Genomic DNA, 144,179 nt, shown 5'->3' on the forward strand with positions numbered 1-144,179 from the left:
TGCCATACTCGTACTGTTTGGATTTCTTCATAATTGATGTAAATAAAGTCCAAGACACATTCAGTGACTTGAAAATGTTTATGTATCCGTCCACTGACTTGTCTGAAGAAGACTGGCAATAAAAGTGATGATTACACAAGAACATAATAAAATCATCTGCATTTATTTTGTCTGTCTGTGTGTTAGCAGGATTACATCAAAACTACGGCACAGAGTTTAATGAAATTTTCATCACAGATAAATCTTGGGCCATGGAAGACTCCACTGAATTTTGGAGGTGATCTGGATCCGGATTCTGGATCAGGATTTCAGTTTGTACGCTTAACTTTATTGGGTTTTGAGGATTACGTCAAAACTGCTGAAAGGATTTTGACCAGATTTTCACTTTACATTGGTGTTAGGCCTGGGAAGACTCCATTAAATCTTGGCTTTTATATTTTAAATTGATTTATATCAAGTTGTACAACCCTAATTCCAAAGAAGTTGGGAGGTTGTGTAAATTGTAAATAAAAACAGAATACAATGATTTGCAAATCCTCTTCAACCTATATTCAATTGAATACACCACAAAGACAAGATATTTAATGTTCAAACTGATAAACTTTGTTGTTTTTGTGCAAATATTTGCTCATTTTGAAATGGATGCCTGCAACATGTTTCAAAAAAGCTGGGACAATGGTATGTTTACCACTGTGTTACATCACCTTTCCTTCTAACAACACTCAATAAGCGTTTGGGAACTGAGGACACTAATTGTGTCATGATTGGGTATAAAAGGAGCATCCTCAAAAGTCTCAGCTGTTCACAAGCAAAGATGGGGTGAGGATCACCACTTTGTGAACAACTGCATGAGAAAATAGTCCAACAGTTTAAGAACAATGTTTCTCAACATTCAATTGCAAGGAATTTAGGGATTCCATCATCTACAGTCCATAATATAATCAGAAGATTCAGAGAATCTGGAGAACTTTCTACACATAAGCGGCAAGGCCAAAACCCAACATTGATTGCCCATGACCTTCAATCCCTCAGGCGGCACTGCATTAAAAACCGACATCGTTTAAAGGATCTTACCGCATTGGCTCAGGAACACTTCAGAAAACCATTGTCAGTTAACACAGTTACATCTACAAGTGCAAGTTAAAACTCTACCATTCAAAGTGAAAACCATACATCAACAACATCCAGAAACGCCACCGCCTTCTCTGGGCCCGAGCTCATTTGAAATGGACAGACACAAAGTGGAAAAGTGTGCTGTGGTCTGATGAGTCCACATTTCAAATTGTTTTTGGAAATCATGGACATTGTGTCCTCCACACAAAAGAGGAAAAAGACCATCCAGATTGTTACCAGCGCAAAGTTCAAAAGCCAGCATCTGTGATGGTATGGGGGTTGTAGTTGTGTCTGATTACTTTGAGTTTAAGGAAGATAATTTTAGAAATTTTTATATTGAGCAGCCTGATTTACTTTTTGTATTTGAAATTGCATAAATAAATTAAAATGTGTGACATACCAAGCAGCCCAATACCTTTGGAGGGCACTGTACATGGTTATGGAAGTCAAAAACAATTAGTGTTATTAGGGCAAGTTAACTAGGCAGGGAAAATAAACTTGCCAAATTTCTCTAAAACATTGGAGTAGGGCCATGGCCTATTTAATGGAGCAGTTAGCTGTAACAATTGCTCATTTCTGGAAACAAGCACCAAAATTGGCACACATAATCCTTAGACATTAGTCTTTAAAAAAAAACTGAGTACTTGAATTTTCAATAGGCACCCAGAGAGTTGCACAGAAGTCAAAATCTAAATATGTTCCAATCATATTGAAAGCTATACCACATTGTGTCTTATCACAAAGATTCTAAAAAGGTATACAGTAGTGTTCAGAATAATAGTAGTGCTATTTGACTAAAAAGATTAATCCAGGTTTTGAGTATATTTCTTATTGTTACATGGGAAACAAGGTACCAGTAGATTCTCACAAATCCAACAAGACCAAGCATTCATGATATGCACACTCTTAAGGCTATGAAATTGGGCTATTAGTAAAAAAAAAAAGAAAAGGGGGTGTTCACAATAATAGTAGCATCTGCTGTTGATGCTACAAATTCAAACTGTTATGTTCAACACTGCTTTTTTTAGCAATCCTGTGAATCACTAAACTAGTATTTAGTTGTATCAATCAATCAATCAATTTTTTTATATAGCGCCAAATCACAACAAACAGTTGCCCCAAGGCGCTTTATATTGTAAGGCAAAGCCATACAATAATTATGTAAAACCCCAACGGTCAAAACGACCCCCTGTGAGCAAGCACTTGGCGACAGTGGGAAGGAAAAACTCCCTTTTAACAGGAAGAAACCTCCAGCAGAACCAGGCTCAGGGAGGGGCAGTCTTCTGCTGGGACTGGTTGGGGCTGAGGGAGAGAACCAGGAAAAAGACATGCTGTGGAGGGGAGCAGAGATCAATCACTAATGATTAAATGCAGAGTGGTGCATACAGAGCAAAAAGAGAAAGAAACAGTGCATCATGGGAACCCCCCAGCAGTCTACGTCTATAGCAGCATAACTAAGGGATGGTTCAGGGTCACCTGATCCAGCCCTAACTATAAGCTTTAGCAAAAAGGAAAGTTTTAAGCCTAATCTTAAAAGTAGAGAGGGTGTCTGTCTCCCTGATCCGAATTGGGAGCTGGTTCCACAGGAGAGGAGCCTGAAAGCTGAAGGCTCTGCCTCCCATTCTACTCTTACAAACCCTAGGAACTACAAGTAAGCCTGCAGTCTGAGAGCGAAGCGCTCTATTGCGGTGATATGGTACTACGAGGTCCCTAAGATAAGATGGGACCTGATTATTCAAAACCTTATAAGTAAGAAGAAGAATTTTAAATTCTATTCTAGAATTAACAGGAAGCAATGAAGAGAGGCCAATATGGGTGAGATATGCTCTCTCCTTCTAGTCCCCGTCGTACTCTAGCTGCAGCATTTTGAATTAACTGAAGTCTTTTTAGGGAACTTTTAGGACAACCTGATAATAATGAATTACAATAGTCCAGCCTAGAGGAAATAAATGCATGAATTAGTTTTTCAGCATCACTCTGAGACAAGACCTTTCTGATTTTAGAGATATTGCGTAAATGCAACAAGGCAGGTCCTACATATTTGTTTAATATGCGACTTTGGAATGACATATCCTGATCAAAAATGACTCCAAGATTTCTCACAGTATTACTAGAGGTCAGGGTAATGCCATCCAGAGTAAGGATCTGGTTAGACACCATGTTCTAAGATTTGTGGGGCCAAGTACAATAACGTCAGTTTTATCTGAGTTTAAAAGCAGGAAATTAGAGGTCATCCATGTCTTTATGTCTGTAAGACAATCCTGCAGTTAGCTAATTGGTGTGTGTCCTCTGGCTTCATGGATAGATAAAGCTGGGTATCATCTGCGTAACAATGAAAATTTAAGCAATACCGTCTAATAATACTGCCTAAGGGAAGCATGTATAAAGTGAATAAAATTGGTCCTAGCACAGAACCTTGTGGAACTCCATAATTAACTTTAGTCTGTGAAGAAGATTCCCCATTTACATGAACAAATTGTAATCTATTAGACAAATATGATTCAAACCACCGCAGCGCAGTGCCTTTAATACCTATGGTATGCTCTAATCTCTAATAAAATTTATGGTCAACAGTATCAAAAGCAGCACTGAGGTCTAACAGAACAAGCACAGAGATGAGTCCACTGTCCGAGGCCATAAGAAGATCATTTGTAACCTTCACTAATGCTGTTTCTGTACTATGATGAATTCTAAAACCTGACTGAAACTCTTCAATAGACCATTCCTCTGCAGATGATCAGTTAGCTGTTTTACAACTACCCCTTTCAAGAATTTTTGAGAGAAAAGGAAGGTTGGAGATTGGCCTATAATTATCTAAGATAGCTGGGTCAAGTGATGGCTTTTTAAGTAATGGTTTAATTACTGCCACCTTAAAGCCTGTGGTACATAGCCAACTAACAAAGATTGATCATATTTAAGATCGAAGCATTAAATAATGGTAGGGCTTCCTTGAGCAGCCTGGTAGGAATGGGGTCTAATAAACATGTTGATGGTTTGGATGAAGTAACTAATGAAAATAACTCAGACAGAACAATCTGAGAGAAAGAGTCTAACCAAATACCGGCATCACTGAAAGCAGCCAAAGATAACGATACGTCTTTGGGATGGTTATGAGTAATTTTTTCTCTAATAGTTAAAATTTTGTTAGCAAAGAAAGTCATGAAGTCATTACTAGTTAAAGTTAATGGAATACTCAGCTCAGTAGAGCTCTGACTCTTTGTCAGCCTGGCTACAGTGCTGAAAAGAAACCTGAAGAAACCTGGGGTTCTTATTTTCTTCAATTAGTGATGAGTAGAAAGATGTCCTAGCTTTACGGAGGGCTTTTTTATAGAGCAACAGACTCTTTTTCCAGGCTAAGTGAAGATCTTCTAAATTAGTGAGACACCATTTCCTCTCCAACTTACGGGTTATCTGCTTTAAGCTACGAGTTTGTGAGTTATACCACGGAGTCAGGCACTTCTGATTTAAAGCTCTCTTTTTTAGAGGAGCTACAGCATCCAAAGTTGTCTTCAATGAGGATGTAAAACTATTAACCACAGGTTTTCATGATTTCTTCATATATGCGAGGCATGGAGTCAACCAACTTGTGGCACCTTTCAGCTGTTATTCCACTCCAAGATTCTTTAACAACATTCCACAAATCATTCACATTTCTTGGTTTTGCTTCAGAAACAGCTTTTTTGATGTCACCCCACAAGTTCTTAATTGGATCTAGGTCTGGGGATTGGGCAGGCCACTCCAAAACATTAATTTTGTTGGTTTGGAACCAAGATTTTGCCCGTTTACTAGTGTGCTTGGGGTCATTGTCTTGTTGAAACACCCATTTCAAGGGCATGTCCTCTTCAGCATAAGGAAACATGACCTCTTCAAGTAGTTTGACATATCCAAACTGATCCATGATACCTGGTATGTGATATATAGGCCCAACACCATAGTAGGAGAAACATGCCCATATCATGATGCTTGCACCACCATGCTTCACTGTCTTCACTGTGAACTGTGGCTTGAATTCAGAGTTTGGGGGTCGTCTCACAAACTGTCTGCGGCCCTTGGATCCAAAAAGAACAATTTTACTTATCAGTCCACAAAATATTCCTCCATTTCTCTTTAGGCCAGTTGATGTGTTCTTTGGCAAATTGTAACCTCTTCTGCACGTCTTTTATTTAACAGAGGGAATTTGCAGGGGATTCTTGCAAATAAATTAGCTTCACACAGGCGTCTTCTGTCACAGCACTTACAGGTAACTCCAGACTGTCTTTGATCATCCTGGAGCTGATCAGTGGGTGAGCCTTTGCCATTCTGGTTATTCTTTTGATGGTTGTTTTCCATTTTCTTCCATGCGTCTCTGTTTTTTTGGTCCATTTTAAAGCATTGGAGATCATTGTAGACGAACAGCCTTGTAATGTTTTGCACCTGCGTATATGTTTTCCCCTCTCCAATCAACTTTTTAATCAAACTACGCTGTTCTTCTGAACAATGTCTTGAACGTCCCATTTTCTTCAGGCTTTCATTGAGAAAAGCATGTTCAGCAGGTGCTGGCTTCATCCTTAAATAGGGGACACCCGATTCACACCTGTTTGTTCCACAAAATTGACAAACTCACTGACTGAATGCCACACTACTATTACTGTGAACACCTCCTTTTCTACTTTTTTTACTAATAGCCCAATATCATAGCCTTAAGAGTGTGCATATCATGAATGCTTGGTCTTGTTGGATTTGTGAGAATCTACTGAATCTACTGGTACCTTGTTTCCCATGTAACAATAAGAAATATACTCAAAACCTGGATTAATCTTTTTAGTCACATAGCACTACTATTATTCTGAACACTACTGTAGTTTGGACTATCTATAATTGAATGTTACAGAGTTATGTGGTTAAAAACATTAAGATGATGGCAAAAGTTAGGTCAATTTCAGTTTGTACAGGGGTCAGAACGTAAAGTTGCTCCAGTTTTGGTAAAAAGTGGTGCAAATTATTGGTTGAACGACACTCAACAAAAATATAAACGCAACACTTTTGGTTTTGCTCCCATTTTGTATGAGATGAACTCAAAGATCTAAAACTTTTTCCACATACACAATATCACCATTTCCCTCAAATATTGTTCACAAACCAGTCTAAATCTGTGATAGTGAGCACTTCTCCTTTGCTGAGATAATCCATCCCACCTCACAGGTGTGCCATACCAAGATGCTGATTAGACACCATGATTAGTGCACAGGTGTGCCTTAGACTGCCCACAGTAAAAGGCCACTCTGAAAGGTGCAGTTTTGTTTTATTGGGGGGGATACCAGTCAGTATCTGGTGTGACCACCATTTGCGTCATGCAGTGCAACACATCTCCTTCGCATAGAGTTGATCAGGTTGTCAGTTGTGGCCTGTGGAATGTTGGTCCACTCCTCTTCAATGGCTGTGCGAAGTTGCTGGATATTGGCAGGAACTGGTATACGCTGTTGTATACGCCGGTCCAGAGCATCTCAAACATGCTCAATGGGTGACATGTCCGGTGAGTATGCCGGCCATGCAAGAACTGGGACATTTTCAGCTTCCAAGAATTGTGTACAGATCCTTGCAATATGGGGCCGTGCATTATCCTGCTGCAACATGAGGTGATGTTCTTGGATGTATGGCACAACAATGGGCCTCAGAATCTCGTCACTATATCTCTGTGTATTCAAAATGCCATCAATAAAATGCACCTGTGTTCTTCGTCCATAACAGACGCCTGCCCATCCCATAACCCCACTGCCACCATGGGCCACTCAATCCACAACATTGACATCAGAAAACCGCTCATCGACACGACGCCACACACGCTGTCTGCCATCTGCCCTGGACAGTGTGAACCAGGATTCATCCGTGAAGAGAACACCTCTCCAACGTGCCAAACGCCAGCGAATGTGAGCATTTGCCCACTCAAGTCAGTTACGTCGACGAACTGGAGTTAGGTCGAGACCCCGATGAGGACGACGAGCATGCAGATGAGCTTCCCTGAGACGGTTTCTGACAGTTTGTGCAGAAATTCTTTGGTTATGCAAACTGATTGTTTCAGCAGCTGTCTGAGTGGCTGGTCTCAGATGATCTTGGAGGTGAACATGCTGGATGTGGAGGTCCTGGGCTGGTGTGGTTACACGTGGTCTGCGGTTGTGAGGCTGGTTGGATGTACTGCCAAATTCTCTGAAACGCCTTTGGAGACGGCTTATGGTAGAGAAATGAACATTCAATACACGAGCAACAGCTCTGGTTGACATTCCTGCTGTCAGCATGCCAATTGCACGCTCCCTCAAATCTTGCGACATCTGTGGCATTGTGCTGTGTGATAAAACTGCACCTTTCAGAGTGGCCTTTTACTGTGGGCAGTCTAAGGCACACCTGTGCACTAATCATGGTGTCTAATCAGCATCTTGATATGGCACACCTGTGAGGTGGGATGGATTATCTCAGCAAAGGAGAAGTGCTCACTATCACAGATTTAGACTGGTTTGTGAACAATATTTGAGGGAAATGGTGATATTGTGTATGTGGAAAAAAGTTTTAGATCTTTGAGTTCATCATACAAAATGGGAGCAAAACCAAAAGTGTTGCATTTATATTTTTGTTGAGTGTAGTAGGATTAATAAATGGAACAGTTTTGACTGTGTTGAATGCTTAGCCTGCAAGGTAAAAAGTCGATGTCTACTGGATTCTGTGGCATGTGACATACTTACCCTGTAACGTGACAACTAAGCATGACACATGGCGCAAACTATTCCTTTTTAAAACCCTATTAACTCAACCAATAATTTGCATCACGTTTTACAATATTTGGAGCTACTTTAATTTCTGACCCCAAACTAAAACTGACCTTTGTTACCAATATTGCTGTTTTTACCCCATAATGCCAGAACATCCCATCATAGATGGTCCAAACTATACCTTTTTGGAATATTTATGTTCAGACAAATAATGTGGTACAGCTTTCAGTATGATTGGAACATTTTTTAAATTTTGACCCCTATGTAATTCTTCAATTGACCCCTACCTGGCCGCCTATTGAAAATTCAAATGGATACTCAGTTTTTTCAAAAGAGTAATGTTTAAGGAGTATATGTGCCAAGTTTGGTGATTGTATCACCATTTGAAGGATTCCTCTGTAAATATTCTGTTATCTGCTGCACTAATTGAAGTGCCGGCAGACCAGGCTCCAGCACGGGGAGTGCCATTTTGGTTCCAACTGCGCTGAACTACTGAATGAGCCTTTAATGTTTTCAACATTTTTTAAAAATTATTTAACCACATACAGCAACACGTCCAGGTACAGGTGCTATCAAAATAAATATAAAAATAGATAAGCTATCAAATTTACCAAGTTTACAATTCATGATGATTCATTTAATTTAAAGCCAGATTTATGCTTCTGCAGCTCTGTACCTCTATGTCATACAACGACGTGTGTGACAGTTTTAAAGTTCTCTGTCTCTGGATTATACTTTATTCTGAACTAATTTGACCCCAACAAGCTTTTCTTTCTACAATCATCACCTCCAAATCAAAGGTAAGCTGGACAATTTCATCTTTTTCTGACTTTGTGCTATAAAGTTGAAGACTTTTCTGATCCATTTTTAATCAGTGCGCAGTGTAAAAACTGTTATAATCAATCAATCAACTTTTTTCTTGTATAGCGCCAAATCACAACAAACAGTTGCCCCAAGGCGCTCCACATTGCAAGGCAAGGCCATACAATAATTATGAAACACAGTCTACGTCTAAAGCAACATAACCAAGGGATGGTCCAGGGTCACCCGATCCAGCCCTAACTATAAGCCTTAGCGAAAAGGAAAGTTTTAAGCCTAATCTTAAAAGTAGAGAGGGTATCTGTCTCCCTGATCTGAATTGGGAGCTGGTTCCACAGGAGAGGAGCCTGAAAGCTGAAGGCTCTGCCTCCCATTCTACTCTTACAAACCCTAGGAACTACAAGTAAGCCCGCAGTCTGAGAGCGAAGCGCTCTAATGGGGTAATATGGTACTATGAGGTCCCTAAGATAAGATGGGACCTGATTATTCAAAACCTTATAAGTAAGAAGAAGAATTTTAAATTCTATTCTAGCATTAACAGGAAGCCAATGAAGGGAGGCCAACACGGGTGAGATATGCTCTCTCCTGCTAGTCCCCGTCAGTACTCTAGCTGCAGCATTCTGAACCAACTGAAGGCTTTTTAGGGAACTTTTAGGACAACCTGATAATAATGAATTACAATAGTCCAGCCTAGAGGAAATAAATGCATGAATTAGTTTTTCAGCATCACTCTGAGACAAGACCTTTCTGATTTTAGAGATATTGCGTAAATGCAAAAAGGCAGTCCTACATATTTGTTTAATATGCGCTTTGAATGACATATCCTGATCAAAAATAACTCCAAGATTTCTCACAGTATTACTAGAGGTCAGGGTAATGCCATCCAGAGTAACGATCTGGTTAGACACCATGCTTCTAAGATTTGTGGGGCCAAGTACAATAACTTCAGTTTTATCTGAGTTTAAAAGCAGGAAATTAGAGGTCATCCATGTCTTTATGTCTGTAAGACAATAATATGATGGGAGACGAAGCATTGAAAGCAGAAAGTGTCAAATCACAACCTTTTGTGTCTGATTTAACAGGTGCACGTCAGGCTGCAGCTCCGAATCTTAGCACAGTGTGAAAAAATAAACGTTCAGGCTTTTAATCACGGAAATGACGCCGGTCCCACATGCGAGGGGTTTTAATGGAAATACATTGCAATCGGACGGGACGTTTCATCCAGTGTGAGTGAAAAATGTGTTGTACAAAATCAGTTATATACGGTGTTTATTACATGAAAAACAATACAAAAACTTTGGGACTTTTTTGACTGTGAATATCCAGTTTATACGATGACGTTTTAGGTGAGTTTTACTGTACATGGTACTGAACAATAAGCTTTGACGAAGTCGCTTCCATTCCATACAGCTGACTTTATTTTTCCAAGTTTTCTTCTGTTTGGATCTGAAGGGAATCTGTGCAGCTTGAAGCCCTTGCTCTGTCTATTTGTGCCTCCACATGCACAACAACCATTTTCATCGAATAAATAAAATAGCTGGATTTACATGCAGATGGATTAACAGCGAACACTATTTTGGAACCAAGATGGCACCAGTAGTCACATGACCGTTTTTTTGACTCGTCATGTCGCCACTCTCTAATCAAGGCACTCTCCTGGAGTCTGATATGAAAGTGCAGCAGGTGGTTTCAAGCACAACGAAGACGGCTACTTCTCCCAGTAATACTTCCTGCCGACGTCCAGTCTCTAAATCTTCAGTCAGATGCCAACACAGAGGTTCATCCAGATCTGCTCTATTTTATGTTTTTTGTGAAACATGGCTGAGAGCATAGAAGTAGAGAGATGGAATGCCAACCCAAGATCTCCTTCCATTGAGTTCCCTTTGTGAGTTTGTGACCCCGAGATTTCAGCCACTCGGCCGCGAGAATTGGGATAATTCACTTTCAGGTCTGCCAGCAATAACACCAGATGTGCTTGTAAAGAACACTTTCTGCCTGTTTTCTTGTATTTTCTGCCGTGTCTTCCACAAGTTATCTCCTCAAAATATGTTCAAAGTGTAGCTTGAATGAAGTTGTTGTTGATTTTAAATCGTATTCAAGACAAAACTTGCTGATATTATTGATATCAGCAAGAGCAGTCATAGTCAACCCACAGACCTGCTCCAAAGACCTACAACATGATCTTTCTACAAATAGTGTCTCTGTGCATCGTTCAGCTATACAGTGGATTTTGCACAAGGAGATGCTGTATGATGCTGTAATGCAGAGGAAGCCTTTTCTGTGTAGACGCCACAAACAGTCACTTGAGGTATGCTAATGCACATTTGGACAAGCTATCTTAATTTTGGAATAAGGTGCTGTGGACTGATGAAACTGAAATTGAGTTATTTGGACATAAGGGGTGGTATGCAAGATTCAGCAACATTCCAAGAAAAACACTTGCAACCTCCAGTAAAATTTGGAGGTGGTTCCATCATGCTGTGTGGCCAGTGCAGGTACTGGGAATTATTGTTAAAGTTGAGGGTCACATGGATTCCAGTACCTATCAGCAGATTTTTGAGAACAAAGGTTATGAATCAGTGACCAGGTTGAAGTTACACTGGGGCTGGATCTTTCAACAAGACCCTAAACACTACTCAAAATCTACTAAGGCATCTCAGTCCCCAAACCTGAATATTATTGAAAATCTGTGGTGTGATTTAACAAACCAGAGTTTGTTAGTCTAAGAATCACCCGTATATAGAAAATGTTTTAGATCTTTGAATTAAGCTTATAAAAAATGGGAGCAAAAACAAGTGTTGCGTTTGTTTTTGTTCAACAAAGTTACAATTTTAATAGTGTCGCTGCTACTGTTACAATGTTAATGACTATTTTGTGTTAAAATAATGAAGGAATATTTGATGAAATACATTCTTTGTGTATCTGCCAGTTGATTGATTGAATTTGAAATTCAGTATTTACATAAAATGTAAAATAAATACATTTAAAAAATTCCAAAGCATTACATTTAACCTTACATGTAAAATGTCTGATAATACAAGTCCAAGACATTTCCATTTTGAACCTCAACTAAAAACAAATTTAAAAAAGGAGCATGAAATAAAGTGAATTAGGGCTTCACCAATAATAGTTATAATATGAGAAATATTTTGTCATTAATTTTCTTTGTGATATGCATACTTGTACAACTCGAGGGTGATTTTCCTCAGTGAATTTTATTGTGAAAAACTTTGTTTCTCTTTTGTTGGGTCAGGGGCGTGGCTTAGTCTATAAAAACTGAAGGCGTGGTTTCATTTTTCACTTTGTGCGTGCACGCGCATAACGGCGTTTGGTGACGCAGGAGATCGGTGAGTACTCTGTTCGAATGTCACTCCCGGTGCATGACGTCATACGGTGTTTGTTTAACACCTTTGATGGTCTCGCTCTTTGTGTCACGTGGCTTACAGAAGTCCAGTTTGAAGAAGCTTCAAGTGGTCGTAGTGAGCGCGCGCGCCTCCAAAGTGCGCGAGGCATCCGTTTTCTTGCTGTGGGCGGTCGCGTGACATTTGCTGCAAAGAAGTGCAGCGTCACGGCTGAGGGGTCTGTGTGCGCGCGGGGGCGCGGGACAAAGTGGACTTTTGGTTCTGTCATTCAGCTCGAAACGTTTTGCTCTTCATTAGCTCTTTGATCCTTTTGTTGGGTGGTTCTTGCAAGTTTCGGCTGTTTTTTGGAATAGTCTGATCTGATTGGACCGTGGTGCTATGACCTCACTCCTATGACAGCAGTGTGACCCACCCCAGAAAGCATTTTTGAGGTACACCTTTTATTTTACTCAGGTTGGTCAAAAATAAAGGCTTGTTGTTTCGGAGTGTGCCGTGATAATGAGCTGACATGGGTTCAAATCCCACTTATACTGCTGGTCTGTCTCTGGAGTTTGTAATTGGCTTCGTCTCAGTCCACCCAGCTGTAACCGGGTACCAGCGTCACAGACCCAACAGTCTGCCCCTAACTGGTCCACCCTGCTTCCACTGCCGCATGTCTCTTCACCCAAAGCCATCAAATGGATTAATGGGATTATTAACCAGATCAGACAAGGTAAAACCTCTTAAATCATTCAAAAGTCAGTTTTAAGCAGAAACGAGGCAATACTTGGTGACTCTTTAAAATGACCGACGCACAGTGAACGCATCAGCTAGCAGCTTGTGTAGCTGCAGCATTCTGATCGCTTCCTCTTTTATGATGAAATAATGCTAAATTTATGTGGAAATTATTCTTGTACAAAAGCTGCAGATATGTCGCTGAGATATGGATGATGACTGGAGTGCAGTTTGAAGAAGAAACGAGGTGATTATCTTTGAACCGCGGCTAATGACTAATGTGCAGTGAAGGTAGGGCGGATTTTTAGGGGGGACCATTTGGTTGGCGACACCGGCCTTGGCTGGGCAAGTAACCTGTGATGTACCGGCATCCCTTCCAGGAGGAGTCACAGGACATATTGCTGATGATGTAAACAAGTCGGTATTTAGATGATGGTGCTTACATGAGTTTGAATAATATTCCATTGCTGTTCTGGTTCAATCCTTCTGCAGTCCATCAGATTGGCCGTTTACATGACTAATATTTTCCAATCAGATTCTCCACAGGCTGAACTTTCTTTGTACCTGTGCGCCTCAAGGACGATGACGTACTGCGAGGATGAAACATGCAAAAGTTTTTCCTACAAAGGGACAGCAGAAGCAAGTAGATTTTAATATACGAGGGCTGTCAATAAAGTAACGGTCCTTTTTATTTTTTTCAAAAACTATATGGATTTCATTCATATGTTTTTACATCAGACATGCTTGAACCCTCGTGCGCATGCATGAGTTTTTCCACGCCTGTCGGTGACGTCATTCGCCTGTGAGCACTCCTTGTGGGAGGAGTCGTCCAGCCCCTCGTCGGAATTCCTTTGTCTGAGAAGTTGCTGAGAGACTGACGCGTTGTTTGATCAAAATTTTTTCTAAACCTGTGAGACACATCGAAGTGGACACAGTTCGAAAAATTAAGCTGGTTTTCAGTGAAAATTTTAACGGCTGATGAGAGATTTTGAGGTGATTCTGTCGCTTTAAGGACTTCCCATGGTGCGAGAAGTCGCTCAGCGCTCTCAGCCGCCGTCGTCAGCCTGTTCAAGCTGAAAACCTCCACATTTCAGGCTCTATTGATCCAGGACGTCGTGAGAGAACAGAGAAGTTTCAGAAGAAGTCGGTTTCAGCATTTTATCCGGATAGTCCACTGTTAAAGGAGATTTTTTTTAATGAAAGACGTGCGGACGGGTCCGCGCGTGACGCTCCGCCACAGGAAAAACACCTCTGTTGAAAGCCTTAAGGACAAGTTGGAACATGTCCTGCTGTTAAACAATTTCTCATATACTCACTCCACTGAAAGCCATCAAAAGCCGCCTGGATTTTACAAATGGTTATCAACACGGAGGTTGATAACCAGTTGGGACATGTCCAGCTCTCCACAAGTTCTTTTATACTCACTGGGCTGGTAAGCACTGAAAGCCGAGATAGACATGTCCCAATTTGTCCTCTAACACTCTGAAACGGAGGTGTTCCTTTGTCTCGCTTCATCAGCGAATCGGTCGTGACACGCGAAGCCTCCGCGCGGCTTTCCATGACAAAATCTCTTGTTAAAAGTGAAATCTGCCGGAAAATGGATGATGTCCAGGTCTTGTGATAACCAGAGAAAGAGCACACGACGGTCTCGTATCCACAGAGCCATCAGCTTAGAAATGATCCAGTGGTTTGTGCCGCAGCTCGCAGCGCGGCGCACCGACCGTCCTTTAAAGGGGTCCTTAAACCTGTAGTTAAAGTCCTTATTCTCTGTGAAGCCCGTAAAATTTTCACTGAAAGCCAGATAAATTTTTCGAATGGTTTCCAGGTGCCAGTCTCTAACAGCTTCTGAAAAAATTCTGATGGAAAAAAAGTCCTTTTCATTCCGCCATTTCCAGACAATGAAAATCCGACGAGGGGGCGGGACCACTCCTTCCACAAGGCGTGCTCACAGGCGAATGACGTCACCGACAGGCGTGGAAAAACTCACGCATGCGCACGAGGGTTCAAGCATGTCTGACGTAAAAACATATGAATGAAATCCATATAGTTTTTGAAAAAAATAAAAAGGTACGATACTTTACGGACAGACCTCGTACTGTGTTTGTGTCTATATGAATACATGGGTTGTTACATAATTGTGTATTAACCACCAGCCTTTATAGGGCATCTGGTCATAGTGATAAGGTGGAAGTTAAACGCCCAGACTGACATCCGAGTTTTTTTTTTTTTTTTAAGAAAAGAAAAGAAAAAAATACCTCCTGCAGTTTTAGCAGCAAAAATAGAAAATGTGGTCCCATTTTTTTTTAAATAAACTTTTGATGTGGCCAGCTAGAACAACTTTGTACACTTGCAAAAATAGGTCAATCCGATTGTTGTGAACAACATACATGTATCTAATCATTTTTACCTCAGCCATGTAAAGGATACCTGCAGTTTCGCCTATCAGTTTTATTCCTTTTTGATCGGATTTTTGGAATCCTTCATACAACCCCTGGCAAAAATTATGTAATCACCGGCCTCGGAGGATGTTCATTCAGTTGTTTAATTTTGTAGAAAAAAAGCAGATCACAGACATGACACAAAACTAAAGTAATTTCAAATGGCAACTTTCTGGCTTTAAGAAACACTATAAGAAATCAAGAAAAAAAGATTGTGGCAGTCAGTAATGGTTACTTTTTTAGACCAAGCAGAGGAAAAAAATATGGAATCACTCAATTCTGAGGAAAAAATTATGAAATCACCCTGTAAATTTTCATCCCCAAAACTAACACTTGCATCATATCAGATCTGCTTGTTAGTCTGCATCTAAAAAGGAGTGAACACACCTTGGAGAGCTGTTGCACCAAGTGGACTGACATGAATCATGGCTCCAACACGAGAGATGTCAATTGAAACAAAGGAGAGGATTATCAAACTCTTAAAAGAGAGTAAATCATCACGCAATGTTGCAAAAGATGTTGGTTGTTCACAGTCAGCTGTGTCTAAACTCTGGACCAAATACAAACAACATGGGAAGGTTGTTAAAGGCAAACATACTGGTAGACCAAGGAAGACATCAAAGCGTCAAGACAGAAAACTTAAAGCAATATGTCTCAAAAATCGAAAAATGTACAACAAAACAAATGAGGAACGAATGGGAGGAAACTGGAGTCAACGTCTGTGACCGAACTGTAAGAAACCGCCTAAAGGAAATGGGATTTACATACAGAAAAGCTAAACGAAAGGCATCATTAACACCTAAACAGAAAAAAACAAGGTTACAATGGGCTAAGGAAAAGCAATTGTGGACTGTGGATGACTGGATGAAAGTCATATTCAGTGATGAATCTCGACTCTGCATTGGGCAAGGTGATGATGCTGGAACTTTTGTTTGGTGCCTTTCCAATGAGAGTTATAAAGATGACTGCCTGAAGAGAACATGTAAATTTCCACAGTCATTGATGATATGGGGCTGCTTGTCAGGTAAAGACACTGGGGAGATGGCTGTCATTACATCATCAATAAATGCACAAGTTTATGTTGATATTTTGGACAATTGAAAGGATGTTTGGCGATGATGAAATCATTTTTCAAGATGATAATGCATCTTGCCATAGAGCAAAAACTGCAAAAACATTCCTTGCAAAAAGACACATAGGGTCAATGTCAATGAGCAGATCTGATTTGATGCAGGTGTTAATTTGGGGGATGAAAATTTACAGGGTGATTCCATAATTTTTTCCTCAGAATTGAGTGATTCCATATTTTTTTCCTCTGCTTGGTCTAAAAAAGTAACCGTTACTGACTGCCACAATCTTTTTTTCTTGATTTCTTACAGTGTTTCTTAAAGCCAGAAAGTTGCCATTTGAAATGACTTTAGTTTTGTGTCATGTCTGTGATCTGCTTTTTTTCTACAAAATTAAACAACTGAATGAACATCCTCTGAGGCCGGTGATTCCATAATTTTTGCCAGGGGTTGTATAAACATAGCTGTAGTCACGTCTCAATAAGATCTGAATCCTACATGTCTTGAACAGATTTTTGCTTGCTAAGGTAATCAGAAAATGCTGTTTATACCAGGGCATGGGCTAAAGTTCTCCGTCACATGACAGATTCCAGTCATTTGGAAAATTTAACCACACATACGCGTGCGCACGTGGTGCCATGCGTGTTTTGATACTCAATGATACAATGATACTCTCATTGTCAAAGCAACATCCCATTCTGCACGAATCAAAGCAGCAGCAATGTCAGCGTGGATGGCGCCACACCGCGGAGGGACAATGTGAATTTTCACTCTTCTCCGCTCTTTTTACTTTGCCATGAGCCACGGTCCTTCTCCCTGTCTTCGTGGGAACATTGGCAGACCTTCCCCAAGTAGAGCAGGGTGTGGCTTTGCTTTCAACCAATGAAGCAATGCTTTGATCTGCTGCTTCCTTTATTCATTTTTTTTATCTTAATTTTTCCTTGCTAAAACCCTAAAGAGCATATGTCTGTGAGTAATATTTACCTTTTTTATGTTAAACCAACCTGTTATGGTCTCCTGAAACAGTTGATAGATGTATTTTATAACTTAAAAATGGGACCGATGCTAACGCGTTAGCATGTGTGGTGTTTTCAAGGTTAAAGTTAGCGTTAAGCTGTTCACATCTCAGCACGTTTATGTGCATTTGTTTTCTGTCTAATAATTAATGGCTCAGTGTTTGTTGTTGTGAAAGAGTCAAATGTATTACAAATTGTAATATTTTTTAATTTATTTTTATTTATATATTAATAATAATAATAGCAACAACAATAATAGTAATAATAACTAATAATGCTCCAATACAACTTTAGAGAAACAAAAAGAGCCTGATAAATGGACAGCCTACTTAAAATCACACCACAGATTTTAAATAATATTCAGGTCTGGGGACTGAGATGGCCATTCCAGAATGTTGTACTTGTTCCTCCGTATATATGCCTAGTAGATTTTGAGCAGTGTTTCGGGTTGTTGTCTTGTTGAAAGCTCCAGCCCCGGCGCAACTTCAACCTGGTCACTGATTCATAAACACTGTTCTCAAAAATCTGCTGATATTGACTGGAATCTATGTGACCCTCAACTTTAACAATAATTCCCAGCACCTGCACTGGCCACACAGCCACACAGCATGATGGAACAACCTCCAAATTTTACTGTAGGTAGCAAGTGTTTTTCTTGGAATGCTGTGTTCTTTTTCAGCTATGCATGCTGCCCCTTGTTATGTCCAAATAATTCAATTTAGTTTCATCAGTCCACAGCACCTTATTCCAAAATTAAGATGGCTTGTCCAAATGTGCTTTAGCATACCTCAAGTGACTCTGTTTGTGGCATGTACAACCCCAATTCCAATGAATTTGGGACGTTGTGTGAAATGTAAATAAAAACAGAATACAATAATTTGCAAATCCTCTTCAACCTATAAATGGAATACACCACAAAGACAAGATATTTAATGTTCAAACTGATAGACTTTTTTGTTTTTTGTTTTTTTTGCAAATATCTGCTCATTTTGAAATGGATGCCTGCAGCACATTTCAAAAAAGCTGGGACAGGGGCAACAAAAGACATTCCACAGGTGAACAGGTTAATTGAAAACAGGTGAGTGTCATGATTGGGTATAAAAAGAGCATCCCCAAAAGGTTCAACTGTTCACAAGCAAAGATGGGGTGAGGATCACCACTTGGTGAACAACTGCGTGAAGAAATATTCCAACAGTTTAATGCCGCATTCACACCGGGCGCGACGCGAGCGACTGCAGCCACAGATTGCCATGTAATACCTATGTAAGGACACGCTTTGGCGCTAAACCGCGCGACGCGATGGAGGCGAGTGAAGCGACGCGAGTGAAGTGATTTTGAGCGTTTTGCGCATTTGTGGCACGATATTGCGTCGCCTCACGTCTCGCTGCCCTCCTCCCCAAGTTCAAAAATGAACTTTTTCATCTCGTCGCTCCGCGATGACCAATCAGGGACTGAATATGTAGTGACGTGGAGATGTCTGGAGTTTGACTGCTACCTGTATCTGGTAGCAGCCTGTGAGCAGGACTTATGTCTCTTTTGTCCTTTATTTCACAATCATGACAGAGTTTTTGGAGCGAACAGTAGCACCACAGCAGTGGGGAATGGAGTTTTTTATTTTTACTTTACGTGCGCGCGCGAATCGTACTGGAGATTATTTTACTTATTAACTACACACCTGTATAAAGCAAATGGTGACTGGTTTCTAAACACAATTATGACAGAGTTTTTGGAGCGAGCAGCAGCCCTACTTGCAGCAGCAGGGAGCGGAGCTTTTTCCTTTTCTTTTTGTTTTACGTGCGCGCACAAGCGAATCGACTGTAGAGAATATTTTATTAATTAACTACACAGATGTATAATAAAACAAATGGTGACTGGTTTCTAAACACAATTATGACAGAGTTTTTTGGGGGAAGAGAGAGCTGCAGCAGGCAGCAGAGTTTTTTTTTTTTTGTGTGTGTGCGCGAACGGGACAGTTGATCCTCAGACTGGGTCCCGCAGAGGTGGAAGGACCGCTGAAAGCGGCCGTCACCCAGACACAACTCCTGCAGCAAATAAGGATACTCTCTGTATTGGGAGCTTTCCACAGCAACTCGCTCCGTGTGATCGAGGTGAGTCATGTTAGCTTGACTGACAACCGGAGCCGGCGAGCGGAATGGAAGCTCCTCCTATTTGATGACGCACCGGGGCGAATTTTCGCAGCGAAAGTCCACCCAAGCAGAGTGACACACCAGGCGAAGGAGGCGCGTCCGTCGCCTGGCGACCCACGCAAATTTGTAGCGTCTGATCGCGCCTGGTGTGAACGCGGCTTAAGAACAATGTTTCTCAACATTGTTACAAGGAATTTAGGGATTCCATCATCGACAGTCCATAATATAATCAGAAGATTCAGAGAATCTGGAGAACTTTCTACACGTAACCGGCAAGGCCGAAAACCAACATTGAATGCCCACGACATTCGATCCGTCAGGTGGCACTGCATTAAAAACCGACATCATTGTGTAAAGGATTTTACCGCGTGGGCTCAGGAGCACTTCAGAAAACCGTTATCAGTTAACACAGTTTGTCGCTACATCTACAAGTGCAAGTTAAAACTCTACCATGCAAAGCGAAAGCCATACATCAACAACATCCAGATGGGTATTGATAAGATTTTATCTATCAGTGCCATTATCGATTCTGCTTATCAATCCGATTCCTTATCGATTCCCTTATCGATACCTCTTGTGAATTTTGTACTAAAAGTAGGCTTTACAGGTTTTCTATGTATTTCATTAAGTCTTAAAGTAAATAAATATGAAATTGGTCACTGTATCCTTCATCTCTGGACATAAATAAAAATAAACAAAACGGTGTCTCGCTTTGAAGTTATTAATTCCGACTGGACTCATTCTAACTTGACTCGGCAGAGAGCCGTGCAGCGTTTGGAGCTGTGTGAACAGAACGGAGGACGATTCTCGTTTCTTTCTCGCAACAAGACAGGAATCCCAGTTAGTAACTTTAATCCGCACAAAATGACTCACGATTGACATATTCAGGGATGAAAGTGGTGAAAAACAAAAAACCCAAAATTACCCCCCCAACACCACCCGCACGAAAATGTTTGAATTCTAGAAGCTCTGAAATGCAATCTGGGACTATTCCAGACAATAAACTGGAGTGAGTGCAGCATCCATTTAGGTTAGAAAAAAAACCTAACTTTCCTTATTCAAATTCATTCCAGTAGTATTCTGCTCTTACTAGGATGCAGCAGTTTTCTAGCTTTGCAGATAGTTCTGGAGGAAATCACTGAAGAAATGAACACATTGAAAATATGGTTTGACCAAAACAAACTGTCATTAAACCTAAATAAGACAGGGATGAAATGGAGGTGTGAGAGTCACTAGGTGTTCACAGGAAACACATGTATTTCTGTATGTATGTATGTATGTATTTATTTATGTATGTTTATTGTTAGTTGGTTTTATATTTTCTGTTGTTTCTATTCAGGTTCTTTTTGTCTCTTTCTCTAAAATTGTATATAATAACTAATCATTAGATTATTAATATATAAACAAAATAAATTTAAAAAATATTACAATTTGTAATACATTTGACTCTTTTACGACAACAAACGCTTATTATACAGAAAACAATGCACCCGAACGTGATGACAGCTGCAACTGCTTAATGCTAACTTTAACATTGAAAATGCCATAGACATGCTAATGCTTTAGTATCGCTCCAATTTTTAAGTTATAAAATACATCTATCAACTGTTTCAGAAGACCATAACAGGTCGGTTTAACTTAAAAAAGGTAAAGGTACTAATGCTCTTTAAGGTTTTAGCGGGGGAAAATTAAGATAAAGCGAAAGGGGAAAAAAAATGAATAAACGAAGCAATAGATCGAAGCAGTCTGCACAGGACAGGAGGGTTGCAGAAACAGACACCACACCCATCTCTGGATGGAGCCGCACCTCAAACAGAGAAGAAAAAAACAAAATCGGGCATCAGAAAGACAACAAATACAGTATAATTTAACATTAAGCAATAAGAAAAACAGAAGAAATACTAAAGTGATTGCCGGCCACTCGCCCAAAGCTTCACTGAAAGACCCAGAATTTAGATAAAATTGAGGCCGCGGCCTGCTCCGTTTCCTAATAAAATTAATTTAAGAGTAAAAAGCACAGAAACATACTATGCCAGTATGCTAGCCATACGAAAGGGAAAATAAGTGTCTCTTAAGTCTGGATTTGAAAGCAGAGGTGCCCAACCTTTTTTGAACTGAGATCTACTTTTAAAGTTGACAGTGTATCGAGATCTACCAAGCCATATCAAACACCATAGCGTAGCAACAATATGTTGTGTACCAATATAATAACACAATTTTTGTTGTGATGAATACCCTAGTAGTCCTGCACCCTGAGAACGCAGAACCTGGGCCGGTACATAAGGTTTAATTAGGTCAGCTAAGTAGGGAGGTGCCAGTCCATGAACAGTTTTATAGGCCTGTAGCAGAACCTTAAAATCTGATCTCACAGAGACAGGAAGCTTGTGAAGAGATGCCAAAATGGGTGTAATGTGGTCAAACTTTCTCCTTTCTGTCAAATGTCTGGCAGCAGCATTTTGAACCAGTTGGAGAGCCCTAATACTGGACTGCAGTAAACCAGAAAATAGAACATTGCAGTAGTCCAATGTAGAAGAAACAAATGCATGAATCAGGGTCTCAGCATCAGCCATAGACAGGATGGGATGAATCTTCGCTATATTTTGCAGGTGGAAGAAAGCAGTCCTCGTAATATCTCTAATGTGGAGGTCAAAGGACAACGTAGGATCAAAAATTACCCCAAGGTTCTGCTGTCAGTGTGATGTATGACACATGAGCTTCGGCTAAGCATCAGTTGGTCAAATTGATATTAAAAGTCCCTGATCTTGTGCTCCAACTATAATTCTTTCTCCATCAAAACCAAGTTCTCCATTTGTAAGCCACCGTATAGATCCTTCTTTATCTATGTATTCCTTTTCCAGTTCTTCTTGGAATTGTCAAGCCCTTCTGTGCTGTTTCCATCTGTCCACTCAGAGGTTTTGTTCTCTTTTGCTGTATTTTCCCCCGGTCTGACTTGCTGGTTTAGTTGCAGGTGTCAGATCATTGCTTTCTCTTTAGAGGTTTTCTGCCAATTTAATAATGGAGGTCTGTTGTGATAAGGTCTTACTATGATGTTGTGCTTCCTTTTTCGTGACTTCTTCTTGAGAACTCTTTAAGTACTGCCCGATACTTATATTTATTTATTATGCTGTATAAGCGTGATTGATTTTTGTGAGACCCAGATCGCCTTCTCTACGAGGGAGATACATTCTCTCCATGCATTGATTTCTATATGTAACTTTGTGTGGGGTGAGCATCTTGGATGAGGCTGTTAAAAGCCCATTATCCGAGCAGCTGGTGGCTATGAGGACTGGACAGGCTCCGCCCTCATGTTCCTCCACTACAGTCCCACCTGCTTTGTACGCCAGACGCTGTATATAAAATAATTATTTTGTAGCAGATTAATCATTTTTTGTCAGAGCTTGGATGTTGAAAACACCTCTAATCACTTCTGGAATCAGAGGACATTTAGAGCTTTTTTCCTGTTTCTGTCTCGTGCGCTGAGGTGGAAAACGTATTTGCAACAGCTTAAAATGTTTTTGTATTTTGTATAAAGCACAAGACTTCCTCTCCCAGCGCTCGTTAATTACCTTATATCATTCATTACTTATTCCATACATGACTTACTGTATTTAAGTTTGGGGAACCACCTACAAAACTAATACAAATCCTAGATTTTTGCTTCAAAAGAAAGCTTTAAGAATTATTAGTAAGAAACCATATTGTGAGCCAACAAATCCATTGTTTGTCCGTTTGCATATTTTGGGATTTGATTGATTATATCATAATACAAATTATGTTCAAAGTACAAAACAAACTTCTACCACATGTCCAGGACCTGTTTAAAATGAGGGACTCCAGTTATAATTTACGAGCAACATTGTTATTTCAGAAATCAAAGATTCGAACTACTGTAAAACGTCATTGCATTTCTGTTAAAGCTGTTAACATTTGGAATAATTGCCCGGATAACATAAAATCACTTAGTACTTTGATTGGCTTTAAAAGGCTCTACAAAAAGTATTTGATTACTTGCTATAGCATATTAAATTAGGTTTATTGATTTTGTTTTGTTTTCTTGGTGCACTGCTGCTTGCATGTTTGTGTTTTTGAAATTTTAGTTCCAGGATCAATTTATGCTTCAATGTATTAGTTTTCATGGGTATATGTATAATTTTTGCTTCTGCCTACACCCTTTTGGGCACATTGGTACATTGTCTGATTAGTTTCTTTCTTTCTTTGTATGTTTTTATGTTGTCTTGGATCTGTGTGCGCCAAATAAATTCATTCATTCATTCATGTAAGTATTTGTAATGTTTTTATTATAATGGCTTGGTAAAACAGTTGCATGTTCATTCCTTCTTTATAAGCAGCTGTAAAAGTATGTTGATGATAGATTTTGTTATAATGGATCAAATGAGCTCTGCTGTGTGTGCGCATGAACGCAATGACTCGCACTCAAGATGAGCATTTACGCAAAACGCCAGCTTGCAAAAGAGTGATTTTGCAGTCAATAACGGATGAACACAAAAGTTGGATCACGGTGTCAAAATGACTGTGTTTAAAGTGGCGGAAGAAATAAAGCCGGCGGGAAGAAGCGCAGAGGCGACTGTCCAGGAATGCAGAACGCCAGTGCGCAAAACGATTGTGCAGACATTAACGGAAAAACACGAAGTTAAAAGTTGGATCATGGTGTCAAAATGACTGCAAGTCATGGCAGAAATAAAGCCAGCAAGAAGAAGGGCAGAGGCGACTGTCCAGGAACCCGTGGTTTGGTTGTAGCTGGTCTGGTGCATTTAATGACTTTGGAACACAGGTGAACAGCAGCCTGGCGCACAGATGCGCACACCGGTCGGACTGTACTGGAGCATCTATTTTTGGACTGCATTTACAAAATGTGACGACATCTTGAATGGATGCTGTGTATTGGAAACCCACACTTTAAAGGGACCAAGTGTGGGAGGGCTGGAGGTTTGGACCAAACCCATGCCTAAACATGCACCGTCGCATTACATGGCTCTACATGGATCATATGTGGCTAGGATTTCATCCATTCGAGGCTGGATGGGGCTCAAATGACAGTTCAGTCGTGGCTCACGAGAGGCTGATACGTGGCACATGTGAGGTACATAGAGGCACCTTAGTAGCGGATATGTGACAGCTTAAAACGTGGATCATTCTTCAAATAATCACTGACACACCCATGCGTGGCTCATTATTCATGGATTATTATTCGGTGGGAAGGAGGCTTAACTTATGAAGCTCAACCTGTGGTCAGTCTACTATGCCAAACCCAAACCCATTTTGTTTATTTCTATTTATGTCCAAAGATCTCTGATCCAGTGACCATATACAGATTTTATTTATTTTATTCCAGAATCTTTCAACTTCTTCTCTCTCAGGTGGCTGTTGTACTTCTATTGTCTTTTACATGTTCCTGTAAACTAGCCTTGGGTTTTCTGCAAACTGCTTGTTTACCTGTTTTGCATTTATTTCCTTGTCTTTGCTTTCACTCAGGCTTGATGTTCTGCCAGCCTCCCACCCATTTGTTTGTCACGCGACGTAAGGAACCAGACACATTTCAGTGTTTTGCACAGAACAGATTTGAAATCATCATTTGCAGGGTCACTATGTTTCGACCGTCTCATCTGCCTGGTTCGCTGTGTCCTCTTTTCTCCTCAGACACAGGCGGCAGGCTCGGGGGTGTGGCCATGCCTCTTGCACTGAGGGTCTGGTCACACCTCTTACACAGAGCGTGGAATGAGAGTGACATGCAGTTTGTGGAAATGAGACGAAATGTCAGTGACTCATGGGAACAAAAAAGCATGTCTATAATCCTACTGCGCAGAGTCGTACTGTGTTTTCTGCGTGTAGTTCTGTGCACCGAACCTTTGCGAGCGTACTGTACCGTTCAATACGGATACATGTATTTTATATATATATATATATATATATATATATAGTGTGTGTGTGTGTGTGTCTGTTTATATATTATATACACTGCTCTGCTCTAAGTTGAGCACTTTGTGTAATTATCTGCTGTGGTCTTTTCCTTTAAACCCCCAATTACACAGGGATTTAAAGAATGCACAGCGCACGCCAAGGCCCTAAAAAGGCATCCTTAATCGAAGCACACAGGACGCCACGGTCGCTGTGAAGTATGGCACATATTCCAAACAAACACAGAAGGGTCGCTGAGGTTGGAGGATGCTCAATAGATGCATAGATGATGCCACGGTTGGCCAACGGATACTGAATGAATGCACATTGTTCGGGACTGTTTGCTGTCATTTTATGAATAAAGTTAATTTTTATAAAACGTGGTTATGAAGCACAAAATGAGTTTCTGGTCAGCTGATGTCCACAGAATTCATCAGAAAGTTTTATGCGTGTTCAAAATGCATATGTTTTGAACATGCAAAACATATGTTGTTTCTGAGTGTTGCTTCCATTTACATTTATGGCCCCATTAAATGTAAAACTTATTTTGAAATCATGCTACAGGATTATGCTTAAACAGCTTTTCAATCTTTTAGCATTTAGTTTGTCAGTAAACCTTGGTAACCTTTACAAATCAAGTTTCTTACACAAAGTGGAGACATTTCTGAAAAAAGTACAAAAAGTACAAAAATTTATGGTCAAAATTCACAGTGAAATACAACAGGTGTATAATGTATAGGCACATGACGACAAAGGTGCCCCACTCCGTCCCATAACGCTTTGCAACAGTGACTTTGAAAAACCATTTGAAAAACACATACACACACTAGTGCTGTCAGATGATTAAAACATTTATGTACTTGATTACAGGGTCTGTAATTAGTTAATCTAAATGAATCACATTTAATTGCATGTACAGTTTTGTCAGAAATCACCCCTCAGGTCTGTGTGTTTTTGGGGCATTTAATAATCTGTGGTAAAATTAAAGGATCTGGGTTATTTCTGTTAAACAAGCTGTGACGTAAATTGATCTTAAATCAGGAGAACTTTCTACCTGTAATTAGGATGGATTAAATGCAGACTGATTTCATTGTATGTATGTATGTATATGTACAATGACACTAGCAGGCTGTATTGTATAGGATGTCTGTAAAAACACAGAATTGTGGGAGTTTGGAGATGTTGAATCTGATTCTACAGAATGACTCCTTTCATAATTATATTATTTCATATTTAAATCTGGCCATTGAACAAAATCTGGATGGAAAAACATGAACGTTTTTAATCTCTTTTAACCCTGTTTGAGTTCAGTGCTGACGTTAATTCACATTGTTAAAACTGAGCTAACATTTTGTGCACGAGTGTCGGTAAACGCACAAACTCTCACATTTGAGATTTAGCAATAAGTTAAAAGAAAGTTGCTTTGGTATAAAAAAGTATTGAAATCTGTTATTGCTCTAAAAAAAGTATTTTTACAGACCAAGTCACTGACGTCTAAACAAAACTGAGCACAGTGTGACTGAATGCGTTGTAGGTGCTGTAATTAATCAGAAATAGCTCTTTATTTTGACAGCCACAATTTTAATACTTAATAGGGACAGCTTGCAGTTATTGCAACATTGTAGCCTGGACTTATTTATGAGTTACCTAGGAAGGTAGCGATAGCTACAATTAGCTTGCCACCATGTGTCGTCTCACCCTGCTCAGTGTGCCGCTCTCGTTGGAGCGACAACACACAGAATGTGTCTCTTTCAGTGCAGCTTCTTGTTCTGACTTTAACACGAAGTTAACACCCAAGTCTTTCATCACCAACTGTAAATGGTCATCATAACATTCCAATCGTATCTTTCTGAACTCTTCCGCATCACACTCCATCATGTCAATGTTTACAATGTGCTTGAGCAATAATAGGCGAAGTTGCTCATAAACTTTAAGTTTCTTAAATATTTATTATGCCCACTCTTAAAACTTTAATTATCTTTATAATGTTATTACTGGTAAATTTTAGAATTAATTTAGATGAGATATACTCATGATCTCACAGGAATATATCACAATTATCTGGGAACTACTTTTTGCGCATGAATTCATCAAACACGTCGGCCGTGGGCGCGTACTAACACATAATACCCAGAAACTGTGGAAAGTTGTTCGGCCAAAACGAGAGCGTCCACTTTTAGCTTGCCATAAGCTAAGCTAGTGACGCGCGTGAGAGTATGGCGTTGTCCCTTAGCAGTTTGTATCCTCTTGTCTTCATATTCTTGTATGGCTTCCAAAAGTCTCCTGTTTTGTCTCGCTGGTTACAGCCTTAAAAATCCACAGAGTAATCAGGAAGCCTACCATCACCTGAGTCCTTCATTAACCTGGTCCTTAACCTGATAGCTTAAGGACCTTCTCTGACCCTGTCCAGCTCTCCTAGAATAACTGCCTCTCTCCTGGAATCTCCTCCATGCTCTTGACACTGTGCTGGGAGACTCAACAAACATGGTAATTGCACGTACTGATGTGCCATCCTGGAGGAGTTTGACTATCTCTGCAACCTCTTTAGGGTCCAGGTACTGCAACGTGCTGCTCATGGTGACACTGATGCGAACCAAATGCAAAACTAGTAAAAACTCAGTCAGAAAAGATGAGGACAGAAAAAAAGGCAGAGGTCTCCACCTGTAAAATATTCCTGTTTTGGGTGTTGTCTCGTGCTCTTGTAGTGCACCTGTTGTTAATTTCATTAATCAGCTGAAACTGATTAACAACCTCTCTGATACACAAGATCAATCACCCAGAAGTTGAATTGACTCGACACTATACTCTGATTAAAAACTGTTCCTTTAATTTCTTTGAGCTGTGTATGAACCTGTTCAGGTTTCTGTGGACACAGTTATCTCAGCTGTTAGACTCCAGGCAGCTCAGAACAGAATTTTAGTGCCGGTGTAGCAGACCGGACGGTCCACCCCTACAAATCGGTCCACCTTTTGCATCTGTGCATGTATCATTTCGGGCCACAAGGAGCACGTCTGAGATGGAGTCTCCTCACCCAAAGCAATGAAATGGATTAATGGGATTATTAACCATCAGATGATAAAGGTAAACCCTCTTAAATCATTCTAAAGTCAGTTTTAAGCAGAAACGAGGTGAAATTCCGTGACGCTTTGAAATGTCCGATGTGCAGTGAACACATCAGCAGCTGGTGTAGCCACGGCACTCTGATCACTTCCGCCGCCTTTTGTGATGAAATAATGCTGAATCTAAGTGGAAATGATTGCTGTACTAAAGCTTCAGATATTTGTCACAGAGATAGATGACTGGTGTGCAGTTTGAAGCAGAAATGAGGTACGTGAACCGCGTCATTAGGGGGGACTGATTCTTAGGGGGACTATTCAGTCGGTGACATGGGCTGCTTATTCACTCCCACTGATAGTTCACATACTTTGATCACAAAATGTTCAACACTTCAAGCCTCACAATATTTTTCCACTTTGGCCCTTTCTGAGAAACAAATCCCTCAAATTTATTTACAAACAGAACAAATACTTACAGGTAGGCCTGTCACAATAACAAGATTTGCTGGATTGCCTTAGAAAATATCATGATAATAGATAATATTGTTGACCTTATTGTAATGCCATTTTTTGCCACTGATGATGCAGGGATGCACCGATCCACATTTTTTCACTTCTGAGCCTATCACGATATATGAATTTGGATATCTGCTGATACAGATATTATTCAGATTCTAGAACTCTGTTTGCTGTACTATTCTTATTATCATTACTGTTGATTTTATATGATATTTTGTATCCCCATTTATACAGCTTCATGATGAAGTCGTATAGAGAAGGATTTTCTTAAAAAGAAGACCTGAAAGTTCAGCTACAATTTGTCAGAAGGTACATCTAAGACGCAAACCTAGATTTGATGTTTTGTTGAAAGAATTTAATACATTTATTTATTGTTGTGTCAGTGGCTGAAGTTTAATCTCTTGAACACTTGATGGCGCACTTGCTCTGAATACATGAAGCATTTACATGAAGCGGTCAGAAATTTCCTTATTTACAAAACTCATGAAACCAACAACAACAAAAAAATTAATAAATGTACTTAAATTACTCATATTTAAAGTCAGTCTGGTTAACTCGTCTCATCCTGGCTGATTTTGTCATTCTGTTATGGTTAAAAAAATCTTTCCGTTATTTAATGTGGTGCATTCTCAAATGTTTGATTTGGGTCACGACGGACCATCTGCCTCTCGGTTCAACGGCTTTCCAAATATTTCACGTTGCTGTCTTGGGTTTGTGGTGCTCAGGGGACATGTCCGTGACAGAACGTCTTAGGCGGCTGTTAACCGCAGAAAAGACCTCCCAAACGGAGGCATCTTATAAGCAGCACTCGCTCCTTGTCTCAGTGAGAGCCACACCTCCATTCAGAAATCCCCTCCCCTTCTCTGCATCAACGGAAGCACTTGTGATTCACAGATGTTTCACAGAGTTTTCCTATATCTGAAAACCCGCAGGTTGCATCAGAAAATTCCAATCCGTGAATTACGTTTGTTTCGGAACCCAGTACCGATACTGGATAGGATCGGCCCCATCCCTATAATGACATTAATGCAAGGACATCCTTTCAAACACTGTTTGTGAATGTGTGACATTTTGCAGTCATGTTTATATTTGCATTGTCAGACAAATGCATGGTTAATGGAACACTGTGTGGGAAGGGGAGAGAATCTCTCGGCAACTCGTAAGTCTATTCTGATTCAAAGGGATGCGATTTGATTATACAATGACTGTCTGCATCTTTTTTCTATATAGGATTTCTTTTGACTACGTGGTACTCTTTGCAAATCAGTGTATTTATAATTATCCAGAATGAATTTATTCCCAACATATTCTTTAACAGTTCAGCCACATTTGCACCCATGTGGCTTTGATTCTTTGATTCTAAACTCTGAAAGCCAGGAGGGCTGTTGTGTGGGCTTATGTACAGTACATAACATCAAAACATCAGTAACATAAAAAGTAAGAATTATAAACTACCCGCTGGGTAGTACTATAGGAGCACATGTTGTTAAACGCCGCTTCCACCTTTGAGAGAGAAAAATGGGGGGGAAAAAACCTCTTCATATCCTACTCCCACAACAAGATGGCTATTTCCTGTCTACCAATTTGGCCACTACTCCTGATGTTATCAACCCAAAAAAATATGACCCCTCATTAACCGTTAGTATATTAGAGTGAGGATAAAACGGTGACTACGTATTTCATACTACAAACCATCAGGAAAAAATAAAAAATAAAAGGACAGGCAAGGTCACCGTTTACACCTTTAAAAGTCTTATGTTGAGGTGCTTTCTCAGGGTAGAATAGTTGATATGAAGCAAACAAACTTAGTGAGCGTCCATGTAGTCCCTCAGATCAGACGAGACGAAAAGTTCTCGCTTGAAAGAGACTCCTGTCTAACTTAATTCCAGTTTGTTGAGAAAGTCTTCTGCATCTTTTTGTGTTTCAAACTTGTGCTCGACATCAGGGATAGACCGATAATCGGATGGGCCGATAATCTGCATTGCCTGATAATCCCTCTGGTTGTTCTGTAGGGAAAGACCGATAATCAGCCGATGGCCATAATTGTCATCAATAATTATTATTGATTGTTGGTCTATCCTACTCAACACCGTTCTGGTTCACAGTCAGAGTGGCCAGGAAGTGCATATTAAAGTAGATGCTTTTGCTTATTAGAGCCCGACACACCCTGCTGAAAACCTCCTGCCTCTCTCAAACTGAAGCAGATGGTAAATCCTGATGTATGACCTGTGCATCAGATTCTAAATTAGGTGTTGCCCTCACAGCTGCCATTATCCTCACTTTGTCCCTGGAGTTGTGAAGTTTGATGATCACCTGGCCGGGTACGTCTGCCCTGTGCCCCTGTTCGATTTTAACACGTTTTTCAGCACCAGGGTTCGTTTCTAAGCCAAACACAGTGGACAGCCAGAAGTTGAAAAGTACATAGGGCATTTTCTCTCTGTGCCTTTTCCCAAATTGAGAATACAGATGTGTCCATCTGTTCCAGTTCTCCACATCATTCCCATTAGCAGCCATTATCGGAATTTTCTTCTCTGCTTCAGTGAGTCTTCCCTCCAGCCTGGTCACCACATCCTCCACATACGAGACTGTTCTGCTGCAGTAATGCATTTTGACTGGCTCTCCAGCATCATAGATATTTTTCCCAAAGTCTCTGTAAACTTGGAAAGCATCTTTTTCAATACGTTGTTGAAGTCTTAAGTCACCTTGTGGATCAGAGCTGTGGTGTTCACGGTGGGTGAGGACTCTTCATCCGGTTGGCTAGCACTTGTGGTCATTTTGTGTGAGTTGATTTTCATCTATTTTGACATTGCGTAATGTCAAAAAAGCAGTTTTTCTATTTCTTGCTGATTCTTATGTCACTTTCAGTGTAATTGGTCAATGAGAGAACCACATGTATAAAGTGTGATTAAAGACGTCTGGGTGGAGGCTTCTGCAAACATGTCTCCTAGCCAGCCATCATCACGTGATCCCCCACAAACTGTTTATTTTTAAATAGGATTAAAGAACATGTTCATTGTTTAGTGGCAAAAAAGTTCAGTTGGAGAAAATTGAGCTTGAAAGTTTTCACCGAGGTGTAAGAAAATTCAGTAAGGTATGTCTTCTATAATATATTCCAATTCTAAGGTAGAACTCTGCTAGTGTATACTAAGGTATATCTAAAAAAGGAAGAGTAGAATAGAAGAGTAGAGTAGAGTAGGGCCACTTGGGTGCCTGGTCTTGAGAACCAGGGATGGTAGGTTGAAAAGATTTTTTATCCCATGGGAACTCTCCCTACCCACCCAAGCGGCTTAAGAAAATGGACATATAAGAAAATAGACATAATGTATATAAGTGATATTTACATAATGAGGGTAATGAACAACATATACAAGAAATATGGTTACTATATAATATTATAGGAGTTAGCGTCTAAAACATAAATATTAATACAGGAGAAGATTGTAGTATATGTATACTTAGTCTGTAGACTAGTAGTAAAATTAAATTATAGCTAGTAGGCTAAGCTACAAATATGGTTATATTACACCCAACATCCAACCAGCCTCACAACCACAGACCATGTATAACCACACCAGCCCAGGACCTCCACACCCAGCATGTTCACCTCCAAGATCGTCTGAGACCAGCCACTCGGACAGCTGCTGAAACAATCGGTTTGCATAACCAAAGAATTTCTGCACAAACTGTCAGAAACCATCTCAGGGAAGCTCATCTGCATGCTCGTCGTCCTCATCGGGGTCTCGACCTGACTCCAGTTCGTCGTCGTAACCGACTTGAGTGGGCAAATGCTCACATTCGCTGGTGTTTGGCACGTTGGAGAGGTGTTCTCTTCACGGATGAATCCCGGTTCACACTGTCCAGGGCAGATGGCAGACAGCATGTGTGGCGTTGTGTGGGTGAGCGGTTTTCTGATGTCAGTGTTGTGGATCGAGTGGCCCATGGTGGCGGTGGGGTTATGGTATGGGCAGGCATCTGTTATGGACGAAGAACACAGGTGCATTTTATTGATGGCATTTTGAATGCACAGAGATACCGTGACGAGATCCTGAGGCCCATTGTTGTGCCATACATCCAAGAACATCACCTCATGTTGCAGCAGGATAATGCACGGCCCCATGTTGCAAGGATCTGTACACAATTCTTGGAAGCTGAAAATGTCCCAGTTCTTGCATGGCCGGCATACTCACCGGACATGTCACCCATTGAGCATGTTTGGGATTCTCTGGACCGGCGTATACGACAGCGTGTACCAGTTCCTGCCAATATCCAGCAACTTCGCACAGCCATTGAAGAGGAGTGGACCAACATTCCACAGGCCACAATTGACAACCTGATCAACTCTATGCGAAGGAGATGTGTTGCACTGCATGAGGCAAATGGTGGTCACACCAGATACTGACTGGTATCCCCCCCGATAAAACAAAACTGCACCTTTCAGAGTGGCCTTTTATTGTGGACAGTCTAAGGCACACCTGTGCACTAATCATGGTGTCTAATCAGCATCTTGGTATGGCACACCTGTGAGATGGGATGGATTATCTCAGCAAAGGAGAAGTGCTCACTATCACAGATTTAGACTGGTTTGTGAACAATATTTGAGGGAAATGGTGATATCGTGTATGTGGAAAAAGTTTTAGATCTTTGAGTTCATCTCATACAAAATGGGAGCAAAACCAAAAGTGTTGCGTTTATATTTTTGAGTGTATTATAGAAACAGAAGCTATGATGTAATATGTTTAGGTATCTATCTAAAGTAAATCCTGCTAGCTTACTATAGGAAGCCAACATACATAATCAATATGCTATCAAATGGAAACCTCAAACTAGGTACTATATGTTGATATCTATTAAAGAACCCATAAACTAAAGAATCATTAAAAATCTACACCATGTAAAATAATAATAATAGTTCAAAGAGCTACCGTTAAATTAGCCGTTAATAAGCCAACCGTACCTAGCTAGCTAACAAGATAAACAAAACTGGTAACTAGTGTATAAAGTTTAATAGCGTAGTTAAACCCTACAATAACGGTATTAACAAATACATATAACAACAAATGTAGACAAAAGTGTGTATTAACGTAGGTCTCCAAAGAGAAAAGAACTGACTATATTGTACGCTGTGATAAACGGTGCTACAGCCAGCTAGATAAGCTAACGTTAGCTGTTAGGTAGAACTAATTGTACCCCACTCCTCGAATTTTTTATCATAAATATAATAATATTAAAAAAAAGAACAAGAAAAAGTTAAAGCTTGCTGAAATGTATATGGAGACATGATATAAGTACCTTAGTGAAAGGATATAAAGGTGGAATCTTTCCAGACTAAAGAGAGCTCAAGGCTCGTGGCTGCAGCGACATATAGGCCAGGTTAGCCTATAACTAGCTTGACGGAGAGGGATAAATTTGAGGTAAGTTAATGAACATTTACTAACATTGCCAGTAGTAGGACTAGTTACCACTTAGATAGAAAACTAATAGTAAGACTATATATATATATATATATATATATATATATATATATATATATATATATATAGCGAATGAGGCCTAGGCAGGTTATTAGATAATTAATAGCTAGTAGGCTAAGCTGTAATTGTAGCAGTGTTACTATATAAACAGAAGCTAAGATATATAATATGTTTTTGGTTTATATTTAAAGTTTATCCTAATTGTTAGGTTATGGTTGGCTAATATAGGCAGAAAAAATTCCATCTTCTACATGCTTTTTAATGGGAACCCCAAACTTAGATAATAACTCTTGATATCTATTAAAAAAATCTTTTAAACTGAAGAACCAATTTGTTATACAGAAACCCTTGTTTAACTTATCTACTAATCAGTTTATGGTGTCTAGTGGAAAAAACCTTCAGTCTGAACTGATTACACGCAGTGTTGCTACTTGAAGATGAAGAAACTCTTTAGATGAGCACCATAACATCCTGAAAATTAGTTGTTGTAAACTTTTAGATATTCAGTTGCAAAAGGTTGTTTAAAAATTACATTTGCAAAATTTGGGCTTATACACATTTTGTCCAGGTGACAGGACAAGGCCGAGCACACGCCCACATCTCACCTGGCGGCAGTAGATAGATGGTTACTTCGGAGAGGTGAGGATGAACCAATTGATCGTTGTTATTCAGGACCGGAGGCTGTTCTGTGGTGTGGGCTGGAGCCAATTCCAGCAGTCACTGGGCGAGTGGCAGGGTACACTTTGGACAGACTGCCAGTATATCGCAGGGCCACATAAACACGTTCACACCCACAATCAATTTAATGTCCCCAATTCACCTAAACTGCATGTCTTTGAAAGTGGGAGAACAAAGGAGCACCCAGAGGGAGCCAAAGCGAACACACAGAAAGGACCAGGCAGGAAGCAATTCCATGACCTTCTCAGTGTGAGGTAGCAGTGCAAACCACAATCACCTTTGGTTAATTTATCCCAATAAATTTTCAGTTTTATGATGATGGTGGTGAGGGGAGGGGAACTCATAATCAGACCTGTTCCAGTAAACTTGTCTCGCAGTTTCAACTCTGTTGAAAATGAAACATGAGTGACAAAAATGTCGAGATGCTGAAACATTTCCAACTGAGTTAACTTGTTCAACTAATTAACCCTCTGGGGCCGTTGTACACCACGGCTAAGACCAAGCTTTACTAAATTATAAATAACTTGTTAATGATATGAGATACAAACTTACTTATTTTTTGCTGAAAAGTTAACTCCACGGACTTTCGAGCCAGCCGTCAGCCATCTTTGTAGTCCTCATAGAAGCTGTGTGATGACGTGTCCAATCGGAATTGGTTCACCATCACATGGTTTTCCAAAATCCAATCGTAGGGCAGATTCACCTCACATGAAAAGCCAAAGATCATTTTCGGGAGTGATATGTTACTAGTTGGCCCGTGTGAATAGCCCCCTGGGTGCTCCAATGAGTACATACTATTGGGCTCCAAATGCGCCCTTCGCCATTACGCACAGTGATCACTGAAAGCAGACGAGAGCCTCTGATGACAATCTCATGTGCTCAAACAGAGTGTGTAACTATCAGAATTGCGCCAAAAGTTTGCATGTGAATGTTACTGAATAACTCTGTTGCTTTTACCATGAAGACAAAAAAACCCATAGACCATTTTGTATATATTGTTCAAAATGTGCATTTGTGTTTATTCTTTGAACCTTTTTGTTGTACAGTCTTTCACACAAGACCTCAAATTACCTTTATAAAGTGTCAAAACAGTTGTTTATTATAGTTTGCTGTGTGTTTTGAATAAATGTGTGTGGAAAATAACTTTTCGCTTTATTTTTTCTTTGCCTATTTCTGATTGTAAACCTATTACACTTATAAAACACAACAAACACATATATATTCTGAAAGCACAGGTTGTCCTGAAAAAAAGAGACATAAAACTTGATTGTGGGATGCAGGGAGAGCTGTTGACAGCAATAATAAAACATTTATGCCAGGCAAGTGAACTGTCCAAAAAATGCCCTCGGACCCTAGAGGGTTAAATCAATCAATCAATCAATTTTTTTATATAGCGCCAAATCACAACAAACAGTTGCCCCAAGGCGCTTTATATTGTAAGGCAAGGCCATACAATAATTATGTAAAACCCCAATGGTCAAAACGACCCCCTGTGAGCAAGCACTTGGCTACAGTGGGAAGGAAAAACTCCCTTTTAACAGGAAGAAACCTCCAGCAGAACCAGGCTCAGGGAGGGGCAGTCTTCTGCTGGGACTGGTTGGGGCTGAGGGAGAGAACCAGGAAAAAGACATGCTGTGGAGGGGAGCAGAGATCGATCACTAATGATTAAATGCAGAGTGGTGCATACAGAGCAAAAAGAGAAAGAAACAGTGCATCATGGGAACCCCCCAGCAGTCTACGTCTATAGCAGCATAACCAAGGGATGGTTCAGGGTCACCTGATCCAGCCCTAACTATAAGCTTTAGCAAAAAGGAAAGTTTTAAGCCTAGAATTAACAGGAAGCCAATGAAGAGAGGCCAATATGGGTGAGATATGCTCTCTCCTTCTAGTCCCCGTCAGTACTCTAGCTGCAGCATTTTGAATTAACTGAAGGCTTTTTAGGGAACTTTTAGGACAACCTGATAATAATGAATTACAATAGTCCAGCCTAGAGGAAATAAATGCATGAATTAGTTTTTCAGCATCACTCTGAGACAAGACCTTTCTGATTTTAGAGATATTGCGTAAATGCAAAAAAGCAGTCCTACATATTTGTTTAATATGCGCTTTGAATGACATCCTGATCAAAAATGACTCCAAGATTTCTCACAGTATTACTAGAGGTCAGGGTAATGCCATCCACAGTAAGGATCTGGTTAGACACCATGTTTCTAAGATTTGTGGGGCCAAGTACAATAACTTCAGTTTTATCTGAGTTTAAAAGCAGGAAATTAGAGGTCATCCATGTCTTTATGTCTGTAAGACAATCCTGCAGTTTAGCTAATTGGTGTGTGTCCTCTGGCTTCATGGATAGATAAAGCTGGGTATCATCTGCGTAACAATGAAAATTTAAGCAATACCGTCTAATAATACTGCCTAAGGGAAGCATGTATAAAGTGAATAAAATTGGTCCTAGCACAGAACCTTGTGGAACTCCATAATTAACTTTAGTCTGTGAAGAAGATTCCCCATTTACATGAACAAATTGTAATCTATTAGACAAATATGATTCAAACCACCGCAGCGCAGTGCCTTTAATACCTATGGCATGCTCTAATCTCTGTAATAAAATTTTATGGTCAACAGTATCAAAAGCAGCACTGAGGTCTAACAGAACAAGCACAGAGATGAGTCCACTGTCCGAGGCCATAAGAAGATCATTTGTAACCTTCACTAATGCTGTTTCTGTACTATGATGAATTCTAAAACCTGACTGAAACTCTTCAAATAGACCATTCCTCTGCAGATGATCAGTTAGCTGTTTTACAACTACCCTTTCAAGAATTTTTGAGAGAAAAGGAAGGTTGGAGATTGGCCTATAATTAGCTAAGATAGCTGGGTCAAGTGATGGCTTTTTAAGTAATGGTTTAATTACTGCCACCTTAAAAGCCTGTGGTACATAGCCAACTAACAAAGATAGATTGATCATATTTAAGATCGAAGCATTAAATAATGGTAGGGCTTCCTTGAGCAGCCTGGTAGGAATGGGGTCTAATAAACATGTTGATGGTTTGGATGAAGTAACTAATGAAAATAACTCAGACAGAACAATCGGAGAGAAAGAGTCTAACCAAATACCGGCATCACTGAAAGCAGCCAAAGATAACGATACGTCTTTGGGATGGTTATGAGTAATTTTTTCTCTAATAGTTAAAATTTTGTTAGCAAAGAAAGTCATGAAGTCATTACTAGTTAAAGTTAATGGAATACTCAGCTCAATAGAGCTCTGACTCTTTGTCAGCCTGGCTACAGTGCTGAAAAGAAACCTGGGGTTGTTCTTATTTTCTTCAATTAGTGATGAGTAGAAAGATGTCCTAGCTTTACGGAGGGCTTTTTTATAGAACAACAGACTCTTTTTCCAGGCTAAGTGAAGATCTTCTAAGTTAGTGAGACGCCATTTCCTCTCCAACTTACGGGTTATCTGCTTTAAGCTACGAGTTAAGCTAAATAATGGTTTGTGAAATAATTTTCTGAACTTAACCAGGCTTTTCTTCATCCTGCTCACACAGGGAGATCAAGACCTGATCTGGACTCCACACAGGTCAGATTGACAGGTAACATCATCTGTCAATCATCGGGATCTGGTGGCTCTTACTTGACCAGGTGAACTCTTCTGGATCGACTCAGATGTTGAGATGAATTTGTCGAACTTCAGACCCTGGACTTTAATACTACTGTTAGTACTACTGTTGGGGTGAGTAATATTGCAGTGCTGCATACTGCAAATGATATCAGTACAAGTAATGCAGGCATGAGAATTTTCAGGATTTTTTTTCTTGGATGATCTGCATGAAGTATTCCAGACTTTTCAACAATTTTCTTGGCTGCCAAAATTAAGCTTAAAATGGGTATAATTTTGCTTGAAACCCAGGTGTTTCTCAGGGTGTCTCATTCTCATGCCTGGTATTTAATAGTTCCGAAAGTTCTGAGGACTACTTCTCGAATAAACGCTATTTGTGCTTTTATGATGTTGAGGTTTTTCATTTGACTTTGTTCCCACATAACATGAATACAGTACAGGAATGCGCCATAGCACTCTGTACTTCTTAAGAATACTACGTGGAAAGCAGTACTGTACCTTGTTTTGTGTACTTCCTGTGTTTTGTGACTGGTGAGACTGTTAGGAAGTCATGTGACAGCAGTGCAGTCGTGGTGGGGGTGTTGGTTGTAATGCATGAGCAAAAAAAAGACCATGTTTCTCATTTGTTTTTTGTTTTTTTTGTTTGTTTGTTTTTTAGACTTTTTACTGGAGTCAACAGTAACTAGTAATGTACTTTTTACTATATTTGCTATAAAGTCTTAGTTAAAATCAGCCTGCTGACTGAAGGCAGTGCCTGCAGGTACCGAGGCATCAAAAAGATTCACCTCCTGTTTTTGGACCATGATACTGAGGTAGGTGGGTATGTTCGGATTGCATTTGTCTTGCTGAGGTCACACCGATCATGCCCACGCTCCACCTCTTTCCCCATTGATGGTTGAGGTGGGAATTGGGTGGAGTTGGGCGCTGCCAAGATGGGGACAACTGGGGCTTCAAACCTGCTCTTCAGAAAACCTCTATGGCAGTAGTGGCCAACCCGCGGCTCACGAGCCGCATGCGGCTCTTTGCCTGGTGTCATGCAGCTCTTACGTTCATGTCCAAGTTTGTGTTTGTGTGTGTATTTATGTGCGTGTTCGCTTCGCTTAAGTTCAATACGGTAATTTTGTTGAATGTGCTTCACTTGGGTTCATTACGGTATTTCGAGATCATGGCAAATGCGCAGGTGCAAAAAGAAAAATTGCAAGAAGAAGAAGAAGAAGGTCAGGGGGTCGATCTTCTGTCAGATCTCAAAATGGCAGGGAAAAAATGTACTGCAAAAAGAAAATATGAAGATGAAAACAGGACGTTTCTAACAGAGTGGGAGAATTTATATTTTTTCGTCGAACGTAATGGCAAGCCATTCTGCCTTATATGTCAGTCGTCATTGGTGCATTTCAAGGCTTCAAATCTTCAGCGTCACTTCAGCTCACTCCACGCTAACATTGACCAGGAATTTCCAAAAGGGACTGAACTTCGCAAGCACAAGCTGACCACTTTGAAAAGTCAGGCAGAAAAGCAGGTACAGGTTTTCAAAAAATTTACGAAGCAGTCAGACAGTAACACTTGCATCGTATAAACTGGCTTGGAACATTGCACGGGCTAAAAAGCCATACAACGAAGGGGAGTTCGTTAAAAAATGCATAATTGACGCTGTTGAAATCTTGTCTCTTGAAAACGACAAACTAAAACGCATGGCATCAGACCTCCAACTGTCCCACCACACTGTTGAACACAGAATATCAGACATTAACACAGTTATTGAATCACAGTTGCACTCTGACCTTAAAGCATGCGAGTATTTCAGTGTCGCATTGGATGAGAGTTGTGACATACAAGACAAGCCTCAGTTGGCAATATTTGCACGCTTTGTGTCAAAGGAATGTGTGATCAAAGAAGAACTCCTGGATATTGTGCCACTGAAAGAACGAACCCGTGGCATAGATGTGAAAGAAACAATGATGGCTACATTTGAGAAAGCAAAACTGCCCCTACAGAAGCTAACCGCAATAGCCACGGATGGCGCACCATCCATGATCGGATCTGTAAACGGGCTGTGCAAAGCCGACGAAACATTTCCCGACTTTTGGAATTTCCACTGCATCATCCATAGGGAGCAACTCGTGTCTAAATCGTTGAATTTAGACAACATCATGAAACCTGTGATGGAAATCGTCAACTACATCCGTACACATGCTCTTAATCACAGGCAATTCAAGAATTTCATCGCTGAGCTGGACGAAGAGCTTCCAGGTGACCTGCCACTACACTGCACCGTGAGGTGGCTGTCAAGGGGAAAGGTACTCTCTCACTTCTTTGAACTTTTGGATGCTGTGAAACTCTTCATGGAAGAGAAGAACAAGGACTATCCCCAGCTCTCGGACGCCAAATGGATTTTGGATTTGGCCTTTTTGGTCGACATGTTGGGCCACTTGGATAGACTGAACCTTACCCTGCAGGGTAAAATGAAAGTGCTGCCTGATCTGGTGCAAAGTGTGTTTGCGTTTGTCATCAGACTGAAGCTGTTCAAGGCGCATATTCAAAAGGGAGATTTAACGCATTTCTCCACTCTGCTAAAAGTTAGCGGGCAAGTCACCAGTGCCACCCTGAATAAGCAAGGAGCCAGATATGCAACTCTGGTTCAAAACCTGCACGAAACCTTTGTGATCCGGTTCTGCGATCTACAACTGAAAAGGCCACAGATCACGTTCCTCGTCGACCCATTTAATGCGGATACGGACTGTTTGAAAGCCCCTTTAGTCGCAGATGAGGCAGCCGCTGAGTTGGAGATGATTGATCTCGCTGAGGAGGACCAACTGAAACCTGCTTTAAGGGAAGGGACCACTGGGTTCTGGAAAAGTGTGTCAGTGGAAAAATACCCCAATGTCAAAAGGGCTGCACTTAAAATACTGTCAATGTTTGGCTCAACGTACGTCTGTGAGTCTGTGTTTTCTACCATGAAATATGTCAAATCAAAACACCGCTCTTTTATGACTGACACCCATGTGAAAGAATTGCTTCGAGTGGCAACAACGGAGTACGAGCCAGATTTGAGGAGGATTGTTCAAGGGAAGGAATGCCAGAAGTCCCACTAAGCAACATGCATAGTAAGTGCACACTATATTGATTATTGAAAAATGACCTGTGGTCTTGGTACTGTAGTAAATATGTCATTATCATGTTGGTTTGGGGCATTTGTTATTTGTTATCATGTTGGAGTGACATCAATCTGGCTGAGCCTGTGTGTGTGTGTGTGTGTGTGTGTGTGTGTGTGTGTGTGTGTGTGTGTGTGTGTGTGTGTGTGTGTGTGTGTGTGTGTGTGTGTGTGTGTGTGTGTGTGTGTGTGTGTGTGTGTGTGTGTGTGTGTGTGTGTGTGTGTGAGAGAGAGAGAGTGAGGGAGAGGAAGAGATGGTTGGGGGGGTGTGCCGATGTGTATGATGTTGCTGGCCTGTCGTCTTACTATTGTAGGGGTATTTACAATTAATCTGACTGAGCAGAGGTGTGTGTGTGTGTGTGTGTGTGTGTGTGTGTGTGTGTGTGTGTGTGCCCATGTTCATGTGCCCGTGTGCTGAAGTGGCTCTTTGCTGTAACCCAGTAAGAAATGTGGCTCTTGGTCTCCGACTGGTTGGCCACCCCTGCTCTATGGTCCTTTCGGACAGATGGATTGGATCAAAGTTCCACACCATAATCAGAAACTAGCCTCTGGTTATGCCACCAGTTTACCTGAAATGTTGCTAGTGTAAATCCAGTTTACGTTGGGTGGACCCACCTACCTGTGGTCTTGTTGTTCAGTGACTTCTGTGCAGATTTTCATGCTGACAGACAATCTAATTAACAGTAATGAGTAGAGAAGTTTGAATCTTTGAATGGACTGGGTTGCTTGATGCAAGGACGTTTTCTTTCTAATTGCAGAAGCTTTCTCAGCTAAATTTCTTGCTCTGGTAGTCTGATTTCTGTCTTGACTCTTGTAGAGAATAATAACAGAAGCCAGCAAAGCTGGAATTTTAAACCTTAAGCCCGTTTCACACCGGGCCTGCTTCGAGTTGCTTCCTGTGGTGTCATGATGACGGAGGAATGTCTGCGTCAGGTGTGCGCAGCAGGGGGTCAGAGAGGAGGTGAGGATGCAGCCTGCAGGTTCTCTGCACAGAGAAGTCAGAGTGCACAGTTTTGCTGCACCCAGACTGTTTATATTTGTTTTTGTGCTGAGTTGCAGGTCTGCGCTCTGAGTTCTGTTATAGTTTATCTTTCTTCCTTCGACCGCGAGCTGCGCGCACACAAAGAACCATCCGTGAGTAAATGTGGAGATGTCTGGAGTTATATGTCCTGTCTCTGGCAATCCGTCTGTGAGCAGGACCTATGTCCTTTTTTGTCCTTTATTTAATAGAATGATGAGAGAGTTTGAGGGAAGAGTGAGAAACTGCAGCAGCCAGACAGTTTTTTTCTTTCAAATCAATTTTATTTATATAGCGCCAAATCACAACAAACAGTTGCCCCAAGGCGCTTTATATTGTAAGGCAAAAGCCATACAATAATTACAGAAAAACCCCAATGGTCAAAACGACCCCCTATGAGCAAGCGCTTGGTGACAGTGGGAAGGAAAAACTCCCTTTTAACAGGAAGAAACCTCCAGCAGAACCAGGCTCAGGGATGGGCAGTCTTCTGCTGGGACCGGTTGGGGCTGAGAGGAGAGAATCAGGAAAAAGACATGCTGTGGAAGAGAGCAGAGATCAATCACCAATGATTAAAAGCAGAGTGGTGCATACAGAGCAAAAAGAGGTGAATAAAAAGAAACACTGGGTGCATCATGGGAAACCCCCAGCAGTCTAAGTCTATAGCAGCATAACTAAGGGATGGTTCAGGGTCACCTGATCCAGCCCTAACTATAAGCTTTTTCAAAAAGGAAAGTTTTAAGATTAATCTTAAAAGTAGAGAGGGTTTCTCCCTCTCCCTTTCTTCTTTTCAGGTTCCACAGGAGAGGAGCCTGAAAGCTGAAGGCTCTGTCTCCCATTCTACTCTTACAAACTCTAGGAACTACAAGTAAGCCTGCAGTCTGAGAGCGAAGCGCTCTATTGGGGTGATATGGTACTAAGAGGTCCCTAAGATAAGATGGGACCTGATTATTCAAGACCTTATAAGTAAGAAGAAGAATTTTAAATTCTATTCTGGAATTAACAGGGAGCCAATGAAGAGAGGCCAATATGGGTGAAATATGCTCTCTCCTTCTAGTCCCCGTCAGCACTCTAGCTGCAGCATTTTCAATTAACTGAAGGCTTTTCAGGGAACTTTTAGGACAACCTGATAATAATGAATTACAATAGTCCAGCCTAGAGGAAATAAATGCATGAATTAGCTTTTCAGCATCACTTTGAGACAAGACCTTTCTAATTTTAGAGATATTGCGCAAATGCAAAAAAGCAGTCCTACATATTTGCTTAATATGCGCATTGAAGGACATATCCTGATCAAAAATGACTCCAAGATTTCTCACAGTATTACTGGAGGTCAGGGTAATGCCATCCAGAGTAAGGATCTGGTTAGACACCATGTTTCTAAGATTTGTGGGGCCAAGTACAATAACTTCAGTTTTATCTGAATTTAAAAGCAGGAAATTAGAGGTCATCCATGTCTTTATGTCTGAAAGACATTCCTGTAGTTTAACTAATTGGTGTGTGTCCTCTGGCTTCATGGATAGATAAAGTTGGGTATCATCTGCGTAACATTGAAAATTTAAGCAATGCTTTCTAATAACACTGCCTAAGGGAAGCATGTATAAAGTGAATAAAATTGGTCCTAACACAGAACCTTGTGGAACTCTATAATTAACCTTAGTCTGTGAAGAAGACTCCCCATTTACATGAACAAATTGTAATCTATTAGATAAATATGATTCAAACCACCGCAGCGCAGTGCCTTTAATACCTATGGCATGCTCTAATCTCTGTAATAAAATTTTATGGTCAACAGTATCAAAAGCTGCACTGAGGTCTAACAGGACAAGCACAGAGATGAGTCCACTGTCTGAGGCCATAAGAAGATCATTTGTAACCTTCACTAATGCTATTTCTGTACTATGATGAATTCTGAAACCTGACTGAAACTCTTCAAATAGACCATTCCTCTGCAGATGATCAGTTAGCTGTTTTACAGCTACCCTTTCAAGAATTTTTGAGAGAAAAGGAAGGTTGGAGATTGGCCTATAATTAGCTAAGACATTTGGGTCAAGTGATGGCTTTTTAAGTAATGGTTTAATTACTGCCACATTAAAAGCCTGTGGTACATAGCCAACTAATAAAGATAGATTGATCATATTTAAGATAGAAGCATTAACTAATGGTAGGACTTCCTTGAGCAGCCTGGTAGGAATGGGTTCTAATAGACATGTTGATGGTTTGGAGGAAGTAACTAATGAAAAGAAAGAGTCTTGCCAAATACCAGCATTACTGAAGGCAGCCGAACATAAAGATATGTCTTTGGGATGGTTATGAATAATTTTTTCTCTAATAGTTAAAATTTTATTTGCAAAGAAAGTCATGAAGTCATTACTACTTAAAGTTAAAGGAATACTCGGCTCAATAGAGCTCTGACTCTTTGTCAGCCTGGCTACAGTGCTGAAAAGAAACCTGGTGTTCTTATTTTCTTCAATTAGTGATGAATAGTAAGATGTCCTAGCTTTACGGAGGGCTTTTTTATAGAGCAACAGACTCTTTTTCCAGGCTAAATGAAGATCTTCTAAATTAGTGAGACGCCATTTCCTCTCCAGCTTACGGGTTATCTGCTTTAAGCTGCGAGTGTGTGGGTTATACCACGGAGTCAAGCATTTCTGATTTAAGGCTCTTTTTTTCCAGAGGAGCTACAGCATCCAAAGTTGTGCTCAATGAGGAAGTAAAGCTATTGACGAGATAATCTGTCTCACTCACACAGTTTAGGTAGCTACTCTGCATTGTGTTGGTATATGGCATTGAAGAACATAACAAAGAAGGAATCATATTCTTAAACCTAGTTACAGCGCTTTCAGAAAGACTTCTACTGTAATGAAACTTATTCCCCACTGCTGGGTAGTCCATTAAAGTAAATGTAAATGTTATTAAGAAATGATCAGACAACAGGGGGTTTTCAGGGAATACTGTTAAGTCTTCAATTTCTATGCCATATGTCAGAACAAGATCTAAAGTGCGGTTAAAATGGTGGGTGGGCTCATTTACATTTTGAGCAAAGCCAACTCAATCTAATAATAGATTAAATGCAGTGTTCAGGCTGTCATTCTCAGCATCTATGTGGATATTAAAATCACCCACTATAATTATCTGAGCTAAGCACTAAGTCAGACAAATGGTCTGAAAATTCACAGAGAAACTCACAGTAACGACCAGGTGGACGATAGATAATAACAAATAAAACTGGTTTTTGAGACTTCCAATTTGGACGGACAAGACTAAGTCAAGCTTTCAAATGAATTAAAGCTCTGTCTGGGTCTTTGATTAATTAATAAGATGGAGTGGAAGATTGCTGCTAATCCTCCTCCTCGACCCGTGCTTCGAGCATTCTGACAGTTAGTGTGACTCGGGGGTGTTGACTCATTTAAACTAACATAATAATTCTGCTGTAACCAGGTTTCTGTAAGGCAGAATAAATCAATATGTTGATCAATTATTATATCATTTACTAACAGGGACTTAGAAGAGAGAGAATGTTTAATAGACCACATTTAACTGTTTTAGTCTGTGGTGCAGTTGAAGGTGCTATATTATTTTTTCTTTTTGAATTTTTATGCTTAAATAGATTTTTACTGGTTGTTGGTGGTCTGGGAGCAGGCACCGTCTCTACGGGGATGGGGTATTGGGGGGATGGCAGGGGGAGAGAATCTGCAGAGAGGTGTGTAAGACTACAACTCTGCTTCCTGGTCCCAACCCTGGATAGTCACGATTTGGAGGGTTTAATAAAAACCCTCCAAATCGTGGAGGGCTCCAAATCTTTTAATTGTTCATATTTGCGTGCGCGGCCAAATCGTTTGTGAATGGACTGGAGATGTCCAGACTTTTTACTGGATGTGGACATGTCCTGTCTCTGGCAATCACTCTGTGAGCAGGACTTTTATGGACTTTTTATTTAAACACATTTGTGAGAGAAGAGCGAGGAGCTGCAGCAGCATTTTTTGTCTGTGCTCTTTTTTGAGTGTGTAGTTTTACTGCATTGTGTACACGGTATAAAAATAAAACTGCATGTTTTATACTTCTGGAACAATGGAACACAACATGAATCATAAAGTGGTGTCAGCTAACGTTGTATTGTGAGGGTGTGGCTTCCAGTCACGTTGAGTACCGTCGCGTTGTTCTGAATTGCTGAAACCACTTAATTTGTGCGTTGCGCACAGGACGCAAAAAAATTAAACATGTTTAATTTTTGGAATCCGATTTGCTTTATCCTTTGTGTCCCTCGCACTGTTGTGGCGTTGAGCTACATCGTCTTTGCACTGGGTTGCTTCCACGTGGCGTCATCATGGCGCTGCATGATGCAACTCGAAGCAGCCCGGTGTGAAAGGGGCTTAACCAGATCCCTCCTACTGAGAGGCAGACTGCCATTGGCTAGTGACTAACAATTAGCACCTTTTATACTCTAGTTAGCACCCTCCTAATGACAGGGCACCTGTCCCTCCTAACTGATGCCTCTCCTGACGATGTGAATGACTCATTACCATGAACAAAAGACTGAAACTGCTTTGACCTGAGTACCCCATTGTAAACAGGGGACAAAGTGTGTCTCAAACCCCCTCCCCGGTTAAGGCTGGGTTTCAACTGTTTGGAGCTGCCTGTTCTCTCCAATTGTAACATCATTTAGCTGAGGAAGCTTCTGCGATTAAGCCCCTTTCACATTGGTGTATTCGTAGAGCTGCGTTTTGCAGCATTGTTTCATTTAAATACACCTGAAATGCGTGCGTACTCAGCCTTTTTCAGTGTCCATTTCATACTTGCAGCTGCGTGTGTTCGCTTTTTAATGTGTGCACACAGTCGCGTGTACCATGCCGCTATTAAACCAGTTCAGTGCTATTTTCTGTTCTCTACTGCTGCAGGTGTGGTGCGGCTCAAAAACAGAGTCATTTAACATTATTATTATTATTTATATATTTATTTTCTTGGTGGATCACTTTCATTGTGTACAGATGCTGCTGAGTCTGGCTGTGGTAAAGGCTGCCTGATCGATCAGGTCGCCTGATGCGCGCGCACACGCACACAGATGCACAGACACACAGACTTGCTTAAAACTGTGTCCAGTGCTCTATGCCGAAGAAAATTAAACATGTTTAATTTTTTCCGTCCTACGCGCTTAGCCCTCAACATACTGCTGCGTAGGGAGCAAAAACTCGACGTACAGCTACTAAAAGTGGGCGTAGAGCTGCGTAGACGATACGCTGAGTTGAGCAGCTCTACGAATACGTCAGTGTGAAAGGGGTTTTAGAAGCGAAACGTCCTCGCCTCAAGCAACCCAGTCCAGTTGAAGATTCAAGCTTCTCTTCTTATTACTGTTAATTAGATTGTCTGTCAGCATGAAAACCTGCATTGCCCCTGGATCCAGTTTGAGACCACTGAACGAAACTGATTGTTTGCAGAGATCCAGTTTTGATTGACAGGGTGGACTGACTGTTTTTCTGATCTTGCAGGGTGCTGTACACCTATGTGTCCCAACAGCACAGGTAAGACGCACAAACACTGTTGACCCCACCTCTTTTTCATGCATCATAACTGTATTGTGATTAGGATGACTGCTTATTTGGCCTCTCTGGAGAATCAGAGGCCAAAATCTAGATGCAGTTTCAGGGAAGTAGCTGCAGATTCACGAATGGAACCTGTTAAAAGCAAACAGCCTCTGCTGTCCACAGACTGAGTACTCTGCTGCTTTCTGCTCCACTTCAAGCACGTCCACGTTTATGCACGAAAATAATTACCACTTTGAATATGTGTAGCATTTTCCAGTTTTCTCTTCGCTGTAAATGATCCTTGGGGGTGGGTGTTCCCAAATGCTGCCTGCTCAGGAGGACAGGAAAGCATGAAATGATATCATCATCATTTCACCACGCAACTTGGACATCCTCATCTTTTTGAACGTGGAATTTGACGTTCTAAACTCAGGTTTTTGTTGTCTTTTTAATATAATTACTTTTTATGACAGTCAAGGCTATTGTTATTCACTCTTCAGTACTGTTCATATCTGTTATATTAGCCAAGTGGCATGTGTATGGCTTCAATCACGGTTTGTTTGGTGTGCTTATGTATTTTGTGTCAAGGATGAACGCTGTGAAATTGGGAAGTTGATAGGATAAATATTTATTTTTTATTTTTAGCGATTTTAGGTAACCAGTAAACATTGGATATTTTGCTGCAATGCACCATGGGAGTTCAGGGTTTTGGGGTTTTAAATGTTATTGTCATTCATTTTAGTTTAACAGTGTTGTTAGTGTTATTGATTTATTGTGTTTTTGTAATTCAAGTGGTTTAGTCAATTTAGTTAAGTGTTATGTTGCCATTACCATGAGTGACTTAAGTGTCATACTCCTGGTACAATAAGTGAAAAGTGCAGTGATTTTAAGGTCTTCCACAACAGTGTCTGTCAAATTAAAAGCACCTGCTTACAGTAGAATGCAGAAAAAACAAAAAGCTCTGCATGTGTGGGCATGCGCGCTTGCAATTTTGATCATGCATAAACTGGGGGAGTGCTGATATTTGCTGTTTTGGTATGTTAATGTATTTTGGGTCAAGGATGAATGGTGCCAAAACAGAACGTTGATAGGAATCATTTTTTAGAGAAGCTACTTATCAGCCAACAACACTGAACAACGGACATTAATATTTACATTCTTGACTTGCATGCCAATCCAGCAGCGGGCGATAAACATTTATATATTAAAAGCATGAGTATGTGCACATGTGATTTTATTTAGTAAGTTCAATGTAAGTCCATAATATAATTGTAAATACATTAAAAAGTACATGGATGACACAAGAAAGTGAAAACACTTATTTCCATTGTGGTCTATTTAAAAATCAAATGACAAAATATAAATGAAAATAAAATATAATAATAACAATAATACTGATAATAATAATAATAGTGTGTATAGGATGACAAGAACCTAAACAAATTATAAATGCATTATGACAGTAAATTACCATTTTAAAAAAAATGGTGCAATTAACAGGAAGTAAAAGGGTTGAATTCTTCTTCAAAAAACTGTTGAGGTCTAAGGTTTTTTAAACATTCTGGACTCGCACACCATTCCGACTCATGATAGAAACTTTGCACAATTTATTACCACCGTTGAACAATGTCAGCTACCTATTTTATAAACATAACCCAATATTGAGGCCGTGGATCCGCACAGACAACACGCTAGTTACTATTTACTAGAACTATTATTTTATTTGAAAGTCTTATTTAAACATTGGGCACACAGCCGTCCTGCTCTGTCCTGTTTAGACCGCATGGGCAGACCAGCTCCTGGTGGACTGCATGTACAGGTGGAGTTGCCTCAAAAAGGGCACTGGGTGTAAAACTTGGGGCCAAATCTCAAAGCGGATCAGCACGGGAGCTGCTGTGACGAGCCAGAGAACCCGGGAGCGCCTAAAAGACAAATGACACCATTAAATCACTGGATACCTTGTTTTCATTGTTCTTTAAGTCCTTTATAAAAGTACAAGGCAAAGTTTAGGTCATAATGAAATGTTTCCTCTTCAAACTGTTTAAATAACATGTAAGATCTCCCCTCACCATCTGTCTCATCTTCTTCTTTGTCTTTCGGCTGTTCCCGTTAGGGGTCGCCACAGCAGATCAATCGTTTCCATCTCACCCTGTCCTCTGTATCCTCCTCTTCTTAGTCGTCTTCGCCCACCATCTGTCTCATAAAGAAACAAAATGTGGGGCAACTAGTTTTCATTCCAACATCTATCTTCCTGAATGAAACCCCTGTTTGGGTGTTTGTAGACTAGAAAGACAGGATGCCGGGTAAAGATTCACACGTTTTGCTGAAATCAGATGAATGATTTTACAGTCTGGAAATTGCATGTTTCAAATTGTGACTTTGGATAAAAAGTGTTACAAGAATTTTCAAGAACTTGTGCTAAGACATTTTGAGGAAGAACTGACAAATTTAACATGACACCAAGCAGTAAGCGTCAATGGTCTCACATGAAGTCCAAATGGAAGAAGATGCAGTTCCTTGACTGGTCACTTGAGGTTGGTTCCAAAAGTGAGCAGGTTCCCATTCAAGTCCATGTTAATGTTCAACTTCAGAGCAGAGATAAACATGTTTTCAGCCTGGTACAAAAACCGTTTTAGTCTCTCTAGATTTTCTCTCCATGATAACTGTATAGGCGATGAATTTCTTTTTAATGTTTTAGTTGAAGATGTTTTATGTCTTGAAGATGTGTATAATTAGGGGTGTGTTGGCTTTGAGTGATAGCTGCTTCGCAGAGCGCCTCCGATTCTGATCGCGTCCGTCAATGACAAATATTTAATGAAAAAATAGTTTACATTTACACGGTCTGATTGTGTTAACTGTCAGATCAGGTCTCTGAGGCTGAGATTAATGTTACTGTGTGTAGATTTTTGAACACAGCACCAAATGCTACATCCATCCAGTATCAACTTGTCTTTAACAGTTTGACTAATATATAACAAATATCATAGACTGGTGTCGAATTCAGGAATTCTGACACCATCGGGCATTTTTGAGACAAAGTTGGCAACCGGTCTTATTTTGTCAATTTGGTTGTGCTGAATTCAAATCTGCCACATGACAAGCTGTATCTGTCCTCATTTGACCTCTACAGGTCGTTGAACTTTGTGACCCCAAACGCCCCATCAGAACCCAGTTTTTCAGTTTCATAAGTAATGAAATGCACTGAAGTAACGAATTAACTCAAGCAATGGCACTCTTTTCTAAGATCCTGAATTCATAAATCTAACTTAAAAAGTCTGTGTGACCTCTTGTGACCCCTAAAGGTCATTGACATTTATGACCAAAAACTGCAAACTAAAAATATTTTCTGGCCTTGATAGAGAAACTTGGAATAGTAGTATGATGGATGAAAGTGAAAATTGGTCTTACATTGCTGATGTACAGAAGTTAAATTGAAATATTCCATGTGCCAAAGTTATTCAAATTTGCATGTATGTGTTAGTCCAATAAAGTAAGCTTTGAGCTCTGAAATTGCCCTGTACCATATCCCATCTGCTTACAAAGGTGATTTTCCTAACTGCTTTTGTTTAATTTGCATTATGAACATTGCATTTATAATGGTTCCTTTCGCAAAATGGACATAAGTTTTGTGTACATCCAAAACTAGTCTGCTGTGTTTTGCAGCAGTGCACTGCAGCTTGTTACTTGCAGTTGCAGTTCTTTCTTTGACACTGTGTGGTGCAGCCACATGTCTCAAGATTGATTACAGTCTGTGGCACAGAAGGTAGGGAAGTGAGAACTGGCAAAAGTGCATCTTTCTCAATTCACGAACCCATTATGCCTGGTGGAGGTAGTTCTGGTCTTTGTGGATTTGCTTGGAGCCATACAGCTGCGTGATAGTGTGCCCTCTTGATATGAAAAGATAGAGCATCTTGGCTTGGAGATAAGGATTCCAGAAGAACATACTGAGCAAATAGAGAAGCCCTCGCACTGTTTGATGAGGTGCATGAGCCAGCTTTAAAGACCTTGCAAATAAAGGCCTCCACATCAGTACAGGCTGTCCTGCTTAGGTCACCTCTTCAAAGTTCTTTCAGGAGATCATAGTGCTCAATGAAAAAATTTGACACTGGGATTTCTTTGAGTGCCCTGCCAGGAATGAAGTGGTGTCACATTCTGTGATAGCATGGAAGGCTGACAAGCAATTGAGCAAAGCATCACCAAGGTTCTCAGCCACTGCAGGTATTGGAATGAACTTCTGCTTCTTTGATGTGCCTGCCTTCATTCAAACTTTGTCACAGTTGATGTTGGCAAAATGAGGTAAAAGAAGAGCTGATACATTTGTGTCTCTTGAGGCCACCACCATTGCAGAGGTTTGGCTCTTTGTGCAGTGGAGCAACATTCTAGTGTCTGCCTCTTCATGTCTAGCTTCAAGTTCTTCTACATTTACATCAGATGTTGAGGCCTCTACTCACTCATCGTCAGTGAACCCACCACCAACAACAACAGTTTTGTTTAGTGGAGCCTGAAGGATCAACTGTTGAGAGAGAAATCTAGCAAGATCTGCCTTGTTCCCCTCACTGGCCATGAAGTTCTCCCACCTCAGAGGTAGTGGTACATCCCTATCCCTGATCTCTCGCCTAACTGGACCCGTCTTCTTGGCACGTTTAGTGCAAATACCAGACTTAATTGACATGTCATCAGTGGTGGGCACAGCTAACCAAAACGTTAGTTTTGATAACAGATAGTCAGCTAACTGAAATGTTATCTTTTATAAAGCTAAACCGATAAACCACCCAAAAGTTTATTGGAATCTACAGATGACCAATAACTTCCAGTATTGTCTCCGGTACACTTGCAACTACTAACAAGCTGATTTTGAGTTTTAACTCCATGATCACTTCTGGTACCATCAAAGGCGACCACAGACCCAAACAGTGAGTCAGCTCTTCTGTCGTTGTGTGTCCTGCCTGCTGCTGGAAGCTCCTGTTTGCTACATGGCTTCCAGCAGTGAAGCAGTTGAGACGAGCAGCAAAGCTCACCTCTCTGCTCAATAGCAGTGTTGCCATAAGGCAGAAGTCTTGGAAAATAAAACAATGTTGACTTATGGTTTTGATTTATAAATAAAATTAATACAGATAATATAACTCCATTAATGTCAATTCTGTCATTTGTACAAAGGTAAAATATAACATCTTTTAATTTTAAATAATGCACTAATTCTGAAGTTTTGTAACAAACACAGATGCCAAAGGGATTATGGGTAAAATGTGCCTCCGCTAACACTGATTAACTCATTCATACTATGTAAAAACCATCACGTTAATGTGAGGTGTGTGTGTGTATGTGTGTTAGTGTTTACATATAAATGTGCTTTTGTAAAATATGCCAATTTTTATTTCTTAAAAAAAAAAGTAATTTGCAAAAAGCCAAAAAGTGAAGTTATTTGACAACCATCTGATGTAAATCAAATCAATTTTATTAATTTTAAGCATGGAGACAAATGGAAAACCACATTTAACACTCCTACCCACCATTATGAATACTTGGTGATGCCATTTTGGCTAACAAACGCACCGGCGGTATTTCAAAATCGGGTCAATGATGTCGTTCGGGAGTACCTGAACAAGTGTCTATCTTGTTTGTCTGTCTTGATGATCAAATCAAATCAATTTTATTTATATAGCGCCAAATCACAACAAACAGTTGCCCTAAGGCGCTTTATATTGTAAGGCAAAGTCATACAATAATTACGGAAAAAACCCCAACGGTCAAAACGACCCCCTGTGAGCAAGCACTTGGCGACAGTGGGAAGGGAAAAACTCCCTTTTAACAGGAAGAAACCTCCAGCAGAACCAGGCTCAGGGAGGGGCAGTCTTCTGCTGGGACTGGTTGGGGCTGAGGGAGAGAACCAGGAAAAAGACATGCTGTGGAGGGGAGCAGAGCTCAATCACTAATGATTAAATGCAGAGTGGTGCATACAGAGCAAAAAGAGAAAGAAACACTCAGTGCATCATGGGAACCCCCCAGCAGTCTAAGTCTATAGCAGCATAACTAAGGGATGGTTCAGGGTCACCTGATCCAGCCCTAACTGTAAGCTTTAGCAAAAAGGAAAGTTTTAAGCCTAATCTTAAAAGTAGAGAGGGTGTCTCTCTCCCTGATCCGAATTGGGAGCTGGTTCCAGAGGAGAGGAGCCTGAAAGCTGAAGGCTCTGCCTCCCATTCTACTCTTACAAACCCTAAGAACTACAAGTAAGCCTGCAGTCTGAGAGCGAAGCGCTCTATTGGGGTGATATGGTAATATAAGGTCCCTAAGATAAGATGGGACCTGATTATTCAAAACCTTATAAGTAAGAAGAAGAATTTTAAATTCTATTCTAGAATTAACAGGAAGCCAATGAAGAGAAGCCAATATGGGTGAGATATGCTCTCTCCTTCTAGTCCCTGTCAATACTCTAGCTGCAGCATTTTGAATTAACTGAAGGCTTTTCAGGGAACTTTTAGGACAACCTGATAATAATGAATTACAATAGTCCAGCCTAGAGGAAATAAATGCATGAATTAGTTTTTCAGCATCACTCTGAGACAAGACCTTTCTAATTTTAGAGAGCGCAAATGCAAAAAAGCAGTCCTACATATTTGTTTAATATGCGCATTGAATGACATATCCTGATCAAAAATGACTCCAAGATTTCTCACAGTATTACTAGAGGTCAGGGTAATGCTATCCAGAGTAAGGATCTGGTTAGACACCATGTTTCTAAGATTTGTGGGGCCAAGTACAATAACTTCAGTTTTATCTGAGTTTAAAAGCAGGAAATTAGAGGTCATCCATGTCTTTATGTCTGTAAGACAATCCTGCAGTTTAGCTAATTGGTGTGTGTCCTCTGGCTTCATGGATAGATAAAGCTGGGTATCATCTGCGTAAAAATGAAAATTTAAGCAATGCTGTCTAATAATACTGCCTAAAGGAAGCATGTATAAAGTGAATAAAATTGGTCCTAGCACAGAACCTTGTGGAACTCCATAATTAACCTTAGTCTGTGAAGAAGATTCCCCATTTACATGAACAAATTGTAATCTATTAGATAAATATGATTCAAACCACCTGGTAACCGCGGTCAACATGAATAGAACACTGCCATCTACTGGCATCCAGATGCTCATACTGCCATGAACACTACTGGTCAGTAGATGGCAGTAGAGACCGTGAAAACTTGCCAAAACAAAATTCCAGATAATCTGTGTCAGCTACGTTTAACCATCTGGGTCTGACGCCGTCGAATACGACAGCTAAGACCAAGCTTTACTAAATTATAAATAACTTTTTAATGTTATGAGATAGAAACTTTTTTTGCTGAAAAGTTAACTCTGTGGACTTTCGAGCCAGCCATCGGCCATCTTTATACTTCTCATAGAAGCTGTGTGATGACATGCGCAATGTGACTGTCTAATCGGAATTGGTTCACTGTCACACGGTTTTCCAAAATCCAATCGTAGGGCAGATTCACCTCACGTGAAAAGCCAAAGATCATTTTCAGGAGTGATATGTTACTAGTTAGCCCGTTTGAATAGCCCCCTGGGTGCGCCATTACGCACAGTGATCACTGAAAGCAGACAGAGAGCCTCTGATGACAATCTCACGTGCTGAAACAGAGTGTGTAACTATCAGGATTGCTCCACTAGTTTGCATGTGAATGTTAGTTATCAGTTTGAATATTAAATATCTTGTCTTTGTTGTGTATTCAATTCACTATAGGTTGAAGAGGATTTGCAAATCATTGTATTCTGTTTTTATTTACATTTCACACAACTGCCCAACTTCATTGGAATTTGGGTTGTACATTTGAAAGCTTCCCCAGCTTGCATGATAGATTTTGCAAATGCATCTGCCACATCACCAAATGTTTTGGCTTTTGGATGCTTCCCAAGTGCAACTTCATGTGCCTGGCCATCAACAATCAGTGTGGCATTGCTGCCCAATTCAGTCCTCTCAAGTGTCTGAGGACAGGGCACGTTGCTGAGCAGTGACTCCATCAAAACAGACTTCTGACCAGATCTGAGGTTGCCTGTTATGTCGACGAGAGATGCTGGTGCTGGTAGTAACTCGTATTGCAAGATTTCAATAGTGTCCTGTAATTTTAAGTCTTTGTGTTTTTTTTTTTTTTGTGTGTGTTTTTTTTCCTTTTTAACATCTTGGCAAAGCAAACAAAACTCGCAGGATACAGGGACATCTCTGTTGAGATTACAAACTGGATCCATTTTTAAAGTTACAGATTCTGAATGAGATATGATCAATATATGTACAAGCACATTAAACAACATTGTTCAAAATAGGTAAACCAATTCTACATTCTTAACACATAAGTACACAAACTGTCTAGTAAAATGTAACTATATACAGTATAAATACAGGAATAAACAAATATGAACTGTAAGATGATTGAACCAACTACTAAAACTAGTCACCAAGGCCCACTAAATTCTTGGGGATAAGGGTAGGTATCGTGTGAGAATATATATCACCACTACAGTAAGACCACAGACACTTGGAGAAAGGTCTACCAAGATACCACTTGTTCTACAAAATCAAGAAATTGCTACATCTGACGTGAGTGTGTGAAAACAGTGTAGAATCTGCAAGTGGTCAACACATGCACCCTGACACTGCAGTGATAATCTTTTAAAGTTAGATTTATGAATTTAGGATCTTAAAATTGACAAAAGAGGGCCATTGGTTTAGTTAATTCATCACTTCAGTGCATTTTATTACTGATGAAGCTTCGTATCGGCTCGCTACAGAAAACCAATGGGTGACAACATGCAGGCTTTGTTGTGTGTATGTGTGTGTGTGTGCAAACACACACACAGTCTGTGCTCAACACACAAAACCACAAATGATGGCATGCTGTGGGTTTGTAACAGACATTTTGGAGGTTCATTCTGGGAACATCCCACTCTTCCAAACGTTCAGGTCAGTAAATTAATATATTTTTATGGAAAGTTTCAGTAGGCTGTACTACGTATTAGTTTTATACTTACATGTGCTTTTCGTTTCAAATAAAAAGACGTCTCATCAGTGATGGGAGAGTGAATGTTACTTTAGCTCTATCTAGACTAGGCTTTTGGGGATTCCTCGAGGGGGCTGTGGGTGGGCTCTTCTCCCCCATAACTGGTGAACGGTATAGCGTATGACCACCAAATTTGCAGGAGATGATCTGCACCTGAAACTTGATAATTAACGTCATTTTGGTGTCATTATAATGTAATATGTCATTATGATGTCATAATGTATTTTCCTACAAATTTAGATATGCAACTCAATTTTACTGATTATCTGCCTTAGAGCAAGCTGTTTTTGACAGAATGTGTAAAATTGTTTTCTGTGTTTGACAAAAGTGACTGAATATTCTTGGAACAGTGGAGGTGCATTTGAAAACCTCCGACTGCAATCTGTGTGTGTTCCAAACAGTTGGGCAAATTCCTGTGGCCAGCCTGAATGTTCAGCACATGTTCAAAACAATCGAGGTGCAGTTGAGGTGAAAAAATATTGTACAGCAGTTGAGGTGGACTAATTGCATTCTGACTGCATTCTAAGTTTTCTCACTGCGTCAAAACAGCATTCAAAGCAGTCTGATGGCATTCAAGGAAGTCGCGTTTGTGGGACTAACTGCCTGGCTCCAAACGTTGGAAAGATGGATTCCAGTTGGAATTAATAGCTTTAAAGTGAATTGCCATTTTAAATCAAATGACACCTCTTTCCCAACATTGTCATACAGACAACAGACCAAAACAGTTTGTTTTTTTTCTCTCTAAAAATGAAACGTCCTCTGTTCTTTGAATTACATTGATCTTGACATGTCTCATTTATACCTGAAAGGAAATACTTTTGACAAAAACTACAGATTGTATTAATTTCTATTTATGTCCAGAGATCAAGGATCCAGTGGCCAATTTCATATTTATTTATTTAAAGACTCAGTAAAATGTTGTTGACATAGAAAACCTATAAAGCCTATTTTTAGTACACAGAAAATTCACAAGAGGTTTAAAGGTATTAATAAGGGAATCCATAAAGAATCGGATTGATAGACAGAATTAATAATGCTATTGATATCGATAAAAGCTTATTGATACCCATTCCTAGAGACTGTTAGCGATAGTTTTTTTTTTTTTTTTTTCCCCCAAACCCAATTTATCACTGTCGCACACCTTGGACTTTTAGTCTGTGTTTTTATTTATTCATGCAGTGCATCAATATTTCGTTCTGTGATGGTTTTTATTAATACAGTAACATGCTTTTGGAGGGCGGTATGCATTTTCAGAGGCCCAACGTCCATGCCCAGTCGCCCAAAATGACCGATATTTGCCTGAGTTAGACGAGGGCGAATATCATAGACTCACATTCGCAATATTTAATGTAATTTCAAAACGCATGACACCCAGCAAATGCATACATCAAAAGTTGGCTCACTTTAACTTTTGTCGCGTTGGCTGGTACCGCGCTGCTCTCCAAATTCAGGGCGTCCTCATCAAGCTGGCTGCTTTGGCTGCTGTTCATTGTCGGACTATCCGTGATAAAATCATCCGGAATATCCATATTGGGACCAACACACACTTTCACACTCACCTTTTCATGTTCTCATCTGCGGACAGTTCTTGGGTTGTGCATGCTATGATGTCATCGCTTTAAGGGCGGGTATCCCAATACCCGCCCTTTACTGCGGGCAGGTATAGACAGGTAGCGTAAATATAAATCTATGGTACCGGCCCAGCAACGCCTCAGTAAGTGATAATAATGAATGATAATATCCTCTTGACTGCCAGTCAGGTGGATAGTGGTAGTCAGGAGGATGAAAACTAGTCTACGTCTCAGTCATGTGACACAGTGAGGTAATGTTAGCCGCCTACATTTTAATCAGCTTTTGTCTTTAAAGCCCAGCAGTGTGAAGTTGTCTTCTGCTTGAATTTGCATGAATTTAAATGTCTAAATGTCATTGACATTTCTAATTTGCTGAAATGTTATCTGTAAATACATGACGACTCTTGATTGTGTTTATATATATATATATATATATATATATATATATATATATATATATATATGCTCTTCCCTTTAATATCATGTATTCCAGGTTGTACCTTTTTCTCAGGAGTAATGAAAAGTCACTTTTGATGAACATCATCATTCATTGTTTATAATAGAAACCACTGGACGAATCAGCCGGAGGAAAAACTAAAATACAGGCAAGAGCAAACAGAGGAAAAGATGAATACACTGAAGTATGATTTACGGGTGCAAAACTGGGAAGAGGAATACAGTGAAGGTGATGTTGATAGAGCATATGGAGCTTTTTAAAAATATTTACATCACTATATGAAAAAAATAGTCCAATAAAACAATACGGTAGAAAACAAAAATTCAAAGATTGGCCATGGTTGACGAAAGGATTACAAAATGCATGTAAGAAGAAAATACTCTATATAAAGAATTCATAAAACTAAGGACTAAGGAGGCAGAAAATAGATATAAGAAATATAAAAATAAGTTAACTAATATTATAAGGGTATGTAGGAAGGAATACTATAGTAAGATATTATATAATAACAAAAATAATATCAAAGGAATATGGGATATATTAAATAGCATTATTAAAAATGGTACAAAACAGCAGAGCTATCCTCAACATTTCATTGATAACAATATCAGAAAGGAGAATATGGATGACATGGTTAATGGCTTTAATAATTTTTTTGTAAATGTTGGACCTAACTTGGCAGAAAAGATTCCTGATTCATTGTTATCTGAGGACTGGAATGATAATCTTATAGAGAGGAATCCCTGTTCAATGTTCCTCACAGCAGTGGAAGAAAAAGAAATAACAGACATTAGCAAAAATTGCAAACACAAAACATCTACTGATTTAAATGAAATTGACATGATAGTTGTAAAACAGGTCATTGAAGGGATTTCAGAACCATTAACATATATTTGTACAAGTAATTTGTCATTTCAAACCGGTAAATTTCCCAATGAAATGAAAATAGCCAAAGTTGTTCCTCTGTATTAGAAAAATATTAGAAAAATTATTGAACAGTAGATTAGATAAATTTATAAACAAACATAAATTACTTTTTGACAGTCAATATGGATTTAGAGCAAATAGTTCAACATCACTGACATTAATAAAATCAGTTGAGATCACAAATGCCATAGATCATAAATTACATTCAGTTGGAATATTCATAGACCTTAAAAAAGCTTTTGACACAATCAGTCATGATATATTAATCAATAAACTTGAACGGTATGGAATCAGGGGATTAGTGTTGCACTGGGTGAGAAGTTATTTGAGTAACAGAAAACAATTTGTGAAGTTGGGGGAATATACATCATCATGCTTGGACATTGCTTGTGGTGTCCCACAGGGGTCAGCATTGGGTCCGAAACTCTTTTTACTTTATATAAATGATATTTTTAATGTGTCCAAGATATTAAAATTAGTATTATTTGCAGATGACACAAGTATTTTTTGTTCTGGGGGGATTTGCAGAAACTGCTAAGGAACATCACTACAGAAATGGGAAAGCTGAAAATGTGGTTTGACAAATAAATTATCATTAAACTTAAGTAAAACAAAATGTTATTTGGCAATTGTAATAAAGACATACAAGTACAGTTACAAGTACAGGGGGTGGATATTGAAAGAGTATATGAAACTAAGTTTCTTGGGGTGATAATTGATGATAAAATAAACTGGAAGTCTCATAAAACGTATACAGAGCAAACTGGTAAGAAGCATTTCAATTCTGAACAAAGTTAAATACATTCTGGACCACAACTCACTCCGCATTCTCTATTGTTCACTGATCTTACCATATTTACACTATTGTGCAGAGGTCTGGGGCAATAATTATAAATGTACAACACAACCATTATTCATACTGCAGAAAAGTGCTATAAGAATAATTCATAATACTGGTTATAGAGTCCACACAAATTCACTATTCTTAAAATCAAAAATTTTAAAATTTACTGATCTGGTTCATTTTCAATCTGTACAAATCGTGTGCAAAGCAATAAACAATTTACTTCCAGGAAATATTAAAAACATGCTCTTTAATACGAGGTCTGTCCAAAAAGTATCAGACCTTTTTATTTTTTGCAAAAACCATATGGATTTGAATCACGCGCGTAATTCCTCCGCACGTCTTGTCTCAATGTGCCGAAAAAGTGCTGATGTCCACGTCTTCCGCAATTCCTGTGCTAGTCAGAGGACGTACCAGATAAAACACAGCGTCCAGTTTGGAAATAAACGGCACATTCCACTGTTACAGGAGTTTTTGTCATGGAAAGAGGAGCGGAGGAATTCCGCGCGTCGCGGTGGAGCCGCATGGCGCAAAGCAACGCCGTGATGAAGTCTCACAGGACATGTTCTGGCATGTCCAGGCTCATCCACAATTTCTCGGTTAGTCACACGACTGAAAACCCACTGACAGCCGTCTAAAAGCCATCTCAAAGCAGTCATGTGAGACCAACACGGAGGTGGTTTTGTCCCGCGCCATGAACGGCACGGTGGCGCATCCGTCCGCTTTTCTTTCCATGAAAAAAAACTCCTTTAATAGTGGAATGTGCCAAAAAAGTGCTGATGTCCACGCCTTTTTTCCTTTTTTTGTGGAAGTTAGACAACGTCCCGGATCAACAAAGCCTTCACGTTGGAAGTGATCTGGTTGATTCAGCCTGTCGATTGGCGCGGCACGCTCTCAGCAGTTGTGGGCCGTCCTTAAAGTGGCAGTAACACTCCTTAATCTGTGTAATCCCCACAAAATCGTCCCTGAAAGCCATATTAATTTTCCGAACGGTGTCCACCTGGAGGTCTCTCACAGTTTCTGGAAAAAAATTGATGCAGCAAAGCTCCAAATCGTTCAGACATTTATTCGCAATAAAAAAACGATGCAGGGGTGGACCAGTGCTCACACAAAGCCTACTCACAGGCGAATGACGCAAGCAACAGGCGTGAAAAAACTCTCGCATGCGCACGAAGGTTCAAGCTTGGCTGATGCAATCACACGTGATTCAAATCCATATGGTTTTTGCAAAAAATAAAAAGGTCCAATACTTTTTGGACAGACCTTGTAGAGTAGGGGATTATAATCTGAGGGGGGAGTTTAATTTAAAACATCAGTGGGCACGTACAACATTAAAAGGTTTTTGTATTTGTTTGTGGAGTGAGGATGTGGAACAGATTGAGGGTGGAGCTCAAGCAATGTCCAAGCATGAACCAGTTTAAGCAGCGGCATAGGTACATGTTTTTTTCTAGGTATAAGGAGGAGGAAGGGTGTTGAGGGTTAGGGCACTTTGTTTTTCTATCTTGTAAATATGTAGTATAAAATCACACACATTGCATATGTATGTAGGTATGTGTATATATGTATGTATCTACACTAGAGATGTTTATGATGATGGGACTTGAGTTTGTGTTGTGTTAAGTGTGTTTGTAGCATGGCCCAAGCAGAGGGTCACCCCTTGGAGTCTGGTCTGCTTGAGGTTTCTTCCTCAATACATCGGAGGGAGTTTTTCCTTATCACTGTTGCCTGTGTGCTTGCTCTGGGGGTTGGTAATGAGTATATATTTATGTTTGTATGTATATAAGGGGTGGGCGTTTATAAGCTTTGCTTCTGCTCACCCCCTTTTGGTCACACATGTCACTGTGGGATTGTCTTCTGTATCATTTTCTTGTTACTGTTGAGTTTGTGTGCCAAATAAATTCATTCATCCATCAGAGCTGTCAACCAATCACCACCTCGTGGTGAGTTGGATCCGCTGGAAGGGGAGGAAGCCGGTCAGACCTGGCAGGCCCAAACATATTGTTAGGGTCTGCTGGGAATGAATGGCGGAAGCCTCTGTCAGCGAGGTCTTTAACTCCCACCTCTGAGAGCTTCTCCCAGATCCCGGGGGAGGTTGGAGACATGGAGTCCGAGTGGACCTTGTTCTCCACCTCCATTGTCGATGCGGCCACTCGTAGCTGTGGTCGCAAGGTCTCTGGTGCCTGTCGCTGCGGCAGTCCCCAAACCTGGTGGTGGACACCGGAAGTAAGGGATGCCATCAAGCTGAAGATGGAGTCCTACTTATCTTTGTTGGTAGGTGGGACCCCAGAGGCAGCTGACAGGTACCGGCAGGCCAAGCGTGCCACAGCCCTTGCGGTCGCAGATACAAAAACTTGGGTCTGGGAGGAGTTCGGGGAGGCTATGGAGGAAGACTATCGGTCAGCCTCGAAGAGATTCTGGCAAACCGTCCGACGCCTCAGGAGGCAGAAGCAGTTCTCCACCCTCACTGTTTACAGTGCGGGTGGGGAGCTGTTGACCCTGACTGGGGATGTTGTCGGGCGGTGGAAGGAGTACTTCGAGGATCTCCTCAATCCCATCGTTACGTCTTCCGAAGAGGAAGCAGAGACTGGGGACTCAGAGGCGGACTCATCCATTACCCAGGCCGAAGTCACCGAGGTGGTTAGAAAGCTCCTCGGTGGAAGGCTCCTGGGGTGGATGAAATCCGTCCCGAGTACCTTAAGTCTCTGGATGTTGTGGGACTGTCTTGGCTGACACGCCTCTGCAACATCGCGTGGCGATTGGGGACAGTGCCTCTGGATTGGCAGACCGGGGTGGTGGTCCCTCTGTTTAAGAAGGGAGACCGGAGGGTGTGTTCCAACTATAAGGGGATCACACTCCTCGGCCTCCCCGGTAAGGTCTATTCCAGAGTACTGGAGAGGAGAATTCGACCAATGGTCGAACCTTGGATTCAGGAGGAGCAGTGTGGTTTTTGTCCTGGTCGCGGCACACTGGACCAGCTCTACACGCTCCATCGGGTGCTTGAGGGTTCATGGGAGTTCGCCCAACCAGTCCACGTGTTTTGTGGATCTGGAGAAGGCATTCGACCATGTCCCTCAGGGCACCCTGTAGGGAGTGCTCCGGGAGTACGGGGTCCGGGGTCCTTTGCTAAGGGCTATCCGGTCCCTGTACGACCGCAGCAGGAGCTTGGTTCGCATTGCCGATAGTAAATCAAACCTGTTTCCAGTGCATATTGGCCTCCGCCAGGGCTGCCCTTTGTCACCGGTTCTGTTCATTATTTTTATGGACAGAATTTCTAGGCGCAGCCAGGGTGTAGAGGGGGTCTGGTTTGGGAACCATAGAATCTCGTCTGTGCTGTTTGCGGACGATGTGGTTCTGTTGGCTTCGTCAAATCAGGACCTTCAGCGTGCACTGGGGCGGTTTGCAGCTGAGTGTGAAGCGATGAAAATCAGCACCTCCAAATCCGAGGCCATGGTTCTTGACCGGAAAAAGGTGCTTTGCCCTCTTCAGGTCGGTGGAGTGTCCTTGCCTCAAGTGGAGGAGTTTAAGTATCTCGGGGTCTTGTTCATGAGTGAGGGACGGATGGAGCGTAAATTCATTCATTCATTCATTCAAAAAAAAAAACATTGTTCAGGTGACTTGTTGAAAATTGTTTATTTATTTGCAGACATCTTGTCTTCTTTGCCACACAATCGGGCACAGCAATCACAAGGTGAGTCACACTGCTTTGTGGGCGGAGCTTTAGCTGTTAATCGTTATAGCAGGAGAATGTCTGTTAAAACACTCTTGGAATTGTGGGACATTGGCGATTAACTTTAAACCTCAAACGCATGAAAATGTAAAGGTACGTAAAAACTGGTTTTATGCTATGGCGCATTCAGAAAGTATTCACAGCACTATACTTCTTCCACATGTTATGTTACCATGTTGTTCCATGTACATAAGTATTAACAGCCTTTGCCATGAAGCTCAAAATTGAGCTCAGTGGCTGTTTTCACAGAGATGTTTCTACAGCTTAATTGGAGTCCACCTGGGGTAAATTCAGCTGATTGGACATGATTTGGAAAGACACCAGTGGTGGGACAGTTCTGCTAATCCAGTAACCGCTAATTATTGAAGCTAACATTTTCGTTAGCGGATTAGCTTTTCAGATAACTTTGAAAACCATCAGTGGACCAGTTAGCTTCCGATAAATTTAGTTCCGATAACTTTTAGATCACAAACATATTTTTGCGGGCAGTGAATAAAGCTTAACAGTTAAACACATTTGTAAAGTCTAAAATCATAGATTGTAGTGCCTGTCTGTTACATGTTTTGCAGCAGACAGACAGCCTTGAGTGGCAGCACTCAATCCTCTGGCAGCGGAGGAGAACTGACTACCAGATAATACCAGACTAATAGTTTTGGAGAAGCTACCAATATTAACTAATGTTGCTAATTACATTTTGGACTTGCACACCTTTCCAGCAGGGGGCAGTAAATCATCTTTATATTAAAAGCTGGAGTGTAAGTGCATATAATTGTAAATACGGTAAAAATACATGGATGACACAAGAAAGTGAAAACACTTATTTCCATTGTGGTCCATTTAAAAATCAAATGAAAAAATAGAAGTAATAATAACATAATGATAATGGTGACAGTAATAGTGTGTATACGAGGTCTCTTAGATAATAAACCGACCCTTTTATTTTTTTTTTTAACTATATGGATTTGAATGACGTGCGATTACACCAATCATGCTTTAACCCTCGTGCGCATGCGTGAGTTTTTTCACGCGTGTCGGTGATGTCATTTCCATGTGGGCAGGCCTTGAGTGAGATGTGGTCCCGCCCTCTCGGCTGAATTCCTTTGTTTCACACTCTGCTCGAGACGGCGCGCGTTGCTTTATCAAATATTTTTCTGGACCTGTGAGGAATATCCGAGTGGACACTATTCGAGAAATTAAGCTGGTTTTCGGTGAAAAGTTTAACGGCTGATGAGAGATTATGGGGTGTTTCTGTCGCTGTAAGGACTTCCCACGGAGCGGGACGTCGCGCAGCGCTTCCAGGCACCGTCGTTGGCCTGTTTCGACCTGAAAACATCCTAATTTAAGGCTTAATTCACCCAGGACGTCGTGAGAGAACAGAGAAGATTCAGAACAGGCTGGCATGAGGACTTTATGCGGACATTCCACTGTTTAGACATTTTTTAATGAAAGACGTGCGCGCAAATTCGCCGAGTCGTTTCCGTGACGACTCGGCAAATCTGTGTGCGCCGCGACAGGAAAAACACCTCCATGTTGAAAACCATTTGTAAAATTCAGGCGGCTTTTGATGGCTTTCAACAAGTGAGTAACTGAGAAATTGTTTAACAGCTTGGGCATGTTCCAACTTGCCCGTTAAGGTTTCCAACGGAGGTGTTTTTCCTGTCGCAACCCCCTGCGGTCGGGTCCAGCCCGACATGCGACTCTGCCCGCACGTTCTTTCATTACAAAATGTCCGTTAACAATGGAATGTCCGAATAAACTCCTCATGCCGACTTCTTCTGAAAGTTCTCTGATGACTTCCTGGGTCAGTAGAGCCTGAAATGTGGAAGTTTTCAACTTGAAACGGCGAGACGCTGCCGCCTCGAAGCGCAGATCACCGTCAGGTGCCGTGGGCCGTCCTTAAAGCGACACTACCAGACCAAAATCTCTCATCAGCCGTTAAAATTTTTACCGAAAACCAGCTGAATTTATCGAATGGTGTCCACTCAGTTGTGCCTTACAGTTTTGAAAAAATTTTGATCAAACAAAGCAGCAGTCTCTGAGCCATTCCTAAACAATGAAAAACGACGAGAGGGTGGACGACTCCTCACTCAAAGACTGCCCACAGGCGAATGACGTAACCGACAGGCGTGAAAAAAACTCTCGCATGCCCACGAGGGTTCAAGCATGTCTGATGTAATCACACGTGATTCAAATCCATATGGTTTTTGAAAAAAATAATGTTGGATACTTTTCTAATAGACCTTGTATGGTAACAACAGCTAAACAATTTATAAATACTTTAAGACAGTAAATTAACATGAAAAATACATAATTAACAGGAAATAAAAGGACTGAGTTCTTTTTTAAAAATTGTTGAGGTCTAAGGTTCTGAAAACATTCTGGATTCACACGCCATTCCAACTCATTGCTTAATTTATTACCACCCTTGAAAAATGTCAACTACCTATTTTATAAACACTACCCAATTTAGAGCCTGTGGATCCCCACGGACAATGAGCCAATTACTTTTATAATGCTGTAACATAGTTACTAACTCGTTTTTGGGAGAAGTAACTATTACTTTTTTCCTCAAGTAATATGCCCAACACTGGTTATCAGGTTATGGGGTAACATATATCATAGACTCCAATGACGTCAACCTTATTTGACCTTTTACTTTGGAGACCAAACATTCAAGACAGTCGAAATATTCTATTTATTAATCATATTAGTGCAACCAATAATTTCCACCACTTCCTTTTTTTCCCATAACTCAATAACATCTAGCCTTAGATAGTCCAAACTATACCTTTTAGGAATCTTTGTGATCAGACAAATAAGGTGGTATATTTTTCAATATGATTGGAGCATTTTTCAATTTTCATTTTGAAAAGTGGCTGCCATGGGTGACATATTCAAAATTCATGTTCGCCCAATATCTAATTTTATTTGGAATAACTTAACCTATAAATATATATACACATCATATTTCATATTTTATCATGAAATGCACAATTATTTTCCCTATCTGCTGTACTACAGCATCTAATGGAGAAAAAAAAAAAATCTTACATTTTAATGTCGAGGTGTGCAGACCTGCTTATACAATCTTAGAATGGTGACTGCTAACTTTGATATATAGTCCAGAAAATGTGCTGAAAAAAGGCAATAAAATAGTAAAGTAAATGTGTCTTTGTGCATGTTTACAGCTGTCTCTGTCGACATTTGTTTGTCTTGTCTTTGTTTCTGCCAGTTGCCTGTTTGTCTACATCTACGTCTGTCTGTCTGCTTCTGTTTGTCTGTTAGTATGCTTCTGTCTGTTTGTACCAGTCTGCATCTGTATGCCTCTTTGTTTCTGTTTCTTTGTCTGTCTTTGTGTCTGTCTACATCTGTTTCTATTTCTTATTTATTTATGACCCAACTTTACTCATTTTGATCAAAAGCAGTTGTTTTTTAAATCAGTATTTTATCGTATGACAAAATATTATATTAGATATTTTAAGTCAAATAATTTTTCTTGGTAACTTTCAATTTTTCTTATCAGGATTTTGTGCTGCATAGGAACTTTAATCATGATGAATGAAACTGTCTTCTGCAGAACTGCTGCTGACATCATCAGAGAGACTTCACACCACCATCTAGTGTCTCCTGGCCAGTAATGACACTTTTCACAAGTTTTTTTTCCCTTCATCTTTTCCCCCTCACATTTACATGGACAACAATGTGAAGATAATCATGATCTTAACCCACATACAGTCAAAATCTGACATCCTGTGAGAGTTTTGATGTCAGTAATCAGACCTCCATTAAAACTCAATCATAGATCATTATTGTCCTTGTAAACTTACTCTTCTGCCATCTAACCTTTGAAAATGAATCATTTAAATCCGTAAAATGTCACATTCAAAATTGATTTTCTTATTTTTAGGCCTGTCACCCTAACTATCTTGCTTGAACAATATATTAACCCCAAAATAATTGCAATAATATTGTCATTTCAAGAGTTTTTTATGCCCCTGATGGTTAATTCTGAAGAAAATCCAGACATTAATCTAGAATGTGGAGTAAAATGTCACATTATCCAAAAATAAATAAACCTAATGGGAACATAAACAAAATTGACTTAAATAACCAAAATGGAGTTACCGTCTTGTTAGTGTTAATTGACTTGCCCCTCTCACTGGGTTAAAACCTAAAACGTTGGGTCGAAGTCTGTTTGGACTCAGAAGTTCACTTATTCTCAAACGAGAAGTGTTCACAATGTAAGTCAGGAAGATAAATCTAACACCTGTTTAATTGAAGGCAGGAAAAACTAAGATAAAACCCTCCACACTCCAGCACAGTAGGGGGCAGTCATGCACTTAACTGTCGGTTCCCACTAGCTGGTGAAAAATGCCAGTTAGGAGCCAGTGACACGATGGTCACCTGGTTCATTGTCGCTGCTGAGCCCCGCTCACACCAAAGCGCCAACACTGAGTGCAGATGAGTGACGTGAGCAGAAATGACAGAGAAACTCATGTCAACATTAGAGACCCAGAACAGCCGTTATGAAGCCTGTATCTGGGCGATGCTATGTTAATTATGGAGTTCCACAAGGTTCTGTGCTAGGACCAATTTTATTCACTTTATACATGCTTTCCTTAGGCAGTATTATTAGACGGCATTGCTTACATTTTCATTGTTACGCAGATGATACCCAGCTTTATCTATCCATGAAGCCAGAGGACACACACCAATTAGCTAAACTGCAGGATTGTCTTACAGACATAAAGACATGGATGACCTCTAATTTCCTGCTTTTAAACTCAGATAAAACTGAAGTTATTGTACTTGGCCCCACAAATCTTAGAAACATGGTGTCTAACCAGATCCTTACTCTGGATGGCATTACCCTGACCTCTAGTAATACTGTGAGAAATCTTGGAGTCATTTTTGATCAGGATATGTCATTCAAAGTGCATATTAAACAAATATGTAGGACTGCTTTTTTGCATTTACGCAATATCTCTAAAATTAGAAAGGTCTTGTCTCAGAGTGATGCTGAAAAACTAGTTCATGCATTTATTTCCTCTAGGCTGGACTATTGTAATTCATTATTATCAGGTTGTCCTAAAAGTTCCCTGAAAAGCCTTCAGTTAATTCAAAATGCTGCAGCTAGAGTACTAGCGGGGACTAGAAGGAGAGAGCATATCTCACCCATATTGGCCTCTCTTCATTGGCTTCCTGTTAATTCTAGAATAGAATTTAAAATTCTTCTTCTTACTTATAAGGTTTTGAATAATCAGGTCCCATCTTATCTTAGGGACCTCATAGTACCATATCACCCCAATAGAGCGCCTCGCTCTCAGACTGCAGGCTTACTTGTAGTTCCTAGGGTTTGTAAGAGTAGAATGGGAGGCAGAGCCTTCAGCTTTCAGGCTCCTCTCCTATGGAACCAGCTCCCAGTTCGGATCAGGGAGACAGACACCCTCTCTACTTTTAAGATTAAGCTTAAAACTTTCCTTTTTGCTAAAGCTTATAGTTAGGGCTGGATCAGGTGACCCTGAACCATCCCTTAGTTATGCTGCTATAGACTTAGACTGCTGGGGGGTTCCCATGATGCACTGAGTGTTTCTTTCTCTTTTTGCTCTGTATGCACCACTCTGCATTTAATCATTAGTGATCGATCTCTGCTCCCCTCCACAGCATGTCTTTTTCCTGGTTCTCTCCCTCAGCCCCAACCAGTCCCAGCAGAAGACTGCCCCTCCCTGAGCCTGGTTCTGCTGGAGGTTTCTTCCTGTTAAAAGGGAGTTTTTCCTTCCCACTGTCGCCAAGTGCTTGCTCACAGGGGGTCGTTTTGACCGTTGGGGTTTTTACATAATTATTGTATGGCCTTGCCTTACAATATAAAGCGCCTTGGGGCAACTGTTTGTTGTGATTTGGCGCTATAAAAATAAAATTGTTTGATTGGTTGATTGATTGATTGACGGCAGCAACACGAACTCATTAATGCATAACGGGGTGGAGCTCAGATGGTTCAGTGTGTGATGAAAGATACCTGAACACACACCCCTCTCTTTGAGTCTGAACCAGCTAGGCTAACAGCCTAACCTGGGTTCAGATGTTTATTAAATCATATTTTTGGGGACTGCCCAGTGGTTCTCATTACTCTTTGCTTTGTTGTGGACACTAAACGTTATGAGATGCTTATTTTCTCAGTAATCACGTGGAACAAATGGATGAAGCAACCAACAGTTGCTAAAAGTGTTAGCTGTTAGCATACAACATTAAATCAGACGAGAATTTCACTCAGCGCAAATATTGCAGTAGAGACGTCTTAGGTGATCTGTTAGGATGTTTCACTGCATAACAAGCTTTATTATTCCAGGCGTTTGTAATAATTTACTCCAAACAAAACTGACACAGCCTCCACACCAGCTAGCAGCCTCATCAGACGGATTCTGACTTGTAATTGGACGCCATGAGAGGCGGAGACACTCGGCTCAGCTGCTGTCACTCAAAACAACCACACCCCAAATTTACAGAACGTTGTCTGAGAACATCATGAATGAAGAAGTTAGAAAAAAAATTCACCCCCACACAGTTGTCACAGAGAAGGAAACTATATAGAGACCAAAACCTAATTTGGACATTTTAACATGGACTCGTATGAGAATGTGCTCTGTTTTGGAGGCAGCCTCAAACACTCAGTCAAGGATCTGCAACTCTCTCTGGACTTCTGAGAGGGCTTCATCTGCTGCCATCAGAGTTTACGGCTTGTTGAAACTGCATTCTTCGATAAACAAACCGGGCAGCATCCCGGTCATGTTGGTATATCATACAATGTAGAAATACTGGTGACAGACTCGGTTTGTTTCCCACAGTAATTAAACCAGTAAATACACTTAATTATTAAATAGATTAAAGGAGTGTTGATTAGAAGCCATTGATCACCTGCTAGTTGTCGTATTATTTTAAGTGCAAATAATATGAGCTCCCCTGATCACAGTAAATCAATGTAATTTTAGTCCTGTGATGAACTGTCACAGTGTCAGCGTCCACTTGTGACTTTATTCTTTTTTTCTCAGGATTATTCTTTTCTTTTTTCTTCTTGACACTTGTGTGAAATTCTTGCTCGCTCTATGGTCACTTTATTTAGTCATTATTTCTGAAGTAAATTTTCTGTCTGATTTCCTCAATATAGCCCACAATGCATCAGGGAACATGCCGTCCTTCAGGACAGATGTCTCACTCTTATCAGCTTTGAGGAAACCAGCTTGAGTTTGGACCAAACTGTCTTGGGGTGGAGCCAGAACACGTTAAATAGCTTTTTACTGCACAGCAACAATTAGCCCGACAACTGACCTGAAATGGGCCGGATACTGGCCGCCATTTAGGAGTAGGAATCCCCACTCCTGGGATGTTGACCTGATAGCCCGACTGCAATTGACCAATAGGAGAGCAGCGCTTGTGCCACACCCCCAAACTCGACCAAAGTGAGGCTGACCAACGCTGACGTCAGTGTCTCAGCCACCAAACAATCACAGGCTAGGAGAGAGAGATAGGTGTCCGGCCTAATTCAGGCTGGTTGTCAGGCTAAGCAACAATGAACACTGAAGCTCTTTTTCTTTGGTGTCTGACTAATTACATATTCTGCTGACACCTACTGGTGAGGAGCAGGAGCTGAACGTAAACAAATCAGATGCAATCAGAAAATGATTCACACTGAGCTTTTCTCTGATATCGCCTTCTTCTGGACACATGGAACATTTTGTTTCCACTTTTGTTAAGAATTCAAAATCACCTAGAAATGAAAAAAATTACGTTAAAGAGCTGCTAAAATGCCAAAAAATATATAATTTGCAGTTGTTTAATTGGTACCTCAGTGCATTCATTATTTACATTATTAAGATCCTCTTGTCTTATGTACAATTTGTACGTTCAATGAATCCCCTCTATTTTGTCATGTGATAATTTCACAAAGACCACAATGGAAATAAGCCTTTATGCTTTGTCTTATCAGTGTATCATTGATATATTCACCTGTGTATGTTTATATTGGTGTTGCAGAATAAACTCAATCAGTCAATCATAAATAAGTTCATTTATGTTTTTTGGTGTCTGTAGGAGGGCATGCGTGTGCGCATACATGAGCTTTTAAAAAGGGCAGAAGTTAGCTTTGATAGTGTGTAATGCAGATGCACATTAATGTCCGAGATGTTTTGTAAATCACTCCAGAGGTGTTATCAGGTTACAAAAACAGCTTTTTCAGTTTTAGAAGTGTTTATTTCTCACGAGCTATTACATAATATATGACAGAGGTTATATTTACACAGTATCGAAGCGCAGTTAGCATTTTGGTAGACCAGCCATTGACGTCACCAGGCTAATGTCCACAAGATGTCTTGTAAATCACTCCAGAAGTGTTATCAGGTTACAAAAACAGTTTTTTCAGTTTTAGACGTGTTTATTTATCCCTATCTCTTACATAATATATGAGAAATGTGTCTCATTTAGCCAGAGATGAAGCGGTTATGGAGCACCAGAGAGACCAGCCAGTGACTCCCCCCAAAAAACTGATTTGTATGAGGCATGGCGTAAACATGGGAAACAAAATGTGGCCTTTCAACCTCTTACAATAGGTCAAGGTTAGTCGTCTTTGAACTTGTTCAAGGTCTGAGTCCCAAGAATGTTCCCTGTGAATTTGAAGACACTGGCAGTAATAGGACTGGAGTTATGCTGAGCACAGACAGAAGGAAAGCTTTCACAATACGCAATGGCCATATCTTGATGGCCGTGGGTAAAAAGAGTTGTAATTATTCCAGTTTAGAATTATTTTTATTATTAAATGATTATGTGGAAGTTCATGAAATTGTTTAATACTAAGTTTACAGGCTTATTTCAGTAGGCCTGTTCTCTTTATGAAACCTGTCCTGTAGGGGGCGTATGGTTCAGCTGACCCCTCCCATCACATTAAACCACAGGCGTGACAAGCTTGTGGAGAAAACATTTTATCTATCAGAGCTCTGCTAACAAAATAGTTTTCATTTCCCCTGATGCCAGAGGAAATGAGGGGGAGGAGCAAACCCATCAGTACCAGGCCACACCCACTCTGTTTGTCAAATCAGAATGTTGGTGACAAAGTTACTCTGATGATGGTTTTAAACTGTATAAGTTCTCAAGGTGTTGTCACTCATCTGTCATGATGGTGATAACCAGTGCAGCCTGCAGGGGGTGCTGATGTGGACTATTTGTTTTTCAGCTTGACCTACAAACAGCCCAGCATTGTGAATGGGTGAGTCATAACTTTCCTACAGGTGGTGCTGTGATTGGTGTCTGTTATTTGATGCCATGTGTTTTTCCTTGTAGTCGTACAGATGTGGTGACGGTCACGCCGTGGTTGGCTCCTGTGGTGTGGGAGGGAACCTTTTACCCAGATCTGCTGGACAGCATCTACAAACCCAAAAACCTGACGGTGGCCACCACGGTCTTCGCTGTGGGGAAGTATGTATCTCTTCTTCACGTCTTTTCAGTTGTCAATAACATTGATTATATCTTAAGGAAACATGAACAGAATCCAGATGAATCCATCCCATGAATGAATCCAGATTGGGATGAACCCTGCAGGAATTATGGTTTTGTGGGTGTGGTTCCATTCTTCTTTTTTTTTAAATGGGCTGAGAGAATTCCCAGAAGTTATTTCACACCATTCTTTGGGTCATTGGTCATAAGTCCAGAATAATAGAATAATTTGTCTGAACATGATCATGTGATCTAAAGGCATCAGAATTCTTCAGAGAAATCAGTAAAAAGCAGGAGAACAGTGTTTGGATCAGGTGTTTTTTTTTTTTTTTTTTGCCTTGTTCCTGGTCTGATTCGGTTTTTGTCGTATTTTCAGTTCAGGATGTTTCTTGATCTGTTCTTGAGGGTTAGGAGTCTGAAATTTTCTCTCGAAGGTTTACTTTGCCATAGATATGGTTCCGCCCTGCAGGGTCTTTGTAAAGGTTGAGGACAATCATCCAGTTTCACTTGGTTCTTTTAAAACGGGGACCAGACACAGTTTTCAGTTTCTTCTTCTTTGTTGTCTAACATGGTGAAGATGCAGCTCAGCAGTGTCACTTTAATTTGAAGAAAATTTAAAAAATCATGTTCAGTGTCTTTAATCTTCTGTTGGTTTGGTATTACAGAGTCCTTCCAGCAGATGGTGGTGTTTCTTAGCAGGAATAAGTATGATCTTTTGTTCTCCTGTACAGGTACATCATGTTCCTGAAAGACTTCCTGGAAACTGCGGAGCAACATTTTTTTGTTGGTTTCAATATGCACATCTACGTGTTCACCGACCGGCCTGAAGAAGTGCCCAAAGTAGAAATGGCTGCAGGCAGAACGGTAAATAAAGTGATGGACCAGGACACATGCACCATATCTCAGGATCCTCAGGAAACCCAAGTGTCATAAAAGTAGCTGTACACAGTTACAAAATTATAGTACTATGAAATAAAAACAGCAAACTGACATCACGACACAGCAGGTCTCCATAAATGTTCCCACAGTTTGCAGTTTTTGACACTCTATGGAACCTCCTTAGGTCCTAGTCAGCAACCACCCAGACCAGCATTCCAAAACGACCTCCTGAAAGCAGCCATGTTACGCATGGGCATGTCTTGTCATTGCCTAAAGTAACTGGTCATTGTCCAGGTCTAAAACTATACGTTGAGACAGGAAGAACCAGGTGCTTGTCTATTTCTTCTGTCCAGTGACCTCATGACTTTAGATTTTCTCAGTTGTTCCTGCCTAGATAAATAGAGGTCTGTACAAGTTCAACGCTTTCACCACATCCATACACTGTACTCTTCTGATGGATGAGTCCAGGAAGTCACTGAAAGCCTGGATCTTCATCTGGATCCAGGACAATCACAGTCCCAGACTCTCTGATTCAGACTCAGTTTGTTGTAACCAGGGTATCATTGACTCTGCAGAGATCACAGCATCGTCCACAAAATCAAGATAGTAAACCAAGTAAAGCATCTAAGCTGATGGTTTCCACAACCCCACCCAACACCCAGTCCATGCGTAAGAGCCAGCAGCGGTGCTCCCTGAGGATCACCACCTGATTTCCCTAGAAAGAAGTCATTTTATCCCCACATTGCAAAGCACTAACAGTACCTGTGCTGGCTTTGATGCCGAACAGCTTCTTGGGAATCAGATCCCAGAAAGTCCCAGGAATTTGCAGAGAGTAGGTTTGTGAACCTCTGCGTAGGCTACACAGAAGCACTGCTTGTATTCATTGCACGGCCTGTGAGTGGGCATTGAACAGTCAACCACTGACTGATAGATAACTTGAGGGGCTTATTTGGTGACATTAAGGATTTGATACTTAATCCTGATCTGAGTCTTCTTTGGAAGTACCTTTCCCAGCAGGAAGAGCAGCATCATATGATGTTTTTTTTTAATCATATTGCACTCCAAACCTGTGTCATCCCTTCAGATTGGATGAAAGGACTTGTCCCAGTCTGGAAAGGAAAGGATGCTCATATGGATTGTAAGAACTATACACCTTCCCTGGCATAGAGAGCGGGGAAGGTGCTTGCTAGTAATACTTTTAATAGTACTCAGTTCTAGCTGCCTGCTGCTCAGTGACTGGAACAGTCTGGCTTCACAACCAGCAAGTCAACTGTTGACTGTATTTTAGCCCTGCAGGGACTCATAGAATGCAAGCGTGAGTATCGGCGGTGATTCTTTGCAGCCTATGTTGATTTGGCAAAGTGTTTGATTCAGTTGATCGGCCTGTTTCCTGGGAGATCCTGAGAATTTGTGAGATCCCCAAGAATAGTGGTTCCTGGGATAGGTAGAAGGATTGCGCGTTGACATGGTGGCATCATTATTTTAGTGTTATTTATTCACTGTCAGTATTTTCCTTAACCATATGTGGGAGACGGCTGTGCAATAGGGGTATGTGTTTTAGGGATATATGCAATATGCATGAATTATTTATGTGAGACTGCTGTGTAATAGGGTTATGTGCAGTTTGGATATGTGTATTAGGGATGTGCAATATGTATGATTGGTGTGTGTATTAAGTTATGTAATATGCACGAGTCATGTAATTATGTCATGGCAGTTTTACTTGTGCAGCTCTTGGAGTCCAAGACAAATTTCCCGGAAGGGACAATAAAGTGTATCGTATCGTATCATAAGTTACTGTACATCAGCCTATACACAGATACTGTGAGTGTTGTGCACAGTGGAGGCAGAGACTGAGTTTTGCCACTGAAAACTGGCGTTCGTCAGGGGTTTTCTCTGGCTTCTACCCTGTTGAATACTTGTATGGACCGGGTGTTGGGTAGGGTTGTGGAAACCACTGACTTGGGTGCTTTTGTTGGCAAGGAAAGTTTTCCTGACTGTGACTTCCCAGACAATACTGTGGTCTTTGTGGACTCAGTAGATGCTTTGATTGTATCGCATTATAAGCTGAGTGAGGAATCATAGTGTCTGGGTTTGAGATTGCACTGGATCAAGTCTAAGATTCAGGCTTTTAACAACTTCATGGACTCAGCCATCAGAAGTGTACCTTTATGTGGTGAAAGACTTGAACTTGTAAATACAGGGTCCTCGGCCTTTGTGATTGAGAGGTGCTTGGGAAGAGCTTGTGGAATCATGAAGTTGCTGGATAGAGGTGTTTGCCGAGGTCTGTCTTTGCAGACAAAGATCCAAGTCTTTAGGGTCCCGGTGCAGCCTGTCTTGCTGTACGGTTGTGAGACTTTGATGCTAACTAATGACCGAAGGCAACGACTGGATGTCTCTGGTACAAGCTTTCTCTGAAGGATCCTTGGGTACCGCTGGAATGACTTTGTATCAAACAAATGGTCCCTAAGAGGAACAAGGATAAGGAGAATCACTTTCCTTGTGAGGGACATTTAGCTACGACATTTTGGCCATGTGGCCATTTCTCTGTGCATGATCCAGCATTCAGGTGCCTGAGTGTTGAGACCCCCTTGGCTGGAGAAGGTCAAGGGGATGCCCATGGTTCACCTGGCTGTGGCATATAGATGGTGATTTTAGAGATGTGGAAATGTACTGATTGTCTACCTGGGTGGTTGCCATCCAGGACCCAAGGCGGTTCCGTGATGTGGTGGATGTGGCAAAGTGCAGCATTAGCGCATGTTCCCAGGCTTGAGTTGACTGAACTTGATGATACTGTGTGGTAAATCTGTCTGGAGGAATCAGTTCTCAAAACTGAGTGACCGTGCAAGAAGGAGACTAGTGAGGGAAGCCACCAAGACATACAGACAACTCTAAAGGACTTACAGGCTTCTGTGGTTGGAAAAACTACATGATGGGGCATGCTTTGACTTGTTCCGTGCTGATTTTGTCATTGAACATGGTCTTCATATGTTTGGTTTATGTGAGTTGGCTCAGACTGATTTTGGTTTCTCTTTATTCCCACATGGTCTGACTGGCTCTGTCTTGATGAGGGGCAGCTCTGATTATCCAAAATGGAATCCTTTTGAATAATTAATTTATGATGAATTGACTTTACTGGACAATGAAGCAAGAAGTGAATTTATTTTCAAGTTGTTCGCACATGATGATTATTTATTTTTTTGGTGATTTTCATATACATGCCAGTCTGGAACTTCCCACTAATCCTGGAGTCCACTCGTCCTTGTAGTAAGGAGAGCATGTTGAAGTTGTTTTTACTTTTATGGTAGGCTGCATGTTGCACTCAAGTAGATTAAGTTAGGGTAACTATGTTTTGATTACTGAAAACCAGGACACTTGGCCCGGTGTCGCCGACCGAACGGCCCCCCCTAAAATCAATCCACCTTTTGCATCTGTGCATGCGTCATTAGCCGTGATTCACGCATTAAAACCTCATTTATGCTTCAAACTGCACTCCAGTCATCATCTGTCTCAGCGACAGATATCTGAAGCTTTTGTACAACGATCATTTCATCATAAAAGATAGCGTAAGCGATCAGAGCGCCGCGGCTAAACAAGCTGCTAGCTGATGCGTTCACTGCACATCAGTTATTTCAAAGCGTCACGAAATTTTGCAGAGTTTCTGCTTAAAACAGCCTTGTTTCTGCTTAAAACCGACTTTAGAATGATTTAAGAGGTTTTACCTTTATCATCTGATGGTTAATAATCCCATTAATCCATTTGATTGCTTTGGGTGAAGAGGGCGTACCGTTTGGTTTGCGACACCGGCAATGAGATACTCGAATTTGACTCAATTTAATGAATGAAAAACTATGAAAACCATGACATTTTCATCACTTTCAAAAACACATCGACTTCCGGTTATGGCGCGTAGCTGAAAGGTCGCTTAGACAGAGGCTCCGCCTGGGTTGAAACAATTTGTAAGCTTTAACAGTCTATATCGAGCGAACTGTGACCAAAATTAATCCTAAGGTCTGAATGTCGTATTATGTCGAAGAATCGAGGGAGAAAACAGACAATTAAACTTAAAAAAACACGACGTTGGAGCGTTACGCGAGGATGAGTCTCAAGGAGCAGAGGATAGCACTATGCTAAATCAGGACGAAGCTATGATGTGAGTCACATCCAGCTATAAAATCACTCAGAAATAACTTTAACACGCAACTGCATGAAGTCAGAAATGACTTCTCCACGCAAATGCATGAAGTGGTCTCCTCTAACCGCGAGATTAAAGAAGCTATAGGGACCTTCTCAGACAGACTCATTGAAGCCGAGAACCGCATTAGTGCGGCAGAGGACCAGATCTCCTCTCTCACAGTAATGGCCGACACCACAAAGGGAAAAGTCGAAAAGCTTGCTATGCAGATGGAAGAGATCAAGAACCAACGCCGACGTTGTAATCTAAAGCTGGTCGTCATTCCTGAGGGCTCTGAAAAGCGAGACTGCCGTGCGTTTCTGATGACATGGCTACCGCAAGTGCTGGGTATGGAGGATCACCTGGACATCGAGCAAGCCTATCGCCTGGGTACAACGGCGACAGCAAAAAACCATCAACAACAAAGTGAGACAAAGCCGCGTGTTGTGCTTGTGAAACTTCTGTCTTATTGTGACAGAGACAAAGTGATGAAGGTGGCACGTCTGAAGGAGGTTAAACTCGAAAGCAGTCGGGTGTTGTTCTTCCCGGACCTATCACCAAAAGTCCAGAAACAACAAAAACTTTTTGATGGTGTTAAACTACGACTGAGAGACTTGAATATAAACTATGGACTCATATTTCCCGCGTGATTGCGGATCTGGCACGAAGACACCTGGCACTTCTTTGACTCTCCTGCTAAGGCTGAGAAACTCGTCGATAAGCTGGAGCACTGCAATCCGCAAGACACCCGACGTGAACCTTCCGAGGAACAAGGGTAACATAATACTGTCTGATTGACAGTCCAGACTGTCAACAATAACCTGCTGTTGTGTAGCTGCTGTGACATTGGAATGTGTGTAAGAAACAATAATAGTATGGTCTAGGCAAGTGATTTTCAACCTTTTTTGAGCCACGGCACCCTTTTTATATTTACAGAATCCTGCGGCACACCACTGTCATGTGTCATGCACCACTAACTCAACTGTCTCTACACGGTGCGTTAGCACGTTAGCAACACGTGCGGTACAGATATGACGTAACATAGTATACTATAGTCATGGAGCTGTATATAAGAACTAGAGAGCGCAGTCCCATTGCTGCACACTAAACGAAAACATCCCTTCATGGACAGCGACATGACGTCTCCTAACCGGGCAAAATATTGACGAAGTACCCGGATGTTAATGCATTTTCAATGGAGATTCGCGACTGAACACACTCAGAAAAATGCTCGCAAAATACGTGTTAAAATGCCATTTTGTCCTGGATATCGAGCCAGTAAAATTAAATTACATTAAATTATGTCAGGAAAGTATTAAACTTACTCTGACACACACACATTCACAAATATTAGTGTTGAAAGTTACACGGATCTGCGCTGATAAGCTACGCTGCTCGGCTGAGCTGCAGCTGTGTTCAACACAGCGCGGCTCCTAAAACCATTACAATACATTTATATATATTATATTTTTACACAGTTATCCTTTATTGACCGAGTTTCATTCATGAAGTCAGTGGTGTGTGTGTGCACATCTCTGTGTGTGTGGCAGCACAGCGCGGGTCATTAATCTCATTATTTTAAGGTGCAAAAAAAAAAAAAAACTCCCCAGTCTTGTTGAACAATTTTTAGTCACTAACGACAAGAATTTTAACTAGACATTGGTCTAGCAGTGGAAAATATCAACTAGACCTAAGTGAAATTAATGATCCGTACATTATTGGTAATATTTTATGTTCTGATTATAGAGACGACAGTGGTAATGTTTAATTTACAGATGGTATCATGAGCAGAAATTTAAGGGTAAATATGATTTCATGGAATGTTAGGGGTCTTAGAAAGTTGGTGAAGTTGAAACAAGTAACATCCAGATTGAAACAACTAAAAACACAGATAGCCTTTCTTCAGGAAACTCATTTACTTTCATCTGAACTTATACCATTAAAAAGGAGATGGCCAGGGCAGATCATAGCAGCCTCATATTCCTCTCATGCAAGAGGGGTAGCAATACTAATTCACTCTTCTGTTCCATTAAAAATTCACAATACCATATTAGACTCAGCGGGCAGATGTGTTGTACAGGGTTCAATATTTGATCAAGATATTAATTTAGTTTGTGTTTATGGGCCAAACAATGATGATGCCTCTTTCTATGACAATTTATTTTTAACCTTATCATCGCTATGTGGTGACTTCTGCCTAGCAGGGAACTTCAATTGTACTCTGGATCCAGCCCTTGACAAATCCTCAGGTATCGATGTCACACACATTCAAAGTAGGAAAGCAATTCAATACCATATAAATAAGTTTGGTCTATGTGACATTTGGAGATACAAAAACTCATCTAGACATGAATACTCTTGCTACTCTGCTACTCATAAGTCATACTCTCGTATCGATTATTTCCTTTTCTCTAAATCCCTTATAGAAAATGTGAATGACTGTGAGTACAAAATTATTGTCATCTCAGATCATGCGCCACTGTTGCTCTCCTACACTGTCATTGGAGCTTGCAAAGGACCTTCAGTGTGGCGATTAAGCCCACGATGGATCCATGATAGCGAGTTTTTGATATTTCTTGAGGCAAATATTGATATCTACTTTAAAATGAACACCAACCAAACATCCGCGTCAGTTACGTGTGAGGCATTCAAAGCCTTTATCAGGGGACAAATGATCAGCTATAAAAGCAGTATTTCAAATAAACAACATATAAAGCTGATAGAGTTGGAAAAAGACATTAAAGAATTAGAAGAAGAAATTAATATTCGCAATAAGAAGGAGACCAAACAAAAACTGGACATTCTTAGAGCTCAGTATAATGAGTTGTCAGCAAATAAGGCAGCGTCTAGCCTAATGAAACTAAGACATTCTACGACCAAGGGGAAAAAGCAGGGAAGCTATTGGCTTGGCGTATAAAATCATTACAGAATGAAAGAGCAGTCTTTGAACTTGAGTCTGAACTAAGGAATCCAATTACTAATTTACAAGATATCAATAAAAACTTTCAGGCATTCTATTCAAAACTATATACATCAGAAACTAAAGCAACCCCTCACTCACTTGACAACTTTTTAAACCAAATTGACATACCTAGGTTGGATGATAATGCTCAAAAAGAACTTAACCTCCCAATATCCCGGTCTGAGATATCAGAGGCTATTGATAGTATGAAAGGAGGGAAAACACCAGGGCCCGATGGCATTCCTATTGACATCTATAAAACATTTAAAGGCATGCTACTTACTCCCTTATTAGATATGTATGAGGAATCGTTAGAGAAAGGTGAATTACCCTCAACGCTAAAGACCGCACTTATAACCTTAATATTAAAATCTGGCAAACCTTCTACAAAATGTGAGTCATACCGCCCAATATCTTTGATCAATAATGATGCCAAAATAATAGCCAAAGTTCTTGCACGCCGACTAGAGAAGCATTTGCCATCTATTGTTGAGCCAGACCAGAATGGTTTTATATTGGGCAGACAAGGCTTCCACAATATCCGTAGGGTATTAAATATTATACATGCTAAAAAGGAAACACCTGACACGGCCGTGATAGGTTTAGATGCTTTAAAGGCCTTCGATATGGTGGAACACACATACTTATTTGAAGTTCTTCAACATTTTGGTATAAGCAGTTATTTCCTTAACTGGATTAAGATCTTGTACTATGACTCAAGGGCATCAGTACTGACAAACCACATAGTGTCAAAACAGTTTCCTCTTTCCAGAGGCACAAGACAAGGATGTCCCTTATCACCTCTTCTTTTTGTGTTAGCTATAAAACCCTTGGCTATTACAATCAGAAACAATCTTGAGATAACCGATATTAACATAAATGATATTGAGAATAAAATAGCACTCTGTGCTGATGATGTGGTTGTCTTCCTGACCAACCTGAAGCAATCTGTACCTGCCCTATTGAAATGTATAGAAATATTTGGGAATTTTTCTGGCTATAAAGTTAATGCAACAAAATCTACAATTATGTTCCTGAAAAGCTCAGAAAGGATAACTCCACCGCTATACACCCCCTTCAAGAATGTCCAGGATAGTTTCACGTATCTGGGTGTTAAAATTACACCAACAATGGAATCATTGGTACCCGCTAATTATGACCCCGTAGTTGAATCTGTGATGGGCTCTATAAACAGATGGAAATCTTTGCCACTGTCCATGATTGGACGTATTAACATTCTGAAAATGAATGTTCTCCCTAAGCTCCTTTACCTGTTTCAAACCATTCCACTTGCTCCTCCTAACTTTTTTGTCAAAATGAAGCAGATCTTTTGTCATTTTATTTGGAATGATAGACGCCCCAGGTTACGCATGACTCTGTTGTATTTACCATATGATAGGGGTGGGTTAAAAGTCCCTTTTCTCCAAGGATGCTATTGGGCTGCACAATTGCGGGCGGCTTCATACTGGTTTGACACTACATCATTCCCTAACTGGGCGAGGATGGAGGAGACGACAACCTCCAAAATCCCTCTTAAGTTATATCTCCATTCAGCAAACCTTTCTATTTTGAAAAAACGAACCTTAAATCCTTTTGTTAGGAATACAGTGATCATCTGGCATGAGGTTTTGAACTACTTAAAAGAAAATGCTGCTTTATCCCAATTTACTCCCATTTGGGGAAATAGAAATTTCACACCAGGTACAAACGATCTTGGTTTTAAGATATGGGCTAATAAGGGCATCAACAAAATATCAGATCTTTATGATAGAGAAGTCCTTTTAAGTTTTACTGATGTCAAGCAAAGATTCAACATTGATGTCAAACATTTTTTCAAATACTTGCAGGTTAGACATTTCATAAAACAAACTCAAAACTCCTTAAACCTGCCCCCCCCCCCCCCCCCCCCCCCCCGAACACTATTGAAATGATAGCTATGAACTATTGTGGTAGACCCGGACTCATTTCTCGATTCTACCACAATATCATTGCAAAATCAATAGAATCCTCAGACGATAAAAGACATGCCTGGTGTCTAGATCTTAAAGAAGAAATAACTGATGAAGAATGGAAGCATGTATCCTTACAAAGCCAAGTTCAAACGATAAATAGTAAGTCCCTTCAGCTGCTCCCTTGTTTGCACTCGGGGTCGCCACAGCAAATCCAAGGTGGATCTGCATGTTGATTTGGCACAGGTTTTACGCCGGATGCCCTTCCTGACGCAACTCCACATTACATGGAGAAATGTGGCAGGGGTGGGATTTGAACCCACCGGTTTAAATTACTTCAGTACAAATGGCTGATGAGAACATATTTCACTCCAGTAGTACAACATCGTATTGATCCTAACACACCTGATCTATGTGTTAAATGTGGTACACATAAAGGGACTCTATTTCATTGTCTTTGGGAGTGTTCCATTATCCAAGAATTTTGGAAGGAGATAATTACGACTTTGTCTAAGATTACTGATACACATCTTCCACTATGCCCTAAGCTCTGTATACTGGGACTTTTCCCAGAAAATTGTACACTCAGTAAATTTGAGAAAGCAATGGTCATATATTGTATACTTGAAGCAAAACATAAAATTGCTCTGTCATGGAGATCTATGTATAGGCCAAGTAAGCAAATGTGGGCTGAAGGACTCTCACACTGTATAGCCATGGAGAAATTGACATACTTGATCAAGAGGAAATATAACAAATTTGTTAAGATCTGGAATTCGTTTATGGAGTTTTTGGAGGGAGGGGGTTTGTCTGAAATTGTATAACTTATTCCTTTTTTTTTTTTTTTTGCTCATGGTATTCTTTTTATTTTCTTCACTAATGTTAATTTCCAGATTTTATATTTACTTACTGTTGTCCCTGAAGACTGTTTGTTAACATGCCTTCTTTTGTTCTTGTTGTTTAGTTTTTGTATGTGCTTGTTAATTAAAAGGAAAAAATCAATAAAGATATTTGTCCAAAAAACAAAACAAATGCAGGACAGGATGTGAAAACAGTACATGTCCTGGAAAACAGGACATTTTAGTTAAGTAATGTTACAAAAGCATGACAATTTAAAAAGAAACATTTAATTATGGTGAATTACAATTATGTATTTATTTTCAGTTCAGCAGATTTATAGACAACATTACAGTTAATATACAAATAATAAATGTTTGAGTTCAGTGGTACAAATAATTCATGAGGTGAAAGCTGGAACAAACCATTCAAGCCAAGTTGAATGTTTGTTCCAGCTTTCACTGAATGAAATATTCATTCCATTGAAAGAATGTAAAAACATTCATTATTTGTTTTATAGAACAGCTAAAATAGATCCCTGTCATTTGATATTTTATTAATTTATAAACAGAAAAGGGACATTTTGGTGTTCCGCTGCTGCTAAAGTCCAAATTGTGACGTGTAGTCCAGTGATGCTGTGCACTAACTTCGGACTTCCATAAAAAAACAAAAAAAAACAAACAAAAAAAGACACTTCGTGTAGTTCCGCAGTGCAGCCAAAAATCACATCAACTTTTCATCCTAACAGCTCTTCATGCCTCCAGACAGCTTACAGCGGAGTGGATTTTGTTTGTGTGTGTTACAAGAACTAGCACAGTTAGCTTAGCTCAGTCAAATGGTTGTCTTTGCTTGCGGCATTGTCGTGCAGTGCGCTGCAAAAAAAAAAAAAAAAAAGCGACTGTGCATTGCCTCAGTGCGGCGAAAAAAAAATCACTTCAGAAATTAGTCCATCAAATTAGTCCAACACAATTGGGACAAATTAATCCATGTCATGTGACACACAAAGCATCAATCAAATGACAAGGATCCACTCAGATGTTATATAAAGGTGTATGTAAAGATGTCAATCAATCAACTTTTTTCTTATATAGCGCCAAATCACAACAAACAGTTGCCCCAAGGCGCTCCATATTGCAAGGCAAGGCCATAAAATAATTATGAAAAACCCCAACGGTCAAAACGACCCCCTATGAGCAAGCACTTGGCAACAGTGGGAAGGAAAAACTCCCTTTTAACAGGAAGAAACCTCCAGCAGAACCAGGCTCAGGGAGGGGCAGTCTTCTGCTGAGACTGGTTGGGGCTGAGGGAAAAAACCAGGAAAAAGACATGCCGTGAAGGGGGGCAGAGATCGATCACTAATGATTAAATGCAGAGTGATGCATACGGAGCAAAAAGAGAAAGAAACAGTGCATCATGGGAACCCCCCCCACAATCTACGTCTAAAGCAGCATAACCAAGGGATGGTCCAGGGTCACCCGATCCAGCCCTAACTATAAGCCTTAGCGAAAAGGAAAGTTTTAAGCCTAATCTTAAAAGTAGAGAGGGTATCTGTCTCCCTGATCTGAATTGGGAGCTGGTTCCACAGGAGAGGAGCCTGAAAGCTGAAGGCTCTGCCTCCCATTCTACTCTTACAAACCCTAGGAACTACAAGTAAGCCCGCAGTCTGAGAACGAAGCGCTCTAATGGGGTAATATGGTACTACGAGGTCCCTAAGATAAGATGGGACCTGATTATTCAAAACCTTATAAGTAAGAAGAAGAATTTTAAATTCTATTCTAGAATTAACAGGAAGCCAATGAAGAGAGGCCAACACGGGTGAGATATGCTCTCTCCTGCTAGTCCCCGTCAGTACTCTAGCTGCAGCATTCTGAACCAACTGAAGGCTTTTTAGGGAACTTTTAGGACAACCTGATAATAACGAATTACAATAGTCTAGCCTAGAGGAAATAAATGCATGAATTAGTTTTTCAGCATCACTCTGAGACAAGACCTTTCTGATTTTAGAGATATTGCGTAAATGCAAAAAGGCAGTCCTACATATTTGTTTAATATGCGCTTTGAATGACATATCCTGATCAAAAATGACTCCAAGATTTCTCACAGTATTACTAGAGATCAGGGAAATGCCATCCAGAGTAACGATCTGGTTAGACACCATGCTTCTAAGATTTGTGGGGCCAAGTACAATAACTTCAGTTTTATCTAAGTTTAAAAGCAGGAAATTAGAGGTCATCCATGTCTTTATGTCTGTAAGACAATCCTGCAGTTTAGCTAATTGGTGTGTATCCTCTGGCTTCATGGATAGATAAAGCTGGGTATCATCTGCGTAACAATGAAAATTTAAGCAATACCATCGAATAATACTGCCTAAGGGAAGCATGTATAAAGTGAAATTTTAAAGTAAATTTTATGGTCAACAGTATCAAAAGCAGCACTGAGGTCCAACAGAACAAGCACAGAGATAAGTCCACTGTCCGAAGCCATAAGAAGATCATTTGTAACCTTCACTAATGCTGTTTCTGTACTATGATGAATTCTAAAACCTGACTGAAACTCTTCAAATAGACCATTCCTCTGCAGGTGATCAGTTAGCTGTTTTAAAACTACCCTCTCAAGAATCTTTGAGAGAAAAGGAAGGTTGGAAATTGGCCTATAATTAGCTAAGATAGCTGGGTCAAGTGATGGCTTTTTAAGTAATGGTTTAATTACTGCCACCTTAAAGGCCTGTGGTACATAACCAACTAACAAAGATAGATTGATCATATTTAAGATTGAAGCATTAAATAATGGTAGGACTTCCTTGAGCAGCCTGGCAGGAATGGGGTCCAATAAACATGCCGATGGTTTGGACGAAGCAACCAATGAAAATAACTCAGACAGAACAACCGGAGAGAAAGAGTCTAACCAAATACCGGCATCACTGAAAGCAGCCAAAGATAACGATACATCTTTGGGATGGTTATGAGTAATTTTTTCTCTAATAGTCAAAATTTTGTTAGCAAAGAAAGTCATGAAGTCATTACTAGTTAAAGTTAATGGAATACTCAGCTCAATAGAGCTCTGACTCTTTGTTAGCCTAGCTACAGTGCTGAAAAGAAACCTGAGGTTATTCTTATTTTCTTCAATTAGTGATGAGTAGAAAGATGTCCTAGCTTTACGGAGGGCTTTTTTATAGAGCAACAAACTCTTTTTCCAGGCTAAGTGAAGATCTTCTAAATTAGTGAGACGCCATTTCCTCTCCAACTTACGGGTTATCTGCTTTAAGCTACGAGTTTGTGAGTTATACCACGGAGTCAGACACTTCTGATTTAAAGCTCTCTTTTTCAGAGGAGCTACAGCATCCAAAGTTGTCTTCAAAGAGGATGTAAAACTATTGACGAGATACTCTAACTCCCTTACAGAGTTTAGGTAGCTACTCTGCTCTGTGTTGGTATATGACATTAGAGAACATAACGAAGGAATCATATCCTTAAACCTAGTTACAGCGCTTTCTGAAAGACTTCTAGTGTAATGAAACTTATTCCCCACTGCAGGGTAGTCCATCAGGGTAAATGTAAATGTTATTAAAAAATGATCAGAGAGAAGGGAGTCAACAAAATCATTTGTTTTATTTTTGTAAATTGAACTTTACAATCAGTTTGGGGTTGTATTATATAACACCTAACTTGATCCTTGTCAATTGATTGATGGTTTGTATGTCACGTGATATCAATCATTCATCCCATTTGCCACTGTGTTCCATTTGCTGTGCAAATTTGGTTTCATAAGTTTTGTACCATTACACTCCCTTACCACTGTGCGCTTACACTAGTGCCGATGGTGCTTAGCTTAAAAATAAATATGGTGGGGTTTGTTTTGGTGACAGACAAGGATTTGAATGAGCTTATCGACTTTGCTAATAGAAAAAACAAATCCACGCCACAAGCCATCTGGAGGCATTTGCAGTATTCGCTGGGACATCTGAACATGAAGCATTAGCTATGGACGATACATCAAGATTATTTTTGAACTGTCTGACTGTTTGGAACCTCCACACACCAAAATTTAAGGCCATTTTCGCCTCTTTCTAAATTAATAAAATTTCAAATGACAAGGATCTGTTTTAGGTGTTATATAAAACAAATGATTTTTTTTTTCATTTGTGCAATGGGAAATTATTTGAAATATTCTTTCCCATTGCACAAATTGCACAAATGAAAAAAACATTCATTATTTGTATAATATACATTCATTATTTGTGTAATATATGCCATCAAATAATATAAAGACGTTAGGACTAGTGGACCCTCCCCTGCCAGTAAGCCTGTTGACTCTGTGCAGGGACTTTACTTTGCACCAGGATTCTTGTTTTGTGAAACTTCAGTTTAAGGAAACTCTGGGTTTTCAGTTTCAAAAATGAAGTTCACCATAACTCAGTCACCGTGGTAACATAAATGTTAGCAGGTTGTCTTTAACAAACACTGAGCTCCCCTCCTCCACAGACTGAAAGAGGACTTGGATGTGACGTGTAGAAGCACGTCATCCACCAGCGGTCTCAGTCGGGTGGTCAGCCCTGCAGGGTTTGGCTGTTTTTTCACGTCCTACAAATCATCTGTTTGGGCAGATGACTTTTCTAAACAATTGAGGGCCTGATTCTCTGACTTGTTAGATGTATTTTTGTGCATTGGAATAATCTCATTTTGCCATTCCTGCTTCTGTCCAGCAGGAGGCAGTGTTAGTCTGCGTTTGGTGTTGTTTAGTCCAGAAAGACCTCAGAGACGCCACCACGTGGGTTGATGATCCTGATTGGCTATTAGTTTAGTAGGCCTGCGGCTCTGGTTGTATCTGCTGTTACGACCCTGAACACAAAATGGCAGCAGCCGAATGGACAACAACATTACCATAATTTAAAAACTTGTGTAACACTTTTAAGACTGAGTCTGGTGAATTTAATGGGACAGTTGCTCAGTTCGGTCATGTGACTTTTACATGACCGAATTCAGTCAGGCGACTCCAGAGGTTTAAAATATCTTATAATTTTACACTCTTAAATCAAATCAAATCAATTTTATTTATATAGCGCCAAATCACAGCAAACAGTTGCCCCAAGGCGCTTTATATTGTAAGGCAAAAGCCATACAATAATTACGGAAAAACCCCATCGGTCAAAACGACCCCCTGTGAGCAAGCACTTGGCGACAGTGGGAAGGAAAAACTCCCTTTTAACAGGAAGAAACCTCCAGCAGAATCAATCACTAATGATTAAATGCAGAGTGGTGCATACAGAGCAAAAAGAGAAAGAAACACTCAGTGCATCATGGGAACCCCCCAGCAGTCTAAGTCTATAGCAGCATAACTAAGGGATGGTTCAGGGTCACCTGATCCAGCCCTAACTGTAAGCTTTAGCAAAAAGGAAAGTTTTAAGCTTAATCTTAAAAGTAGAGAGGGTGTCTGTCTCCCTGATCAATAACTTCAGTTTTATCTGAATTTAAAAGCAGGAAAATAGAGGTCATCCATGTCTTTGTCTGTAAGACAATCCTGCAGTTTAGCTAATTGGTGTGTGTCCTCTGGCGTCATGGATAGATAAAGCTGGGTATCATCTGCGTAACAATGAAAATTTAAGCAATGCTGTCTAATAATACTGTCTAAGGGAAGCATGTATAAAGTGAATAAAATTTGTCCTAGCACAGAACCTTGTGGAACTCCATAATTAACCTTAGTCTGTGAAGAAGACTCCCCATTTACATGAACAAATTGTAATCTATTAGATAAATATGATTCAAACCACCGCAGCGCAGTGCCTTTAATACCTATGGCATGCTCTAATCTCTGTAATAAAATTTTATGGTCAGTATCAGTATCAAAAGCAGCACTGAGGTCTAACAGGACAAGCACAGAGATGAGTCCACTGTCTGAGGCCATAAGAAGATCATTTGTAACCTTCACTAATGCTGTTTCTGTACTGTGATGAATTCTGAAACCTGTCTGAAACTCTTCAAATAGACCATTCCTCTGCAGATGATCAGTTAGCTGTTTACAACTACCCTTTCAAGAATTTTTGAGAGAAAAGGAAGGTTGGAGATTGGCCTATAATTAGCTAAGATAGCTGGATCAAGTGATGGCTTTTTAAGTAATAGTTTAATTACTGCCACCTTAAAAGCCTGTGGTACATAGCCAACTAATAAAGATAGATTGATCATATTTAAGATCGAAGCATTAATTAATGGTAGGGCTTCCTTGAGCAGCCTGGTAGGAATCGAGTCTAATAGACATGTTGATGGTTTGGAGGAAGTAACTAATGAAAATAACTCGGAGAGAAAGAGTCTAACCAAAATACCAGCATTACTGAAAGCAGCCAAAGATAACGATATGTCTTTGGGATGGTTATACGTAATTTTTTCTCTAATAGTTAAAATTTTATTAGCAAAGAAAGTCATGAAGTCATTACTAGTTAAAGTTAAAGGAATACTCGGCTCAATAGAGCTCTGACTCTTTGTCAGCCTGGCTACAGTGCTGAAAAGAAACCTGGGGTTGTTCTTATTTTCTTCAATTAGTGATGAGTAGTAAGATGTCCTAGCTTTATGGAGGGCTTTTTTTATAGAGCAACAGACTCTTTTTCCAGGCTAAGTGAAGATCTTCTAAATTAGTGAGCTGCGAGTTTGTGAGTTATACCATGGAGTCAGGCACTTCTGATTTAAGACTCTCTTTTTCAGAGGAGCTACAGCATCCAAAGTTGTGCTCAATGAGGATGTAAAACTATTGACGAGATAATCTGTCTCACTCAGAGTTTAGGTAGCTACTCTGCACTGTGTTGGTATATGGCGTTGGAGAACATAACAAAGAAGGAATCATATCCTTAAACCTAGTTACAGCACTTTCCGAAAGACTTCTACTGCAATGAAACTTATTCCCCACTGCTGGGTAGTCCATTAAAGTAAATGTTAAGAAATGATCAGACAGAAGGGGGTTTTCAGGGAATACTGTTAAGTCTTCAATTTCCATACCATAAGTCAAAACAAGATCTAAAGTATGATTAAAGTGGTGGGTGGACTCATTTCCATTTTGAGTGAAGCCAATTGAGTCTAATAATAGATTAAATGCGGTGTTGAGGCTGTCATTCTCAGCATCTATGTGGATGTTAAAATCGCCCACTATAATTATCTTATCTGAGCTAAGCACTAAGTCAGACAAAAGGTCTGAAAATTCACAGAGAAACTCACAGTAACGACCAGGTGGACGATAGATAACAACAAATAAAACTGGTTTTTGGGACTTCCAATTTGGATGGACAAGACTAAGAGTCAAGCTTTCAAATGAATTAAAGCTCTGTCTGGGTTTTTGATTAATTAATAAGCTGGAGTGGAAGATTGCTGCTAATCCTCCCTCTCGACCCGTGCTATGAGCATTCTGGCAGTTAGTGTGACTCGGGGGTGTTGACTCATTTAAACTAACATATTCATCCTGCTGTAACCAGGTTTCTGTAAGGCAGAATAAATCAATATGTTAATCAATTATTATATCATTTGCTAACAGGGACTTAGAAGAGAGAGACCACATTTAACTGTTTTAATCTGTGGTGCAGTTGAAGGTGCTATATTATTTTTTCTTTTTGAATTTTTATGCTTAAATAGATTTTTACTGGTTGTTGGTGGTCTGGGAGCAGGCACCGTCTCTACGGGGATGGGGTATTGGGGGGATGGCAGGGGGAGAGAAGCTGCAGAGAGGTGTGTAAGACTACGACTCTGCTTCCTGGTCCCAACCCTGGATAGTCACGGTTTGGAGGGTTTAATAAAATTGGCCAGATTTCTAGAAATAAGAGCTGCTCCATCCAAAGTGGGATGGATGCCGTCTCTCCTAACAAGACCAGGTTTTCCCCAGAAGCTTTGCCAATTATCTATGAAGCCCACCTCATTTTTTGGACACCACTCAGACAGCCAGCAATTCAAGGAGAACATGCGGCTAAAAATGTCACTCCCGGTCCGATTGGGGAGGGGCCTAGAGAAAACTACAGAGTCCGATATTGTTTTTGCAAAGTTACACACCGATTCAATGTTAATTTTAGTGACCTCCGATTGGCGTAACCGGGTGTCATTATTGCCGACGTGAATTACAATCTTACCAAATTTACGCTTAGACTTAGCCAGCAGTTTCAAATTTCCTTCAGTGTCGCCTGTTCTGGCCCCCGGAAGACAATTGACTATGGTTGCTGGTGTCGCTAACTTAACATTTCTCAAAACAGATTCGCCAATAACCAGAGTTTGTTCCTCGGCAGGTGTGTCACCGAGTGGGGAAAAACGGTTAGAGATGTGAACGGGTTGGTGGTGTACAGGGGGCTTGTGTTTAGGACTATGCTTCCTCCTCACAGTCACCCAGCCTTTCCCTGCTGCTCGGGATCTGCTGGGGGACAGCTAACGGCAGCTCAGCTACCTTGGTTCGCACCGACTACAGGGGCCTGGCTAGCTGTAGGATTTTCCAAGGTGCAGAGCACCTTACAAGGAGAAGTTTTAATTTACTGAGGTGGAGATGGAGTCTGTGACCAAAGCACTGACTGCTGCCTTTTGCAGTCGTTCACAGTCACTGAGGAAGATACGATGACATCAACAAGTATTACTCTGATTGGTCGGTGGAGTCTAAATCTATACCGTCACCCAAATTTATACCGTGAAACGGTTATATCATATATATCGCACACCCCTGTCCTCCATATATTTGACAATAAAATAGCAAGTCCCTTTGGCTGCTTCCCTGTTTGCACTCGGGGTCGCCCACAGTGGACCTGGATGTTGATTTGGCACAAGTTTTACACCAGATGCAACTTCACGTTACATGGAGAAATGTGTGTGTGTGTGTGTGTCAACTTCCATTCATCTTCATAGTATCAAGGGTCACAGGTGTCTGGCATGCCTCCTTGTTTGCTGACTATTTGGGCAGATTTCTTGCAAACCCAACTCCTGCTCCAGCAATTATTATTCATCTTTATTGCCAAGTGGCAGGTGTCATGGCAGGGCTCCTTGATCTGCTCTGCTTTTATGGTGACTTTCGTGTGTGTGTGTGTGTGTGTGTGTGTGTGTGTGTGTGTGTGTGTGTGTGTGTGTGTGTGTGTGTGTGTGCTGTAATTTGGTTTCTTGGCTGTGACGTTGCTGCAGTGTGAACTGTGCTATGCATCCGCTGTTATCATATATGTTTTTCAGATGTGGGCTGCCTGGATGGCAAAACATCTGTGGATTGTTCCTGCATGTTTAAGACCTGTCCTTAAGACGTCTAGTTTGGAACTTGGGTTCTTGACAAACTAGACCTATTTCTAAATGCTTAAGAATAGGGCTGCAACAAACGATTATTTGGATCATCGATGAATCTGATGGAGTTTCGACACAATTACTCAGATTAGCGGGGAATTTTTAAAAAATGTGCCAGGGAAACAATTTTTCTCTCCTTCCATCACTTTATTTAACAACAGAACATTATTTGAAAACTTAAAATACTTGAAAATCAATAAACTGTCAAATGTCCCTTGGCTGTTGAAATATAAAATAATAAAGAATAAAACAGTTTATAGTAAAGAACAAAAATAATTATTTCAAATGACATTGCTTTGTCAAAGTGCTGAGTTGCCATAAAACATTGAAACATATAAATGTTATAAAATACGAGGTCTATTAGAAAAGTATCCGACCTTATTATTTTTTTCAAAAACCATATGGATTTGATTCATATGTTTTTACGTCAGCCAAGCTTGAACCTTCGTGCGCATGCGTGAGTTTTTCCACGCCTGTCGGTTGCGTCATTCGCCTGTGAGCACGCCTTGCGGGAGGAGTGGTCCAGCCCCCTCATCGGATTTTCATTGCGAGGAAATGGCGGAATGATTTGGGCTTTTTTCCCATCAGAATTTTTTCAGAAACTGTTAGAGACAAGCAGCTGGAAACCATTCGTAAAATTTATCTGGCTTTCGGTGAAAATTTTACGGACTTCACAGAGAATAAGGAGTGTTACTACAGCTTTAAGGACTGCCCACAATGGCGCACGGCGCACCGCGCTCCGAGCTGCCATCAAGAAGCAGAAAACACCACATCATTTCTAAACGGATCACTGTGTGAAGCCGGGACCGTTGTGAGCAATTTCTCTGCTTATCACAAGAGCTGGACATCAGCCATTTTCCGGCAGATTTCACTTTTAACGAGATTTTGTCATGGAAAGCCACGCGGAGGCTTTGCGCATCAGGACCGATTCGCTGATTGAGCGAGACAAAGAAACACCTCCGTTTCGGAGTGCCAGGGGACAAGTTGGGACATGCCCAGCTCTCCACAATTTCTCTTATACTCACTTGGCTGGTAAGCATTGAAAGCCGAGATAGGCATGTCCCAACTTGACCCCTGGCACTCCGAAACGGAGGTGTTCCTTTGTCTCGCTCGATCAGCGAATCGGTCCTGACGCGCGAAGCCTCCGCGTGGCTTTCCATGACAAAATCTCTTGTTAAAAGTGAAATCTGCCTAATAGCCCTTCTGACTCCAAACACTTGATTACAAAAATTGTGCACCTGCTTGATGACCGCACTGTTGCACTAACTGGAAAAATCAGGGATACCTGGTGTGGTGAACTGGGTATAGAGTTGTCTGATTCCAGGTGGAGCGCATGTCTGTCTAACATTCATACTTGTTCTTTGAACAGCAGGCACCAATTAATCCAGTTCAAAATTGTTCACCGGTTACATTACTCAAAAGCCAAATTGCACAGAATCTATCCCTCAGTTTCTCCAGTGTGTGACAGGTGTAAGGTTTCGGATGGTACCCTATCTCACACATTCTGGTCCTGCTCTTCTCTGACAGTGTTTTGATCAAAAATATTTGACTGGTTTTCCCGAGCATATAAAACGAACCTGCAACCAGAACCTGGACTGGTTATTTTTGGTTGCACGCAGACTCTGAGATCTCTGCCTGCCAATATTCGAAAATCCCTGGATCCTGGATTGGTGGTTGCTAAAAGACTGATACTGAGAGATTGGAAGTCCCCTGTTCCTTCTTTATTTCAGCTTTGGGTCAGTGAAATGATGACCATAATTCAAATGGAGAAACTCCGTCTTAGTTCAGTGGACATCTCTTTTAGAATCTGGGGTCCATTTCTGCATCATTTTGACACTGTGAATCTGTAATCATTTGTAACTGTCATGCATCTGAGCCTTGTTTGTTTGTGTGTTTTCTTGTATTATTTGAAAAAATTATAAATAAAATATTAAAAAAGTGAAATCTGCCAGAAAATGGCTGATGTCCAGCTCTTGTGATAACCAGAGAAATTGCTCACGACGGTCCCAGCTCCACACAGCCATCCGTTTAGAAATGATGTGGTGTTTTCTGCCTCTCGATGACAGCTCACTTGCCCAGTTCCGGATCATTGCCAGTTCCGGATCACTGCTGTAGTTTTTGTGCCGCCGTTTCTCGTAATCAGCACAAATAAGCTAATACTTGGTACCAATGGAAAGATTGATGTTTTGTCTACAAACGACCACAAGCTCGACCGGATCCAGCCATCCTTGTGATCAGTAGAGGAATCAAAACATCCCGGTGTCTGTTGTGTGCGCGCTTTTTCTGACTCACTCATTCCTTCAAGTTTTAAAGTAACGATCTCTAAAACGTAGCAAAGGTGAGTTAGCCGTTCGGTGTTTTTGGTTCTAGAGTGGGAAAATACTTACTTACTTGGGTAGAAAATGTCAGTGTGTTATGTCTTGCTGTTTAATTGCTGCGCGCATTTATCTCCGACGCGAAAATTTGTATTCGGGAGAAATCTCACCTCCACACTTCATTTTTTGCTCGTAAAAACGTATAACGGCGCTTTTCGAAACTAAGTAAATTCTCATTTAATAAGTATAATTTCTATCATTTTGTGTTCAAAACACATTCTCAGGCACAGTGTGTATCATTCTGCATTAGAAGGGCTCCAGCCAGATGCCAGGAATGACCCCAAAGTGACGCAGAGTGTCGTGATCCGGAACTGGCAAAAGTGATCCGTTTCTGGCAGATGTTTGCGCCACACATAAAGTGGTTTCACACTTTAAGTAGAAGCGCTACACCACCCAGACTTTTTCAGCTAAATAACATCTAAATACCCAATACAACAATACACAATAAAGGACATTCATTTGCATTATGGCTCCGTATAGCGGGACTTTAAAAAAGGTGATCCGGAACTGGGCAACCGTCTTTATTTTTGTTGCTGCAAATGAGCAGTTAGCATAACCATTTAACCATAAAACCTAAATCAAAAACTGTAGCCTGACTCATTATATGTGTAACATTCGCTGTATAACTTGTAAACTATGTGGTCATTTCACAATGACACGTGACTCATGTCTCTTTCTCTAAAATTGTATTGTAGCATTATTAGTTATTATTACTGTTATTGTTGCTATTATTAATAATATATAAATAAAAATGAGCAGTTAGCATAACCATTTAACCATAAAACCTAAATCAAAAACTGTAGCCTGACTCATTATATGTGTAACATTCGCTGTATAACTTGTAAACTGTGGTCATTTCACAATGACACATGTGACTCATGTCTCTTTCTCTAAAATTGTATTGTAGCATTATTAGTTATTATTACTATTATTGTTGCTATTATTAATAATATATAAATAAAAATAAATTTAAAAATATAATTTGGAATACATTTGACTCTTTTGCGACAACAAACGCTGAACCATTAATTATTATACAGAAAACAGATGCACAACATGCTGAAATGCCAGCAGCTTAATGCTAACTTTAACATTGAAAACACCATAGACATGCTAACGCATTAGCATCGGCGTTAGCATAAAATACATCTATCAACTGTTTCAGAAGACCATAACAGGTCAGTTCAACATAAAAAAAAGGTAAATATTCCTCACAGACATATGCTCTTTAGGGTTTTAGTGGGGAAATAAAACAAAGGAAACCAACGAAGCAGCAGCTCGACGCACTCCTTCATTGGTTCAAGATTCAAAGCAAAGCTCGGTTGATTATATGGAAGAAACAAAACATTTGCGGTAAAACAAAGTTATTTAGCAACTAATCGATGACTAAATTAGGTGACAACTATTTTAATAATCGATTTTAATCGATTAACTCGATTAGTTGTTTCAGCTCTACTTGAGCGTTCTTTCGTTTTTCATGATTCCATAATTTTTTCCTCAGAATTGAGTGATTCCATATTTTTTCCGTCTGCTTGGTCTAAAAAAGTAACCGTTACTGACTGCCACAATTTTTTTTCCTGATTTCTTATAGTGTTTCTTAAAGCCAGAAAGTTGCCATTTGAAATGACTTTAGTTTTGTGTCATGTCTGTGATCTGCTTTTTTTTTTACAAAATTAAACAGCTGAATGAACATCCTCCGAGGCCGGTGATTCCATAATTATTGCCAGGGGTTGTAAGTATTTGATCCACTGTCGAAGTTTTCCCACCTACAAAGAATGGAGACATCTGTAATTTTTATCATAAGTACACTTCAACTGTGAGCGACAGAATCTAAAAAAAAAAAAAAAAAAAAACAGAAAAACACATTGTACCACACACCAGGTTCCACTTTGAGTTTGAGTTGTCCCTGCAGTGGCCTGGAGGGGGCGTCATAAACTCTCTGCTTCATGCTACAGATTCTGGCTGTGAGAACTTTTCTTCTTGGTGGTTTTTGTTTTGAATTCTTATGTAAACTATATTTTATTGTGAAGCTGATTTTGGTCAGTTGAATCATTCTTCTCCATCCTTGTGCAGTTGACGGTGCGTTTGGTGCCCAGTTCCAAACGTTGGCAGGAGATCAGTGCTCGCCGGATGGAGATCATCCAGACGCTGATAGAGGTGGAGCTTCAGGATGTCATGGACTACATCTTCTGTCTGGATGTTGACTCAAAGTTCCACGGCCGCTGGGGCACAGAGTCGCTGGGTGATCTGGTTGCCGTCATCCATCCAGGTGTGTGGAAACATGCGTGATGTCACCACTGCTGTTTGTTCATATGAGAAAAGTTCTGATGATTTTAGTGAGGAGGTTGTCCTTGGATCAGTTTAAAGTTTTGGACCAGATTCTGATCCTGGTCCTCAGGTGGGCGTCCTAAAGTTTGGTAATTATGTTCTGATGTTGGAGAAAAGAACTCCTGTGTTTTTCTCTGATAATGTCTTCTGTAAAGGTGGATGCAGTGAGACCACTTACTGAACTGGTCTGAGGGAATCCACAGACACCCAAGCACCTTTGAAATGGGATGATCTAATCACCATATTTATGATGTAAATTGCTGACTGTTGCAGTCTGAGAAGTGTGCAGCCTCTGAACAACCTTAGAGTGCCTACATACTGAGAGTGGCAACAGCAAGCAATTTGAAGCCGTATTGTTTCCTCTTTCAATCCATTACACAACATATTTACTGTGTTTTGTATCGCAGCTCCACATTCACATTTGTCTTACGGTCACCCAGTAGGTTTAATTTAGATATAGAAACACATTTGAAAACTTACATAACTTTTTAATTTTGGAAAAAACATGTTTCCAAGGTCCATTACTCTGTTAATGATCATTTCAGGCTTAACAGTTTTACCACAAAACTACACACACACACACACACACACACACACACACACACACTGCTTACTCCAGTCAAGGGTAACAGGGGGCTGGAGCCTATCCCAACAGCAGTGTTGCCACAGTTACTTTGAAAAGTTACTTCATTAAGCCTGGGAACCACCAAATAATAAGCCATGAATAATGAGCCACACATGGGTGTGTCTCTGTACCCCCCATGAGCCACGGCCGACCTGTCATTATAGCCTTGAATGGTTCGCATCAGCCACACTAAGCCACGTAGTGCCATGATAACGCAATGTTGGCGCACATTTAGGCCCAAACCTCCAGCCCTCCCACACCTGGTCCCTTTAAAGTGTGGGTTTTCAATTCACAGATTCACAGCAGCATTTAAAGATGTCACATGTCTCACATGCCTCTAAGTCGTCGTAGTAACTCGTACACAAACTGCCCCACGCTGTTGTTGCTAAATTTTGAACATCTTGAAATTAGCACCACACTCAGAAGAGAGTCGTTAATTGAAGAGCCACTCAGAGTCACGAAACTCCTATGATAGTTGAAGAAACCCTCTCGTAGCAAAGAAAACATACTGCGTGGCTCATTATTCATCCTTCATTATTCGGTGAGACCCAGGCTTAAGGCTGACACACTATGTATAAGCTTGAATATGAACTTGCCTGACATAAATGTCAGCTGGACATTGGTTTGTTTTCCCATATTTTTTCTTTTTTGTACCTGCAGGAAATATTTTCATTTTATATCCATTTTCAGACCATTTTTTTTGTATCCATATGCTCAACATCCTGTCATTTTCAAACTTTTTGGGAGACTAAAATGATGCATCCACCAACTCGCTGCATTGAGATGTTGCTAATATAAGCCCTGCTCCCACCAAATAATGAACAGTGAATAATGAGCCACGCAGCATGTTTATTTTGGTACGAGAGGAGGTAGTCAACAATCGTGGGAGAATAGTGGCTCTGAGAGGCAGAATATTCAGCTAATGAGGCTCATCTCTGAGCGTGGCACTAATTTCAGGAAGTTCAAAATTTAGCAACAACAGCATGGGGCAGTTTGTGTATGAGGTACTACGAAGACAAACGAGAATTTTAGAAGCATGTTTGTGGTGAGGACGAGGCTGTTTAAAGCCCATTATCCGAGCACCTGAGAGCTACAAGGCTATTTTGGACAGGCTCCGCCCTCTTGCGCACTACAATCCTGCCTGCTTTGTGCGCTGAACGCTATATATAAAATAATTATTTTGTAGCGGATTAATCATTTTCTGTCAGAGCTTGGCAGTTGAAAATATCTCTAATCGCTTCTGGAAACACAGAGGGCTGTTTCATCTGGATGCTTTTTTCGCCTCTCTCCTGGAGAAGGTATTTGGAACAGCTTAAAAGGTAAATATTTGTAATGTTTTTAATTGTAATAACTAGGTAAAACAGTTGCATGTTCATTCCTTCTTAGGGGAGGTGATGGTCTAGTATTTAAAGCATTGGGCTTGAGACCAGAGGATCCTTGGTTCAAATCCCAGCCTGACTGGAAAATCACTAAGGGCCCTTGTGCAAGGTCCTCAATCCCCTAGTTGTTCCCGGTTTGTAGTGGGCACCTTGCATGGCAGCAGCCTTACATCGGGGTGAATGTGAGGCATTGATATGTAAAACGCTTTGAGTGACTGATGCAGATGGAAAAGCGCTATAAAAATGCAGTCCATTTACCATTTACTTCTTGCAGCTGTAACAGTATGTTTATGATAGATTTAACATCTTGTTATGGATCAGATGAGCTCCGCTGTGTGTGTGCACTGGCGCAAAGACTCACACTCAAGACAAGCATTTACGCAAAACACCAGCCCGCAAAAGAGTGATTTTTGCAGTCAGTAACGGAACACAAAGTTAAAAGTTGGATCACAGTGTCAAAATGACTGTGTTTAAAGCCACGGAAGAAATAAAACCAGCGAGAAGAAGCGCAGAGGCGACTGTCCAGGATCCCGTGGTTCGGTTCTTGCTGGTCTGGTTATGGTTGTTTTTGTTTTTTTATTTTGTTTTTTTTTTTTTGCAAGTGAGCCACACAGTTGAGGCAGTGGGTGTATATAATTAAAGCGGCCACCTCATTGTGGTGGTGGGGGTTTTTTTTTGTGGTCAGAGTTGTGTGAACACACAGAACTGCTGCATTTAATGACTCTGGAACACAGGTGAACAGCAGCCTGGTCAGTGTCGTGTCAAAGTAGTTATCCCTGTCAGAATTTGTATGCCCTGGTGTGGGAGCATTTAAAAAATGTGGCATCTTGAATGGATGCTGTGAATTGAAAACCCACACTTTAAAGGGACCAAGTGTGGGAGGGCTAGAGGTTTGGACCAAACCCATGCCTAAACGTGCACCAACGTCGCGCTACATGGATCATATGTGGCTTGATGTGGATCATATGCATTGACACGAGCCATTCAAGGCTGGATAGGGCTCAAATCACAGGTTGGTTGTGGCTCACGAGAGGCTGATATGTGGCACATGTGCGGTACATAGAGGCGCCTTAGTAGCGGATATGTGACGGCTTAAAACGTGGATCATTCTTCAAATAATCACTGACACACCCATGCGTGGCTCATTATTCATAGCTTATTATTCGGAGGGATCAAGACTTTACAATGTGATCAATGTGAGATCACTCTGGCTTTGGAAACACTTTGACACCTGGCGGGGACATTGAATGTCGCCCCTCTCTGTATGTAGCCACTCAGTGTCTACCGACTTGACATGGTGCATCATTAGTGTGTGACATGTTAGCATGGCTGCTATTGAGGGTGTGGCCTGCACTGTCGTCTCTGTCCACAGGATACTATTACAAGGACCGCGGCCAATTCCCCTTTGAACGGCGTCCTGAGTCCACAGCTTTTGTGGCGCCTGACGAAGGTGATTTCTACTACTGTGGCGGTGCATTCGGGGGCATTCTGGAGCAGGTTCACCTCCTCGCAAAGACCTGCCGTGCCAACTTTGAGACTGATGCCATGAAAGGCATTGAGGCGGCTTGGCAGGAAGAAAGTCACCTGAACAGGTATGTAGAAAATCCTGCTCTCTGATTGGCTGAAACATTGAATTTTGAAAAGTGTCATAGCTGACGTTCTGTGTTCACAAAACTGTACATGGGGCGGATGTCCCCAACAGTCAAGTCATCAGAGACCTCAGATATTAACCTGTAGGTAACCATAGCAACACAACTGAAGTCAGTCAACCGGAGAACCAAACAAACTGAAGTGAAAATGAGTCTGGCTGTGGTTCAGCGTAGTTTTTGTCGGCAGACTCAATAACGAAGGTTCATGTATTCGTTTTGTCACTAAACCAGTCTAAGTCAATTTTCTGGTCCTGGTTGTTCAAATTGGTTTTCTGTGTTCAGGTACATGTGGATCAACAAACCCACAAAGGTTCTGTCACCAGAGTACCTTTGGCAAGACTTCAAACCCAGAAATCCTGAGATAAAGATCATCCGCTTCTCCGGAGTCATCAAGAACTACGCTGCAATCCGACCCAACGTCTGAGGGTCCTGAGCCGTGGAACCGGTCTGCACTCAGCATTTAGACTGGCAACCATCTGTAGTTTACACAGATTTTTGGTATCGTTTGGCTCCACCATCGCCGTAGTACCTGCTACAAAGTACTTTACCCACAGTGCACCTGTTCCCTGAGCATCCAGCTCGAGTTTGAGACTTTGCTCGGTAAGGAACACACACAAAACACGTTGGAGTCCTGGGCCACGTTCAGGATCTGACCGACACAATTGTCAGGGTGAGAAATTTGCGTTTTTAAAGGATTTTCATGTGTAAAAAAGTTTTTAACTCAGGAAATATTTGATCTATGGTTTCGGTGTTTTGAAGCTCTTATAGCACTTTAGCTACACAGGCCTCTTATGTGTTGTTGGGTCTTGTGACGCTTGAATTAAATCTGTTTATTTTTTGTAATTACTTTATGGGAAATGACCTCTGATGTTACCACTTTATGCACACTGTATTTTTGCTTGTTTTTGTACATTTTTATTCACCTGCCTTAAATTTATAATAATGCAGAAAATGCAACTGTTTCACCAATTCATTACAACATAAATATTATAAATAATTACCATTCGAGACAAGATTCTAAATGTGTTCTCCACCACCTGACGTGCACAAGATGACCCGCAGTTGTAGATAATTTCTCTTATTCTGGGAGCGATGAGAGAATGGTTTCATCAGCAAAGTTCTGAGAGCAAATGGGTGATTGGCTACGAAACTATTATTTATATAGCGTGACGTCAAGCGGGACACAGTGGCACGACGAATTGTGAGGATCAAATTTGTGCAAGTGTCAAGGTTTCTTAATTAATCAACTGTAACAACCATCATTCTGCAGTAGCTGCTCAGTGGCCATGGCAACCACGGCTTCAGGAAGACTCCGGATATTAAGGCACCATGAACAGATCTGTATAACAATGGAATTTCCGAGTGTCAGCAACCAGTGAAGGCCTCCTGTGAGGGTCCTGGACTCTGAACCACCACTCTGTGGCAACTGTCTGTCTGGCCTCACTGAGCTCAGTGTTGCGGCTTGAACGCTGCATTGCTTTCTAAGACTATCGTATCCAGTGCAGTGAGACATTCACTAGACAAGGGAAGGACTTAGAAACTGGTGGACAGCTTGATGTCTGTGGATAGAGTGTAGAGAGCACCAGCCAGCTCTATGCTTACCCTCCCAGGGATTCAGTCTACAGTCCAAGCAGACCTGGAGTGCAGCTTGCTTCCGTCACCTTTGGCCAGAAGCAGCTGCTGACCTCCAGTCTGACAGGAGGATGGAGATCTTTGTCGAGAAAACCGTATTCTTCAGTTCCTGTCACAGGAGCCAGACTGAAGATCACCAGTGAGTCAGTCTGTCACGATTCACACATTAACGTATGTTTGACGTGACCATGATCATTTTTGTTGAGTTATTTTAGATAAGAATGTCACCAAGATTTTACCTAGATGATGTCAGAATAAACAGCATGTTTTTTTTTTTTCAGGAACGTTGTTAATCTTGTTTTTTATGCTTGCATTTTATAGCATGTATGTTTTATTTTACTGTTTTGACTTATTGGTTTTATTTTTTGTCAGTTCCAATTGTGTGGTGCTGTTTTAAGTATAGCATTTGTGTTGCATATCAAAATGTTTACAACAATCTCAGCTTTCAGAATGTGTGTCAGATATTTGTCTTGAATGCTGTATGTAGAAATATTTTGGCTCTAAATCTGCAAAAAATTGAAATGCCTTTTTAGAAAATACAGATTTTTTCATGTGAATGAACTAGCTAGAAATTGGTTCGCGAAAGTCTTTAGCTCACAAACATTGTGTAATATGTGAAGAAAATTGTATATCAATCTAAATAAATGTAAAATAAAAATCACAATTTCCAGATGTTTTTCACTTTATGCAGTAATGTCAGTAAATATCATTCACCAGATGAAATGTAGAAAGTCACGCACAGACAACAAAAAGCGAATTTGCACTGCAGGGGTGCTCTTATATCCTGGAAAAAGTTTTTTTTTTTTTTATGACTGTTTGCTTTGTAGGATTAAATAAGTAAAATATGTTTTCAGACTGACAGTCTTTTTTTCTTTCTTTAAAAACAAAGAACATAAAGCTTCCCCCCCCAGGCACCCAGGAGGTTTTGGAGTGCCATACGTGGCGGATCGGACCCTGGATTCAATGTCCCATGTGATGGCTGACACGAAGCAGGAAGGAGGGAGAATGGTACAGTGCTCGGAGGACATGTTCACAGAGTTCCCTTGCCTAGATAGTACGTGAGGTTTACCGTTCTTGGAGCCAGGTTATAGGACAAAACAAAATCAAAGCAGCTGAAAAATGTAGTCCATCGTGCCTGCCTGGCATTTAAACATTTTGCAATGCAGAGAGATTTTTATGGTCAGTCCAAACCAGAAATGGCACCTATGCCCCCTCCAGCCAGTGGCGCCACTCCTCCAAGGCCCCTTTAACTGTCAACAGTTCCTGGTCACTGATATTATAATTGCACTCGGCAGAGGTCAGCTTCTTGGGAAAAAAAGGCACATGGTACAGCTTATTGTCAGCAGGATTCATCTGTGACAAAACCACTCCGATGTCGACGCCAGAAGCATTTCGAACGATCACGAACTGTCGGGTGGGGTCAGGAAGGAGCAGTATGGGGACTGCTGTGAAGCGTTATTTTAGGACCTGGAAGGCTTCATCACACTCTGGCATACAAGCGAACAACTGGAGGGACGAAGTCATATTGTGTAAAGGTGACTCGACTGTGCTAAAGTTGCAAATACATTTTCTGTAGAAATTTGCAAAACCAAACGAACCTTTGTACTTTTTTATGGGTTTAGGGCACGGCTCACTCCCACACGGCCGCGACCTTCTCAGGGTCCATTCTGAGCTCTCCCTCTGCAATCACAAATCCCAGGAACGAAACGGGGGTTTTATGAAATTTGCATTTTTCAGCCTCGACACATACAGTGAGGAAAATAAGTATTTGAACACCCTGCGGTTTTATAAGTTCTCCCACTTAGAAATCATGGAGGGGTCTGAAATTTTCATCTTAGGTGCATGTCCACTGTGAGAGACATAATCTAAAAAAAAAAAAAAAACGGAAACCACAATGTATGATTTTTTTAAATTTATTTGTATGTTACTGCTGCACATAAGTATTTGAACACCTACCAACCAGCAAGAATTCTGGCTCACACAGACATGTTAATTTTCTTTAAGAACCCCTCTTATTCTGCACTCTTTACCTCTATTAATTGCACCTGTTTGAACTTGTTACCTGTATAAAAGACACCTGTTCACGCACTCAATCAGTCGCACTCCAACCTGTCCACCATAGCCAAGACCAAAGAGCTGTCTAAGGACACCAGGGACAAAACTGTAGACCTGCACAAGGCTGGGATGTGCTACAGGACAACAGGCAAGCAGCTTGGTAGAAGACAAGAACTGTAATGATTATTTATTAGAAAGTGGAAGAAACACAAGATGACTGTCAATCTCCCTCGGTCTGGGATTCCATGCAAGTTCTCACTTTGTGGGGTAAAGATGATTCTGAGAAAGCTCAGAAGTACACAGGAGGACCTGGTCAATGACCTGAAGAGAGCTGGGACCACAGTCACAAAGATTACATTAGTAACACATGACGCTGTCATGGTTTAAAATCCTACAGGCAGCAAGGTCCCCCTGCTAAAATCAAATCAATTTTATTTATATAGCGCCAAATCACAACAGTCGCTCCAAGGCGCTTTATATTGCAAGGCAAAAGCCATACAATAATTACAGAAAAACCCCAACGGTCAAAACGACCCCCTATGAGCAAGCACTTGGCGACAGTGGGAAGGAAAACTCCCTTTTAACAGGAAGAAACCTCCAGCAGAACCAGCTCAGGGAGGGGCAGTCTTCTGCTAGGACTGGTTGGGGCTGAGGGAGAGAACCAGGAAAAAGACATGAAGACATGCTGTGGAAGAGAGCAGAGATCAATCACTAATAATTAAATGCAGAGTGGTGCATACAGAGCAAAAAGGTGAATAAAAAGAAACAGTGCATCATGGGAAACCCCCCAGCAGTCTAAGTCTAAGCATAACTAAGGGGTGGTTCAGGGTCACCTGATCCAGCCCTAACTATAAGCTTTAGCAAAAAGGAAAGTTTTAAGCTTAATCTTAAAAGTAGAGAGGGTGTCTGTCTCCCTGATCTGAATTGGGAGCTGGTTCCACAGGAGAGGAGCCTAAAAGATGAAGGCTCTGCCCCCCATTCTACTCTTACAAACCCTAGGAACTACAAGTAAGCCTGCAGTCTGAGAGCAAAGCGCTCTATTGGGGTGATATGGTACTATGAGGTCCCTAAGATAAGATGGGACCTGATTATTCAAAACCTTATAAGTAAGAAGAAGAATTTTAAATTCTATTCTGGAATTAACAGGGAGCCAATGACGAGAAGCCAATATGGGTGAAATATGCTCTCTCCTTCTAGTCCCTGTCAGTACTCTAGCTGCAGCATTTTGAATTAACTGAAGGCTTTTTGGGGAACTTTTAGGACAACCTGATAATAAATTACAATAGTCCAGCCTAGAAGAAATAAATGCATGAATTAGCTTTTCAGTATCACTCTGAGACAAGACCTTTCTAATTTTAGAGATATTGCGCAAATGCAAAAAAGCAGTCCTACATATTTACTTAATATGCGCATTGAAGGACATATCCTGATCAAAAATGACTCCAAGATTTCTCACAATATTACTGGAGGTCAGGGTAATGCCATCCAGAGTAAGGATCTGGTTAGACACCATGTTTCTAAGATTTGTGGGGCCAAGTACAATAACTTCAGTTTTATCTGAGTTTAAAAGCAGGAAATTAGAGGTCATCCATGTCCTTAAGTCTGTAAGACAATCCTGCAGTTTAGCTAATTGGTGTGTCCCCTCTGGCTTCATGGATAGATAAAGCTGGGTATCATCTGCGTAACAATGAAAATGTAAGCAATGCCGTCTAATAATACTGCCTAAGGGAAGCATGTATAAAGTGAATAAAATTGGTCCTAGCACAGAACCTTGTGGAACTCCATAATTAACCTTAGTCTGTGAAGAAGATTCCCCATTTACATGAACAAATTGTAATCTATTAGATAAATATGATTCAAACCACCGCAGCGCAGTGCCTTTAATACCTATGGCATGCTCTAATCTCTGTAATAAAATTTTATGGTCAACAGTATCAAAAGCAGCACTGAGGTCTAACAGAACAAGCACAGAGATGAGTCCACTGTCTGAGGCCATAAGAAGATCATTTGTAACCTTCACTAATGCTGTTTCTGTACTATGATGAATTCTAAAACCTGACTGAAACTCTTCAAATAGACCATTCCTCTGCAGATGATCAGTTAGCTGTTTTACAACTACCCTTTCAAGAATTTCTGAGAGAAAAGGAAGGTTGGAGATTGGCCTATAATTAGCTAAGATAGCTGGGTCAAGTGATGGCTTTTTAAGTAATGTTTTAATTACTGCCACCTTAAAAGCCTGTGGTACATAGCCAACTAATAAAGATAGATTGATCATATTTAAGATCGAAGCATTAAATAATGGTAGGGCTTCCTTGAGCAGCCTGGTAGGAATGGGGTCTAATAGACATGTTGATGGTTTGGATGAAGTAACTAATGAAAATAACTCAGACAGAACAATCTGAGAGAAAGAGTCTAACCAAATACCGGCATCACTGAAAGCAGCCAAAGATAACGATACGTCTTTGGGATGGTTATGAGTAATTTTTTCTCTAATAGTTAAAATTTTATTAGCAAAGAAAGTCATGAAGTCATTGCTAGTTAAAGGAATACTCGGCTCAATAGAGCTCTGACTCTTTGTCAGCCTGGCTACAGTGCTGAAAAGAAACCTGGGGTTGTTCTTATTTTCTTCAATTAGTGATGAGTAGTAAGATGTCCTAGCTTTATGGAGGGCTTTTTTATAGAGCAACAGACTCTTTTTCCAGGCTAAGTGAAGATCTTCTAAATTAGTGAGACGCCATTTCCTCTCCAACTTACGGGTTATCTGCTTTAAGCTGCGAGTTTGTGAGTTATACCACGGAGTCAGGCACTTCTGATTTAAAGCTATCTTTTTCAGAGGAGCTACAGCATCCAAAGTTGTCTTCAATGGGGATGTAAAACTATTGACGAGATACTCTATCTCACTTACAGAGTTTAGGTAGCTACTCTGCACTGTGTTGGTATATGGCATTAGGGAACATAAAGAAGGAAACATATCCTTAAACCTAGTTACAACGCTTTCTGAAAGACTTCTAGTGTAATGAAACTTATTCCCCACTGCTGGGTAGTCCATCAGAGTAAATGTAAATGTTATTAAGAAATGATCAGACAGAAGGGAGTTTTCAGGGAATACTGTTAAGTCTTCAATTTCCATACCATAAGTCAGAACAAGATCTAAGATATGATTAAAGTGGTGGGTGGACTCATTTACATTTTGAGCAAAGCCAATTGAGTCTAATAATAGATTAAATGCAGTGTTGAGGCTGTCATTCTCAGCATCTGTGTGGATGTTAAAATCGCCCACTATAATTATCTTATCTGAGCTAAGCACTAAGACAAAAGTTCTGAAAATTCACAGAGAAACTCACAGTAACGACCAGGAGGACGATAGATAACAACAAATAAAACTGTTTTTTGGGACTTCCAATTTGGATGGACAAGACTAAGAGTCAAGCTTTCAAATGAATTAAAGCTCTGTCTGGGTTTTTGATTAATTAATAAGCTGGAATGGAAGATTGCTGCTAATCCTCCGCCTCGGCCCGTGCTACGAGCGTTCTGGCAGTTAGTGTGACTCGGGGGTGTTGACTCATTTAAACTAACATATTCATCCTGCTGTAACCAGGTTTCTGTAAGGCAGAATAAATCAATATGTTGATCAATTATTATATCATTTACTAACAGGGACTTAGAAGAGAGAGACCTAATGTTTAATAGACCACATTTAACTGTTTTAGTCTGTGGTGCAGTTGAAGGTGCTATATTATTTTTTCTTTTTGAATTTTTATGCTTAAATAGATTTTTGCTGGTTATTGGTAGTCTGGGAGCAGGAACCGTCTCTACGGGGATGGGGTAATGAGGGGATGGCAGGGGGAGAGAAGCTGCAGAGAGGTGTGTAAGACTACAACTCTGCTTCCTGGTCCCAACCCTGGATAGTCACGGTTTGGAGGATTTAAGAAAATTGGCCAGATTTCTAGAAATGAGAGCTGCTCCATCCAAAATGGGATGGATGCCGTCTCTCCTAACAAGACCAGGTTTTCCCCAGAAGCTTTGCCAATTATCTATGAAGCCCACCTCATTTTTTTGGACACCACTCAGACAGCCAGCAATTCAAGGAGAACATGCGGCTAAACATGTCACTCCCGGTCCGATTGGGGAGGGGCCTAGAGAAAACTACAGAGTCCGACATTGTTTTTGCAAAGTTACACACCGATTCAATGTTAATTTTAGTGACCTCCGATTGGCGTAACCGGGTGTCATTACTGCCGACGTGAATTACAATCTTACCAAATTTACGCTTAGCCTTAGCCAGCAGTTTCAAATTTCCGTCAATGTCGCCTGCTCTGGCCCCCGGAAGACGATTGACTATGGTTTCTGGTGTCGCTAACTTCACATTTCTCAAAACAGAGTCGCCAATAACCAGAGTTTGTTCCTCGGCGGGTGTGTCGCCGAGTGGGGAAAAACGGTTAGAAATGTGAACGGGTTGGCGGTGTACACGGGGCTTCTGTTTAGGACTACGCTTCCTCCTCACAGTCATCCAGTCGGCCTGCTTTCCCGGCTGCTCGGGATCTGCCAGAGGGAAACTAACGGCGGCTAAGCTACCTTGGTCCGCGCAGACTACAGGGGCCTGGCTAGCTGTAGAATTTTCCACGGTGCGGAGCCGAGTCTCCAATTCGCCCAGCCTGGCCTCCAAAGCTACGAATAAGCTACACTTATTACAAGTACCGTTACTGCTAAAGGAGGCCGAGGAATAACTAAACATTTCACACCCAGAGCAGAAAAGTGCGGGAGAGACAGGAGAAGCTGCCATGCTAAATCGGCTAAGAGCTATTAGCTGCTCTAAGCTAGCGGATTCCTAAAAACACACAAAGTGAATAATGTGTAAATAATTTAGAGGTGATTCACCAGAGGAAGTGCTTTAGTTAAGGCACGTAAAGATTACACTGTGAAACAAATCGTTATCTAGGTAACTAGATCAATCTAACTGCGCAGATTAAACAGCTAACAGATACAGCAAAACACCGCTGTGCTCCGGAACAGGAAGTGATACAATACCGCAGTGAGAGCCAACCACCAGTAGAGGCAAGCCTGTTTTCTTGGTATTCAGGTCGAGATGGTTTTCACTGCACCATGTCACCAGTGAATCCACTTCCTCTCTGTAGGACGTTTCATTGTTGTCACTAATCAGTCCCACGACTGTCGTGTCATCAGCAAATTTGATGACAGAGTTGGTGGCACCGTGAATAGCAACGCAGTCATGGGTGTACAGTGTGTACAAGACGGGGATTAGTACACACCCTTGTGGCACGCCAGTGTTGATGACAGTGGAAGCGGATGTGGAGTTGCCTATTCTGACATGCTGCCGTCTGTTTGTCAGAAAGTCCTTAATCCATAGGCATAGCGGGGTTCCAAGGTTCAATGCCTGCAGTTTGTTGACAAGCCTAACAGGGCTGATGGAATTGAACGCTGAGCTGAAATCAACAAACAGAATTTGGACATAAGTGTTTGGATTTTCCAAGTGGCTGAGAGCAGAATGAAGCGCAATGGAAACTGCGTCATCTGTGCACCTGTTGGACTTGTATGCAAACTGGTGCTTGTCGAGGCCGGGTGGAATCTTGTCCTTGATGGAACTGAGCACCAGCTTTTCCATACACTCCATTATCACTGGTGTCAGAGCCACCGGCCAGTAGTCATTCAGTCCCAAAATGGCAGAGCATTTGGGCACAGGAATGATGCTGGCAGTTTTCAGTTAGGCGGGGACTGTGGTCTGCTGCAGTGATTGATTAAAAATCTTTGTAAACACGTCAGCCAGTTGGTAAGCACACGACTTCAACAGCCTCCCTGGCACATTGTCGGGCCCAGGTGCCTTGCTGATATTGATCTTCCTCAGTACCTGCAGTACCTGGTGCTGCTGGATAACAAGGGACTGACTGTGAGGTGATGTTGGTGGCAGCAACGCGTCTTCAGCCTGTCATCTTCCTTCCTCAAAGAGGGAGAAGAAGGCATTGAGCTGGTCCAGAAAAGCCACATCTGCGTCAGGGGGACTGATGTGGCATTTTTTATAATCCGTGATGTTTTGGATACGCTTCCACATGGAGCGTGCGTTGCCCTCTATGAAGATGGCCTCTATGCGCTTCCTGTAGTTTGCCTTGGCAGCCTTAATACCTCGGGTCAGGTCTGCTCTGGCCTGTCTGTATGAGTCTCTGTTCCCTGACCTCAGTGCCATGTCCCGAGCCTGGAGAAGTAATCTAGTCTTTTTACTAAATCGGGGTTTTTGGTTGGGGGCCTTCACCACCTTTTTAGTTGTTGCATTGTCCATAGAAAAAGAAATGTATGACAGGACTGAGTCAGTGAAATGCTCAGTGTCTGTGTGCTCAAAAATGTCCCACTCTGTGTCCTCAAAGCAGTCTTGAAGGGGTGAAGGGATGGACTGTAGATGATGGAATCCCTAAATTCCTTACAGTTGAACAGTGAGAAACATTGTTCTTAACCTGTTGGACTATTTTTTCACACCGTTATTCACAAAGTGGTGATCCTCATCCCATGTTTGCTTTTGAACAGCTGAGCCTTTTTGGGATGCTCCTTTTATAACCAATCATGACACTCACAATTAGTGTCCTCAGTTCCCAAACGCTTATTGAGTGTTGTTGGAAGGAAAGGTGATGTAACACAGTGGTAAATATACCACTGTCCCAGCTTTTTTGAAATGTGTTGCAGGCATCCATTTCAAAATGTGCAAATATTTGCACAAAAACGATAAAGTTTGAACATTAAATATCTTGTCTTTGTGGTGTATTCAATTGAATATAGGTTGAAGGGGATTTGCAAATCATTGTATTCTTTTTTTTTTATTTACATTTCACACAACGTCCCAACTTCATTGGAATTGGGCTTGTAGTTTTATTTGAAGCGTTTCAGTCAGTTTTCAGAATTCATCATAGTACAGAAACAGCATTAGTGAAGGTTACAAATGATCTTCTTATGGCCTCAGACAGTGGACTCATCTCTGTGCTCGTCCTGTTAGACCTCAGTGCAGCTTTTGATACTGTTGACCATAAAATTTTATTACAGAGATTAGAGTATGCCATAGGTATTAAAGGCACTGCGCTGCAGTGGTTTGAATCATATTTATCTAATAGATTACAATTTGTTCATGTAAATGGGGAGTCTTCTTCACAGACTAAGGTTAATTATGGAGTTCCACAAGGTTCTGTGCTAGGACCAATTTTATTTACTTTATGCATGCTTCCCTTAGGCAGTATTATTAGAAAACATTGCTTAAATTTTCATTGTTATGCAGATGATACCCAGCTTTATCTATCCATGAAGCTAGAGGACACACACACACCAATTAGTTAAACTGCAGGAATGTGTTTCAGACATAAAGACATGGATGACCTCTAATTTCCTACTTTTAAATTCAGATAAAACTGAAGTTATTGTACTTGGCCCCACAAATCGTAGAAACATGGTGTCTAACCAGATCCTCACTCTGGATGGCATTACCCTGACCTCCAGTAATACTGTGAGAAATCTTGGAGTCATTTTTGATCAGGATATGTCCTTCAATGCGCATATTAAGCAAATATGTTGGACTGCTTTTTTGCATTTGCGCAATATCTCTAAAATTAGAAAGGTCTTGTCTCAGAGTGATGCTGAAAAGCATCATACATTCATGCATTTATTTCTTCTAGGCTGGACTACTGTAATTCATTATTATCAGGTTGTCCTAAAAGTTCCCTGAAAAGCCTTCAGTTAATTCAAAATGCTGCAGCTAGAGTACTGACAGGGACTAGAAGGAGAGAACATATTTCACCCATATTGGCCTCTCTTCATTGGCTCCCTGTTAATTCCAGAATAGAATTTAAAATTCTTCTTCTTACTTATAAGGTTTTGAATAATCAGGTCCCATCTTATCTTAGGGACCTCATAGTACCATATCACCCCAATAGAGTGCTTCGCTCTCAGACTGCAGGCTTACTTGTAGTTCCCAGGGTTTGTAAGAGTAGAATGGGAGGCAGAGCCTTCAGCTTTCAGGCTCCTCTCCTGTGGAACCAGCTCCCAATTCGGATTAGGGAGACAGACACCCTCTCGACTTTTAAGATTAAGCTTAAAACTTTCCTTTTTGCTAAAGCTTATAGTCACGGCTGGATCAGGTGACCCTGAACCATCCATTAGTTATGCTGCTGTAGACTTAGACTGCTGGGGGGTTTCCCATGATGCACCCAGTGTTTGTTTTTATTCACCTCTTTTTGCTCTGTATGCACCACTCTGCTTTTAATCATTGGTGATTGATCTCTGCTCTCTTCCACAGCATGTCTTTTTCCTGATTCTCTCCCCTCAGCCCCAACCAGTCCCAGTAGAAGACTGCCCCTCCCTGAGCTTGGTTCTGCTGGAGGTTCCTTCCTGTTAAAAGGGAGTTTTTCCTTCCCACTGTCGCCAAGTGCTTGCTCATAGGGGGTCATTTGACCGTTGGGGTTTTTCTGTAATTATTGTATGGCTTTTGCCTTACAATATAAAGCGCCTTGGGGCAACTGTTTGTTGTGATTTGGCGCTATATAAATAAAATTGATTTGATTTGATTTGATCATCAAGACAGACAAACAAGATAGACACTTGTTCAGGTACTCCCGAACAACATCATTGACCCGATTTTGAAATACCGCCGGTGCGTTTGTTAGCCCAAATGGCATCACCAAGTATTCATAATGGCGGGTAGGAGTGTTAAATGTGGTTTTCCATTTGTCTCTATGCTTGAGCCGCACCAAGTGATAAACATTGTGCAGAGCTAGCTTTGTAAACATCTTCTCACCTTCCAAAAGGTCAAAGGTGGTGGCGATGAGAGGAAGCGGATACCGGTTCTTAACTTTAATGTCATTAAGGCTGTGATAATCAATGCAAGGGCGGAGGGATTGTCCTTCTTTTTGACAAAAAGAACCCCGCCCCTGTGGGAGAAGACGAGGGACGAATCAAGCCTACAGCGGAAGCACAGTCATACTCACGATGCGGGGGTAGTAGCTTAGCCTAGCTTTGCAAAAACCGGTGCCAAGTCGTGATAACAGGGTGGAACCCCAGTGAGATCCGGGTTTGAGTTTGGTGGATTTTCAGGTGGTTGTAACAAGCAGTTATTAGAACATGCGGGTCCCCAGGAACTGATTTGCCCCTTAGTCCAATCTAAGTTAGGGCCGTGTCTTTTCAGCCAGGGGTGCGCCAATATAGCTGGGTGAGTGATATTATCAAACACATGGAAACTAATGGCTTCAGAATGAGTTTCAGCAGTTATCATACAGACAGACTGGGTGCAATGGGTGATTTGACTTAATTTATGGCCATCCACAGCATGCACCACCAGAGGGCATGAGAGACATTATAATTTAAGATGTAGGGACCTGGTGAGAGAAGACAATAGCAAATTAGCGTCTGAACCTGAATCAATAAACACCGGATCGGAAACTGATGAATGATCAGAGATGAACTTGGGTGAAATAACATTCTGAGCTGGGGAGGAAGAAATTGAGTTTTGACTCAAAGACAGTACTGGTTTAGTCCGTGCCGGGGCACTCCTGACCTGACAGCTGGAGATCACATGACCTGACTGACCATAGTAGAAGCATAAACCCCCCTCTTGGCGTCATCGGCATTCTTCGCTGGAAAGATGAGTGCGCCCCAGCTGCATGGACTCGTTGGAGTTGCTGTGAGGCATGTTGGTGTTGATGTGGCCTGGAGCAGCAGCTTGAACAGGTGGAGTGGCTGAACGCTGCATGGAGAAGTGGGACTCTCGGCGGGGTTAGTCGGACATCCGATGATCAGTTTGGATCGCCAAGGCGATAAGCTTGTCCAGATCTTCTGGGAAGTCGATGGCGATGAGCTAGTCTTGGATATGGTCCAACAGTCCCTGGAAGAACACATCGAGGAGAGCTGTGGGATTCCACACACTTTTGGCCGCCAGGATGTGAAAGTCGATTGCGTAATCAGCAACTCGTCGTCCTTTCTGTTTCAGCTTCATGAGCAAGTGTGCAGCCTTGTGCCCTGGTGAAATGATCTGGAAAACTTGCTGTAGTGCCTTGGTGAAAGCATGGATACTCCACAGCCCAGCCGGTAAGGTGAATGATCATGAATGCTACCTTCATCCTTTTGGACGGAAACATTGATGACATGAGCTCAAAATGCAGCTCCTATTGAGTGATGAACGGTTTGATGTCACCAGTCTCACCGGAAAAATGTTCTGGTCGAGAAAGCTGATCGCAAAAACCTGGTTCAGCTGTTGGAGTCGGCAGGGCTACAGACAGCCCCAGAAGTGGAATCGCGGTAGCGGTAGCTGTGTCAGAACTAGCCTTAATGTCAAACTTGGTCAGCAGTTGTCCCATCTGAGAGCTAACTGAGGACATGAAAGAGTCTTGACGTTTAGCTAGCTTGTTAAACCCTGAAGTTAGGGCGACTAGATGGTCTTCCTGCTGTGCTAACTGCCCCAAGCAGAAAAAGAGACAAGCGAGAATTCACCACACAGAGAGAAAAATAATGCAAACGTGAATACAAAAGTGACAAACATAAACCAAAAATCCAAACCCTAACAATGGGGGATCATTATCAGTTTCATTATCATTATCAGATCATTTCTAAACGGATGGCTCTGTGGATCCGAGACCGTCATGTGCACTTTCTCTGGTTATCACAAGAGCTGGACATCAACCATTTTCCGGCAGATTTCACTTTTAACAAGATTTTGTCATGGAAAGCCGAGCGGAGGCTTCGCGCGTCACAACTGATTTGCTGATGGAGCGAGACAAAGGAACACCTCCATTTTGGTCTCACAGGACGGCTTTGAGATGGCGTTCAGACAGCTGTCGGTGGTTTTTCCATCGAGTGATTATCCGAGAAATTGTGGATGTACCTGGACATGCCAGAACATTCAATCAATCAATCAATCAATTTTATTTATATAGCGCCAAATCACAACAAACAGTTGCCCCAAGGCGTAATTATTGTAAGGCAAGGCCATACAATAATTACGTAAAAACCCCAACGGTCAAAACGACCCCCTGTGAGCAAGCACTTGGCGACAGTGGGAAGGAAAAACTCCCTTTTAACAGGAAGAAACCTCCAGCAGAACCAGGCTCAGGGAGGGGCAGTCTTCTGCTGGGACTGGTTGGGGCTGAGGGAGAGAACCAGGAAAAAGACATGCTGTGGAGGGGAGCAGAGATCAATCACTAATGATTAAATGCAGAGTGGTGCATACAGAGCAAAAAGAGAAAGAAACACTCAGTGCATCATGGGAACCCCCCAGCAGTCTAAGTCTATAGCAGCATAACTAAGGGATGGTTCAGGGTCACCTGATCCAGCCCTAACTATAAGCTTTAGCAAAAAGGAAAGTTAAAAGCCTAATCTTAAAAGTAGAGAGGGTATCTGTCTCCCTGATCTGAATTGGGAGCTGGTTCCACAGGAGAGGAGCCTGAAAGCTGAAGGCTCTGCCTCCCATTCTACTCTTACAAACCCTAGGAACTACAAGTAAGCCTGCAGTCTGAGAGCGAAGCGCTCTATTGGGGTGATATGGTACTATGAGGTCCCTAAGATAACATGTCCCGTGAGGCTTCATCACGGCATTGCTGTGCGCCATGCCTACTCAAAGCCAACTGACAACTTCTATCAGGAAGGGCCGACCACCAAAACAACACAAAGACAGACAAGAATGAGAGAAGTGGTGAAGACAATAATTGTGACGTGAGACACAGAGGAGACATGGCCCCAGCCATACAACATACCATGACAAACAACCACACATGAACAAACAGTGACAGCAACAGTCTGTTATCTAATTAGTGAGCATCCCTACCCTAATCTAGAACAGTGTAGTGTTAATCCCCTTAAGAGCACCCAAAAACCGAATTGTGGTGACGGCACAAACACGCAACCAACCACACAGAGACCCAGATCACAGCTAAATATCTGATCACTACTGTGGCTGGTGTCTTTTGCCAAAACAAGAGTACAGAACCTTACCATATGACATGGACCACACCGGCATGTCAGAAGCCATGCGGCCGGCCGCGAGCACCGACGGACATGGTTCCAGGACACAGGGCCGTGGGGGAACCAGGAGAAAAGAGGCAGCAGAAGGGCACAGGGGCCAAGAAAGGCAGCCCCCAGAGCCACCGGGCAGCTCAGCAAACCAACAGGGGAGTGGCCCGACGGCGAAGGAACACACCCTGACACCACCCCACGGAGGCACAGGGAGCAGCCCCATACCCAAGGGAAGCGCACAGGGCGCCGGCATAGGCCCACCAATAGGGGCAGCCCCAGAACCACACCATCAGGGCCACGGCCCCCGAGGGTGGGAGCGAGCGGCGGCAAGGACGGGGGGCAAAGGAACCACTGCAACAAAATCCAAAGCACAAGGTATGGACCACTGAGCCATACAAGGGCGTGGCCTGGCCCCCAGACAAGAGGTGAGGCCCAACCCCGGGGGCAGGAAGAGCACAAGGCCCCCCGGCAGCCAGGCCCCCAGCACAGCCAGCAGGGCCCCCCCCCAAATCCACCCGGGGCCAACCCCACATGCCACACTCACCCTACCTACCAACCCCACCATAGTTACAATTAATCCCCCTTGCTTGCTCTTCTTCTTCTTACTTATAAGGTTTTGAATAATCAGGTCCCATCTTATCTTAGGGACCTCGTAGTACCATATCATCCCAATAGAGCGCTTCGCTCTCAGACTGCAGGCTTACTTGTAGTTCCTAGGGTTTGTAAGAGTAGAATGGGAGGCAGAGCCTTCAGCTTTCAGGCTCCTTTCCTGTGGAACCAGCTCCCAATTCAGATCAGGGAGACGGACACCCTCTCTACTTTTAAGATTAGGCTTAAAACTTTCCTTTTTGCTAAAGCTTATAGTTAGGGCTGGATCAGGTGACCCTGAACCATCCCTTAGTTATGCTGCTATAGACGTAGACTGCTGGGGGGTTCCCATGATGCACTGTTTCTTTCTCTTTTTGCTCTGTATGCACCACTCTGCATTTAATCATTAGTGATCGATCTCTGCTCCCCTCCACAGCATGTCTTTTTCCTGGTTCTCTCCCTCAGCCCCAACCAGTCCCAGCAGAAGACTGCCCCTCCCTGAGCCTGGTTCTGCTGGAGGTTTCTTCCTGTTAAAAGGGAGTTTTTCCTTCCCACTGTAGCCAAGTGCTTGCTCACAGGGGGTCGTTTTGACCGTTGGGGTTTTACATAATTACATAATTATTGTATGGCCTTGCCTTACAATATAAAGCGCCTTGGGGCAACTGTTTGTTGTGATTTGGCGCTATATAAAAAAAAATTGATTGATTGATTGATTGCTATGTACGACCCCCTAAGTGTGCAAAGATAAAGTGTTGCATTAAAAGCAGGGCAAGAAACGGCAGGTGGCAGACTGCCATGGGTGGCCACGGCACACCGCTGTGCCACAGCCTGCCCTGCAAACCCACCGCCGCCTAGTGACCCCGACTCTAAATTGGTGAAGGTGTTTACTAAACGTGTAGAAGTAAGGTGTGTGCATTAAAATTGCAAGGCAGGAGTGGCGGATGGAGATTGTATTCAAAGGCTGCAGCGCACAGCTGCACCACAGACTGCCCTGCAAACCCATCCCCAACACCCTACCGCAGACCTATGTGAACCCTATGATGTGCTACTTACAACCCAATATGATGTGCGTACAAGTGCTATCCTGGTGAAGTGCATTAAAAGGGTGTGACATGTGAGGCCCAACCCCAAGCAGCAGGGAGAGGGAGCAAGGAGAGGCATGGAGAGGGGAGGAGGCCACATACACCGGCCTCAACGGGCCCCCAGCTCAACCCCAGATCTGGTGGAGGTGCCAGGGAAACCACGTGATGGGGGGAGGCGGGCAGCCCCAGAGGAGCACTGGAGGCCAGGGAGGAGCAAACCAACAGGGGGGACAAGGGGCCAGGGAGCTGCAGATGGACGGACCACCCCGCCCAGAGGTCCCCGAACCAGGGATTGTGCTGGATGGGACCCCGGAGCGGCAGGGGCAGCCGAGGAGCCGAGGGGAGACAGGCGGGCCCCACAAACCCGGAGGGAGAGGCCGAGGCATGGGGGGCCATCTACATCCGAGCCCTGGGGAGAGGCATCACTCCCCGCCCAGGCACTGGACCCCAACCCACCAATGACAGAGCAGATGACAGACCCAACTGAAAAGGACAGATGGCCACCCAACACTGGACAGCTGAGCAGAGCCAAAGAGCATGATAATAAGTATCAGTGGTGTTTAGCTCACACTGTGAACAAACATCAGTCTGAGAAGCCCATTTTATACATCTTATATTGTGTAATGTGTATTCTATGAAGAACTTTGTATTGGATGAGTTGTAAGTTGGTGTTTTTTGTCATTGAAAATGTGTTTTTACAAATCTGTGTCCAGCGGTCAGGGTCAGAGGTGAGGAGGAAGTCCACCTTCCATTTTAAGCTGGGTAAATGTAAGACAGTGTCCAAGCCTGATATTAACTTATATACCATAGACAAGGTTTTCTTTATTGGGAGGAGGTTCTTGATGTCTGTCACTAATGTGGGTGGTTCTGGCGGGCACTGATGCGTCTGAATTTTTGACATCACAGCATGCTTTACATGATGGGTAATGAATAAAATTTCCTCCTATAATTCCAAACCTCTGCATCAAGTTGTTAAATGGTATAAACCTTTTATTTTGAAAGAGGTGATGAAGGAGTGTGATTCGTTTCTGTTCCCATGTGCCGACATGAAGAGTTGCTTTATTGATCTTAAAGTCTGGGTTGTGCCAAATAGGAGTAATAAAGGGTAAATCTGAGAGTTTGATGTTGTTACATTCTAACTGTTCTAATTCAGTCCAGGAGCTGTGGACTTGATCGGGATGAATCCATCTGATCAAGTATTGTATCTGGTTAGCCAGATAATACTGGAGTAAATTTGGTGCTTCCAGACCCCCTTGAGATTTATTTTTCTGAAGAGTAGCAAGACTAATTCTAGCTTTTTTATTTTTCCAGTAAAACTTTGAAATGGCCAAATCTAAAGTCTGAAACCATTTGACTTTGGGCTAGAATGGGATCATTGAAAAAAGGTAGTTAATTTGTGGTAATACTTTCATTTTGATAGTTCCTATCCGTCCTAATAAGGAGATGGGAAGGTTGTTCCATCGTTTCAAATCATTACAGATTTTGTCAGTGAGTGGGGCGAAGTTCAAATGGGTCAACTCTCCTAAATTAGAAGAGATGTTTATGCCTAGGTACTTAATATTGCCAGTGGGAAAGGTATAGTGTGGATCTTGAGGTGAAGGGTTCCATGAATCCTCGGTTAAAGGAATTATCATTGAGTTTGATCAGTTAAGAGAGTGATCAGATAGTTGTGAGAAAGTAGTGATCAGTTTAATTACTTCTTGTAGTGATTTTGAGGATCCTGTTGTGAAAGTGTAGGAACACGGACCCACAGCAGGGGGCGCAAATGAACGGACAATGGAAGAAGTCAAATAACAACACTTTACTGTTGTGAAAAAAGCACAACAAACACAACAGATTACAACAATAGACAAAGGAGTCAATTCACAAAATGTATCACGTGGGCAGGCTCGAAGATAAGAGACGTCTGTCCAAAGCAGAACCGGAACCACACGATTTCCTCCGCCACCGAACCCCGGGAATACTGGAGCCACCAAGTCCCGAACTCCCAGGTGGCCACTGCCTCCGCGTGTCGGATCTGGTACTGCTGGCGAGGAACAAAAACAGTTAAATGTGGGTGCGTTTGCACCCAGCAACCCGTATGGTGGGAAAACCACCTCCACCTCTCGTCAGAAGAATGTCTGCTATTTAACGCACAAAAGTAACAAAGTGTTAATGTCGAAAAAAGACAACACAGTCGGCTGAGTACGGTACCTTCAAGGTAGAACGATATCTCGGCAAAGAGGTGGAGATGTCGTCCTGCTGATATACCACTGTTGATCAGATGATTTGTGACAGCTGTCGTAGGCGATAAGTGACAGCTGTCACCCCGGCTGCTCCTGTGAGGCGGCAGCGCCCTCTGGTGCCTGGAGCCCGCACTCCAGACAGGGCGCCCTCTGGTGGTGGTGGGCCAGCAGTACCTCCTCTTCAGCGGCCCACACAACAGATTCTTGGAGATATAGTACATCATCAGCATATAAATTGATTTTATGATCAGACATTGAAGAGTTGATACCTTTGATGTTGACATTCTGACGTATTGCAGCCGCAAGTGGTTCTATAAATATTGCAAATAATAGTGGTGAGAGTGGGCAGCCTTGTCTAGTCCCTCTTTGCAAAGTGAAAGTTTGAGAGGTAATCTCATTAGTTGTGACTGTGGCCTTTGGTGAGTTATATAGAGTTGTGATCCAATGGATAAATGATTCTCCAAAGCCAAATTTATGAAGTACTCTAATAAGAAAACTCCAACTGACTCTATCAAAGGCTTTTTCTGCATCCAATGACACCACTATTGCCTTTGTATTGCTATGCTGTGATTTGTCAATGAGACTGAGAAGTCTTCTGACATTATTGGTAGATAAACCCAGTTTGGTCCTTATGTATTATCGATGGCAATATTTTTTCTAAGCGAGATGCCAATGCCGTAGCAATGATTTTTACATCAGTATTTATTAATGATAGCGGACGGTAATTAGGGGTCAGAGTAGGGTCTTTTTCTGGTTTCAATATAAGTTTTATTGCTGCAGTATTCATATGAGTGGGAATTTGACCTTTAATCCAAATTTCTGAAACAGTCCTAAAGAATAGTGGAGCCAGTATCTCCCAAAAATGTTTCAGGAATTCGGGAGGAAAGCCATCTGGACCCGGAGCCCTGCCATTAGGCATTTTATTCAAAGCTGCATGTAGTTCTATGATAGTTACAGGAATGTCTAATGATTCAGTGTGCTCTTTAGAAAGTTGAGGCAGGTTTAGATTATCAAGAAATGACTGGATATCTACTGGATTAGGTGCATTCTCTGATGAATACAGATTACTATAATAGTTCTTAAATATCTGATTAATTGTGCTGACTGTGTGTAGTTTCCAGCTTGATCCCAGATAGATGTTATCTTGATTTTTCCTTATTGCGTTGTAGTTGATTTGCCAGAAATTTACCTGATTTATTATTATGTTTGTAATTATTATAGAGTAGTGTTCAGAATAATAGTGCTATGTGACTAAAATGATTAATCCAGGTTTTGAGTATATTTCTTATTGTTACATGGGAAACAAGGTACCAGTAGATTCACTAGATTCTCACAAATCCAACAAGACCAAGCATTCAAGATATGCACACTCTTAAGGCTATGAAATTGGGCTATTAGTAAAAAAAAAAGTAGAAAAGGGGGTGTTCACAATAATAGTAGTGTGGCATAACTGGCCATTAAACCTGTTTAATTTTCTTCGGCGTACAGCACAGCATAGAGCCTTCACGCGAGTACACGCAACTCTTTTATACTTTGGCAGACTGAGAAAGCCTTACAGATATTGGAGAACTGGAACGATCTAAAGCCGGATTTAAAGCAAAGTTCAAGTCCCTTCCAATGATGACTGTCGAATTGGCCGTTAAATTAGAAATCTGTGAAAACAGTGTATGAAAAAAAGGTGGGATCATCATTGTTGGGAGCATATAGATTAACAATTGTGAATATTTCACTCAAAATAGTCGCCTGGGTTATTATATACCGACCTTCAGGATCGGTCACAGAGTTATTAAGAATGAATGGAACTCTTCAATGAACTAATATACTTACTCCTCTTCGTCTGCTGTTATAACAAGCTGAAAAACACTGACTAAATATTGGGCCATCAGTAAATTTTCCTCTGCTTTAGATAGATGTATTTCTTGTAGGAGACAAATATCTGCATTTAATTTTGCAATGTGATTTTCACCTTCTTTGCCTGCGAGTCAATGCCACGCACATAAAGAAAAAAGAATTCTGATACTACAAGTACATATTGAAAAAGCTCACAGAAAAGAGAGACAGACACAAGTACGACATACATAAAATGTAAATTACACCTGTGCATGATGAGTGTAACGAGTGTAAACAAGTTAAAGTGTGCGTGTAGTTTAAGGAGAGACTGCGTGCAGTGGGAGCGTGTTTAAATTATCCATCTTAAGACTGTGGACATCGTCAGAAGAGCCACGGGGTTGTGGATGGATTCCGATACAGCTGACCATCTATATACAGTTTATCTACTACCAAGTAAGCACGTTCATTATTCTGCCTGTGCTGTTTCATGATCGGGCAAAGAATCTTTCTGCGGTCATTTTCTTTTGGAAACTGGTCATTTATTCCAAAGTTGGTCCCTCTGAGCTCTCTGGCTTTACTTTTAATGAGGTCTTTATGTTTGTAATGTTCCAGTTTGGTGATGATGGGCCGGGGTCTTCTGCTCTTGGGCCCACCAAGTCTGTGCACACGATGAAAAGTGATGTTATCGACAGTAGCTGAAGGAAGTTTGAGTTTGGAAACCATGAAGTCTTTTAAAAGGGTTTCTGGATCGTCTGAGGCGGGGTTTTCTGGTATCCCTGGGAGAATTAAGTTGTTACGCATGCTCCTAGACAGAATATCCAGTATTTTTTCATTTGTCTTCTTGTTTTCTTTGGTTAGCGAGTGTTTTTTGGTTAATAACTCCACTGATGCTTTGAGTGATTTAGTTTCAGACTCCAACCGTTCTATTTTTTTATATGCAAAGTTGAGGCTTACCTGAATGTCTTTAATCTCCGTGTGTAATGCCATGAGCAAATCCGGCTTTGTGTATATGGAACGGAGCACACTTACCTTCACCTCCGTTGTCTGGAGATCCTCCGTGTCTGTAGAGGAGTTCTTTTTTTTACGTTTACATGGGTTGTTGTTGTCTTTGTGTACCGGAGAAGCCATGTACAAGCAGCAGGCCTGGAAGTAGTGATCGATGTAGTTTTTAAATCCGTGATGCAATCCATCATTGTCGGTTCCAGATATCCACGTCTGCCAAAAGCTATTGTCGTTAAGGCTTTCTTTCATTGTTATTTGTAGATATTAAATTTAATCCAGTGGGGTTTTTTTTCATTTCTTGAAATGCTGCGTTGTCGAGTCTCACTGAAGAAGTTACTTATTAAGGGTTTTTTTTTTTTTTTAAGAAGCCCTTCAGAGTCTGTCTGCTCTGGGTGAGTTTTGCAGACTTAGCTGGAGGACACCAGCACTTTGTCTCACCATCAACAAGAAGAAAATAATAATATGCTAAATTAGACTGTTAAGTAAGTTACACTGTTAACATGTAACCGAGGCAGGGCGATGGCATCAGCCTTTCAGTTTTCCACAGTAAGACACTTCTGGACACCGTTCTTTCTTCTACCAGATGCCACGCGCTCTGCGCTGGACGCTGCGTATATAAAATAATTATTGTGGCAGATTAATCATTTTTTCTGCAAACTGACCCTTGAAAACGGCTGTAATCACTTCCTGAATCACAGAGGAGGCTGCAGCTGGAGCCGTTCGCGTGCACCTAACAAGCTGCAGCATGCGTTTTGAGCCGTCTAAAATGGTAATTATTTGTTGTTTTTACATTATCATGGCTTGATAACAGTTGCATGTTCTTTGCTTGTCTGCAGCTGTTAAAGTATTTATTATTTTTATGTTTATAACAGATTTAACTTCTTGTTATAATCCTTCAGACGAGCTGCACTTTGATGCAATCCGCTGACGTCACCACTCGCTCTGTTCACTGCTTGCTGCACATCATGTTGGAGATTAGATCGCGCCACATAGCACATCTGTGCGTGAGATTTTTTTGAACATTTCAAAATTTTCTGTGCGCAATAGCACGAACCGGCACCCCTCTGCTGTTTTGTCTGCACCTGTTAAAGACGAGTTTACTCTCCAGCGTGACACAGGTCGTGAAGTGTCGTGAAGCAAAGGCATACTCGTGTAAATGCCCCTTTACTCTTTGGCCTGTGAATGCTGTTTGAATAGCCCTCTGGTTGCTGGCCCCAATGCACCGTGACGCATATGAATGGAAGTGATCAGCATAAGAGGGCCTCATACAACCTCACGTGCTGCAACAAAGTGTGTCAGTAGAAGAGATGATTCACTACTTGGCCTGTGAATATTGTTGAATAAGCCTCTTTCGCTCTCACATGTAAAGTGCCATTTACACATATGAATGGAAGGAGGGGGAGGGGTGTGAGCAGAGCCTCAAACTGTGAAGATGGGCTGTTTACAGTGCAGGAACACATTGCACTCCATGGAAGTGCAAAGTTTGTGATGTAGGCCTTTGTGTAATAGCAGACAGAAATTGCATTGAGATGTGGCATGAAGACCAACAAAATGCATAGACCATTTTGTATATATTGTTCAAAATGTGCATTTGTGTTTATTGTTAGAACCTTTATTTTGTACATTCTTTTGTACAAGAACCCAAACTATCTTTATAAAGTGTCAAAATAGTTGATTATGTTTATGATTGTTTGTGATATTTCACTTTGTAAAAATGTTAGTTGATGTTAATTTGATAAACTGTCCGGAATTAGTTTAGTTGATAAATCAGAACCATAAGTGAAAACTGCTTTGCTTTTCAAGTCTCCTGCCACACATCCGTGCTGTTCCACATTGGAAGTAAATGACTTACAGCAGTGGGCAGGGTGCTCAAAGATAGAAGCTCTGACTTGTTTGTGATCACCTTTGATTTTATTGCTTAAACTCACAACTGGTTTGTCAGTAACAGTATACCGGAGTCAGTACTAAAAGTTAGCGGTTAGCTGTAGCATCCACTAAATTTTTTAGTGGTTTATCAATTCAGTTAAAGCCTCGGTCCCACCGAATAATGAAGGCCGAAGAAGGAGCCACGCATGGGTGTGGTGTGATTATTTGAAGAATGACCCACGTTTTCATCTATCATGTAACCACTATGTGCCTCTCTGTACCCCGCATGTGCCACATAGCAGCCTCTAGTGAGCCACGACCACTTGTCATTACAGCCCTAAATGGCTCGCATCAGCCACACCAAGCCACGTAGTGCCATGATAGCGCCACGATAATGCCATGTTGGTGCACGTTTAGGCATGAGTTTGGTCCAAACCTCCAGTGTGGGTTTTCAATTCACAGATTCACAGCAGCATTTAAAGATGTCCCTTCTTTTTTTTTTAAACGCAGTCCAAAAATAGACACTCCATCACAGTTCTGCAGTTGTGCGCTGTGCGCCAGGCTGCTGTCCACCTGTAATGCACCAGACCAGCTAGACCCGAACCACGGGTTCCTGGAGAGCCGCCTCTGTGCTCCTCGCTGGCGCCGCGGCTCTCTGGCGCACGCTGCTGTTGTCCTTTCATGGACAGCCGCCTCTCTGCTCTTTCTGGCTTCCTTTCCGTCCGTGGCTTGCTGGCTTTTTTTTTTTCCCTGGCTTTAAACACAATCATTTTTACAACGTGAATCCACTTTTGACTGTGTTCATCCATTTATTTCTGCAAAAGCACTCTTTTGCGCGCGGTGCCGTTCTGTATACAGTATGAGGTGGCCATTTTATTATATACACCTGTGGATCATTTTCAATATATATATATATATATATATATATATATATATATATATTTCTTTATTTCTTCCGCAGCTTACAAGTTATCATGATACAACTTTTAACTTTGTGTTATGTCTTCAAAATCGGCTCTCCACCTGTGTTGCCGCACAGCTCCTGCTCTTAGCTGCTCCATTGGAGTTATCGTCCATGGCTTTAAACACACATCCACTTTCACGCAGTCACCCAAATTTTATATTGACTGAAATATCACTCTTTTGTGAGCTGGTGTTCTGCCTAAATGCTCGTTTGAAGCGTGTTTAAATCAATGTACACTAATAAAGCTACAGGGCCAGACAATATGTCTGCTTTTCTTTTAAAAACATTTGCAGAGGAGCTCACTCCAGCTTGGCATCAACTCTTCCAGCTCTCTATTGATACTTATTCAGTACCTGAGCTTTGGAAGAGATCAGTTATTATTCCAGTTTCCAAGAAATCATGCCCCCAAGTGAATAATGATTTTCGGCCAGTGGCCCTAACCTCTAATGTAATGAAAGCATTGGAGAAACTGTTAATTCAGGAGCTTACTGTAGAGGTGGTGTTGGGAAGGTGTCGTAACACGGACCCACAACAGGGGGCGCAAGTGAACGGACAATGGATAAGAAAAGGAGTAACAATTTAATGTTGCGAAAGTACACAACGGAATACAAACAGAAATAACAGGTGCCAATTGTATACAAGAGGACAGTGGGCAGGCTCGAAGATAGGAGACCTCTGATGAACGAGGAGCCGGGGCCCACACCGCTTCCACCACCAACGGCCTGAAGAACACCGGAGCCGCCAAGTCCTGAATCCCCAGGTGGTCTCTGTCCTCCGTTGTCGGCCCTGGTACTGCTGGCAAAGAAGAAACAGAAGGAGGTGAGTGTGAGTCCTCACACCCAGCAACCTTTACACTCAAAGTCTCTGGGAGGGAAAACCTCCACCTCCAGATACGTTTCTCTCGTGCAGCTCCTGTTGGTCCCTCTTCTGGATCACCACAGGAATGCGGCTGCACACAGAACAAAGTTTAGACAATCGATAAGTCAGCAGAGAAATTACCTTTGTGGTAGATGATTTCTCGGCGAGGAGGTGGAGTTGTGATCCGCTTCTTGTAAGGAGGTTAATGAGAGACAGCTGGTGAGGTTGACAGGTGACAGCTGTCACTTCCAATAGCTCTGGCGCCCTCTCATGCTTGAAGCCCGCACTCCAAGCAGGGCGCCGACTGGTGGTGGTGGGCCAGCAGTACCTCCTCTTCAGCGGCCCACATAACAGGTGGAGCCACACTTGGATCAGTATCAGTTTGCATATAAAAGGAAGCGGAGTACGAGTGATGCCATTTTAACTATAATGAACTTGGTTTTAAAGCATCTTGAGAGTTCCTCTGCATATGCCAAATTAGTTTTTATTGATTTTAGTTCTGCTTTTAACTGTATCCGGTCACATATCCTTCTTCAAAAAATGATTCAGTTGAATGTGAACCCTTTTTTAATTAAGTGGTATCATTCTTTTTTGACAAACAGGTCACAGCAGGTGAAGGTCAATTCTGTCTGCTCTGATATTGCATTAAGTAGCACTGGTGCCCCTCAGGGCTGTGTTAGTTCACCTTTTTTATTTACACTGTATACCAATGACTGTATCAGCTATCAGCCAAACCAGTATGTTGTTAAATTTTCAGATGATACTGTAATACTCAGTCTGCTGAACACTAGTACTAATTCGAGTTGTCACAAATCTGGAGTGGACAGGTTTGTGAACTGGTGTGATGTCCATCAATTGCAGATTAATGTTAATAAAACAGTGGAGATGTTGGTGGACCCTCGGGCTGTTGGAGACCGTAGTGTGGTCACCATACATGGACGTAACATTGAACAGGTGGATTCATATAAATATCTGGGGGTTTATATCGATAATAACTTAAGCTGGCACATGCAAGTGTCAAGTGTTTGTGCCCGAATCCACCAGCATTTGCACTTTCTCCGTCGACTCCGACTGTTTGGTGTATGTAGGAATATTATGCTGATTTTCTACAGAGCAACGATTGAGTCCGTGTTACGGTATGGTATTACTAGCTGGTTTTGTAATTTAACGGTTAAATCAAAAACTCAAATATTAAATCTAATTAAGATAGCTGGCAAAATCATGGGTATGGTGGTACCTGTAACTCCCCAAGAGTTGTTTGAACAGGCAGTTCTCAGATGTGCTGACAATATTTTAACAGATGAGTCTCATGTTCTGCACTCTGAATACGAGGGCTGTCAATAAAGAATAAAGAAGTCGGTTTCAGCATTTTATCCGGATATTCCACTGTTAAAGGAGATTTTTTTAATGAAAGACGTGCGGACGGATCCGCACGTCGGGACGCAGGATTCACACAGATGTAAATAAATGAATTAAAATTCACAGCAGTTAGACTGAAAAACTAACAGAAGTATTAAACACATAAAAAAGAAACAGCTATAAAAGTAGATTCAGAGTAGATACACTGAACCACAAGAAGAGTATTAAACAGAAATAAGAGAAAAGTATTCAACCGTGTAAAGTTTGGAAGAGCATCACAACAGCAAACAATCCACTGGAAGCCACTGGTACGGTGGCTGGGAAGTGCTGGGAACACTCAGCTAGCAACCTGAAACCACAGGACTCAGGCTGGTACCCAGAACTCAACAAGCAATCAGTATTTTACATGTCAGAAATAAAACCTGGAATTAGCCCTCAAGAGGACAGAAAGCCAGTGCAGGGAAACTAGCAATGGAATTATCGCATCAAATATCCATGACCCAGACAGGATTCTTGGAGTCGAGTTCTGAATCACCAAAGAGTTTTAAAGGTAGAATGTGACTGACGTCCAGTAAGGCTGTGAGGCGAGAGGCTGCATAAATCACCACCTCCCAGCAGGTCCGACTCACCCATTGTATTTCACCTTAAAATGATCAGAAAGCTGTAAAATTAATAGGGTGGAGATAATGACGAGAACAAAAGGAAACAAGTCGAACACAGGGGAGGATGTTTTATCCTCATGCCAGAGTGAAGACAGCGCAGGTGCTAACATGCAAACCCAGCGCGTTAGCCTAGAGGCTATGAAAGTTAGCATCACTGCTGAAATTAAAGAGCTCCGACGTGAGAAAAGATGTCAGCGAAGACACAGGGGAAATTATGAGAGAACTCTGTGACTTCAGAGAGGAGATGAATCAGATGCTGAGGAGTATTAACACAGACATCAAAGAACTGGGAAACAGGGTTGAGGAGACTGAACAGAGAGTTTCCAACATGGAGACGTTCAGCGCTGAACTTAACTACAGGAGCGGCTCCAGACAACTCAAAGATCTTGAGGCGTGTTCATGGGGAAATAACATCTGCATCCACGGAATATTAGAAGCAGCAGAATGAGAAAACATCACAAGTTTCATGGAGGGATTTACAGAAACTGAACTCTCTCTCCCCAACACAGCTCTGTGAATACATCGATGCCACCGCTTGCTCGGGCCAAAACCTCTGCAGGGCACCAGCACCAGATGGGTAATAATCTGTTTCCTTGATTTCAAGACTAAACCTAGTGCTTTGGTCCACCTGAAGTAAAAAGGATCCAGCACAAGAGGGGGACTCATGTTTGAACAAGATTATATAAGCAACACTATGGTCAAAAGAAAAGCCTGAAGAAGAGCACTGAAAGAAAAAAATCTGTTTCCAAACTCTTCATCCCACACAGCTATGTGTCCACCTCAGCATCGGCCTGGTAATCTACAAGGACATACATGAAGCTACCGCAGATCTCGGGGAAAGAGAAGTGATCGATGTGAGAACCTCAGCTCCTGCACCAAAGCTGACCGTGAAACAGCTGACACCGCCGTGGGAACATGCACTGCATCGCAACAAGGAGACGAGGCTGGTTTAGTTTTTTTATAAGAATGCCTTTATTTTCATCTTTTATTTGAGTAACCACAGCCCGTCCACTGGGACACTCTTGCTCTTTGTCTCTGTACGCTGAGATGAGACTCAGGCCCACGCTGTGAGGGGCTCCCGGGACTCCCCTTTGCAATTTAGAAGTGAAGATTTCACTCCACAAATGGAAGTCACCGTTGTTTTGCTGTGTTCACGTTTGTTCTTCTTGTTCCTTAAGCCTGGTTCACACAGCAAGATTTTAAAATTGTCTGTAGGTTTCCAAAACCTGAGAGACCACACACAGAGATTTAAAAAAAATAAATAAATAACAGAGATCTAACAGTGTTGGTCGTACAGTGTGTCATGTTCAGCCACATGGTAAGGACAACAACACCACACACGAACAGATTTCACACACGAACATTCCCAGGTCAGACAGGAAATCTCGCAAAATCCCTCAAGATTAAACGTGACTTCAGAGTAAACAAATGGAGATACTTTGTGGACTATTTACAACAGAGGAAAAAACAATACAAAAAGAAAAAGAAAAGGCGTTCTTTAAAAGGAGTGGAGACCGCGCGACCACCGGACTTGTGGTAAGTAAGAACAGCTGTTTTGATTTTATTTTCTACTCCGTGCTTCCATCACCTCACTATCTGATTGGCTGCACACATTGGCTTTTTTTTTTTTACTAATAGCCCAATTTCATAGCCTTAAGAGTGTGCATATCATGAATGCTTGTGGTCTTGTTGGATTTGTGAGAATCGACTGAATCTACTGGTACCTTGTTTCTCATGTAACAATAAGAAATATACTCAAAACCTGGATTAATCTTTTTAGTCACATAGCACTACTATTATTCTGAACACTAGTGTATCATTAAACATATGAAGACTGAAGTCCATCACTGTCAGTGTTGATGCAGAAAAGACATTTGACTTAGTAAGATGGGAGTTTTTATATATGATTTTAAAACGGTTTGGGTTTAATACTCAGGTAATAAAGTGTCTCACATCCCTATATAATTCACCTACACCCAGGATAAAAGTGAACAGTGTCTATCAGACTCCATCTACCTGAAATGTGGCTGTTGACAGGGCTACCCACTCAGCCCGGCAGTGTTTGCCCTGTTTATTGAGCCACTCACACAGGCTGTTAGAGAGCGTGAGGATGTCGCGGATATTACCATACGTGGTTCAGAATATAACACCTGTTTATTTGCAGAGGATGTGTTGGTAATCCTCACTAAACCGGATAGTAGTCTGCCAATATTAATATCTCTACTGAACACATTTGGCTCATATTCAGGTTATAAACTAAATCTCCATAAAACACAAATCCTTACATTTAACTATAAACCAAATCTGGAACTCTGCTGAAACTGATCTCTCACATGAGTCACAGACCACCAGACGGCGCAAGATGCACAACTGCGAAACAACGAATATTTATAAACATCAAGGTCAAAATTTAAATGTTGAGACAAATATGCACCTTAATAAAAGTGCTAATTATTCCTCCCTGACTGACAGATTAATAAAGCATCTAATAACAGACATTTAGCATGTAAGGGCATGTTTATTCAAATTTACAATTCATGGATGTTTTGTTTTGGAATTATATTGTAGCCTGCAGTCTTTTGATGTAGGGCTGCGGCTATAGATTATTTTAGTAATCACGTACTCTATCGATTATTCTGGCGATTAATCAAGAAATCGGATAAAACAGCATCAACAGTCCAAGGCTCTCCCTAAGCAATGGCACAATGTCGCTGAGCCAAAGTGTTGACATTTTGCTGAAGTAGCGATGGGATGTGGCTTTCTATTTTGTCCCCCCCCAACTTGTAAAATGTAACAATTTTTGGTTGGTGGAGTGGGTCACTGCATGATTTTTTTTTTTAACCCTCTTTCTCACAATGTCGCTACGCCACCACGCAGATTGTCGAATTTAGTGTATCCCTTTCTATTTTCCTAGGTAATTATTTATTTTTCACATCTTTACAAGTTTTGGATTTTTCCTGGTGTCAGAGTTCAGCCAAATTCGGGCCAAAGTCTTGACATTTTGGTGAAATGAGGATGGGATGGAATAGACCTTACTGGGGAGGCTGAGAAGTGTGATCCCCCTGTAGTTGGAACACACCCTCCGGTCCCCCTTCTTAAACAGAGGGACCACCACCCCGGTCTGCCAATCCAGAGGCACTGTCCCCGACCGCCACGTGACGTTGCAGAGGCGTGTCAGCCAAGACAGTCCCACAACATCCAGAGACTTAAGGTACTCAGGACGGATTTCATCCACCCCAGGAACCTTGCCACCGAGGAGCTTTCTAACCACCTTGGTGACTTCGTCCTGAGTAATGGATGAGTCTGCCTCTGAGTCCCCAGTCTTTGCTTCCTCTTCGGAAGACGTGACGATGGGATTGAGGAGATCCTCGAAGTATTCTTTCTACCGCCCGACAACATCCCCAGTCAGGGACAACAGCTCCCCACCCGCACCGTAGACAATGCTGATGGAAAGCTGCTTCCGCCTCCTGAGGCGTCGGACGGTTTGCCAGAATTTCTTCGAGGCCGACTGATAGTCCTCCTTCATGGCCTCCCCTAACTCCTCCCAGACCTGAGTTTTTGCCTCTGCAACTGCACGGGCTTGGCCTGCCGGTACCTGTCAGCTGCCTCCGGGGTCCCACCTGCCAACAAAGACAAGTAGGACTCCTTCTTCAGCTTGACGGCATCCCTTACTTCCGGCGTCCACCACCGGGTTCGGGGATTGCCGCCGCGACAGGCACCAGAGACCTTGGGACCACAGCTACGAGCGGCCGCATCGACAATGGAGGTGGAGAACATGGTCCACTCCATGTCTCCAACCTACCCCAGGATCTGGGAGAAGCTCTCCTCGAGGTGGGAGTTGAAGACCTCGCTAACAAAGGGTTCCGCCAGTCGTTCCCAGCCGATCCTCACGATACGTTTGGGCCTGCCAAGTCTGACCGGCTTCCTCCCCTCCCAGCGGATCCAACTCACCAACAGGTGGTGATCGGTCGACAGCTCAGCCCCTCTCTTCACTCGAATGTGAAACACGTGGCTGAAGGTCAGATGATACGACTACAAAGTTGATCATCGACCTCCGGCTCAGGGTGTCCTGGTGCCACATGCACTTATGGACGCCCTTGTGCTCGAACATGGTGTTTGTGATGGACAAACTGTGCTCCGAGAGTACGGGGTCCGGGGTCCTTTGCTAAGGGCTAACAGGAGCTTGGTTCGCATTGCCAGTAGTAAGTCAAACCTGTTTCCAGTGCACTTTGGCCTCCGCCAGGGCTGCCCTTTGTCACCGGTTCTGTTCATTATCTTTATGAACAGAATTTCTAGTCGCAGCCAGGGTGTAGAGGGGGTCTGGTTTGGGAACCACAGAATCTCGTCTCTGCTGTTTGCGGACGATGTGGTTCTGTTGGCTTCGTCAAATCAGGGCCTTCAGTGTGCACTGGGGCGGTTTGCAGCTGAGTGTGAAGCATCCAAGATGAAAATCAGCACCTCCAAATCTGAGGCCATGGTTCTCGACCGGAAAAAGGTGCTTTGCCCTCTTCAGGTCGGTGGAGTGTCCTTGCCTCAAGTGGAGGAGTTCAAGTATCTCGGGGTCTTGTTCACGAGTGAGGGACGGATGGAGCGTGAGATCGACAGATGGATCGGTGCAACATCTGCAGTGATGTGGTCGCTGTATCGGACCGTCGTGGTGAAGAGAGAGCTGAGTAGGGGGCAAAGCTCTCGATTTACCGATCGATCTACGTTCCGATCCTCACCTATAGTCATGAGATTTAGCTCATGACCGAAAGAACGAGATCGCAAGTACAAGCGGCCAAGATGAGTTTCCTCTGCAGGGTGGCTGGGCGCTCCCTTAGAGATAGGGTGAGGAGCTCGGTCACTCGGGAGGAGCTCGGAGTTGAGCTGCTGCTCCTCCATGTCCAAAGGAGCCAGTTGAGGTGGCTCGGGCATCTTTTCCGGATGCCCCCTGGACACCTCACTGCAGAGGTGTTCCGGGCACGTCCCACCGGCAGGAGGCCCCGGGGAAGACCCAGGACACGCTGGAGGGACTACATCTCTCGGCTGGCTTGGGAACGCCTTGGGGTTCCCCCAGAGGAGCTGGGGGAGGTGTGTGTGGATCGGGAGGTCTGGGCGGCTTTGCTTGAGTTGCTGCCCCGCAACCCGACTCCGGATAAAGCGGAAGAAAATGGATGGATGGATGAAATGTGGCTTTGTTTTTTGTTTTCCCCAACTTGGAATTTTTGTTTTTTTTTAAGGTTGGTGGACTGGGTCCCCGAGTGAATTTTTTTTTTTTTTATCCCTCTTTCTCTATGATTCAGCAGATGCATTTCAGCTGGAGGTTGAACGTGCAAGTCTCAGTCAGTTTTTTTTAATTATCATTTTATTTGATTTACTGCGTTTGTGAAGCAGTGTGTGTTGCCCAAAAAAGCAAAAATTAAAAAGCGAAGCACTCAGTGCGAGTCTGAACAAAACACAGAAGGAAGAGTGGACTTCTTTCGGAGACTGTCAGTGCGTCTTGCCAGAGAGACAGCAGCCGGCCGCAGTGTGAATAGCCACTCCCCACGTAAAGCGGAGAGCAGGCAGTGTGGAGTTTAAATGGAGTTTAAACTACTACAACATTAGTAGTACTACAACATTAAACAAAGCGTCGAGGCACAGAATTTGCCTCAAACATTTTTTGTAATGGAATTAGTCAAGTTACTCGACTAATCGTTTCTTGCCCGGGGAGTAATTCAGCATAGAACTGCCATTGCAAGCATTGAACAAGCCAGAGCACCCCTAATGAACGCCAGTTTTCAGTGGCAAAACTCTGTCTCTGCCTCCACTGCGCACAGCACTCACAGTATCTGTGTGAAGGCTGGCTATGATGTCCAATAACTTCTTGGGGATCCCACTGTTGGGTATTTTCGCCTCCAAACATTCTTAAAACCTTGATAAGACAAACAGAGTCAAGAACCACCAGTGAGACAGAAAGTCAAATTTATCTCGCGCGGAGTGCAGTCAGGCTGTACACCAAAGCTACACTAAAGTCTGGCCTGCGCTCCTGCTCTTTTATTTAGGACTTCCCTACATACATGGGCGGTACAGCTCCTAAGGGGAGGAGTGATAGCGCGTGAGCTGTTGCCGCAGAACCGCTGATTGCACAATACATTCAGGACTTTCAGAACCTTTTTAATCTTGGGCTCGATTAAGATGTGTTTAAGACATCTAACGATTAATCACACTTCTTCTGACACAAGGACTAATGTATCATAATCACACTGTGGTTGGAACATTCAATTCTCTATTCTTTATCTCACTGCTCCGCTTATGGCTGCATTCTGCCTGGGTCATCTTCACATGTCCTGAAAAAGAACTTAGCGTGCACACAGAGATACCACAACTTGCAGAAGCACGTCATGTCACATATCTTAAGTAACCTTCACCCATCACATCAGTACAGTACACTTTATCAGAGCAGAGAGAACTACATTCTACCAGAGCAGAGAACACAAAACATGCATGATAAAATAAAACAGTGTATCTACAGAATAACTCCAACATTCCCCTCTGTTTATCATGCATTCCAACGGTATTACAGCTTCACCTAAAAGTAAACAATTGTTACTAAGCAACCACTTCTTATTCAGATTTTCAGCTGCAATTTTCAGGCACCACAGACTTTAGGTGCGTCAACAAGTCCTTGGCTAAAATGGGAATGGCTTTTACTGGGAGGAGTAGGGACACTAAAGCACAGTAGCCTGACACATTCCTAGGCAATCTGTCAAAAATTCTATTATCTCCACACCACCACCACACGCCACTTCGGCTGACTGGTATAAATGAACCGTTTATCTGTATTATTCGACTACACCACTTGTCTTACTACATTTTCAGCTAAAGCTTCATAGGCTAAGAGTGTGTTAACTCATCACGTCAACAGTTCAAGCTTGAACTGGAGTTGTGAGCTTTTCAATATCATCATAATTCTCAGTACAGTCATTATAGTTTTCTTCACTAAGGTCTGACTGTTTCAATGCTTGATATCTTGGCATAGTTTGTTGGAAGGCCAGATTACACTGTACAAATGTATTTGACACCATTTTGCCAACCATTGTTTTGATATAAGGGATCACACAACACATGCAAAGTCCAATCAGAATTAGGACTATAATAACTGGTGTCACCATTTTCAATAGTAACTGCCAACATGGTCCTGAAGTCAACCAGGACCAGGGATTCCACCGGTTCACGGCTAGGGTGTCTTTATGCATTGCATCACGAAGTTTATTCAGCTCTTCCAATGCGTCCTGCACATCCACTGAATGAATGGAGTCTGGGATGAAAGTACAGCATGTTGTGTTCAGCAGAACACAAACTCCTCCCTGTGAACCAGTAAGCAAGTCTAAAACCATGCAATTTTGCATCACCATGGTACGTAAAGCATCTATTTCAGCGTTTTGAGCTGCTACTATTTTTTCAGTTACATTCATGAACAGACCCAATCGATAATTCAGAGTTTCAATCATTAATGAATTTTTTCCCACTCCTATCCAGGGGAACAATGAATGTGCTATTTTATCTCCTACAGACCACAATTTTTGGTCCTTTGGTACATCCGAGCCCCACATGTGATCATGTGGTAACACATCTGGGTATATCAATCTCCTCCGTCTGGTGCTGCCATTCTTCTCTGTGGAGGTCCTTGGCACTACCACATATGTATGGTCAGTCACCTGGGTAGGTGCACACACACCACCCCAATTTGGTGGGAGACTCATGTACAGTCTGGAACCACAAAGCCAATAGATGTCATCATACACCGGAGTACCATTTACAGGTGGTAGCAAAAACTTACTAACATAAGCACATGATTCATCCGTTCCCCATGGACAGGAGCCTGTATAATTACATCCCCGTCCAATGTGATGAAGATAAGTACCATCCACATATTATGTTTTGGTTAGGCTTAAATTATTTGATAAAACATACGTTTGGGTACACAGACGTTTCTTAATTTTACCTACAGTTTTATTCCCTGTCCCGTAAAAGCAAATTGGGAATGGCCGTTGTGATGACAATTTAACGTGATGATATTTTTGCGTTTCCCTTCAGTCTAGTCAATGGAGCAGCACTTGGGCACGCTTGTACGTCCTCTGTTGAAATCCCTATCATATAAGTGGTTGCACTGAGGCAAGTGGTGTTACATCTTATCAGATTTGCTGAGAACTGCTGCCCCCGAAATACAGTTTGATTATGCATCCGTATGATAAGACATTCTGTCACCCTAGCAGGGTACGGTTTAGCCGTCAGAGCTGGGTGTGTTGAGGATATAGGTATTTGCGAACAAACATAATTAGTAACGTAATTCCATAGCCAATAAATGAACATATCTGTACCACATATTAGTATGGTATATATGAGGGTGTCCATCTGTCTCATTCACATTATGAATAAACCTCTTCTGACGTTGCTTGCGTTGTTCTCTGGCTCGGTCCACAGTGAGCTGCAATTCTTGGGTCAACCACCAGGCCAGGAATCCGAGGAGCACGAAACACACTAAGATCACAACGCAACCGGCTGCCCTACCAACAGTCCGGCAGCGGCGGCGCTGAGCACGCCGCTCCGGGGTCTGCTGTAGTTCAGTCATGATTGCTAGGATACAGTTTTGTTAACCAACCTCACCTAATAGTGCAAGGATCTCCCTGCTTCACTGGCATTGAGACAATCTATTACTAATTAAATAGACTCCCTTTGTAGCCAGACTTCCCCTTACACTGTGGAGGCAGCCAACACACGCTGTATCTTACAGTGATGTATCCACGTTGATCTCTCCGCTATCTTTACTGCAGTTGGTGTTGTTAACAGCACTTGGTATGGACCTTCCCAACGAGGACTGGACCAGTTCTTCCTCTTAATCACTCTGATGAACACCCAGTCTCCTGGCTGGACTACTGGAAGGCCATCCTGTGGAAGATCAAAATTATTCGGCAGTAAATGTGTTTAAGTTATCTCTTTCTGTGTTAATGTCTTTTTCATAAAATTTGCTAATGTTTGTTCCTCATCTGCTGTTTTAGTATCCATGTCAAAATTGGTAGACGATATGGTCGTCCATAAAGTATCTCAAATGGTGTTAACCCTGATGGTGTTGGTGTTATTCTCATATACAATTTTACTAGGTCCAAACATTCAATCCAGGTTCATTTTGTCTCTTCTATACATTTCCTTAATCTTATTTTTATTGTGCCCTTTGTCCTTTCCACTAATCCTGCACTGTGTGGGTGGTAAGCACAATGATGTTTTAACTTAATTTTCATGTGTTCTGCTACTCTTTGTACAACTTCATTTACAAAATGTGTTCCATTATCACTGTACAATGTCTCTGGTATTCCATAATACTAGACTGTATTGATAAGGTCCACATCGATTTAGTTCAATAAAGTCCATATGGACAATTTGAAAAGGATACTGTGGTTTTGGGAATTGCCCTCTCCGGGGTCTTATACTTCCCTGTGGGTTGTGTTTCAATCAGGTAACACAGGCTTTACAAAAATTTTTTTTGAGTATAAATTAAATTCATAGGTAGTAAAGTATTGGTCTACCATATATACCATCCCCCCTGTCGACACACCCATATGTCGCAATTGCAGCTGCTTTGAATGAGCTTTTGGGTAGGATGGGTTTGTTATGTATACAATAAAGTCCTTTGGGGTTTGGGGTTGCCCCATTTTTCAACCACAAATGTCGTTCCTGCGCTGGTGCCTGTTTTTGCATATCCAATAAAAGGTCAGAATCTATTAATGGTTCATTGTCTGTCTGGCAGGCGATAAGAATGTATCCAAACGTTTTGAATAATAGCCAACTGGTTTATTTTTATTACCATGTTGTTGTAGCAAGACTGCACACATGAATCCCCGTTTTGTGTCCACCATGAGAATGGCTTGGCATAATTGGGCAGAGATAATACTGTGGAACTCACAAGTTCTTGTTTAAGAGCTGTAAACTGTTCTTCAGCTTCTTTATTCCACTGTATTTTGTCAGTCATATCCATTGGTATAGAATGTATTAAATCCTGCAATTTCTGCACCATCTCTGCATAACATGGAATCCAGGCTCTGCAATAATTACAGATACCTAGAAAAGTCATCATTTCCTTTTTCTGCTTCAGGTTTTAACGGATATTGTTTGATCCGTGGTCTCCAATCAGATCGTGGCTTAATTTTGACTGGCGGAATATTTTTCAACAGTCCTACATCTGTGGGTGCATTCACCCAGAGATGAGGAGGCAGTTTGGCCAATAAAGTCTCATCTTCCTGTGTCAACAACACAGATGTTGTTAAATTTCAATCATCCAGATCTACTTCATGTATCACCGGTGTCGTTCAAGCACTTACAAACTTGTATTTCCGATACAAGCCTGTGGATGGACTGAAATCCCACACCGACATTGCATCTGCTTCATGCCAATCAGTTGCTTCCTCAGCTATCTTAACAATTCCTCCAAGGTCCTTCCAGGACTGAGTGTCTGCCCTTATCAGTGAAATATGCGGCACAGCCTCAGGTTTTCCTCTGTACCATTTGTCTGCACTTTGGGTCAGCACTACACTACACACAGAGGTGGTTTTTCTGTCTGTGTATAGGTGTGCTACTGTCTGTAATTCTGATGGAATTTTCAGAAATCCTGCTCCATACCTTTCATCCTTTCGTGGAGTGAATAGTATAGTTATGTGTAGATCTTTAGGTGACATCATTACTACATGTTCTCTGTTTTCACAGGTCATCAGACCTTCCTCCAATAATTGTTCAGTTTGTCTCAATTCCGACAGATCCAAAGAGCACTGCCAGGCCTGGGCCAAATTTGTATATACAGTTGCGGGCTGCCTTTTTTGTTTTCAGATTTCTTTCTGCGTGTATGGCGTGGTCTACATACTCTTGTAACCCAGCTGTTGGGAACGTTATCATGTGTTTGTCTACCCATGCTTGGATATCTGATCTGGAGTTGGCATGGAGTGCATTTTTCAATTGTTGTTCATACACGCTATCATTTTTCAGTGGTAGAAGACCACTGTGCACTTTAAAAACTTTTTCCATTTGATGTCGATAGTCTTCGAATGGTTCATCATCTTTCTGTTTTGTGCGATTTATTTCTGTGTAATTTGACTTCTGCTGGTATTTCTGCTTAATTCTCAGCAATAGTGCGGCCAATCGATCTTCCAATTCCTGACTATCATGGGCTAATGGAGTGTGGTCTGCCTCTGCAGGATCCCAATCTCCTTTTACATCAGCCCAATCCTTTGTCACAGTTGCCATTATGACTTGTTGAACTTCATCCCCTCTAAGATTGTAGGATTTAACCAAAGCGGTTACGTCAATAATGTACTGGGCTACATCTTCTCGTGGGGGAGTTACACCTTCCACAGTTCCATCTAGGTGATACGACTTTCTAATGTTTTCTATGTCTTGCATGAATCCCTCAATGTCAACATGAGGTGATGGTATCATGTCAACTGCTGCTTTGATATCATCAGCATTCCATGTTCGATATACGAGCATGGTTGATCGGTGCCCTGGAGTTCCTGCACGAGGATTTGGTACTTCTATCAAAGGATAGGTACCTTCCTGGTCACTGTGTTCCTCCATGGGAGGAGCTGTAGGCACTTTTGTTTGACTGCGTGTTTGTGGCTTTTCTTGTTTTTCACTTTTTACTTTAGGTCGCACCGCCATATCATACTGCGGTGGCGGCACATCATCATCCTCTGGTAGAGGAGGGTACAAATGCGTTGTTGCCGGCGGTCCAGCCGTCGGTGGTTTCTGAGGTTGTTCAGGTTCTCTGTGCTGAATTATCACATCTTCTTCTGCCTTACCTACAGCTTTCTTTTTCCTTGCTTTCTCTAATCGTCGCTTCTCTGCTCCCTTCCGTCTGTTCTCTGCTTCCTCCTCCCAAAATGCCACTAAATCTGCCCCTACTTTCTGCTTCTTTTTTTTATCACCTTTATGTTCCTTTTCCAACCTTTCCTTCAGTTTTTGAATACTAGTCAGGTTTAGTCGTCCGTCAAAGTCATGTTTATTTATCCAGGTCTCCAATTTCTTTGTTGCTTTTGGATTTTTTGCTTCCATAAATTTCCAGTCGTCAGTTGATAAATTTTCCTTATTTTTAGACGTCTTTCCCCCCATTTTTATTATTCCTTGTTATAATTTGGACTTCAGACGGGGGCACACCTAGGGTGTTCTAAATCTGAAGTTTTCACTTTCTTTGGACGTGACAATTAATTTGCCGTCGTGTGGTTGATTCCTTTCACCTCCCCGTAGGAAGCGGAATCACTTGCCTCTGCTTCCACACACGGTTGTCACTTACGTTGTCCAAAGTATTACACTTTCACACTTTTATTCTCAAAAACCGGTATTACTTCGTATTAAAACAGAGGAGTCCGTACCCTCCTTCGGAATTTAACTACATGCGTCCCTCGCAACCGTAGAGGAGTCCGCCCTCCTCGCGGAGTTTAACTGCTTTACATTAACAGACGATTCCACGCCATCGCTTACGGAGTTTAACTGTTTATGTGATCACACTTTTATTCCCTACCGGTACGCGTATATAAACAGAGGAGTCCGCACCCTCCTTCGGAATTTAACTACGTGCGTTCCTCGCCATCGTAGAGGAGTCCGACCTCCTTACAGAGTTTAACTGTGTTTCATTAACAGACGATTCTGTATCATCGCTTGCGGAATTTAACTGTTTATGTGATCTGATCACCATTCACTCAGTACTGTTACAAAGAAATTCTACTCACTGACTCGACTTCCTGTCTGTCTTCTTCGGGAAAATCTCGTTAACCAGACGATGCCAACGGTGGTCGACAATTGCAGACACGATCAATCGATCGGACCTTGGCCAAGGATTTACGTCTGGACTTGGCGACCCCCGCCGGACACCTCCGGTATTGTTGAGATCCCGGACGAGCCCCCAGTCAATGTTGGGTATTTTCGCCTCCAAACATTCTTAAAACCTTGATAAGACAAACAGAGTCAAGAACCACCAGTGAGACAGAAAGTCAAATTTATCTCGCGCGGAGTGCAGTCAGGCTGTACACCAAAGCTACACTAAAGTCTGGCCTGCGCTCCTGCTCTTTTATTTAGGACTTCCCTACATACATGGGCAGTACAGCTCCTAAGGGGAGGAGTGATAGCGCGTGAGCTGTTGCCGCAGAACCGCTGATTGCACAATACATTCAGGACTTTCAGAACCTTTTTAATCTTGGGCTCGATTAAGATGTG

At 41.5% G+C, this 144,179-nt stretch overlaps 1 protein-coding gene across 2 annotated transcripts; it reads left to right on the plus strand.

Moving 5' to 3' along the window:
* Positions 1 to 11,990: 11,990 nt before the first annotated feature.
* Positions 11,991 to 105,216, plus strand: LOC117527462 (globoside alpha-1,3-N-acetylgalactosaminyltransferase 1-like). 2 transcript variants are annotated; one of them, XM_034189820.1, is made up of 11 exons: positions 11,991 to 12,019; positions 38,605 to 38,789; positions 48,325 to 48,357; positions 64,849 to 64,893; positions 68,510 to 68,566; positions 74,153 to 74,185; positions 74,260 to 74,394; positions 75,144 to 75,276; positions 98,937 to 99,132; positions 102,568 to 102,787; positions 103,127 to 105,216. In XM_034189820.1, exons 2-11 carry the CDS (start codon positions 38,731 to 38,733, stop codon positions 103,266 to 103,268), a joined length of 1,053 nt encoding a protein of 350 aa, XP_034045711.1. In that variant the 5' UTR covers positions 11,991 to 12,019; positions 38,605 to 38,730; the 3' UTR covers positions 103,269 to 105,216. The 2 variants fall into 2 exon arrangements, with proteins under 2 accessions (XP_034045711.1, XP_034045712.1); XM_034189821.1 differs by lacking the exons at positions 64,849 to 64,893; positions 68,510 to 68,566 and having other exon boundaries at positions 11,994 to 12,019; positions 103,127 to 105,215.
* Positions 105,217 to 144,179: the final 38,963 nt, after the last annotated feature.

Source organism: Thalassophryne amazonica, chromosome 16 (assembly GCF_902500255.1).
Source record: "Thalassophryne amazonica chromosome 16, fThaAma1.1, whole genome shotgun sequence".
NCBI classification, from domain to species: Eukaryota; Metazoa; Chordata; class Actinopteri; order Batrachoidiformes; family Batrachoididae; genus Thalassophryne; species Thalassophryne amazonica.

Coding starts and splice junctions, on each gene's coding strand:
- LOC117527462 (XM_034189820.1), top strand. CDS start 38,731: ATGAATTTGTCGAACTTCAGACCCTGGACTTTAATACTACTGTTAGTA. Junction 74,395..75,143: donor ACGGTCTTCGCTGTGGGGAA/GTATGTATCTCT, acceptor TCTCCTGTACAG/GTACATCATGTTCCTGAAAG. Junction 99,133..102,567: donor GGTTGCCGTCATCCATCCAG/GTGTGTGGAAAC, acceptor CTCTGTCCACAG/GATACTATTACAAGGACCGC.